The sequence below is a fragment of the Crinia signifera genome, chromosome 19 (genome assembly GCF_055691185.1).
Source record: "Crinia signifera chromosome 19, ASM5569118v1, whole genome shotgun sequence".
Lineage (NCBI taxonomy): Eukaryota > Metazoa > Chordata > Amphibia > Anura > Myobatrachidae > Crinia > Crinia signifera.
Genome location: NC_139226.1, coordinates 50,444,001 through 50,588,179, shown reverse-complemented (window position 1 = coordinate 50,588,179; position 144,179 = coordinate 50,444,001). Strand labels below are relative to the sequence as shown.

Sequence of the window (144,179 nt, the reverse complement as noted above, 5' to 3'; positions counted from 1 at the left end):
CCCATTTGCGCAGTTAGCGACCCCTGGCCCGATGTCACAACCAGACATCACTGGAAGAACAGGGTTAACTTCTAGCACAGCAACCTTAATGACATCACCAGCAGCACTCCTACCACTGGTGAGTGAGGGTGTCTCATTCCCAACTAGATTAGGGCATTCATTTAACCCCACAAACTGGCAAGAATTACCCACTATACCTGTCTCTAACTCACCCTCCACCTCCACCGAAGGTACGGCACTATCACAGATCATCCCAGGGGCTTCACACAAAATAACAACATTGCAATGTTCAGCATGGTTACATACTACCTGAGATGCATCATATGGTTCAGAAGGGTTAGCGACAGATATGTGTGGAGTTAATAAAAGTCCCACATCAGTAGTCCCACACATACTTGTGTGCATACAGTCAGAAAGTCCCATTCCTATTTCCGACATAGTCTCTTCCCTGCATACTTTCACTATGCAGTCAGCCGCTTCCGGCAACAAATCTGGAGCAACGGGTGGGAACATGCTGCTCACATCTTCCAGCAGTTTAAACTGGGCCTTGTGATGTGAGGTCTCCTGAGCAGGTTCCATGACTGCTGTAGTAGGCAGAGGCACCTTGCCCTGGTGGGGCACCCCTGGTGAGAGCAAGCTGCTGACATCCTCAGCTTCTGCTTCTCTCAACCGTTTAAACTGGAACTTTGCTTTCAGAGCTGGTAACAGCAGCTGTTCTAGGCGACGCCACTCCACACCTATCCGGCGGCACTGATCTCCCCAAAATGGGGTATCCAGCTTTCTCCAAGCATCGACCTCCTGCTGCGCAAATTTGTAACATTGTCCCAGTTCTCTCAGCAGCACCCAAGGAGACGCGGATGGACCCCAGAAACGAAATGCTGCACGATACTGGCTGAAGGCATTGCACTCATCGTCCCTGGCCTGGGTGAGCTGCATGATCATCTCCCCACGAGTATGGTTGTGGCAGGAGATACCTTGCAGCTGGCATTCTTCCGTTAGTTCCTCTGTGCTCAGTAGGGTAAACATATCATCATCCTCCACTGGGTCAATATACCCACTGGGCTCTTCTGGTGCTGTAGGGGATTGGTACTCTGCAGCCTCCCTGACTGCCACACATCCTACAGTCTCCCTGGTGCTAGCAGAGATGTCACTTCTCTGAGCATCGGTTGTAGTGTCCAGGGCCAGCTCATTACTCACAACCAAGCTGACACTCACTTGGCTTCCTCTGTCTGCTTCCAAGACAGGGAACTGTGCATGACGCGGTCCAGTGAAATTCGCGTCAGCGGTGATTTGGGACCTCTGTCTCTTGTTAGGCTCCCCATGATTGATAACAGAGTCCACATCATGATCCAACACATTATTTACTTCCGCAGACAGTAAAAGTTCAGTACGAAGCCCATCTCCTGCTAACTCAGTAGCCACGGCAGATAAAGTCTCACGTAAAGGTTCGCCATCATGATGCCCTGTATCCCTCCACTGGTTCACCAACAGCGATCCGGCCTCTGAGCCTCCCCAGCACCAACTGGTGCTCACGCTCAGCCTGACGCTCTGCAGCCTCAGCCTCTCGTACGGCTTTGCGCTCCGCAGCCTCTCTGTCGACAATGCCTTGGCAGAACTGCACCAGCTGCAAAGCGAATACGGGGTTCACATTCTTAATTTGCCTGCTAGCAGCTAGAAGGTCGCTCTGCAGTGTAGACTTGCTGGGTCCAGCAGAAGGGTTTAACCCTGGCGCGGCATCGTTTGTACTGTCCAGTGCTGACTGAGCCCCTGGGGTAGGATTGTCCATGGACTGGTTTCCTCCAGCAGCTAGAGTCCGATCGGCATCCACGAGTGCCTGAATCAAACGTTTTCTACTCTGGCCAGACCAAGGGATATTCCTCTGCATACACACGACCGCCAGGTCATCTCTCCTCATCTGCTGGTAATCAGCCATCCTGAGTCTCACACTTGTCAAATAAAATGATAGGAAAGAAAAACAAGAGAAGGGAGGGAACAGAAATTGCATCCACTGTGTGACTTTTAAAACTATAGTAAAGCTCTGAGTTCTGATTCTGGTGATGTGGGTATTTCTCACAAAATTCTACCCACACTCACTTAAGTTCTTAAAGAGAAAAATGAATTCTTTGCCACCAAATGTCACGGACCCACCGGTCGCCTGCTCTGATACGTCAATCTGAGCAGCGCCGGCCGTGACTGGGGTTCACTCAGGACACTCGGGTCCTTTCCTTGAGGTACACTGCCACCAGCCAAAACCTGATTTTAGCGCCTGAAACTGCGCAAGGGGCGGCTTGGCTCGCCCCTGACCACACAATACAAGATAACAATGGTAACGTTTTCCAGCCTTTCTCTTCTGAGGCTAATGAGTCTTAGGAACACAGAACCAGAACTGGGAATATGTATTATTTATTCCTAGAAATACTACTGAGCTTTAAACAAAATGGTTACAAGACATTACAATGTTTTTAAAAGTACACACAATGATTAAATGCAATATCAGAAATAAAATAAAAGGAAAAAATGACAGAACCTATCTTACACTTAAATACAGATCCTGACGTGGGGGGGTTCTCCACAAGAAATCTCTCGTCGCCTACAGCCTGTTTGCTAGACCCCCAGGTAGTGACACCGACTATAGGGAGAAAGGTCTTAGTTATACCTTGCAGACTCCCTCATCCCTCCCACCCTTGGGATTCCACTCTTTCCATGCTGAAGGAGTGTGGAAGGTCCCTGGCAATGTATCTTCTACAGTCTGCTGTTTTCAAAGTGATTGATCCTCCTTCCTTGCATAGCAGACCCACTGATAAGAGATGTGAAGGAAGGGGACAAACTCTAACCTCTTCTCCTGGACCATGGTTTATGAGGGGCTCAGATCTTATCTTACATCCTAACTCCGGAGGAGTCCACAGATGTCACACTGAGGGAATACAGGCCTCAAACTCAAACCAGGGTCACCTACAGTTTACATACAAGACATGTCCTGATTCCAATACTCACAGGAGACATAACTATTACACCAATATCAGACATACATTGATTGAACAGATAATCATAACAGGAGGCATACGTTAATTTGATCGATCACCTGATCTGATCGTTACACCTCCCCCTTTTAAAATGGCGCACAGAGGCGGTGACCCACGTCACCGTCTCATCAGTGCGCTATTAACTACATCACCTGGACAGGTAGCAGTGGTCTCTGTGCTGAGACAGACTGCCACTGATTCTGCGGGATCTGTACTAACACTTCACTATACTTGACGTCTGTCATGGCACCACCTGACGCCATAGCCGTGGCTAGGGTGGGCAATGGGCATAATCCCTGTCCCTCTCGCAGGAGATGGCAAACTAAAAGCACACAGGTGTCCTTGAACCCATAGTCTGTGAGCACACTGATATAGTGGGAGCTGTGTCCATCCCGGCTGGTATTGACACAGCCCACCACAGCTGTGCGTCGGACTCCTGGACACGGATTCTCCCCTGCAGCTGGCAGTTTGGCCTTACTCACTGAGATCAGTACCAGACCATTCCGCCACACCCCAAACGGCCATCCCCCTGGGACTCGTAACTCAGCACGTTTAACTATACCACAGGTGTGGGGCATTCTCCCAGCACTATATACAGACTTAAAAATGTCTTCCCAGCACCTCTCCTGAGCTGACTGACCCCCCCTCCCCTTCACTGGGGGGAAGGTCCACTCACTCAACACCTCACATCTCATCCTTTTGTGAGGAGATTCGCTCTCTGTGTCTGTGTGTGTGAATTGTGAAGGGGGGCACGTTTCTGCAAGGGGGAATACCAGCAGGTCATTGTCCCCTGTCTTGGGAACATCCCAGCTCAGCTTTCCTGAGGTTAATATAGCTGAGTTTACCTGTGCTTCGCGGGCCCTCCCACCCTTCTGGTTACTCACAGCAGCTTCCCTACTAGCCACTGGCTCTATTCCTGAAACAACCCTCTCACTGTACCCAGGGGTATCTTTCCCACTTCCCAGGTATGGGGCAGCCTGTGCAGGGTTGGTTCTCAGTTCTGCGTGGAAAGCCAAGCTTTCCATGGCAGTCCAGGACACCTTCCTGATCCTGACCTTCCCTCCCAGACCCGCAGGTTCTGTGGCTGGGATGGTGCCACTGAGGTTCTCAGGAGAGGCATCCGTTATCCAGTGACGCTGGAAAAATGCACTCTCTGGAGGATTCTCAGTGTCTGGAGGGAACCCCTGCTGTGTTCCTGTATCTGTGTTTGTGTGGCTACAGTAAGGAGGGGGGTTTGGGGGAAAAGCTGCAGTAAGGGACACTCTCTCCCTATCTGACAGGTCTACAGTGCACACAGGACCCACCGGGTCACTTATTATACCTGGTACCACATTTCCCACAGTAGCGCAAGACATCACATTATCAACAGTAACATCAATATCATAACCTGGGGAGACATCCTGCAATACCTGCAAATTAGCCTGTGCATCTTCCACAACACATGGGGCCCATCCTGCTGGCTTACAATTGCACCGTGGCAAAAACGCTATATCTGGATCCCATTGTCTCTGAGCAGGAATGGGGTTATCTGAGCATGTTGTCACCATTAACTTATTGGCAGGTACATGCTCTGCCTGCAACCAACTCAGATCTGTCCCATTTGCGCAGTTAGCGACCCCTGGCCCGATGTCACAACCAGACATCACTGGAAGAACAGGGTTAACTTCTAGCACAGCAACCTTAATGACATCACCAGCAGCACTCCTACCACTGGTGAGTGAGGGTGTCTCATTCCCAACTAGATTAGGGCATTCATTTAACCCCACAAACTGGCAAGAATTACCCACTATACCTGTCTCTAACTCACCCTCCACCTCCACCGAAGGTACGGCACTATCACAGATCATCCCAGGGGCTTCACACAAAATAACAACATTGCAATGTTCAGCATGGTTACATACTACCTGAGATGCATCATATGGTTCAGAAGGGTTAGCGACAGATATGTGTGGAGTTAATAAAAGTCCCACATCAGTAGTCCCACACATACTTGTGTGCATACAGTCAGAAAGTCCCATTCCTATTTCCGACATAGTCTCTTCCCTGCATACTTTCACTATGCAGTCAGCCGCTTCCGGCAACAAATCTGGAGCAACGGGTGGGAACATGCTGCTCACATCTTCCAGCAGTTTAAACTGGGCCTTGTGATGTGAGGTCTCCTGAGCAGGTTCCATGACTGCTGTAGTAGGCAGAGGCACCTTGCCCTGGTGGGGCACCCCTGGTGAGAGCAAGCTGCTGACATCCTCAGCTTCTGCTTCTCTCAACCGTTTAAACTGGAACTTTGCTTTCAGAGCTGGTAACAGCAGCTGTTCTAGGCGACGCCACTCCACACCTATCCGGCGGCACTGATCTCCCCAAAATGGGGTATCCAGCTTTCTCCAAGCATCGACCTCCTGCTGCGCAAATTTGTAACATTGTCCCAGTTCTCTCAGCAGCACCCAAGGAGACGCGGATGGACCCCAGAAACGAAATGCTGCACGATACTGGCTGAAGGCATTGCACTCATCGTCCCTGGCCTGGGTGAGCTGCATGATCATCTCCCCACGAGTATGGTTGTGGCAGGAGATACCTTGCAGCTGGTATTCTTCCGTTAGTTCCTCTGTGCTCAGTAGGGTAAACATATCATCATCCTCCACTGGGTCAATATACCCACTGGGCTCTTCTGGTGCTGTAGGGGATTGGTACTCTGCAGTCTCCCTGACTGCCACACATCCTACAGTCTCCCTGGTGCTAGCAGAGATGTCACCTCTCTGAGCATCGGTTGTAGTGTCCAGGGCCAGCTCATTACTCACAACCAAGCTGACACTCACTTGGCTTCCTCTGTCTGCTTCCAAGACAGGGAACTGTGCATGACGCGGTCCAGTGAAATTCGCGTCAGCGGTGATTTGGGACCTCTGTCTCTTGTTAGGCTCCCCATGATTGATAACAGAGTCCACATCATGATCCAACACATTATTTACTTCCGCAGACAGTAAAAGTTCAGTACGAAGCCCATCTCCTGCTAACTCAGTAGCCACGGCAGATAAAGTCTCACGTAAAGGTTCGCCATCATGATGCCCTGTATCCCTCCACTGGTTCACCAACAGCGATCCGGCCTCTGAGCCTCCCCAGCACCAACTGGTGCTCACGCTCAGCCTGACGCTCTGCAGCCTCAGCCTCTCGTACGGCTTTGCGCTCCGCAGCCTCTCTGTCGACAATGCCTTGGCAGAACTGCACCAGCTGCAAAGCGAATACGGGGTTCACATTCTTAATTTGCCTGCTAGCAGCTAGAAGGTCGCTCTGCAGTGTAGACTTGCTGGGTCCAGCAGAAGGGTTTAACCCTGGCGCGGCATCGTTTGTACTGTCCAGTGCTGACTGAGCCCCTGGGGTAGGATTGTCCATGGACTGGTTTCCTCCAGCAGCTAGAGTCCGATCGGCATCCACGAGTGCCTGAATCAAACGTTTTCTACTCTGGCCAGACCAAGGGATATTCCTCTGCATACACACGACCGCCAGGTCATCTCTCCTCATCTGCTGGTAATCAGCCATCCTGAGTCTCACACTTGTCAAATAAAATGATAGGAAAGAAAAACAAGAGAAGGGAGGGAACAGAAATTGCATCCACTGTGTGACTTTTAAAACTATAGTAAAGCTCTGAGTTCTGATTCTGGTGATGTGGGTATTTCTCACAAAATTCTACCCACACTCACTTAAGTTCTTAAAGAGAAAAATGAATTCTTTGCCACCAAATGTCACGGACCCACCGGTCGCCTGCTCTGATACGTCAATCTGAGCAGCGCCGGCCGTGACTGGGGTTCACTCAGGACACTCGGGTCCTTTCCTTGAGGTACACTGCCACCAGCCAAAACCTGATTTTAGCGCCTGAAACTGCGCAAGGGGCGGCTTGGCTCGCCCCTGACCACACAATACAAGATAACAATGGTAACGTTTTCCAGCCTTTCTCTTCTGAGGCTAATGAGTCTTAGGAACACAGAACTAGAACTGGGAATATGTATTATTTATTCCTAGAAATACTACTGAGCTTTAAACAAAATGGTTACAAGACATTACAATGATTTTAAAAGTACACACAATGATTAAATGCAATATCAGAAATAAAATAAAAGGAAAAAATGACAGAACCTATCTTACACTTAAATACAGATCCTGACGTGGGGGGGTTCTCCACAAGAAATCTCTCGTCGCCTACAGCCTGTTTGCTAGACCCCCAGGTAGTGACACCGACTATAGGGAGAAAGGTCTTAGTTATACCTTGCAGACTCCCTCAGCCCTCCCACCCTTGGGATTCCACTCTTTCCATGCTGAAGGAGTGTGGAAGGTCCCTGGCAATGTATCTTCTACAGTCTGCTGTTTTCAAAGTGATTGATCCTCCTTCCTTGCATAGCAGACCCACTGATAAGAGATGTGAAGGAAGGGGACAAACTCTAACCTCTTCTCCTGGACCATGGTTTATGAGGGGCTCAGATCTTATCTTACATCCTAACTCCGGAGGAGTCCACAGATGTCACACTGAGGGAATACAGGCCTCAAACTCAAACCAGGGTCACCTACAGTTTACATACAAGACATGTCCTGATTCCAATACTCACAGGAGACATAACTATTACACCAATATCAGACATACATTGATTGAACAGATAATCATAACAGGAGGCATACGTTAATTTGATCGATCACCTGATCTGATCGTTACATAGACTATTGCCATTCCTGGCACTCAGTGGCGGATTCAGGGGGGGGCACCCGGGCACGTACCCCCCTGTCATTTTGTAGCTGAGGACCAGGGCTTTCCAACGACCCCAGCCCCGTGTCTCTAGCCCCCCGGGAACCGGAGATATCGCCTGGCAAACCTGTGACGTTTTTTCCCCATAGGATAATATGGGACCCATCAATTCCGACCCCCAGCATCACAGAAGCTTGTGGTTGATTTCATTCAATTCCAAATCGCTGGGCCTTCAATATGATACTAGGCTGGTCCAAATTGGTCAATCGGTTCCAGAGATATTGGGTGACATTCTATGGGATGCGATTTGGGTTTTTTGGCGTTAATTAGACAACAAAATGGCGATATCGCATTTTCCCGTCAAATCGCCAATTTAATGGGATGCGCTAAGGGACTGAAATCGCATATTATGTGCGTTAAGGCATGCGGACCAAAAGTGCGAGATTAATTCGCATTTTTATCGCATCCAGATGTTTTCGTATAGAAAAGTATACAACTCGCTTATTTAATGCAATGCGCATTTGCAAATCGCACTTTTTAGGTGTCTAATTATCGCACTTATTTCAGACCAGGTTCTGTTTGGCGATTTGGCCCAGAACTCATTTTGGTCAAGTGCACACATGGTTAATTTCAGCACAGGTGCCCTCATTTTCACTCACAAACACCCCTACATAAACCCCAACATCATTAAGGACACCTGTGAGGGTTTCAAACATGTAGATTTTGCAGACTATTTTGGAGTTGCTTATCTGTGATGTGGCCCATTTGGAGGAGCTGCGCAGGAGGGAGGAAGCTGCGCACCAGATCCTGGTAGCCCCCCGACTACTGCGTACCCCACGTATGTATTGTGCTTGCCTGTACCTGGACTCCCTCTCGGATCAACAGGTTGTGGGGATGGTTACGCTGAACCGCATTAACCTGTTGGACTTATATGAGCAGGTGAGAGATGATTTGGACCCTTTGGGGGGAGGCAACTATGCAGTGTCTGGCCAGCACAAATTAATGTGTGCCCTCTACTATTTGGCCACAGGCTCCACTCAGTCTGTGACCTCATGGGCCTTGGGGGTATCACCGGCCACTTTCTATAAGCATTTTACTCAAGTGTTACTTGCTTTAAAGAAGTTGTGCCAGACATACATCAGCAGCCGTTACTTATCTGGTAAGCACATGTGCCCTGTACTCAAAAATGTACCTGTGGTGTAAGTGTACTCATAAACAAATTATTGACCAATACCATCTGTTTCCACCAACATTTAGCCTAATACACAGTGCCCAACGGATGCAGATGGTGGTGCTGACCTATCCCTTGCTGGTGTCTAGCTTGTAAGTACATTTGATACATGTATGAATGAAGTTTGCAGTCAAACATGGCTCACTGGTGTTGTGGAACTACATGTGCCAGCATGCCCTGACACACTACAACCATTACAGTCCAAACCATGAGTGTCAGAGCCTGCTGGAATATGTAGATCCACAACCTTTGCCGACCAAGGAGTTACCCCACACTACTTTAGTGCAATCCCATTGTCATATACCATTACAATATGTTATAATTCACACAATAATTGGTTTTTAGAAAAAGACACAAACACAATGGTATGCGGTTAGACATTTTTACTTCTGTCTACTTTTTCAGATGCAATCTGCATTTTGGCAGGTGAAAAATAACAACTCTGGGGGCATGTTACAAGATGTTTGGGATTTGACAAAATTAACAAACATATATATCAGCTACCTTCTCCCAGCATCAGGCACCTCTACACCCCTTCTAGACCCTGCACCAAGCCCACCACGGGTCCTAACACTCCGACGGGGTGGGGAAGTGGGGGAGCCACTTATTGGGGTGCTGGATACACTGCTGAGGGTTGATGCTGCGCCACCTCCCACATTGGCTTCCAGCTGCTGTATTTGGGCCTGCATAGCTAGTAAGGCATTGGTCTGCGCCGTGCATGATTGGGTTAGTGCTGTGATGCTTTGCGCCAGGCTGCCAATATGCCTATTCTGTTCCCTTACAGCAGCAGTTTGTTCGGCAAAACGGGTGTCAATGCTGTTAGCAATGCGCACATGAGTGCCTACACCTACCCGTACACTACATGCAATTTTGCGTAACTGAAGGAAGGTGTCACGCATGTACCCCTGGATGTTACCTATTTGGAGGCTTTGGGAGGCCATGAATTCTAACTGTTTGTCCTTGAAATTAACCAAGGAGTTAGCTACTTGGGAAGCAGAAGCTGCTGTATGGGGTGTGTTGGTGGGTGGGGGTGGGTTGGGAGACACCCCACTTGGGGGAAGATCACTCTGTGACGAGGTCTGTATTTCTTCCTCTGCCGCAAAGGTGTCGACCGGATCAAGAATGATGTCCATTTCGTCTAACACCAGTATTCGAGAATCTGTTTGGTTGGACCCTAGTTGTATAGCACCTGTGGATACAGATGAAGAGGTAAGTACTGATGCATATATAGGCCACACTGTCGTCTATACTGTTTTACATAGGGCTAGAGATGCTGGACGCACATACCTAGGGGTGTTATGTACTTACACATGTACCCCGATACAGCATGTAACATTGACATGAATAATATGTCACATGCCTAGCTCAGATGACATTCATTTCCGTTGCAATGTAGCAGCAGGAGATGAATGTAGTGTGAGATATTGTTCATGTGACATGGGTGTGTGTACTGTATGTGTAATGGCGTTTTTTTGGATCATTTACCTGCTTCCGAAGATTCAGCATTTCATTCGCCGGGTGTTAGGGAGCCGCAACAGGGTTTTGGATCGCTTGGTGCTTTTTGTCCGCTCTACCCTCACCGGTGTTATGCCGAAGCCAGCATTTCATCCGCCGGGTGTTAGGGAGCCGCAACAGGGTTTTGGATCGCTTGGTGCTTTTTGTCCGCTCTACCCTCACCGGTGTTAGGCCGAAGCCAGCATTTCATCCGCCGGGTGTTAGGGAGCTGGAACAGAGTTTTATGCTCTCCAGTGTAGTTCAGCTGTCCTATTTCCAGATAACGTCTGTCCGCTCTACCCTCACCAGTGTTAGGCCGAAGCCAGCATTTCATCCGCCGGGTGTTAGGGAGCCGCAACAGGGTTTGGATCGCTGGGTGCTTTTTGTCCGCTCTACCCTCACCGGTGTTAGGCCGAAGCCAGCATTTCATCCGCCGGGTGTTAGGGAGCCGCAACAGGGTTTTGGATCGCTTGGTGCTTTTTGTCCGCTCTACCCTCACCGGTGTTAGGCCGAAGCCAGCATTTCATCCGCCGGGTGTTAGGGAGCTGGAACAGAGTTCTATGCCCTCCGGTGTAGTTCAGCTGTCCTATTTCCAGATAACGTCTGTCCGCTCTACCCTCACCAGTGTTAGGCCGAAGCCAGCATTTCATCCGCCGGGTGTTAGGGAGCTGGAACAGAGTTCTATGCCCTCCGGTGTAGTTCAGCTGTCCTATTGCCAGATAACATCTGTCCGCTCTACCCTCACCAGTGTTAGGCCGAAGCCAGCATTTCATCCGCCGGGTGTTACGGAGCTAAAACAGAGCTCTGAACTGATAAGAACAGATACTACACTTGATCTTAGCCAAAAGTCCGAGAAGCGATCCGGAAGAAGAACTTCAGAAAAATGCAAAGACAACTGCAGTCCCTTCAGCACCTCCAACAGTGTGGCTGGGACGTGAAAGATGACCTGGAGGAAGCCAAAAAGAACCTGAAAAGGCACTTCGAGGAAGAATCCAGACGCATCATCTTCCGCTCCAAGGTGGAGAACATGGAGAGGGACGAGAAATGTAACTCTTTCTTTTTCAGAAAGCTCCACTCTGGACACACCCCGCTGACCGAGTTGCGAGATGAGACAGGCACCCTCAGACAAGGAAAGGATGGAGTGATGAAGGTCGCGAGAGACTACTACAGAGACCTCTACTCTCCCAAGGAGACAGACAGCGACGAAGCTGATAAGTTCCTGTCAGGTATCACTAACACCATTGATCCCACAGGCAGAGCAGCTATGGACACTCCCTTAGCTTTGGCGGAGGTGCTCACCGCCGTCAAATCCTTTAAGCGGGACAGGACCCCGGGCAGTGATGGCCTCCCTGTGGAACTCTACGACACACTGTGTGATCTCATCGGCCCGGACCTGCTCGAGCTCTACGACGATATGATAGCGGAAGGCAAAATGCCCCCCTCGCTGATCGAAGGAATGATCACAATCCTCTATAAGCGCAAGGGGGAGAGATGTGAGCTAAAAAATTGGCGGCCAATCTCGCTCCTGAACGTGGACTACAAGATCCTTGCCAAGGTACTGACCAACCGGCTGAAGGCTGTCATTGGGCAGATCGTTCATCCAGACCAAACCTGCGGCATCCCTGGCCGAAGGATCGCAGACAGCCTCGCCCTCCTCAGGGACACGGTCCACTATGTGAAAGACCGCAATGTGCGCGGATCAGGAAAAGGCCTTTGACCGGGTTTCCCACGAGTTGATGGGCAAGGTACTGCGGAAAGTAGGGCTCGGAGAATTGTTCTGTTCATATGTTAACCTGATGTACCTTGACATCCACAGCTTGGTGCTGGTGAACGGCTGGAAGACTGACCCCTTTCCGGTCCTCTCCGGGGTCAGACAAGGCTGCCTTCTTTCACCTCTTCTTTTTGTTTGTGTTATAGAGCTCCTAGCCGTAGCCATCAGGCAAAATCCAGAGATCCAGAGAGAGGGATCACCGCACCAGGTCCGGGACACCCAGAGGTCAAGTGCTCGCTGTACATGGATGATGTCACTGTCTTCTGAGCGGATCATCACTCGGTGGCAGCACTCGCCCAGGTCTGCGAGGACTTCGGCCGAGCTTCGGGGGGCAAAAGTCAACTGCGGGAAGTCAGAGGCGATGCTCTTCAGGCAATGGCACCTGGCGTCCTCCGCGCCATTGCCCTTCACCGTCAAGCCCGACCTCATCAAGATCCTGGGAGTCTGGTTCAGCGTAGAGGGCGCGGCCTTGAAGTGCTGGGACGAAAGACTGGCAACGGTTCAACAGAAATTTGGACTATGGAGCCTCAGAGCCCTCACCATCGAAGGTAAAACACTGCTACTGCGCAACGAGATCCTCCCCGTGCTGCAGTGCACCGCGCAGGCCTGGCCACCACTGGAAGGCCATCACAAGGGCAGTGTTCCACTTCATCTGGGGCTCCAAAATGGACAGAGTAAAGCGGTCAGTCATGTACAAGGAACACCTTAAAGGAGGAAAAGGAGTCCCAGACATCCCCACCCTGCTGCGAGCCTTCTTTGTCTGCAACTGCACCCGCAGGACACTTTGCCAGAAATCTAATGACTCAGAAGGTATCTCCATGTCCTGCTTCTTCCTCCTACCCCTGTGGAGGACCCTGAAATGGGACAAGTGGGACAGCTCCTTCCCTTACAACTGGGACACTCCCTGGTTCTACCTGGAGGTGACCAAATTCGTGAGGGAGCACCAACTGGAGGGAGTTAAGCCTGAACTATGGAAACAAAAGACTATCTACAAGCTCATTCGAGCCAAAGACGGAATGGAGCCCATCGACGGGCTCCCATCAGCAACGGCAAAACAGACTTGGGAAAATGTGGCCTCAAAGAGGCTCACAAACAAACACAAGGACATATCATGGATGGCTATCCGGGGGGGGGGGGGGAACGGACTGCCCCTCAGGACATTCATGTACGCCCGCAACTTGTGCAGGTACAGACATTGCCCCTGGTGCGTAGCTAAAGAGGAAACAGCTATACACCTTTTCTGGGACTGTTCCTACGCACAGATGCTGCTGGATGCCTTGGAACTTGAACTTAGAGAGAGTGTACCAAGGGGCAGCCTCTCATACCACTCGGTTTTGTACGGACTGTACCCCGGCACCCATACCTATGGAGCCACCCAGGAGGCCTGGCGCCTCATGAACTGTGTAAAGGACACTTTGTGGAATGCCAGGAACCGGCTGGTCCTAAGGAGAGAGAAGATGTCAACTCAGGACTGTCGCAGGCTGATTCACAGCCTGCTTAGAGACTATTCTACCAGGGACAGCGCTGAGGGAGAAGATGATTAACACCCCCCCTCCCATCTTCCCCTAGATGTTCCTGTCTTGAATAAAGCCTTGGGCCATGTCTCCTTCCCCCCCCCTACCCTCTTTCCACACCCCATTGATCATAGCTATTGTCGTGATTGTTGTTATTTCTGTTGCTATTACTGTTCTGGTTGTCGATGTTCTTCTCTCCTATTCATGTACTCCCATTCATGTTCTCCTATTTATTCCCCCACACCTCTTTGTGTCTGTCCTAAATAAAGCTGCGGCCATGTCCCCCCCCCCCCACCCCTCCTGACCCTCCAAACCTCCCTTCCCCTCCACACCCATTGCTTTATCTTACAGGAAATGATTGAAATGTGTCAAGATAGCTAAAACAATGTATGGCTTAGGAAATCAGACCATTTAATATCTTGAATGTACTGTACTGTATTGTATTGACTTGTAACTGTGCTGCGTCACATAAATAAGCGAAATGTAATGTATGTTTTTTTGTATATTCTTATGCAAAGAGCTTGCTCTGTCCACTCCACGCATTGACCTGGTATTGCAGTACTTCCAGGACCGGTGCACCTTCCTAATCTGTTATCCAAAAATAGACTATTGCCATTCCTGGCACTCAGTGGCGGATTCAGGGGGGGGCACCCGGGCACGTGCCCCCCTGTCATTTTGTAGCTGAGGACCAGGGCTTTCCAACGACCCCAGCCCCGTGTCTCTAGCCCCCCGGGAACCGGAGATATCGTCTGGCAAACCTGTGACGTTTTTTCCCCATAGGATTATATGGTACCCGTCAATTCCGACCCCCAGCATCACAGAAGCTTGTTGTTGATTTCATTCAATTCCAAATCGCTGGGCCTTCAATATGATACTATGCTGGTCCAAATCGGTCAATCGGTTCCAGAGATATTGGGTGACATTCTATGGGATGCGATTTGGGTTTTTTGGCGTTAATTAGACAACAAAATGGCGATATCGCATTTTCCCGTCAAATCGCCAATTTAATGGGATGCACTAAGGGACTGAAATCGCATATTATGTGCGTTAAGGCATGCAGACCAAAAGTGCGAGATTAATTCGCATTTTTATCGCATCCAGATGTTTTCGTTTAGAAAAGTATACAACTCGCTTATTTAATGCAATGCGCATTTGCAAATCGCACTTTTTAGGTGTCTAATTATCGCACTTATTTCAGACCAGGTTCTATTTGGCGATTTGGCCCAGAACTCATTTTGGTCAAGTGCACACATGGTTAATTTCAGCACAGGTGCCCTCATTTTCACTCACAAACACCCCTACATAAACCCCAACATCATTAAGGACACCTGTGAGGGTTTCAAACATGGAGATTTTGCAGACTATTTTGGAGTTGCTTATCTTTGATGTGGCCCATTTGGAGGAGCTGCGCAGGAGGGAGGAAGCTGCGCACCAGATCCTGGTAGCCCCCCGACTACTGCGTACCCCACGTATGTATCGTGCTTGCCTGTACCTGGACTCCCTCTCGGAACAACAGGTTGTGGGGATGGTTACGCTGAACCGCATTAACCTGTTGGACTTATATGAGCAGGTGAGAGATGATTTGGACCCTTTGGGGGGAGGCAACTATGCAGTGTCTGACCAGCACAAATTAATGTGTGCCCTCTACTATTTGGCCACAGGCTCCACTCAGTCTGTGACCTCATGGGCCTTGGGGGTATCACCGGCCACTTTCTATAAGCATTTTACTCAAGTGTTACTTGCTTTAAAGAAGTTGTGCCGGACATACATCAGCAGCCGTTACTTCTCTGGTAAGCACATGTGCCCTGTACTCAAAAATGTACCTGTGGTGTAAGTGTACTCATAAACAAATTATTGACCAATACCATCTGTTTCTACCAACATTTAGCCTAATACACAGTGCCCAACGGATGCAGATGGTGGTGCTGACCTATCCCTTGCTGGTGTCTAGCTTGTAAGTACATTTGATACATGTACGAATGAAGTTTGCAGTCAAACATGGCTCACTGGTGTTGTGGAACTACATGTGCCAGCATGCCCTGACACACTACAACCATTACAGTCCAAACCATGAGTGTCAGAGCCTGCTGGAATATGTAGATCCACAACCTTTGCCGACCAAGGAGTTACCCCACACTACTTTAGTGCAATCCCATTGTCATATACCATTACAATATGTTATAATTCACACAATAATTGTTTTTTAGAAAAAGACACAAACACAATGGTATGCGGTTAGACATTTTTACTTCTGTCTACTTTTTCAGATGCAATCTGCATTTTGGCAGGTGAAAAATAACAACTCTGGGGGCATGTTACAAGATGTTTGGGATTTGACAAAATTAACAAAAATATATATCAGCTACATTCTCCCAGCATCAGGCACCCCTACACCCCTTCTAGACCCTGCAACAAGCCCACCACGGGTCCTAACACTCCGACGGGGTGGGGAAGTGGGGGAGCCACTTATTGGGGTGCTGGATACACTGCTGAGGGTTGATGCTGCGCCACCTCCCACATTGGCTTCCAGCTGCTGTATTTGGGCCTGCATAGCTAGTAAGGCATTGGTCTGCGCTGTGCATGATTGGGTTAGTGCTGTGATGCTTTGCGCCAGGCTGCCAATATGCCTATTCTGTTCCCTTACAGCAGCAGTTTGTTCGGCAAGACGGGTGTCAATGCTGTTAGCAATGCGCACATGAGTGCCTACACCTACCCGTACACTACGTGCAATTTTGCGTAACTGAAGGAAGGTGTCACGCACGTACCCCTGGATGTTACCTATTTGGAGGCTTTGGGAGGCCATGAATTCTAACTGTTTGTCCTTGAAATTAACCAAGGAGTTAGCTACTTGGGAAGCAGAAGCTGCTGTATGGGGTGTGTTGGTGGGTGGGGGTGGGTTGGGAGACACCCCACTTGGGGGAAGATCACTCTGTGACGAGGTCTGTATTTCTTCCTCTGCCGCAAAGGTGTCGACCGGATCAAGAATGATGTCCATTTCGTCTAGCACCACTATTGAAGAATCTGTTTGGTTGGACCCTAGTTGTATAGCACCTGTGGATACAGATGAAGAGGTAAGTACTGATGCATATATAGGCCACACTGTCGTCTATACTGTTTTACATAGGGCTAGAGATGCTGGACGCACATACCTAGGGGTGTTATGTACTTACACATGTACCCCGATACAGCATGTAACATTGACATGAATAATATGTCACATGCCTAGCTCAGATGACATTCATTTCCGTTGCAATGTAGCAGCAGGAGATAAATGTAGTGTGAGATATTGTTCATGTGACATGGGTGTGTGTACTGTATATGTAATGGCGTTTTTTTGGATCATTTACCTGCTTCCGAAGATTCTGCAGCAACGGGCCTTCTGGTCTTGGATGCGTGAGCACTTCGGGATGGACAATCTGTTCAAGGAAAGATGGGCAGCCATTATGGACCTTACAATGGATAAGCATTTTCTGCAAACATGCATTGAAATGACAATAATGGACAATACCCTTTGGATAAGGACTGCATTATTTCTTCACCACCTTTTTTTTTGTTTAAACCCCAAAAATTTTTTTTAAGATTATTATTAAACTATTGTACACATGACAACTATTGGAGAATCTGTGGTATGTAGGCATGGCAGCTAAACCACCAGTACACCTCTGTGTTTTTGGCCACATACATGTTAGGCTGCTAGAAAGAATGTTACAGTGTTAATCAATATGAGCAGTTGTGGAACTACAAGGCCCAGCATTATGAGCAATTTACAAGTAGTAGCAGGCAATTTCTTGTGCACGACCTTGCTGGGCTATGTAGTTCCACAGCAGCACTTTACTTAGCATAACAATACAAGTGAACATTACAGTTATAATACATTGACATGTATGTTTAAGATTGCATGGGGTCACACTTACCAGCTCTGGATGGCGTTTGCGGCCTATCGGAATCCGCCACGTGCATGCCAGGCAGGACCTCAGGGGGTATGATGCGCTTCAGCTTCACCTCATATGAATTGTAGCACACAGTGGTGGGGCTTCCTCCTCCAGTCTTGGTGGCCTCCTCCAACTCCATGGCCATTTTATTTTTCAACTGCCTTTTGATGTCGTTAAATCTCTTTTTAACATTGCAGACCAGGCGCTTGTGCTGACTGACAGCGTTCACCGCCTGGGTGATGTCCTTCCACATAGCCCTTTTGCGCTGTGCAGTGATCTTGTGGTGAGATTTGCCAAGCAAACGGTCAAACACTGGCAGGATAGCCCGGACAAGTGCTGCATTTTCCTCATAGGAAAAGCGGACCTTTCGGCCACTTTTTGTGCGGCCAGCTTCCACCTCCTCCTCCTCCTCCTCATTTTCAACTCCAGCCATGTAGCCCTCCTCCTCCATGCCAGTGTCTTCCTCCTCCTCACCACCATCTTCCTCCACCTCTGACATGTGGCCCTCCTGCAGCTGGTGTGGGGTATGGTCAAGGTCCTGGCTGTAGGATGGGGATGCCAGCGGATCCTGCACCTCCTCCTGCTGGGGCTGGACGCCCAGGGCCTGGTGTGGGGCTGCCCTTGCTGTGGCCATGCTGCCTGCCACACTGCTGGCTCTCACACTTGTCTGGCTGCTGCCACTGGTCCCTCTGCCACTGCTCCCTCTGCCACTCCTCACTCTGCCACCAACTCCTCTTCCTGTACTCACACTGCCACTGCTCCTCTCCATGCTCCTTACTTCCTATCAAAGAGTGAAATGGCGCCAATGCCCCTTTATATAGGGGGGTGTGATGCATAATGGAGGGGACACAGGTGGGCCAATATGAACTGGCGCCTCATGAACTGTGTAAAGGACACTTTGTGGAATGCCAGGAACCGGCTGGTCCTAAGGAGAGAGAAGATGTCAACTCAGGACTGTCGCAGGCTGATTCACAGCCTGCTTAGAGACTATTCTACCAGGGACAGCCCTGAGGGAGAAGAGGATTAACACCCCCCCTCCCATCTTCCCCTAGATGTTCCTGTCTTGAATAAAGCCTTGGGCCGTGTCTCCTCCCCCCACCCCCCCCGCTACCCTCTTTCCACACCCCATTGATCATAGCTATTGTCGTGATTGTTGTTATTTCTGTTGCTATTACTGTTCTGGTTGTCGATGTTCTTCTCTCCTATTCATGTACTCCCATTCATGTTCTCCTATTTATTCCCCCACACCTCTTTGTGTCAGTCCTAAATAAAGCTGCGGCCATGTTCCCCCCCCACCCCCCCACCCCTCCTGACCCTCCAACCCTCCCTTCCCCTCCATACCCATTGCTTTATCTTACAGGAAATGATTGAAATGTGTCAAGATAGCGAAAACAATGTATGGCTTAGGAAATCAGACCATTTAATATCTTGAATGTACTGTACTGTATTGTATTGACTTGTAACTGTGCTGCGTCACAGAAATAAGCGAAATGTAATGTATGTTTTTTTTGTATATTCTTATGCAAAGAGCTTGCTCTGTCCACTCCACGCATTGACCTGGTATTGCAGTACTTCCAGGACCGGTGCACCTTCCTAATCTGTTATCCAAAAATAGACTATTGCCATTCCTGGCACTCAGTGGCGGATTCAGGGGGGGGGCACCCGGGCACGTGCCCCCCTGTCATTTTGTAGCTGAGGACCAGGGCTTTCCAACGACCCCAGCCCCGTGTCTCTAGCCCCCCCGGGAACCGGAGATATCGTCTGGCAAACCTGTGACGTTTTTTCCCCATAGGATAATATGGTACCCGTCAATTCCGACCCCCAGCATCACAGAAGCTTGTGGTTGATTTCATTAAATTCCAAATCGCTGGGCCTTCAATATGATACTAGGCTGGTCCAAATCGGTCAATCGGTTCCAGAGATATTGGGTGACATTCTATGGGATGCGATTTGGGTTTTTTGGCGTTAATTAGACAACAAAATGGCGATATCGCATTTTCCCGTCAAATCGCCAATTTAATGGGATGCGCTAAGGGACTGAAATCGCATATTATGTGCGTTAAGGCATGCGGACCAAAAGTGCGAGATTAATTCGCATTTTTATCGCATCCAGATGTTTTCGTTTAGAAATCGCACTTTTTAGGTGTCTAATTATCGCACTTATTTCAGACCAGGTTCTGTTTGGCGATTTGGCCCAGAACTCATTTTGGTCAAGTGCACACATGGTTAATTTCAGCACAGGTGCCCTCATTTTCACTCACAAACACCCCTACATAAACCCCAACATCATTAAGGACACCTGTGAGGGTTTCAAACATGGAGATTTTGCTGACTATTTTGGAGTTGCTTATCTGTGATGTGGCCCATTTGGAGGAGCTGCGCAGGAGGGAGGAAGCTGCGCACCAGATCCTGGTAGCCCCCCGACTACTGCGTACCCCACGTATGTATCGTGCTTGCCTGTACCTGGACTCCCTCTCGGATCCCTCTCGGATCGACTTATATGAGCAGGTGAGAGATGATTTGGACCCTTTGGGGGGAGGCAACTATGCAGTGTCTGGCCAGCACAAATTAATGTGTGCCCTCTACTATTTGGCGACAGGCTCCACTCAGTCTGTGACCTCATGGGCCTTGGGGGTATCACCGGCCACTTTCTATAAGCATTTTACTCAAGTGTTACTTGCTTTAAAGAAGTTGTGCCGGACATACATCAGCAGCCGTTACTTCTCTGGTAAGCACATGTGCCCTGTACTCAAAAATGTACCTGTGGTGTAAGTGTACTCATAAACAAATTATTGACCAATACCATCTGTTTCCACCAACATTTAGCCTAATACACAGTGCCCAACGGATGCAGATGGTGGTGCTGACCTATCCCTTGCTGGTGTCTAGCTTGTAAGTACATTTGATACATGTACGAATGAAGTTTGCAGTCAAACATGGCTCACTGGTGTTGTGGAACTACATGTGCCAGCATGCCCTGACACACTACAAACATTACAGTCCAAACCATGAGTGTCAGAGCCTGCTGGAATATGTAGATCCACAACCTTTGCCGACCAAGGAGTTACCCCACACTACTTTAGTGCAATCCCATTGTCATATACCATTACAATATGTTATAATTCACACAATAATTGTTTTTTAGAAAAAGACACAAACACAATGGTATGCGGTTAGACATTTTTACTTCTGTCTACTTTTTCAGACGCAATCTGCATTTTGGCAGGTGAAAAATAACAACTCTGGGGGCATGTTACAAGATGTTTGGGATTTGACAAAATTAACAAACATATATATCAGCTACCTTCTCCCAGCATCAGGCACCCCTACACCCCTTCTAGACCCTGCACCAAGCCCACCACGGGTCCTAACACTCCGACGGGGTGGGGAAGTGGGGGAGCCACTTATTGGGGTGCTGGATACACTGCTGAGGGTTGATGCTGCGCCACCTCCCACATTGGCTTCCAGCTGCTGTATTTGGGCCTGCATAGCTAGTAAGGCATTGGTCTGCGCTGTGCATGATTGGGTTAGTGCTGTGATGCTTTGCGCCAGGCTGCCAATATGCCTATTCTGTTCCCTTACAGCAGCAGTTTGTTCGGCAAAACGGGTGTCAATGCTGTTAGCAATGCGCACATGAGTGCCTACACCTACCCGTACACTACGTGCAATTTTGCGTAACTGAAGGAAGGTGTCACGCACGTACCCCTGGATGTTACCTATTTGGAGGCTTTGGGAGGCCATGAATTCTAACTGTTTGTCCTTGAAATTAACCAAGGAGTTAGCTACTTGGGAAGCAGAAGCTGCTGTATGGGGTGTGTTGGTGGGTGGGGGTGGGTTGGGAGACACCCCATTTGGGGGAAGATCACTCTGTGACGAGGTCTGTATTTCTTCCTCTGCCGCAAAGGTGTCGACCGGATCAAGAATGATGTCCATTTCGTCTAACACCATTATTCGAGAATCTGTTTGGTTGGTCCCTAGTTGTATAGCACCTGTGGATACAGATGAAGAGGTAAGTACTGATGCATATATAGGCCACACTGTCGTCTATACTGTTTTACATAGGGCTAGAGATGCTGGACGCACATACCTAGGGGTGTTATGTACTTACACATGTACCCCGATACAGCATGTAACATTGACATGAATAATATGTCACATGCCTAGCTCAGATTACATTCATTTCCGTTGCAATGTAGCAGCAGGAGATGAATGTAGTGTGAGATATTGTTCATGTGACATGGGTGTGTGTACTGTATATGTAATGGTGTTTTTTTGGATCATTTACCTGCTTCCGAAGATTCTGCAGCAACGGGCCTTCTGGTCTTGGATGCGTGAGCACTTCGGGATGGACAATCTGTTCAAGGAAAGATGGGCAGCCATTATGGACCTTACAATGGATAAGCATTTTCTGCAAACATGCATTGAAATGACAATAATGGACAATACCCTTTGGATAAGGACTGCATTATTTCTTCACCACCTTTTTTTTTGTTTAAACCCCCCAAAAAAATTTTAAGATTATTATTAAACTATTGTACACATAACAACTATTGGAGAATCTGTGGTATGTAGGCAGCTAAACCACCAGTACACCTCTGGGTTTTTGGCCACATACATGTTAGGCTGCTAGAAAGAATGTTACAGTGTTAATCAATATGAGCAGTTGTGGAACTACAAGGCCCAGCATTATGAGCAATTTACAAGTAGTAGCAGGCAATTTCTTGTGCACGACCTTGCTGGGCTATGTAGTTCCACAGCAGCACTTTACTTAGCATAACAATACAAGTGAACATTACAGTTATAATACATTGGCATGTATGTTTAAGATTGCATGGGGTCACACTTACCAGCTCTGGATGGCGTTTGCGGCCTATCGGAATCCGCCACGTGCATGCCAGGCAGGACCTCAGGGGGTATGATGCGCTTCAGCTTCACCTCATATGAATTGTAGCACACAGTGGTGGGGCTTCCTCCTCCAGTCTTGGTGGCCTCCTCCAACTCCATGGCCATTTTATTTTTCAACTGCCTTTTGATGTCGTTAAATCTCTTTTTAACATTGCAGACCAGGCGCTTGTGCTGACTGACAGCGTTCACCGCCTGGGTGATGTCCTTCCACATAGCCCTTTTGCGCTGTGCAGTGGTCTTGTGGTGAGATTTGCCAAGCAAACGGTCAAACACTGGCAGGATAGCCCGGACAAGTGCTGCATTTTCCTCATAGGAAAAGCGGACCTTTCGGCCACTTTTTGTGCGGCCAGCTTCCACCTCCTCCTCCTCATTTTCAACTCCAGCCATGTAGCCCTCCTCCTCCATGCCAGTGTCTTCCTCCTCCTCACCACCATCTTCCTCCACCTCTGACATGTGGCCCTCCTGCAGCTGGTGTGGGGTATGGTCAAGGTCCTGGCTGTAGGATGGGGATGCCAGCGGATCCTGCACCTCCTCCTGCTGGGGCTGGACGCCCAGGGCCTGGTGTGGGGCTGCCCTTGCTGTGGCCATGCTGCCTGCCACACTGCTGGCTCTCACACTTGTCTGGCTGCTGCCACTGGTCCCTCTGCCACTGCTCCCTCTGCCACTCCTCACTCTGCCACCAACTCCTCTTCCTGTACTCACACTGCCACTGCTCCTCTCCATGCTCCTTACTTCCTATCAAAGAGTGAAATGGCGCCAATGCCCCTTTATATAGGGGGGTGTGATGCATAAAGGAGGGGACACAGGTGGGCCAATAGGTTGGGGGGTTCTTAGTCATGCGGAGACAGTTTTGTAAATCGCACTCCGGTTGGTCCAAAACTCGCACATGACCGGCGGAAGAACTCGCACTTTTTTGTTACTTAAAATCGCACCACTTCGCCGCAAATCGCACCTCTTCGCACTTTTCAGGCTCCAAAGCGCATCACATTAAATATACGAATTATGACTGAAAAGTGCGATTTGAAAAAGTGCAAATAGCGGCGATGTGGTGCGCTAAAAAAACATGCACATTTATCTCAAAGCATAGAATGTCACCCACTGCGTGTAAACCGATTTTTTTTATTTTTGAAATGTAATTTCATGGCTGTTCATGTTTTTGAGGGCAGATTACTCTGGAACCAAACGTTCCAGTTTCACTGGACCAAAATCATTCAAAGCCCACTCAAAAGTTCTTCAATATAATACTTGTCTCATGTAAATGGGTCAGTTGGTTCTGAAGATATAGCTGGTTAAATTAGATAACTGGTTAAAGGGGGGAGGGGTGGTTTTCTCTACCCCTCACACCAGAAAATGCAGGGACTAGGCTGGTATAAAAGGGGCCAACCTGGGAATGCATTTTCTGGTGTGAAAGGGGTATTATTTCAAATAGCCGGGACCTGCAGTGCTCTGAATACAGCCAGGCTCTGCCACTGTCAGTGGCTATCACTTCTGCCTGGCCGCGGCTGTCCCTCATTAACCACGAGCATGTATTCCCCCTTGGCAATGAACATGTAATCCCACATGGCAACGAGCATGGAACCTCTGGCAATGAGCATGGAACCCTTGGCAATGAGCATGTAGAGAAGCAGCACTTATGTAGCATAATTTTTAATAGGCATTATGGTGTTTGGCATAACACATAATGGACATAATGGCGTGTAACTTAACGTGTAATGGACATTATGGTGTAAATGTTTAATGCGCGCCTTTGGTGGACAATGTCCCTGTTTATGAAGTGTATTGTGAATTTTGGCTTAATCTGTGTGGCATTATGTGAATTCTGGCTCAATCCATGTGGCATTATGTGAATTTTGGCTCAATCCGTGTGTGTCATTATGTAAATTTTGGCTCAATCCATGTGGCATTATTTGAATTTTGGCTCATTCCATTTGGTATCATGTGTAAGGGGCAAGTATAATGGGGTCTAGTATTTTGTTGCATAATGTGTAGAAGTTGTATATGGTGTTGACACGCCCCCTGTTGAGTGGCCACACACCCTTTTCCGGAGCGCGCCTTCGGCGCGCGCACAACTACATCCTTCACTTTTGTCGCCATGGTGGGCCTGCTTACTTTAAATGCCAGGGCCTATTTTTAATTCCATTCCCACCCTCTCCTGATGCTCTCTTAGCATGTACACTGGCACCACTAACACCACCCCTCCCCCACCCAAACCCTTTTTTATCATGGTGCCCCCCCTGTCATTTTATCTTGGATCCGCCCCTGCTGGCACTTGATGCGTATCAATTGTTTTTGCACTGTTCCAACTTTGTATTTATAAATGCATGCATTTGCTTCAAGGTTTAACCCTTGTGCATAAAGATTTTGAAATCCGGCCTCCAGTGGATCATTTTGTGACTATTTCTTGACTCCTTTATTTGTCTTTCCTGGAGTCAAGGCAGTTTAATATTTTGCGTGACATTACACTTGAAATCAGCATGTGCGGCCTAGCCAAAAGACCTGAAGCCTGCCTAAATTATATGACTTATTGGTCGCTGCGACCTCCCAAAATATATGGAAATACTATGGGCCTTATTCTACTTCACTCTTTCTGACAAAATCCTTCTTAGATGGACAAAACCATATGCACTGCAGGTGGGACAGATGTAACTTGTGCAGAGAGAATTAGATTTGGGTGGGGTTTTACTTCAAAGTAAGATCTATATTGCAGTGTAAAAACAATGCAGCCAGTATTTACCCTGCACAGAAACAGAATAACTCACCAAAATCTAATTCTCTCTGCACATTTTACATCTGCCCCACCTGCAGTGCACATGGTTTTGTCCATCTAAGAAGGATTTTGTCAGAAAGAGTGAACTAGAATAAGGCCCTATGTGACTTACCTACCATCTTACCACAGAAATATCAACTGAATCACAAAATTGGAATTTTTGGACCACCTTCCTCTCAATTTGAAATGGCTTTTATTTTTCCTTTTTTTTCTCTTTTATATTTATTTCTTTTCTTTTTTCTTTTCTCTTATATTTTTTGTTTTCTTTTTTTTTGTAACTTATATTTTGTTTTCTTTTCTTTTTTTTCTCTCATTTCTCTTTTTTTTTGTTTTTATTATTTGTCTTTTTTTTTTTTTAAGCCAAATTTTGGTGGTAACTGCCAATACAAGAAAACATTGGCCCCCACACAGCTCACCTACACATGACTGTCCTGTCTGCCTGTCTGTTCCAACTGACTGTATGGCTGTCAGGTTCCGGAATCCAAGTGTGCAGCTTGTGATGTCATAGAGGGCAGACTGTGATGTCACACAGGGGCCTGCCACAACAATGCTTGCCTATCTGACTGTCTACTGCTGCTGAATGGGCTCAACAGGTAAGCCGTCATTGCACCTGATTGGGCAAGATTCCTGCTCTGTAGCAGCTGAATGATTAAGGCGTCTACTGCATTATTGAGATGAACCTTTTCTTTCAACTTAAACCTTGATTACCCCTAGAAGTAAATCACACGGACACATGACCTGAAATAACTCACACAGACACGTGTCCTGAAATAACGACACGGACAACCACTGCATAAGTTTAAAAGGTCAAGGGTATTTATTGCGGTATGACCCTATTGAAAAGGGATGGCCTAGAGAGCGCTTGGAGACCAGCCAGTCATAAAACGTTAGCAATGGCGGCGACTACAACGCCCCAACTAGTAACCAGGGCGATGAACCGCCCCCATTGAATTCAAAGCCAGCCTGCGCTGTGACTGTCTTGCCGCGCCTCCTAGGGCATGATGAGGACAGTTCTAAAAGTGTCCTGCGTCCCCCCTCGGGGGCAGAACTCACCAGCCTTCCTGGCAGAGGGTGGCAATACCTCACAGTGACCTCCTGTACTTCAAACTGGACTGCTGCTCGAGAGCGCCCTCCCGCCACAGCTGGGTTCAAAAATTGCCACTTAAAGACAATTACTGTAGAACCCAAGCCCGCCAAACCTATCAATAACTAAGTCAACCAGAGTAACACAAACCTAATCCCCTATCTGCAACGACTGAACAAGTCCTGAAGTAGAACGGCCATGCCTGACTCCGACAAATGGACACCATCACTTCTGTAGAAGGATGGGGTCTCCAGTGCTAAAGAGGGGTGTCTAACCGCTGTGCCTCCCATGGACGTGACCGTTTTGGAGACCGCAAAGTTAACCTTGCGTCTGATCTTTTCTAAGGACTTGGGGTTCCAGCAGCCTCTCCAGTTGAAACGAGGCACTAAGTCGGACCAAACTATCCGCAATCCAGGCCAAAGGCCCACCAGAGTCTTAAAATCAGCCTCAATCCTCAAAATAAGGCCTATGCTGGTTCCCCGGCCTAAGTCGTTACCTCCTAGGTGTACCACCAAAACATCCGGGCGACCCCAACGACGCTCTTTGTCTGACAACAATGGTAAAAGACCATTCCACCGGAGACCCCTGACACCGAACCAATGTACTGCCTTCGCCCCTAGCTCTGCCCGGGCCCTGACAGCTAACTGATGATTGGATGCCCAGAAAATGTATGAATGCCCGACGAACCAGACAGTGGCATGAGTCGTTGAAGGGGGGGGGGAAGGGCTGAAAAAGAAAACCCTAACCAGTTAGCATTCAAACTTAAACTGTATAATGCACAACTTAGGGTTAGACATATAATGCACACCATAAATTAGTACACTAGAATCCAAGTGAAGGGGAAAACCTTAAAAAACCTCCGGTGCACTTGAGGGGGGGGGAGCCAATTGTAATCAGCCCACTATCAGAGGAAAATGTAAAAGATTCCCTTCACACCCTCGATTCCGTAACGCTGCCGTTACAGAACCGAGTGTAAACATTGTTTTTGTATCCAGCACCAAAGGCGCGTGCTAAACCTTATCTAGGCGAATATAAGATTTATAAGCGGAGTACTTCCAGCGGCCGAGTTCTTGTATGGCATTCACTGGAAGACCCTCCGCTGCTGCGTTGGTGGCCGCACCAATACGGAACGAATGCGTCCCGTAGTCGGCGACCTCCAAACCCAACGCAGCCACACAGCGCTTAAACACGGCAGTGAATTGAAAGCGCGTCAAAGGTGATGCATCAGCATGCGCGAAGAACTGTGCCGGGGGTGTCGGCCTCAGAGGCAAGTATGCCGCGGCCAGGCGCACAGGGCATATGTCCCCTTCCGGCTGGGACTTCAGGGTGACCCAGCGGCCTTAGCCCAACTGATCGGTCTTGGACCAGCGGATTTTGCAAAGGACTAAACCTTCCTGGAAGACCATGTCTTCATACCGCAAACCGGAATCAGTGGCACTCTTATTGGCCGCTACGAGCTCGCTCACCCTGAAGGCCCCAAAAAACGCAAACGAGAACGCCGCTCGAAAGAGCGACGCCTCCTCTGCGCTGTCCACCACGCTCTGTACACAGTGAATTAACTTCCTGAGCATCAGCGGATCAATTGGCTTGCGCGAATCCGCTGCTACCGGGCGTTCTTTAGCCCACCCACGAAAGGCCTTTGTTAATACAAAGGACTTGGTGGGATCCAGCACCCCGTGCAACTTGGCGTGGAAGGATATCCCCGCTAGGGCCGATGACATGGCGGATTTAGACCGGCCCGCGTTGTAATGGCCCCATACGAACGCCAGCAAACGGTCATCAACCAACTTACCACTGTTCGCTGGGGACTCCTGGAATGCCTGCCAGTCCTGCTGTGCCGCAGCGTACGCCCTACGGGTGGAGGGGTCCAGGGATCGCAATGCTAGCCCCATCATGTCTGCTCTACAATCTGCCATACAGAACATGGACAGTAAGCCCAAGGGGAGATGCGTTGGGTGCCAACTCACGAAACTTTGCGAAGTTGAACCAAGACAACGCATCAGCTAAGCAGTTATCTACCCCCGGGACGTTACGCACCATGAAATGCATGTTATGTTGCAGGCAGTGCAGTACTAAGTGCCGCAACAGATGCAGGGCTTGTGGAGATGAGGTGCGCTGGTTGTTAATGGCGTGGACCACGCCCAGGTTATCGCACCAGAACACGATTGTCTGGTTCACTAACCTCTGTGCCCATAACCCCACTGCCACTATTATGGGAAAGAGTTCCAATAATAGTAAGTTGGCAGTGAAACCTCTGTCGACCCATGACTGAGGCCATGGCGTGGCGCACCACTCCCCCTGGAAAAAAGCCCCGAAACCTGTGGACCCTGCCGCGTCCGTAAATAGCTGAAGCCTGGCATTTGGTGCCGGTTCAGAGGGCCAGAGCAGTTCCCGGTTAAAGTTCACCAGGAATGATGCCCAGACGACCATGTCGTCTCTGATTTCCCTGGACAACCTGACCATGTGATGTGGGTCCCGTGTCCCCGCTGTGGCCCTCTCTAACTTGCGGCAAAACACCCTGCCCATCGGTATGACCCTGCATGCGAAGTTCAGTGAGCCCAGTAATGACTGTACCTGCCGAAGTTGTGCCTTCTTACGCGGCAAGCATTCCCTTATGAGCCCCAGCAACTTGCTAACTTTGTCCACCGGGAGGCGACAACAGCCGGCCGCAGTATCGATCTCGATGCCGAGATACGAAATCACGCATGTGGGCCCCTCGGTTTTGTCCGCCGCGATGGGCACCCCAAGCGTTTGGAACACCCGGATCGCCGCGGACAACACAAAAGCGCAGGTATCTCCGTCTCCAGGTCCCACAAAGAGAAAATCGTCCAGGTAATGTGCCACACCGGGGCACCCTGAGGCTTCCTGGACGCACCAATGCAGGAAAGTGCTGAATTTCTCAAAGTATGAGCAGGAGACGGAGCAACCCATGGGCAGGCACTTGTCGAGGAAAATCCCCCCGTCTAAGCGGAAACCCATAAATCTAAAGGATTTTGGGTGCAACGGGAGGAGTCGGAAAGCGGACTCAATGTCCATCTTTGCCATTAGGGCGCCCCTGCCGAATCCCCTTACTAATGCCAGTACCTCGTCAAAAAGCTGGTACCTAACGCTGCATACCTCATCAGGGATGGCATCGTTAATGGATGCCCCATGAGGGTGAGACAGATGTTGGATAAGTCTATATTTCCCCGGAGCTTTCTTGGGCACCACGCCTAAAGGCGAGAAGCACAAGTCACTCAAGCGAATGGGCCAACCATCCTGCCCAATGCTACCTCAGCCTGTACCTTCTGTCTCACCACCTCGGGGAACTCCATTGCCGATTTAAGGTTCCTGTGGGACACTACCCTAACATCCTCCGAAATTGGCAAACTAAAACCATAACGAAAACCGTTTAATAAAAACAAAGCATCCTCCCTGTTGGGGTAGGATCGCAACCGCAGCTCCAACTCCTCTATGACAATGGGGGAGGGGACCTTACTTAGTGCTAGCGCTGTGCTCGCCACCCGTGCCTGACTTACAGGACTTGGCCGGGTGGTTGGCTCCACAGTTGCGGCATTCGTGGCGAAAACGGCATTTCGCTCCCCTGTCGCACTTGGAGTCATTGAACGCATAGCACCTGCCTTTGGCGGCGGGTTTGGCCGCCTTTTTCCCCCCATGAAATGGCTTCTTGTGCGTTGCTTCTGCTCCTGTGTGGCCCTTCCCAATGACCTCCAACCAAATTTCCACATGCTTTAGGCCCATGGGCATTACTCAGGTGCCGTCGTGTGTCAGACGAAACTTGTCGTCATAGTCCCTCCACGCCGTGCCCTTGTAAGCCATGATTGTCTCGTTAACCAAATAAATGTACCTGAGAACATTGTTGTGTTCCTCAGGCCTGGTGTCGAGGTAGCAGGACCCAAATATGAGGAAGCCTTTTAGCCAGTTGTGAAAGCTCCTGTAAGGGTTTTCCCCTGCCCCAGCAGCTTTCTTGGCCTTCTCATGTTCCTCTTTCATTTCGGTCGTCAATGTAAAGACGTCCACGGATTTACCCTTGGCTATTTTCCCTTTTATGCCTCTGCGCAAGCCGCGGGATACCGCTGTGTTGCTGCAATGGACCATGTCAGTGGGGGGCTGTGTCTTATCTGTGGGCTTAACTTTAGGGGCTTGCTTACTGCCGCCCACCTTTTTTGCCACTGCACGCGCAACTAACCGGGCAAGCTTACGGGGGCGCCTACCGGTATCTGACCCATCACTGCTACCAGATGATTGGCCAGACGTGGAACAAGCAGAATCAGCATCATCATCATCATGCTCACCATCACCCGGTACTTCCATTGCCCCAAGAGACCCGGCGGCCTGAGATGTTCCCGCAGCGGCCACTGGGGGGCCCGATGTTGCTGCAGCTGTGGAAGTCGGCGTCGTGCGGTCTATTCGCCCGTCCTGTTCTGATTCATGGTTGCCATCTCTGGAGGGACGTGCCGTTTCTGTAACCGATAGCTGCTGGACGGCCGACACCTCGGAAGAAGCAAAACGGGTTAGTGACGCATTGGGGATGCCGGGTAATACTTCCTCCCTATTGGGCTGTGACCCCGTGGCTGACGTCACAGTGGCACTGCCGGCAGCCCGGGCCCGGGATGTGGAACCCTGTTGGAAACCACCGTATGGGCCTGGCGGGTACTGCGGGGTAAAATGTTGTTGGCCTGCCCAACCATGCCCCAAGTAATTGGGGTAGTGCCCTCCCGTACCGGGGCCCTGGAAAACCTGGGGACCTGGGCCCGCCGTGTGGGGGTACCCCCATTGCGGCTGGTAAGCCTGCTGCATGTAAGGGCCTTGAGCTGACTGCGGAGGGTAGGGCCATTGGTGAGGAAACTGCTGCCCTCCCAGAGGAGGGAACACTGGGGGAAAGCGGGGAAGTGACCCGGGGTTGGGTCCCCACTGAGTGCGGCCCCCTGTGATGGGGTCCATGGTCCCCCCTGCCCCGGGGTTGGCAGCGGGTGAAGCTGCTGAATGGGCCCCACCAGGGGAGCCCCGGAGGAAGGGGTGCCCTGACCCTGAACAAAACCCCCTATGTGGAGGCTTATGGGGCCTTGTGCTAGCACTGACACTATGTGCCCAGCAGGTAGCGCCAGAGCACTGTGAGTAGCCCTGCGGCCACTCTGCTGGGATTCATATCCCCCCCCACGCCCGGGTGTCCTGGCCCCCCCATGAATGATAGGCCAGTCTGACCTGGCACCCGGGGTGGAGGAGGGCTGGGAAGCCGCAGGAGTAGAACTCCTGTGCGGCGATGCGTAATCCCCTGCCGCCGCTCGCGGCTCATAGTCTGCCGCGAGGGGGCTGGGGAGGGAGATAAACAAATCCGGGCTGCTCTGAGCAGCGCGTGGTGAGCCGGGCGGCGGCGCGGGGATAGGGGGCTGTGCAACCGTGTGCACACCCTGCGCCCCGCCCGGCGCCTGTGTCCGGCAGTAAGAGAGGTCCAGCGGCGAACCAGGCGATCCGCCATAGACGCTCGCCGCTGGGATGGGAGAGCGGGGCGCAGCAGCCGCTGCAGAGGACTGGGAGTGGGTAGGGCTGGGCGGCATAACGTCGCTAGGCCATGACTCACGCGCGGTGACACCCCGTGCTGCTGCGGCAGAAAGGGGCCGCGCTGAGTCGGAAAGCCAGCGGGGAGGGGGGGCCTGTCTCTGTAAACGACGCATGGTGCTTTTAAACAGAAGGTAATTTTACAAGATGTACTTAGCTTCTGATATCTGTCCCTGCAGCTCGACTGTCCCTGATCCTAAAGAAATCCAGACTCAAGAGGAAGATGGATCACCTGACTACCTCTTATATACCTCCACCTAAGCTACCACCCCTTCCACACCTGATTGGCTACCCCATCTACACTGCACCTCTATGGGTAAGTGACACTAAAATTTCTATCATTTGTCGTACCATCCCAAACTGCACAGACTCTTATATTCCCTCATGCCTAGGCAGCCCTCGCTTTCTCTTAGTCAGCAGCAGTTCGTCAGGGACACAGGCATGCAGCAAAGAGCGAGGAGACAGCTGGCTGCTGCTGGTTGCCTGTTAGTCGTCTGCCTAATGGGTGTGTGTGTGTTGACACAACGTCAACAAATGGGGCGGAGCACATGCACATTCGGCCTCCTACCCAGAAGGCGCCGATGACATAATCACAGAGTCAGATGGATGCCAGCTTGTCCTCCTGTACCTGTCCAGCAGTTCAAGTCCTATTCACCTGTCGAAAACCCAGGTATCTTTCAGACTGTAACGACAAAGATGTGATGTGTGTGTGTTAGATGTGTCCGTGGTGCTGATCTCCACCACTGTTGGTGGCCGAATTCCGGTCCGTGCGCTTTGCTGGGACCCCATTCGGGTTATCGCTTCTCGGCGTTTTGGCTAAGATCAAGTGGAAGAAGAGGGTTTTGGATCGCTGGGTGCTTTTTGTCCGCTCTACCCTCACCGGTGTTAGGCCGAAGCCAGCATTTCATCCGCCGGGTGTTAGGGAGCCGCAACAGGGTTTTGGATCGCTTGGTGCTTTTTGTCCACTCTACCCTCACCGGTGTTAGGCCGAAGCCAGCATTTCATCCGCCGGGTTTTAGGGAGCTGGAACACAGTTCTATGCCCTCCGGTGTAGTTCAGCTGTCCTATTTCCAGATAACGTCTGTCCGCTCTACCCTCACCAGTGTTAGGCCGGAGCCAGCATTTCATCCGCCGGGTGTTAGGGAGCCGCAACAGGGTTTTGGATCGCTGGGTGCTTTTTGTCCGCTCTACCCTCACCGGTGTTAGGCCGAAGCCAGCATTTCATCCGCCGGGTGTTAGGGAGCCGCAACAGGGTTTTGGATCGCTTGGTGCTTTTTGTCCGCTCTACCCTCACCGGTGTTAGGCCGAAGCCAGCATTTCATCCGCCTGGTGTTAGGGAGCTGGAACAGAGTTCTATGCCCTCCGGTGTAGTTCAGCTGTCCTATTGCCAGATAACGTCTGTCCGCTCTACCCTCACCATTGTTAGGCCGAAGCCAGCATTTCATCCGCCGGGTGTTAGGGAGCCGCAACAGGGTTTTGGATCGCTGGGTGCTTTTTGTCCGCTCTACCCTCACCGGTGTTAGGCCGAAGCCAGCATTTCATCCGCCGGGTGTTAGGGAGCCGCAACAGGGTTTTGGATCGCTTGGTGCTTTTTGTCTGCTCTACCCTCACCGGTGTTAGGCCGAAGCCAGCATTTCATCCGCCGGGTGTTAGGGAGCTGGAACAGAGTTCTATGCCCTCCGGTGTAGTTCAGCTGTCCTATTTCCAGATAACGTCTGTCCGCTCTACCCTCACCAGTGTTAGGCCGAAGCCAGCATTTCATCCGCCGGGTGTTAGGGAGCCGCACAAGGGTTTTGGATCGCTTGGTGCTTTTTGTCCACTCTACCCTCACCGGTGTTAGGCCGAAGCCAGCATTTCATCCGCCGGGTGTTAGGGAGCTGGAACAGAGTTCTATGCCCTCCGGTGTAGTTCAGCTGTCCTATTTCCAGATAACGTCTGTCCGCTCTACCCTCACCAGTGTTAGGCCGAAGCCAGCATTTCATCCGCCGGGTGTTAGGGAGCCGCAACAGGGTTTTGGATCGCTGGGTGCTTTTTGTCCGCTCTACCCTCACCGGTGTTAGGCCGAAGCCAGCATTTCATCCACCGGGTGTTAGGGAGCCGCAACAGGGTTTTGGATCGCTTGGTGCTTTTTGTCCGCTCTACCCTCACCGGTGTTAGGCCGAAGCCAGCATTTCATCCGCCGGGTGTTTGGGAGCTGGAACAGAGTTCTATGCCCTCCGGTGTAGTTCAGCTGTCCTATTTCCAGATAACGTCTGTCCGCTCTACCCTCACCAGTGTTAGACCGAAGCCAGCATTTCATCCGCCGGGTGTTAGGGAGCCGCAACAGGGTTTTGGATCGCTGGGTGCTTTTTGTCCGCTCTACCCTCACCGGTGTTAGGCCGAAGCCAGCATTTCATCCGCCGGGTGTTAGGGAGCTGGAACAGAGTTCTATGCCCTCCGGTGTAGTTCAGCTGTCCTATTGCCAGATAACGTCTGTTCGCTCTACCCTCACCAGTGTTAGGCCGAAGCCAGCATTTCATCCGCCGGGTGTTAGGGAGCCGCAACAGGGTTTTGGATCGCTGGGTGCTTTTTGTCCTACTCTACCCTCACCAGTGTTAGGCCGAAGCCAGCATTTCCTCCGCCGGGTGTTAGGGAGCCGCAACAGGGTTTTGGATCGCTTGGTGCTTTTTGTCCGCTCTACCCTCACCGGTGTTAGGCCGAAGCCAGCATTTCAACCGCCGGGTGTTAGGGAGCTGGAACAGAGTTATATGCCCTCCGGTGTAGTTCAGCTGTCCTATTGCCAGATAACGTCTGTCCGCTCTACCCTCACCAGTGTTAGGCCGAAGCCAGCATTTCATCTGCCGGGTGTTAGGGAGCCGCAACAGGGTTTTGGATCGCTGGGTGCTTTGTGTCCGCTCTACCCTCACCGGTGTTAGGCCGAAGCCAGCATTTCATCCGCCGGGTGTTAGGGAGCCGCAACAGGGTTTTGGATCGCTTGGTGCTTTTTGTCCGCTCTACCCTCACCGGTGTTAGGCCGAAGCCAGCATTTCATCCGCCGGGTGTTAGGGAGCTGGAACAGAGTTCTATGCCCTCCGGTGTAGTTCAGCTGTCCTATTGCCAGATAACGTCTGTCCGCTCTACCCTCACCAGTGTTAGGCCGAAGCCAGCATTTCATCCGCCGGGTGTTAGGGAGCCGCAACAGGGTTTTGGATCGCTGGGTGCTTTTTGTCCGCTCTACCCTCACCGGTGTTAGGCTGAAGCCAGCATTTCATCCGCCGGGTGTTAGGGAGCCGCAACAGGGTTTTGGATCGCTTGGTGCTTTTTGTCCGCTCTACCCTCACCGGTGTTAGGCCGAAGCCAGCATTTCATTCGCCTGGTGTTAGGGAGCTGGAACAGAGTTCTATGCCCTCCGGTGTAGTTCAGCTGTCCAATTGCCAGATAACGTCTGTCCGCTCTACCCTCACCAGTGTTAGGCCGAAGCCATCATTTCATCCGCCGGGTGTTAGGGAGCCGCAACAGGGTTTTGGATCGCTGGGTGCTTTTTGTCCGCTCTACCCTCACCGGTGTTAGGCCGAAGCCAGCATTTCATCCGCCGGGTGTTAGGGAGCCGCAACAGGGTTTTGGATCGCTTGGTGCTTTTTGTCCGCTCTACCCTCACCGGTGTTAGGCCGAAGCCAGCATTTCATCCGCCGGGTGTTAGGGAGCTGGAACAGAGTTCTATGCCCTCCGGTGTAGTTCAGCTGTCCTATTGCCAGATAACGTCTGTCCGCTCTACCCTCACCAGTGTTAGGCCGAAGCCAGCATTTCATCCGCCGGGTGTTAGGGAGCCGCAACAGGGTTTTGGATCGCTGGGTGCTTTTTGTCCACTCTACCCTCACCGGTGTTAGGCCGAAGCCAGCATTTCATCCGCCGGGTGTTAGGGAGCCGCAACAGGGTTTTGGATCGCTTGGTGCTTTTTGTCCGCTCTACCCTCACCGGTGTTAGGCCGAAGCCAGCATTTCATCCGCCGGGTGTTAGGGAGCTGGAACAGAGTTCTATGCCCTCCGGTGTAGTTCAGCTGTCCTATTTCCAGATAATGTCTGTCCGCTCTACCCTCACCAGTGTTAGGCCGAAGCCAGCATTTCATCCGCCGGGTGTTAGGGAGCCGCAAAAGGGTTTTGGATCGCTGGGTGCTTTTTGTCCGCTCTACCCTCACCGGTGTTAGGCCGAAGCCAGCATTTCATCCGCTGGGTGTTAGGGAGCTGGAACAGAGTTCTATGCCCTCCGGTGTAGTTCAGCTGTCCTATTTCCAGATAACGTCTGTCCGCTCTACCCTCACCAGTGTTAGGCCGAAGCCAGCATTTCATCCGCCGGGTGTTAGGGAGCTGGAACACAGTTCTATGCCCTCCGGTGTAGTTCAGCTGTCCTATTTCCAGATAACGTCTGTCCGCTCTACCCTCACCAGTGTTAGGCCGAAGCCAGCATTTCATCCGCCGGGTGTTAGGGAGCCGCAACAGGGTTTTGGATCGCTGGGTGCTTTTTGTCCGCTCTACCCTCACCGGTGTTAGGCCGAAGCCAGCATTTCATCCGCCGGGTGTTAGGGAGCCGCAACAGGGTTTTGGATCGCTTGGTGCTTTTTGTCCGCTCTACCCTCACCGGTGTTAGGCCGAAGCCAGCATTTCATTCGCCTGGTGTTAGGGAGCTGGAACAGAGTTCTATGCCCTCCGGTGTAGTTCAGCTGTCCAATTGCCAGATAACGTCTGTCCGCTCTACCCTCACCAGTGTTAGGCCGAAGCCAGCATTTCATCCGCCGGGTGTTAGGGAGCCGCAACAGGGTTTTGGATCGCTGGGTGCTTTTTGTCCGCTCTACCCTCACCGGTGTTAGGCCGAAGCCAGCATTTCATCCGCCGGGTGTTAGGGAGCCGCAACAGGGTTTTGGATCGCTTGGTGCTTTTTGTCCGCTCTACCCTCACCGGTGTTAGGCCGAAGCCAGCATTTCATCCGCCGGGTGTTAGGGAGCTGGAACAGAGTTCTATGCCCTCCGGTGTAGTTCAGCTGTCCTATTGCCAGATAACGTCTGTCCGCTCTACCCTCACCAGTGTTAGGCCGAAGCCAGCATTTCATCCGCCGGGTGTTAGGGAGCCGCAACAGGGTTTTGGATCGCTGGGTGCTTTTTGTCCACTCTACCCTCACCGGTGTTAGGCCGAAGCCAGCATTTCATCCGCCGGGTGTTAGGGAGCCGCAACAGGGTTTTGGATCGCTTGGTGCTTTTTGTCCGCTCTACCCTCACCGGTGTTAGGCCGAAGCCAGCATTTCATCCGCCGGGTGTTAGGGAGCTGGAACAGAGTTCTATGCCCTCCGGTGTAGTTCAGCTGTCCTATTTCCAGATAATGTCTGTCCGCTCTACCCTCACCAGTGTTAGGCCGAAGCCAGCATTTCATCCGCCGGGTGTTAGGGAGCCGCAACAGGGTTTTGGATCGCTGGGTGCTTTTTGTCCGCTCTACCCTCACCGGTGTTAGGACGAAGCCAGCATTTCATCCGCCGGGTGTTAGGGAGCTGGAACAGAGTTCTATGCCCTCCGGTGTAGTTCAGCTGTCCTATTTCCAGATAACGTCTGTCCGCTCTACCCTCACCAGTGTTAGGCCGAAGCCAGCATTTCATCCGCCGGGTGTTAGGGAGCTGGAACACAGTTCTATGCCCTCCGGTGTAGTTCAGCTGTCCTATTTCCAGATAACGTCTGTCCGCTCTACCCTCACCAGTGTTAGGCCGAAGCCAGCATTTCATCCGCCGGGTGTTAGGGAGCCGCAACAGGGTTTTGGATCGCTGGGTGCTTTTTGTCCGCTCTACCCTCACCGGTGTTAGGCCGAAGCCAGCATTTCATCCGCCGGGTGTTAGGGAGCCGCAACAGGGTTTTGGATCGCTTGGTGCTTTTTGTCCGCTCTACCCTCACCGGTGTTAGGCCGAAGCCAGCATTTCATTCGCCTGGTGTTAGGGAGCTGGAACAGAGTTCTATGCCCTCCGGTGTAGTTCAGCTGTCCTATTGCCAGATAACGTCTGTCCGCTCTACCCTCACCAGTGTTAGGCCGAAGCCAGCATTTCATCCGCCGGGTGTTAGGGAGCCGCAACAGGGTTTTGGATCGCTGGGTGCTTTTTGTCCGCTTTACCCTCACCGGTGTTAGGCTGAAGCCAGCATTTCATCCGCCGGGTGTTAGGGAGCTGGAACAGAGTTCTATGCCCTCCGGTGTAGTTCAGCTGTCCTATTGCCAGATAACGTCTGTCCGCTCTACCCTCACCAGTGTTAGGCCGAAGCCAGCATTTCATCCGCCGGGTGTTAGGGAGCCGCAACAGGGTTTTGGATCGCTGGGTGCTTTTTGTCCACTCTACCCTCACCGGTGTTAGGCCGAAGCCAGCATTTCATCCGCCGGGTGTTAGGGAGCCGCAACAGGGTTTTGGATCGCTTGGTGCTTTTTGTCCGCTCTACCCTCACCGGTGTTAGGCCGAAGCCAGCATTTCATCCGCCGGGTGTTAGGGAGCTGGAACAGAGTTCTATGCCCTCCGGTGTAGTTCAGCTGTCCTATTTCCAGATAATGTCTGTCCGCTCTACCCTCACCAGTGTTAGGCCGAAGCCAGCATTTCATCCGCCGGGTGTTAGTAAGCCGCAACAGGGTTTTGGATCGCTGAGTGCTTTTTGTCCGCTCTACCCTCACCGGTGTTAGGCCGAAGCCAGCATTTCATCCGCCGGGTGTTAGGGAGCTGGAACAGAGTTCTATGCCCTCCGGTGTAGTTCAGCTGTCCTATTTCCAGATAACGTCTGTCCGCTCTACCCTCACCAGTGTTAGGCCGAAGCCAGCATTTCATCCGCCGGGTGTTAGGGAGCCGCAACAGGGTTTTGGATTGCTGGGTGCTTTTTGTCCGCTCTACCCTCGCCGGTGTTAGGCCGAAGCCAGCATTTCATCCGCCGGGTGTTAGGGAGCCGCAACAGGGTTTTAGATCGCTTTGTGCTTTTTGTCCGCTCTACCCTCACCGGTGTTAGGCCGAAGCCAGCATTTCATCCGCCGGGTGTTAGGGAGCTGGAACAGAGTTCTATGCCCTCCGGTGTAGTTCAGCTGTCCTATTTCCAGATAACGTCTGTCCGCTCTACCCTCACCAGTGTTAGGCCGAAGCCAGCATTTCATCCGCCGGGTGTTAGGGAGCCGCAACAGGGTTTTGGATCGCTGGGTGCTTTTTGTCCACTCTACCCTCACCGGTGTTAGGCCGAAGCCAGCATTTCATCCGCCGGGTGTTAGGGAGCCGGAACAGAGTTCTATGCCCTCCGGTGTAGTTCAGCTGTCCTATTGCCAGATAACGTCTGTCCGCTCTACCCTCACCAGTGTTAGGCCGAAGCCAGCATTTCATCCGCCGGGTGTTAGGGAGCCGCAACAGGGTTTTGGATCGCTGGGTGCTTTTTGTCCGCTCTACCCTCACCGGTGATAGGCCGAAGCCAGCATTTCATCCGCCGGGTGTTAGGGAGCCGCAACAGGGTTTTGGATCGCTTGGTGCTTTTTGTCCACTCTACCCTCACCGGTGTTAGGCCGAAGCCAGCATTTCATCCGCCGGGTGTTAGGGAGCTGGAACAGAGTTCTATGCCCTCCGGTGTAGTTCAGCTGTCCTATTTCCAGATAACGTCTGTCCGCTCTACCCTCACCAGTGTTAGGCCGAAGCCAGCATTTCATCCGCCGGGTGTTAGGGAGCCGCAACAGGGTTTTGGATCGCTGGGTGCATTTTGTCCGCTCTACCCTCACCGGTGTTAGGCCGAAGCCAGCATTTCATCCGCCGGGTGTTAGGGAGCCGCAACAGGGTTTTGGATCGCTTGGTGCTTTTTGTCCGCTCTACCCTCACCGGTGTTAGGCCGAAGCCAGCATTTCATCCGCCGGGTGTTTGGGAGCTGGAACAGAGTTCTATGCCCTCCGGTGTAGTTCAGCTGTCCTATTTCCAGATAACGTCTGTCCGCTCTACCCTCACCAGTGTTAGGCCGAAACCAGCATTTCATCCGCCGGGTGTTAGGGAGCCGCAACAGGGTTTTGGATCGCTGGGTGCTTTTTGTCCGCTCTACCCTCACCGGTGTTAGGCCGAAGCCAGCATTTCATCCGCCGGGTGTTAGGGAGCCGCAACAGGGTTTTGGATCGCTTGGTGCTTTTTGTCCGCTCTACCCTCACCGGTGTTAGGCCGAAGCCAGCATTTCATCCGCCGGGTGTTAGGGAGCTGGAACAGAGTTCTATGCCCTCCGGTGTAGTTCAGCTGTCCAATTTCCAGATAACGTCTGTCCGCTCTACCCTCACCAGTGTTAGGCCGAAGCCAGCATTTCATCCGCCAGGTGTTAGGGAGCCGCAACAGGGTTTTGGATCGCTGGGTGCTTTTTGTCCGCTCTACCCTCACCGGTGTTAGGCCGAAGCCAGCATTTCATCCGCCGGGTGTTAGGGAGCTGGAACAGAGTTCTATGCCCTCCGGTGTAGTTCAGCTGTCCTATTGCCAGATAACGTCTGTTCGCTCTACCCTCACCAGTGTTAGGCCGAAGCCAGCATTTCATCCGCCGGGTGTTAGGGAGCCGCAACAGGGTTTTGGATCGCTGGGTGCTTTTTTTCCTACTCTACCCTCACCAGTGTTAGGCCGAAGCCAGCATTTCATCCGCCGGGTGTTAGGGAGCCGCAACAGGGTTTTGGATCGCTTGGTGCTTTTTGTCCGCTCTACCCTCACCGGTGTTAGGCCGAAACCAGCATTTCATCCGCCGGGTTTTAGCGAGCTGGAATAGAGTTCTATGCCCTCCGGTGTAGTTCAGCTGTCCTATTGCCAGATAACGTCTGTCCGCTCTACCCTCACCAGTGTTAGGCCGAAGCCAGCATTTCATCCGCCGGTTGTTAGGGAGCCGCAACAGGGTTTTGGATCGCTGGGTGCTTTTTGTCCGCTCTACCCTCACCGGTGTTAGGCCGAAGCCAGCATTTCATCCGCCAGGTGTTAGGGAGCCGCAACAGGGTTTTGGATCGCTTGGTGCTTTTTGTCCGCTCTACCTTCACCGGTGTTTGGCCGAAGCCAGCATTTCATCTGCCGGGTGTTAGGGAGCTGGAACAGAGTTCTATGCCCTCCGGTGTAGTTCAGCTGTCCTATTTCCAGATAACGTCTGTCCGCTCTACCCTCACCAGTGTTAGGCCGAAGCCAGCATTTCATCCGCCGGGTGTTAGGGAGCCGCAACAGGGTTTTGGATCGCTTGGTGCTTTTTGTCTGCTCTACCCTCACCGGTGTTAGGCCGAAGCCAGCATTTCATCCGCCGGGTGTTAGGGAGCTGGAACAGAGTTCTATGCCCTCCGGTGTAGTTCAGCTGTCCTATTTCCAGATAACGTCTGTCCGCTCTACCCTCACCAGTGTTAGGCCGAAGCCAGCATTTCATCCGCCGGGTGTTAGGGAGCCGCAACAGGGTTTTGGATCGCTGGGTGCTTTTTGTCCGCTCTACCCTCACCGGTGTTAGGCCGAAGCCAGCATTTCATCCGCCGGGTGTTAGGGAGCCGCAACAGGGTTTTGGATCGCTTGGTGCTTTTTGTCTGCTCTACCCTCACCGGTGTTAGGCCGAAGCCAGCATTTCATCCGCCGGGTGTTAGGGAGCTGGAACAGAGTTCTATGCCCTCCGGTGTAGTTCAGCTGTCCTATTTCCAGATAACGTCTGTCCGCTCTACCCTCACCAGTGTTAGGCCGAAGCCAGCATTTCATCCGCCGGGTGTTAGGGAGCCGCAACAGGGTTTTGGATCGCTGGGTGCTTTTTGTCCACTCTACCCTCACCGGTGTTAGGCCGAAGCCAGCATTTCATCCGCCGGGTGTTAGGGAGCTGGAACAGAGTTCTATGCCCTCCGGTGTAGTTCAGCTGTCCTATTGCCAGATAACGTCAGTCCGCTCTACCCTCACCAGTGTTAGGCCGAAGCCAGCATTTCATCCGCCGGGTGTTAGGGAGCCGCAACAGGGTTTTGGATCGCTGGGTGCTTTTTGTCCGCTCTACCCTCACCGGTGTTAGGCCAAAGCCAGCATTTCATCCGCCGGGTGTTAGGGAGCCGCAACAGGGTTTTGGATCGCTTGGTGCTTTTTGTCCACTCTACCCTCACCGGTGTTAGGCCGAAGCCAGCATTTCATCCGCCGGGTGTTAGGGAGCCGCAACAGGGTTTTGGATCGCTGGGTGCTTTTTGTCCGCTCTACCCTCACCGGTGTTAGGCCGAAGCCAGCATTTCATCCGCCGGGTGTTAGGGAGCCGCAACAGGGTTTTGGATCGCTTGGTGCTTTTTGTCCGCTCTACCCTCACCGGTGTTAGGCCGAAGCCAGCATTTCATCCGCCGGGTGTTAGGGAGCTGGAACAGAGTTCTATGCCCTCCGGTGTAGTTCAGCTGTCCTATTGCCAGATAACGTCTGTCCGCTCTACCCTCACCAGTGTTAGGCCGAAGCCAGCATTTCATCCGCCGGGTGTTAGGGAGCCGCAACAGGGTTTTGGATCGCTGGGTGCTTTTTGTCCACTCTACCCTCACCGGTGTTAGGCCGAAGCCAGCATTTCATCCGCCGGGTGTTAGGGAGCCGCAACAGGGTTTTGGATCGCTTGGTGCTTTTTGTCCGCTCTACCCTCACCGGTGTTAGGCCGAAGCCAGCATTTCATCCGCCGGGTGTTAGGGAGCTGGAACAGAGTTCTATGCCCTCCGGTGTAGTTCAGCTGTCCTATTTCCAGATAATGTCTGTCCGCTCTACCCTCACCAGTGTTAGGCCGAAGCCAGCATTTCATCCGCCGGGTGTTAGTAAGCCGCAACAGGGTTTTGGATCGCTGGGTGCTTTTTGTCCGCTCTACCCTCACCGGTGTTAGGCCGAAGCCAGCATTTCATCCGCCGGGTGTTAGGGAGCTGGAACAGAGTTCTATGCCCTCCGGTGTAGTTCAGCTGTCCTATTTCCAGATAACGTCTGTCCGCTCTACCCTCACCAGTGTTAGGCCGAAGCCAGCATTTCATCCGCCGGGTGTTAGGGAGCCGCAACAGGGTTTTGGATTGCTGGGTGCTTTTTGTCCGCTCTACCCTCGCCGGTGTTAGGCCGAAGCCAGCATTTCATCCGCCGGGTGTTAGGGAGCCGCAACAGGGTTTTAGATCGCTTGGTGCTTTTTGTCCGCTCTACCCTCACCGGTGTTAGGCCGAAGCCAGCATTTCATCCGCCGGGTGTTAGGGAGCTGGAACAGAGTTCTATGCCCTCCGGTGTAGTTCAGCTGTCCTATTTCCAGATAACGTCTGTCCGCTCTACCCTCACCAGTGTTAGGCCGAAACCAGCATTTCATCCGCCGGGTGTTAGGGAGCCGCAACAGGGTTTTGGATCGCTGGGTGCTTTTTGTCCACTCTACCCTCACCGGTGTTAGGCCGAAGCCAGCATTTCATCCGCCGGGTGTTAGGGAGCTGGAACAGAGTTCTATGCCCTCCGGTGTAGTTCAGCTGTCCTATTGCCAGATAACGTCTGTCCGCTCTACCCTCACCAGTGTTAGGCCGAAGCCAGCATTTCATCCGCCGGGTGTTAGGGAGCCGCAACAGGGTTTTGGATCGCTGGGTGCTTTTTGTCCGCTCTACCCTCACCGGTGATAGGCCGAAGCCAGCATTTCATCCGCCGGGTGTTAGGGAGCCGCAACAGGGTTTTGGATCGCTTGGTGCTTTTTGTCCACTCTACCCTCACCGGTGTTAGGCCGAAGCCAGCATTTCATCCGCCGGGTGTTAGGGAGCTGGAACAGAGTTCTATGCCCTCCGGTGTAGTTCAGCTGTCCTATTTCCAGATAACGTCTGTCCGCTCTACCCTCACCAGTGTTAGGCCGAAGCCAGCATTTCATCCGCCGGGTGTTAGGGAGCCGCAACAGGGTTTTGGATCGCTGGGTGCATTTTGTCCGCTCTACCCTCACCGGTGTTAGGCCGAAGCCAGCATTTCATCCGCCGGGTGTTAGGGAGCCGCAACAGGGTTTTGGATCGCTTGGTGCTTTTTGTCCGCTCTACCCTCACCGGTGTTAGGCCGAAGCCAGCATTTCATCCGCCGGGTGTTTGGGAGCTGGAACAGAGTTCTATGCCCTCCGGTGTAGTTCAGCTGTCCTATTTCCAGATAACGTCTGTCCGCTCTACCCTCACCAGTGTTAGGCCGAAACCAGCATTTCATCCGCCGGGTGTTAGGGAGCCGCAACAGGGTTTTGGATCGCTGGGTGCTTTTTGTCCGCTCTACCCTCACCGGTGTTAGGCCGAAGCCAGCATTTCATCCGCCGGGTGTTAGGGAGCCGCAACAGGGTTTTGGATCGCTTGGTGCTTTTTGTCCGCTCTACCCTCACCGGTGTTAGGCCGAAGCCAGCATTTCATCCGCCGGGTGTTAGGGAGCTGGAACAGAGTTCTATGCCCTCCGGTGTAGTTCAGCTGTCCTATTTCCAGATAACGTCTGTCCGCTCTACCCTCACCAGTGTTAGGCCGAAGCCAGCATTTCATCCGCCGGGTGTTAGTGAGCCGCAACAGGGTTTTGGATCGCTGGGTGCTTTTTGTCCGCTCTACCCTCACCGGTGTTAGGCCGAAGCCAGCATTTCATCCGCCGGGTGTTAGGGAGCTGGAACAGAGTTCTATGCCCTCCGGTGTAGTTCAGCTGTCCTATTGCCAGATAACGTCTGTTCGCTCTACCCTCACCAGTGTTAGGCCGAAGCCAGCATTTCATCCGCCGGGTGTTAGGGAGCCGCAACAGGGTTTTGGATCGCTGGGTGCTTTTTGTCCTACTCTACCCTCACCAGTGTTAGGCCGAAGCCAGCATTTTATCCGCCGGGTGTTAGGGAGCCGCAACAGGGTTTTGGATCGCTTGGTGCTTTTTGTCCGCTCTACCCTCACCGGTGTTAGGCCGAAACCAGCATTTCATCCGCCGGGTGTTAGCGAGCTGGAATAGAGTTCTATGCCCTCCGGTGTAGTTCAGCTGTCCTATTGCCAGATAACGTCTGTCCGCTCTACCCTCACCAGTGTTAGGCCGAAGCCAGCATTTCATCCGCCGGGTGTTAGGGAGCCGCAACAGGGTTTTGGATCGCTGGGTGCTTTTTGTCCGCTCTACCCTCACCGGTGTTAGGCCGAAGCCAGCATTTCATCCGCCAGGTGTTAGGGAGCCGCAACAGGGTTTTGGATCGCTTGGTGCTTTTTGTCCGCTCTACCCTCACCGGTGTTAGGCCGAAGCCAGCATTTCATCTGCCGGGTGTTAGGGAGCTGGAACAGAGTTCTATGCCCTCCGGTGTAGTTCAGCTGTCCTATTGCCAGATAACGTCTGTCCGCTCTACCCTCACCAGTGTTAGGCCGAAGCCAGCATTTCATCCGCCGGGTGTTAGGGAGCCGCAACAGGGTTTTGGATCGCTGGGTGCTTTTTGTCCTCTCTACCCTCACCGGTGTTAGGCCGAAGCCAGCATTTCATCCGCCGGGTGTTAGGGAGCCGCAACAGGGTTTTGGATCGCTTGGTGCTTTTTGTCCGCTCTACCCTCACCGGTGTTAGGCCGAAGCCAGCATTTCACCCGCCGGGTGTTAGGGAGCTGGAACAGAGTTCTATGCCCTCCAGTGTAGTTCAGCTGTCCTATTTCCAGATAACGTCTGTCCGCTCTACCCTCACCAGTGTTAGGCCGAAGCCAGCATTTCATCCGCCGGGTGTTAGGGAGCCGCAACAGGGTTTTGGATCGCTGGGTGCTTTTTGTCCGCTCTACCCTCACCGGTGTTTGGCCGAAGCCAGCATTTCATCCGCCGGGTGTTAGGGAGCTGGAACAGAGTTCTATGCCCTCCGGTGTAGTTCAGCTGTCCTATTTCCAGATAACGTCTGTCCGCTCTACCCTCACCAGTGTTAGGCCGAAGCCAGCATTTCATCCGCCGGGTGTTAGGGAGCCGCAACAGGGTTTTGGATCGCTGGGTGCTTTATGTCCGCTCTACCCTCACCGGTGTTAGGCCGAAGCCAGCATTTCATCCGCCGGGTGTTAGGGAGCCGCAACAGGGTTTTGGATCGCTTGGTGCTTTTTGTCTGCTCTACCCTCACCGGTGTTAGGCCGAAGCCAGCATTTCATCCGCCGGGTGTTAGGGAGCTGGAACAGAGTTCTATGCCCTCCGGTGTAGTTCAGCTGTCCTATTTCCAGATAACGTCTGTCCGCTCTACCCTCACCAGTGTTAGGCCGAAGCCAGCATTTCATCCGCCGGGTGTTAGGGAGCCGCAACAGGGTTTTGGATCGCTGGGTGCTTTTTGTCCACTCTACCCTCACCGGTGTTAGGCCGAAGCCAGCATTTCATCCGCCGGGTGTTAGGGAGCTGGAACAGAGTTCTATGCCCTCCGGTGTAGTTCAGCTGTCCTATTGCCAGATAACGTCAGTCCGCTCTACCCTCACCAGTGTTAGGCCGAAGCCAGCATTTTATCCGCCGGGTGTTAGGGAGCCGCAACAGGGTTTTGGATCGCTGGGTGCTTTTTGTCCGCTCTACCCTCACCGGTGTTAGGCCGAAGCCAGCATTTCATCCGCCGGGTGTTAGGGAGCCGCAACAGGGTTTTGGATCGCTTGGTGCTTTTTGTCCACTCTACCCTCACCGGTGTTAGGCCGAAGCCAGCATTTCATCCGCCGGGTGTTAGGGAGCTGGAACACGGTTCTATGCCCTCCGGTGTAGTTCAGCTGTCCTATTTCCAAATAACGTCTGTCCGCTCTACCCTCACCAGTGTTAGGCCGAAGCCAGCATTTCATCCGCCGGGTGTTAGGGAGCCGCAACAGGGTTTTGGATCGCTGGGTGCTTTTTGTCCGCTCTACCCTCACCGGTGTTAGGCCGAAGCCAGCATTTCATCCGCCGGGTGTTAGGGAGCCGCAACAGGGTTTTGGATCGCTTGCTGCTTTTTGTCCGCTCTACCCTCACCAGTGTTAGGCCGAAGCCAGCAGTTCATCCGCCGGGTGTTAGGGAGCTGGAACAGAGTTCTATGCCCTCCGGTGTAGTTCAGCTGTCCTATTTCCATATAACGTCTGTCCGCTCTACCCTGACCAGTGTTAGGCCGAAGCCAGCATTTCATCCGCCGGGTGTTAGGGAGCCGCAACAGGGTTTTGGATCGCTGGGTGCTTTTTGTCCACTCTACCCTCACCGGTGTTAGGCCGAAGCCAGCATTTCATCTGCCGGGTGTTAGGGAGCTGGAACAGAGTTCTATGCCCTCCGTTGTAGTTCAGCTGTCCTATTGCCAGATAACGTCTGTCCGCTCTACCCTCACCAGTGTTAGGCCGAAGCCAGCATTTCATCCACCGGGTGTTAGGGAGCCGCAACAGGGTTTTGGATCGCTGGGTGCTTTTTGTCCACTCTACCCTCACCAGTGTTAGGCCGAAGCCAGCATTTCATCCGCCGGGTGTTAGGGAGCCGCAACAGGGTTTTGGATCGCTTGGTGCTTTTTGTCCGCTCTACCCTAACCGGTGTTAGGCCGAAGCCAGCATTTCATCAGCCGGGTGTTAGGGAGCTGGAACAGAGTTCTATGCCCTCCGGTGTAGTTCAGCTGTCCTATTTCCAGATAACGTCTGTCCGCTCTACCCTCACTAGTGTTAGGCCGAAGCCAGCATTTCATCCGCCGGGTGTTAGGGAGCCGCAACAGGGTTTTGGATCGCTGGGTGCTTTTTGTCCGCTCTACCCTCACCGGTGTTAGGCCGAAGCCAGCATTTCATCCGCCGGGTGTTAGGGAGCCGCAACAGGGTTTTGGATCGCTGGGTGCTTTTTGTCCGCTCTACTCTCACCGGTGTTAGGCCGAAGCCAGCATTTCATCCGCCGGGTGTTAGGGAGCCGCAACAGGGTTTTGGATCGCTTGGTGCTTTTTGTCCGCTCTACCCTCACCGGTGTTAGGCCGAAGCCAGCATTTCATCCGCCGGGTGTTAGGGAGCTAGAACAGAGTTCTATGCCCTCCGGTGTAGTTCAGCTGTCCTATATACAGATAACGTCTGTCCGCTCTACCCTCACCAGTGTTAGGCCGAAGCCAGAATTTCATCCGCCGGGTGTTAGGGAGCCGCAACAGGGTTTTGGATCGCTGGGTTCTTTTTGTCCGCTCTACCCTCACCGGTGTTAGGCCGAAGCCAGCATTTCATCCGCCGGGTGTTAGGGAGCTGGAACAGAGTTCTATGCCCTCCGGTGTAGTTCAGCTGTCCTATTGCCAGATAACGTCTGTCTGCTCTACCTTCACCAGTGTTAGGCCGAAGCCAGCATTTCATCCGCCGGGTGTTAGGGAGCCGCAACAGGGTTTTGGATCGCTGGGTGCTTTTTGTCCGCTCTACCCTCACCGGTGTTATGCCGAAGCCAGCATTTCATCCGCCGGGTGTTAGGGAGCCGCAACAGGGTTTTGGATCGCTTGGTGCTTTTTGTCCGCTCTACCCTCACCGGTGTTAGGCCGAAGCCAGCATTTCATCCGCCGGGTGTTAGGGAGCTGGAACAGAGTTTTATGCCCTCCAGTGTAGTTCAGCTGTCCTATTTCCAGATAACGTCTGTCCGCTCTACCCTCACCAGTGTTAGGCCGAAGCCAGCATTTCATCCGCCGGGTGTTAGGGAGCCGCAACAGGGTTTGGATCGCTGGGTGCTTTTTGTCCGCTCTACCCTCACCGGTGTTAGGCCGAAGCCAGCATTTCATCCGCCGGGTGTTAGGGAGCCGCAACAGGGTTTTGGATCGCTTGGTGCTTTTTGTCCGCTCTACCCTCACCGGTGTTAGGCCGAAGCCAGCATTTCATCCGCCGGGTGTTAGGGAGCTGGAACAGAGTTCTATGCCCTCCGGTGTAGTTCAGCTGTCCTATTTCCAGATAACGTCTGTCCGCTCTACCCTCACCAGTGTTAGGCCGAAGCCAGCATTTCATCCGCCGGGTGTTAGGGAGCTGGAACAGAGTTCTATGCCCTCCGGTGTAGTTCAGCTGTCCTATTGCCAGATAATGTCTGTCCGCTCTACCCTCACCAGTGTTAGGCCGAAGCCAGCATTTCATCCGCCGGGTGTTACGGAGCTAAAACAGAGCTCTGAACTGATAAGAACAGATACTACACTTGATCTTAGCCAAAAGTCCGAGAAGCGATCCGGAAGAAGAACTTCAGAAAAATGCAAAGACAACTGCAGTCCCTTCAGCACCTCCAACAGTGTAGCTGGGACGTGAAAGATGACCTGGAGGAAGCCAAAAAGAACCTGAAAAGGCACTTCGAGGAAGAATCCAGACGCATCATCTTCCGCTCCAAGGTGGAGAACATGGAGAGGGACGAGAAATGTAACTCTTTCTTTTTCAGAAAGCTCCACTCTGGACACACCCCGCTGACCGAGTTGCGAGATGAGACAGGCACCCTCAGACAAGGAAAGGATGGAGTGATGAAGGTCGCGAGAGACTACTACAGAGACCTCTACTCTCCCAAGGAGACAGACAGCGACGAAGCTGATAAGTTCCTGTCAGGTATCACTAACACCATTGATCCCACAGGCAGAGCAGCTATGGACACTCCCTTAGCTTTGGCGGAGGTGCTCACCGCCGTCAAATCCTTTAAGCGGGACAGGACCCCGGGCAGTGATGGCCTCCCTGTGGAACTCTACGACACACTGTGTGATCTCATCGGCCCGGACCTGCTCGAGCTCTACGACGAAATGATAGCGGAAGGCAAAATGCCCCCCTCGCTGATCGAAGGAATGATCACAATCCTCTATAAGCGCAAGGGGGAGAGATGTGAGCTAAAAAATTGGCGGCCAATCTCGCTCCTGAACGTGGACTACAAGATCCTTGCCAAGGTACTGACCAACCGGCTGAAGGCTGTCATTGGGCAGATCGTTCATCCAGACCAAACCTGCGGCATCCCTGGCCGAAGGATCGCAGACAGCCTCGCCCTCCTCAGGGACACGGTCCACTATGTGAAAGACCGCAATGTGCGCGGATCAGGAAAAGGCCTTTGACCGGGTTTCCCACGAGTTGATGGGCAAGGTACTGCGGAAAGTAGGGCTCGGAGAATTGTTCTGTTCATATGTTAACCTGATGTACCTTGACATCCACAGCTTGGTGCTGGTGAACGGCTGGAAGACTGACCCCTTTCCGGTCCTCTCCGGGGTCAGACAAGGCTGCCTTCTTTCACCTCTTCTTTTTGTTTGTGTTATAGAGCTCCTAGCCGTAGCCATCAGGCAAAATCCAGAGATCCAGAGAGAGGGATCACCGCACCAGGTCCGGGACACCCAGAGGTCAAGTGCTCGCTGTACATGGATGATGTCACTGTCTTCTGAGCGGATCATCACTCGGTGGCAGCACTCGCCCAGGTCTGCGAGGACTTCGGCCGAGCTTCGGGGGGCAAAAGTCAACTGCGGGAAGTCAGAGGCGATGCTCTTCGGGCAATGGCACCTGGCGTCCTCCGCGCCATTGCCCTTCACCGTCAAGCCCGACCTCATCAAGATCCTGGGAGTCTGGTTCAGCGTAGAGGGCGCGGCCTTGAAGTGCTGGGACGAAAGACTGGCAACGGTTCAACAGAAATTTGGACTATGGAGCCTCAGAGCCCTCACCATCAAAGGTAAAACACTGCTACTGCGCAACGAGATCCTCCCCGTGCTGCAGTGCACCGCGCAGGCCTGGCCACCACTGGAAGGCCATCACAAGGGCAGTGTTCCACTTCATCTGGGGCTCCAAAATGGACAGAGTAAAGCGGTCAGTCATGTACAAGGAACACCTTAAAGGAGGAAAAGGAGTCCCAGACATCCCCACCCTGCTGCGAGCCTTCTTTGTCTGCAACTGCACCCGCAGGACACTTTGCCAGAAATCTAATGACTCAGAAGGTATCTCCATGTCCTGCTTCTTCCTCCTACCCCTGTGGAGGACCCTGAAATGGGACAAGTGGGACAGCTCCTTCCCTTACAACTGGGACACTCCCTGGTTCTACCTGGAGGTGACCAAATTCGTGAGGGAGCACCAACTGGAGGGAGTTAAGCCTGAACTATGGAAACAAAAGACTATCTACAAGCTCATTCGAGCCAAAGACGGAATGGAGCCCATCGACAGGCTCCCATCAGCAACGGCAAAACAGACTTGGGAAAATGTGGCCTCAAAGAGGCTCACAAACAAACACAAGGACATATCATGGATGGCTATCCGGGGGGGGGGGGGGAACGGACTGCCCCTCAGGACATTCATGCACGCCCGCAACTTGTGCAGGTACAGACATTGCCCCTGGTGCGTAGCTAAAGAGGAAACAGCTATACACCTTTTCTGGGACTGTTCCTACGCACAGATGCTGCTGGATGCCTTGGAACTTGAACTTAGAGAGAGTGTACCAAGGGGCAGCCTCTCATACCACTCGGTTTTGTACGGACTGTACCCCGGCACCCATACCTATGGAGCCACCCAGGAGGCCTGGCGCCTCATGAACTGTGTAAAGGACACTTTGTGGAATGCCAGGAACCGGCTGGTCCTAAGGAGAGAGAAGATGTCAACTCCGGACTGTCGCAGGCTGATTCACAGCCTGCTTAGAGACTATTCTACCAGGGACAGCCCTGAGGGAGAAGAGGATTAACACCCCCCCTCCCATCTTCCCCTAGATGTTCCTGTCTTGAATAAAGCCTTGGGCCATGTCTCCTTCCCCCCCCCCTACCCTCTTTCCACACCCCATTGATCATAGCTATTGTCGTGATTGTTGTTATTTCTGTTGCTATTACTGTTCTGGTTGTCGATGTTCTTCTCTCCTATTCATGTACTCCCATTCATGTTCTCCTATTTATTCCCCCACACCTCTTTGTGTCTGTCCTAAATAAAGCTGCGGCCATGTCCCCCCCCCCCCCCCACCCCTCCTGACCCTCCAACCCTCCCTTCCCCTCCACACCCATTGCTTTATCTTACAGGAAATGATTGAAATGTGTCAAGATAGCTAAAACAATGTATGGCTTAGGAAATCAGACCATTTAATATCTTGAATGTACTGTACTGTATTGTATTGACTTGTAACTGTGCTGCGTCACATAAATAAGCGAAATGTATGTTTTTTTGTATATTCTTATGCAAAGAGCTTGCTCTGTCCACTCCACGCATTGACCTGGTATTGCAGTACTTCCAGGACCGGTGCACCTTCCTAATCTGTTATCCAAAAATAGACTATTGCCATTCCTGGCACTCAGTGGCGGATTCAGGGGGGGGCACCCGGGCACGTGCCCCCCTGTCATTTTGTAGCTGAGGACCAGGGCTTTCCAACGACCCCAGCCCCGTGTCTCTAGCCCCCCGGGAACGGGAGATATCGTCTGGCAAACCTGTGACGTTTTTTCCCCATAGGATAATATGGTACCCGTCAATTCCGACCCCCAGCATCACAGAAGCTTGTTGTTGATTTCATTCAATTCCAAATCGCTGGGCCTTCAATATGATACTATGCTGGTCCAAATCGGTCAATCGGTTCCAGAGATATTGGGTGACATTCTATGGGATGCGATTTGGGTTTTTTGGCGTTAATTAGACAACAAAATGGCGATATCGCATTTTCCCGTCAAATCGCCAATTTAATGGGATGCACTAAGGGACTGAAATCGCATATTATGTGCGTTAAGGCATGCAGACCAAAAGTGCAAGATTAATTCGCATTTTTATCGCATCCAGATGTTTTCGTTTAGAGAAGTATACAACTCGCTTATTTAATGCAATGCGCATTTGCAAATCGCACTTTTTAGGTGTCTAATTATCGCACTTATTTCAGACCAGGTTCTATTTGGCGATTTGGCCCAGAACTCATTTTGGTCAAGTGCACACATGGTTAATTTCAGCACAGGTGCCCTCATTTTCACTCACAAACACCCCTACATAAACCCCAACATCATTAAGGACACCTGTGAGGGTTTCAAACATGGAGATTTTGCAGACTATTTTGGAGTTGCTTATCTGTGATGTGGCCCATTTGGAGGAGCTGCGCAGGAGGGAGGAAGCTGCGCACCAGATCCTGGTAGCCCCCCGACTACTGCGTACCCCACGTATGTATCGTGCTTGCCTGTACCTGGACTCCCTCTCGGAACAACAGGTTGTGGGGATGGTTACGCTGAACCGCATTAACCTGTTGGACTTATATGAGCAGGTGAGAGATGATTTGGACCCTTTGGGGGGAGGCAACTATGCAGTGTCTGGCCAGCACAAATTAATGTGTGCCCTCTACTATTTGGCCACAGGCTCCACTCAGTCTGTGACCTCATGGGCCTTGGGGGTATCACCGGCCACTTTCTATAAGCATTTTACTCAAGTGTTACTTGCTTTAAAGAAGTTGTGCCGGACATACATCAGCAGCCGTTACTTCTCTGGTAAGCACATGTGCCCTGTACTCAAAAATGTACCTGTGGTGTAAGTGTACTCATAAACAAATTATTGACCAATACCATCTGTTTCTACCAACATTTAGCCTAATACACAGTGCCCAACGGATGCAGATGGTGGTGCTGACCTATCCCTTGCTGGTGTCTAGCTTGTAAGTACATTTGATACATGTACGAATGAAGTTTGCAGTCAAACATGGCTCACTGGTGTTGTGGAACTACATGTGCCAGCATGCCCTGACACACTACAAACATTACAGTCCAAACCATGAGTGTCAGAGCCTGCTGGAATATGTAGATCCACAACCTTTGCCGACCAAGGAGTTACCCCACACTACTTTAGTGCAATCCCATTGTCATATACCATTACAATATGTTATAATTCACACAATAATTGTTTTTTAGAAAAAGACACAAACACAATGGTATGCGGTTAGACATTTTTACTTCTGTCTACTTTTTCAGATGCAATCTGCATTTTGGCAGGTGAAAAATAACAACTCTGGGGGCATGTTACAAGATGTTTGGGATTTGACAAAATTAACAAAAATATATATCAGCTACATTCTCCCAGCATCAGGCACCCCTACACCCCTTCTAGACCCTGCAACAAGCCCACCACGGGTCCTAACACTCCGACGGGGTGGGGAAGTGGGGGAGCCACTTATTGGGGTGCTGGATACACTGCTGAGGGTTGATGCTGCGCCACCTCCCACATTGGCTTCCAGCTGCTGTATTTGGGCCTGCATAGCTAGTAAGGCATTGGTCTGCGCTGTGCATGATTGGGTTAGTGCTGTGATGCTTTGCGCCAGGCTGCCAATATGCCTATTCTGTTCCCTTACAGCAGCAGTTTGTTCGGCAAGACGGGTGTCAATGCTGTTAGCAATGCGCACATGAGTGCCTACACCTACCCGTACACTACGTGCAATTTTGCGTAACTGAAGGAAGGTGTCACGCACGTACCCCTGGATGTTACCTATTTGGAGGCTTTGGGAGGCCATGAATTCTAACTGTTTGTCCTTGAAATTAACCAAGGAGTTAGCTACTTGGGAAGCAGAAGCTGCTGTATGGGGTGTGTTGGTGGGTGGGGGTGGGTTGGGAGACACCCCACTTGGGGGAAGATCACTCTGTGACGAGGTCTGTATTTCTTCCTCTGCCGCAAAGGTGTCGACCGGATCAAGAATGATGTCCATTTCGTCTAGCACCACTATTGAAGAATCTGTTTGGTTGGACCCTAGTTGTATAGCACCTGTGGATACAGATGAAGAGGTAAGTACTGATGCATATATAGGCCACACTGTCGTCTATACTGTTTTACATAGGGCTAGAGATGCTGGACGCACATACCTAGGGGTGTTATGTACTTACACATGTACCCCGATACAGCATGTAACATTGACATGAATAATATGTCACATGCCTAGCTCAGATGACATTCATTTCCGTTGCAATGTAGCAGCAGGAGATGAATGTAGTGTGAGATATTGTTCATGTGACATGGGTGTGTGTACTGTATATGTAATGGCGTTTTTTTGGATCATTTACCTGCTTCCGAAGATTCTGCAGCAACGGGCCTTCTGGTCTTGGATGCGTGAGCACTTCGGGATGGACAATCTGTTCAAGGAAAGATGGGCAGCCATTATGGACCTTACAATGGATAAGCATTTTCTGCAAACATGCATTGAAATGACAATAATGGACAATACCCTTTGGATAAGGACTGCATTATTTCTTCACCACCTTTTTTTTTGTTTAAACCCCAAAAAAATTTTTTAAGATTATTATTAAACTATTGTACACATGACAACTATTGGAGAATCTGTGGTATGTAGGCATGGCAGCTAAACCACCAGTACACCTCTGTGTTTTTGGCCACATACATGTTAGGCTGCTAGAAAGAATGTTACAGTGTTAATCAATATGAGCAGTTGTGGAACTACAAGGCCCAGCATTATGAGCAATTTACAAGTAGTAGCAGGCAATTTCTTGTGCACGACCTTGCTGGGCTATGTAGTTCCACAGCAGCACTTTACTTAGCATAACAATACAAGTGAACATTACAGTTATAATACATTGGCATGTATGTTTAAGATTGCATGGGGTCACACTTACCAGCTCTGGATGGCGTTTGCGGCCTATCGGAATCCGCCACGTGCATGCCAGGCAGGACCTCAGGGGGTATGATGCGCTTCAGCTTCACCTCATATGAATTGTAGCACACAGTGGTGGGGCTTCCTCCTCCAGTCTTGGTGGCCTCCTCCAACTCCATGGCCATTTTATTTTTCAACTGCTTTTTGATGTCGTTAAATCTCTTTTTAACATTGCAGACCAGGCGCTTGTGCTGACTGACAGCATTCACCGCCTGGGTGATGTCCTTCCACATAGCCCTTTTGCGCTGTGCAGTGATCTTGTGGTGAGATTTGCGAAGCAAACGGTCAAACACTGGCAGGATAGCCCGGACAAGTGCTGCATTTTCCTCATAGGAAAAGCGGACCTTTCGGCCACTTTTTGTGCGGCCAGCTTCCACCTCCTCCTCCTCCTCCTCATTTTCAACTCCAGCCATGTAGCCCTCCTCCTCCATGCCAGTGTCTTCCTCCTCCTCACCACCATCTTCCTCCACCTCTGACATGTGGCCCTCCTGCAGCTGGTGTGGGGTATGGTCAAGGTCCTGGCTGTAGGATGGGGATGCCAGCGGATCCTGCACCTCCTCCTGCTGGGGCTGGACGCCCAGGGCCTGGTGTGGGGCTGCCCTTGCTGTGGCCATGCTGCCTGCCACACTGCTGGCTCTCACACTTGTCTGGCTGCTGCCACTGGTCCCTCTGCCACTGCTCCCTCTGCCACTCCTCACTCTGCCACCAACTCCTCTTCCTGTACTCACACAGCCACTGCTCCTCTCCATGCTCCTTACTTCCTATCAAAGAGTGAAATGGCGCCAATGCCCCTTTATATAGGGGGGTGTGATGCATAATGGAGGGGACACAGGTGGGCCAATATGAACTGGCGCCTCATGAACTGTGTAAAGGACACTTTGTGGAATGCCAGGAACCGGCTGGTCCTAAGGAGAGAGAAGATGTCAACTCAGGACTGTCGCAGGCTGATTCACAGCCTGCTTAGAGACTATTCTACCAGGGACAGCCCTGAGGGAGAAGAGGATTAACACCCCCCCTCCCATCTTCCCCTAGATGTTCCTGTCTTGAATAAAGCCTTGGGCCGTGTCTCCTCCCCCCCCCCCCCCCCGCTACCCTCTTTCCACACCCCATTGATCATAGCTATTGTCGTGATTGTTGTTATTTCTGTTGCTATTACTGTTCTGGTTGTCGATGTTCTTCTCTCCTATTCATGTACTCCCATTCATGTTCTCCTATTTATTCCCCCACACCTCTTTGTGTCAGTCCTAAATAAAGCTGCGGCCATGTTCCCCCCCCACCCCCCCACCCCTCCTGACCCTCCAACCCTCCCTTCCCCTCCATACCCATTGCTTTATCTTACAGGAAATGATTGAAATGTGTCAAGATAGCGAAAACAATGTATGGCTTAGGAAATCAGACCATTTAATATCTTGAATGTACTGTACTGTATTGTATTGACTTGTAACTGTGCTGCGTCACAGAAATAAGCGAAATGTAATGTATGTTTTTTTGTATATTCTTATGCAAAGAGCTTGCTCTGTCCACTCCACGCATTGACCTGGTATTGCAGTACTTCCAGGACCGGTGCACCTTCCTAATCTGTTATCCAAAAATAGACTATTGCCATTCCTGGCACTCAGTGGCGGATTCAGGGGGGGGCACCCGGGCACGTGCCCCCTGTCATTTTGTAGCTGAGGACCAGGGCTTTCCAACGACCCCAGCCCCGTGTCTCTAGCCCCCCGGGAACCGGAGATATCGTCTGGCAAACCTGTGACGTTTTTTCCCCATAGGATAATATGGTACCCGTCAATTCCGACCCCCAGCATCACAGAAGCTTGTGGTTGATTTCATTCAATTCCAAGTAGCTGGGCCTTCAATATGATACTAGGCTGGTCCAAATCGGTCAATCGGTTCCAGAGATATTGGGTGACATTCTATGGGATGCGATTTGGGTTTTTTGGCGTTAATTAGACAACAAAATGGCGATATCGCATTTTCCCGTCAAATCGCCAATTTAATGGGATGCGCTAAGGGACTGAAATCGCATATTATGTGCGTTAAGGCATGCGGACCAAAAGTGCGAGATTAATTCGCATTTTTATCGCATCCAGATGTTTTCGTTTAGAAATCGCACTTTTTAGGTGTCTAATTATCGCACTTATTTCAGACCAGGTTCTGTTTGGCGATTTGGCCCAGAACTCATTTTGGTCAAGTGCACACATGGTTAATTTCAGCACAGGTGCCCTCATTTTCACTCACAAACACCCCTACATAAACCCCAACATCATTAAGGACACCTGTGAGGGTTTCAAACATGGAGATTTTGCTGACTATTTTGGAGTTGCTTATCTGTGATGTGGCCCATTTGGAGGAGCTGCGCAGGAGGGAGGAAGCTGCGCACCAGATCCTGGTAGCCCCCCGACTACTGCGTACCCCACGTATGTATCGTGCTTGCCTGTACCTGGACTCCCTCTCGGATCCCTCTCGGATCGACTTATATGAGCAGGTGAGAGATGATTTGGACCCTTTGGGGGGAGGCAACTATGCAGTGTCTGGCCAGCACAAATTAATGTGTGCCCTCTACTATTTGGCGACAGGCTCCACTCAGTCTGTGACCTCATGGGCCTTGGGGGTATCACCGGCCACTTTCTATAAGCATTTTACTCAAGTGTTACTTGCTTTAAAGAAGTTGTGCCGGACATACATCAGCAGCCGTTACTTCTCTGGTAAGCACATGTGCCCTGTACTCAAAAATGTACCTGTGGTGTAAGTGTACTCATAAACAAATTATTGACCAATACCATCTGTTTCCACCAACATTTAGCCTAATACACAGTGCCCAACGGATGCAGATGGTGGTGCTGACCTATCCCTTGCTGGTGTCTAGCTTGTAAGTACATTTGATACATGTACGAATGAAGTTTGCAGTCAAACATGGCTCACTGGTGTTGTGGAACTACATGTGCCAGCATGCCCTGACACACTACAAACATTACAGTCCAAACCATGAGTGTCAGAGCCTGCTGGAATATGTAGATCCACAACCTTTGCCGACCAAGGAGTTACCCCACACTACTTTAGTGCAATCCCATTGTCATATACCATTACAATATGTTATAATTCACACAATAATTGTTTTTTAGAAAAAGACACAAACACAATGGTATGCGGTTAGACATTTTTACTTCTGTCTACTTTTTCAGACGCAATCTGCATTTTGGCAGGTGAAAAATAACAACTCTGGGGGCATGTTACAAGATGTTTGGGATTTGACAAAATTAACAAACATATATATCAGCTACCTTCTCCCAGCATCAGGCACCCCTACACCCCTTCTAGACCCTGCACCAAGCCCACCACGGGTCCTAACACTCCGACGGGGTGGGGAAGTGGGGGAGCCACTTATTGGGGTGCTGGATACACTGCTGAGGGTTGATGCTGCGCCACCTCCCACATTGGCTTCCAGCTGCTGTATTTGGGCCTGCATAGCTAGTAAGGCATTGGTCTGCGCTGTGCATGATTGGGTTAGTGCTGTGATGCTTTGCGCCAGGCTGCCAATATGCCTATTCTGTTCCCTTACAGCAGCAGTTTGTTCGGCAAAACGGGTGTCAATGCTGTTAGCAATGCGCACATGAGTGCCTACACCTACCCGTACACTACGTGCAATTTTGCGTAACTGAAGGAAGGTGTCACGCACGTACCCCTGGATGTTACCTATTTGGAGGCTTTGGGAGGCCATGAATTCTAACTGTTTGTCCTTGAAATTAACCAAGGAGTTAGCTACTTGGGAAGCAGAAGCTGCTGTATGGGGTGTGTTGGTGGGTGGGGGTGGGTTGGGAGACACCCCACTTGGGGGAAGATCACTCTGTGACGAGGTCTGTATTTCTTCCTCTGCCGCAAAGGTGTCGACCGGATCAAGAATGATGTCCATTTCGTCTAACACCATTATTCGAGAATCTGTTTGGTTGGTCCCTAGTTGTATAGCACCTGTGGATACAGATGAAGAGGTAAGTACTGATGCATATATAGGCCACACTGTCGTCTATACTGTTTTACATAGGGCTAGAGATGCTGGACGCACATACCTAGGGGTGTTATGTACTTACACATGTACCCCGATACAGCATGTAACATTGACATGAATAATATGTCACATGCCTAGCTCAGATTACATTCATTTCCGTTGCAATGTAGCAGCAGGAGATGAATGTAGTGTGAGATATTGTTCATGTGACATGGGTGTGTGTACTGTATATGTAATGGCGTTTTTTTGGATCATTTACCTGCTTCCGAAGATTCTGCAGCAACGGGCCTTCTGGTCTTGGATGCGTGAGCACTTCGGGATGGACAATCTGTTCAAGGAAAGATGGGCAGCCATTATGGACCTTACAATGGATAAGCATTTTCTGCAAACATGCATTGAAATGACAATAATGGACAATACCCTTTGGATAAGGACTGCATTATTTCTTCACCACCTTTTTTTTTGTTTAAACCCCCCAAAAAAATTTTAAGATTATTATTAAACTATTGTACACATAACAACTATTGGAGAATCTGTGGTATGTAGGCATGGCAGCTAAACCACCAGTACACCTCTGGGTTTTTGGCCACATACATGTTAGGCTGCTAGAAAGAATGTTACAGTGTTAATCAATATGAGCAGTTGTGGAACTACAAGGCCCAGCATTATGAGCAATTTACAAGTAGTAGCAGGCAATTTCTTGTGCACGACCTTGCTGGGCTATGTAGTTCCACAGCAGCACTTTACTTAGCATAACAATACAAGTGAACATTACAGTTATAATACATTGGCATGTATGTTTAAGATTGCATGGGGTCACACTTACCAGCTCTGGATGGCGTTTGCGGCCTATCGGAATCCGCCACGTGCATGCCAGGCAGGACCTCAGGGGGTATGATGCGCTTCAGCTTCACCTCATATGAATTGTAGCACACAGTGGTGGGGCTTCCTCCTCCAGTCTTGGTGGCCTCCTCCAACTCCATGGCCATTTTATTTTTCAACTGCCTTTTGATGTCGTTAAATCTCTTTTTAACATTGCAGACCAGGCGCTTGTGCTGACTGACAGCGTTCACCGCCTGGGTGATGTCCTTCCACATAGCCCTTTTGCGCTGTGCAGTGGTCTTGTGGTGAGATTTGCCAAGCAAACGGTCAAACACTGGCAGGATAGCCCGGACAAGTGCTGCATTTTCCTCATAGGAAAAGCGGACCTTTCGGCCACTTTTTGTGCGGCCAGCTTCCACCTCCTCCTCCTCCTCATTTTCAACTCCAGCCATGTAGCCCTCCTCCTCCATGCCAGTGTCTTCCTCCTCCTCACCACCATCTTCCTCCACCTCTGACATGTGGCCCTCCTGCAGCTGGTGTGGGGTATGGTCAAGGTCCTGGCTGTAGGATGGGGATGCCAGCGGATCCTGCACCTCCTCCTGCTGGGGCTGGACGCCCAGGGCCTGGTGTGGGGCTGCCCTTGCTGTGGCCATGCTGCCTGCCACACTGCTGGCTCTCACACTTGTCTGGCTGCTGCCACTGGTCCCTCTGCCACTGCTCCCTCTGCCACTCCTCACTCTGCCACCAACTCCTCTTCCTGTACTCACACTGCCACTGCTCCTCTCCATGCTCCTTACTTCCTATCAAAGAGTGAAATGGCGCCAATGCCCCTTTATATAGGGGGGGTGTGATGCATAAAGGAGGGGACACAGGTGGGCCAATAGGTTGGGGGGTTCTTAGTCATGCGGAGACAGTTTTGTAAATCGCACTCCGGTTGGTCCAAAACTCGCACATGACCGGCGGAAGAACTCGCACTTTTTTGTTACTTAAAATCGCACCACTTCGCCGCAAATCGCACCTCTTCGCACTTTTCAGGCTCCAAAGCGCATCACATTAAATATACGAATTATGACTGAAAAGTGCGATTTGAAAAAGTGCGAATAGCGGCGATGTGGTGCGCTAAAAAAACATGCACATTTATCTCAAAGCATAGAATGTCACCCACTGCGTGTAAACCGATTTTTTTTATTTTTGAAATGTAATTTCATGGCTGTTCATGTTTTTGAGGGCAGATTACTCTGGAACCAAACGTTCCAGTTTCACTGGACCAAAATCATTCAAAGCCCACTCAAAAGTTCTTCAATATAATACTTGTCTCATGTAAATGGGTCAGTTGGTTCTGAAGATATAGCTGGTTAAATTAGATAACTGGTTAAAGGGGGGAGGGGTGGTTTTCTCTACCCCTCACACCAGAAAATGCAGGGACTAGGCTGGTATAAAAGGGGCCAACCTGGGAATGCATTTTCTGGTGTGAAAGGGGTATTATTTCAAATAGCCGGGACCTGCAGTGCTCTGAATACAGCCAGGCTCTGCCACTGTCAGTGGCTATCACTTCTGCCTGGCCGCGGCTGTCCCTCATTAACCACGAGCATGTATTCCCCCTTGGCAATGAACATGTAATCCCACATGGCAACGAGCATGGAACCTCTGGCAATGAGCATGGAACCCTTGGCAATGAGCATGTAGAGAAGCAGCACTTATGTAGCATAATTTTTAATAGGCATTATGGTGTTTGGCATAACACATAATGGACATAATGGCGTGTAACTTAACGTGTAATGGACATTATGGTGTAAATGTTTAATGCGCGCCTTTGGTGGACAATGTCCCTGTTTATGAAGTGTATTGTGAATTTTGGCTCAATCTGTGTGGCATTATGTGAATTCTGGCTCAATCCATGTGGCATTATGTGAATTTTGGCTCAATCCGTGTGTGTCATTATGTAAATTTTGGCTCAATCCATGTGGCATTATTTGAATTTTGGCTCATTCCATTTGGTATCATGTGTAAGGGGCAAGTATAATGGGGTCTAGTATTTTGTTGCATAATGTGTAGAAGTTGTATATGGTGTTGACACGCCCCCTGTTGAGTGGCCACACACCCTTTTCCGGAGCGCGCCTTCGGCGCGCGCACAACTACATCCTTCACTTTTGTCGCCATGGTGGGCCTGCTTACTTTAAATGCCAGGGCCTATTTTTAATTCCATTCCCACCCTCTCCTGATGCTCTCTTAGCATGTACACTGGCACCACTAACACCGCCCCTCCCCCACCCAAACCCTTTTTTATCATGGTGCCCCCCCTGTCATTTTATCTTGGATCCGCCCCTGCTGGCACTTGATGCGTATCAATTGTTTTTGCACTGTTCCAACTTTGTATTTATAAATGCATGCATTTGCTTCAAGGTTTAACCCTTGTGCATAAAGATTTTGAAATCCGGCCTCCAGTGGATCATTTTGTGACTATTTCTTGACTCCTTTATTTGTCTTTCCTGGAGTCAAGGCAGTTTAATATTTTGCTTGACATTACACTTGAAATCAGCATGTGCGGCCTAGCCAAAAGACCTGAAGCCTGCCTAAATTATATGACTTATTGGTCGCTGCGACCTCCCAAAATATATGGAAATACTATGGGCCTTATTCTACTTCACTCTTTCTGACAAAATCCTTCTTAGATGGACAAAACCATGTGCACTGCAGGTGGGACAGATGTAACTTGTGCAGAGAGAATTAGATTTGGGTGGGGTTTTACTTCAAAGTAAGATCTATATTGCAGTGTAAAAACAATGCAGCCAGTATTTACCCTGCACAGAAACAGAATAACTCACCAAAATCTAATTCTCTCTGCACATTTTACATCTGCCCCACCTGCAGTGCACATGGTTTTGTCCATCTAAGAAGGATTTTGTCAGAAAGAGTGAACTAGAATAAGGCCCTATGTGACTTACCTACCATCTTACCACAGAAATATCAACTGAATCACAAAATTGGAATTTTTGGACCACCTTCCTCTCAATTTGAAATGGCTTTTATTTTTCCTTTTTTTTCTCTTTTATATTTATTTCTTTTCTTTTTTCTTTTCTCTTATATTTTTTGTTTTCTTTTTTTGTAACTTATATTTTGTTTTCTTTTCTTTTTTTTCTCTCATTTCTCTTTTTTTTGTTTTTATTATTTGTCTTTTTTTTTTTTTTTTTTTAAGCCAAATTTTGGTGGTAACTGCCAATACAAGAAAACATTGGCCCCCACACAGCTCACCTACACATGACTGTCCTGTCTGCCTGTCTGTTCCAACTGACTGTATGGCTGTCAGGTTCCGGAATCCAAGTGTGCAGCTTGTGATGTTATAAAGGGCAGACTGTGATGTCACACAGGGGCCTGCCACAACAATGCTTGCCTATCTGACTGTCTACTGCTGCTGAATGGGCTCAACAGGTAAGCCGTCATTGCACCTGATTGGGCAAGATTCCTGCTCTGTAGCAGCTGAATGATTAAGGCGTCTACTGCATTATTGAGATGAACCTTTTCTTTCAACTTAAACCTTGATTACCCCTAGAAGTAAATCACACAGACACATGACCTGAAATAACTCACACGGACACGTGACCAGAAATAACGACACGGACAACCACTGCATAAGTTTAAAAGGTCAAGGGTATTTATTGCGGTATGACCCTATTGAAAAGGGATGGCCTAGAGAGCGCTTGGAGACCAGCCAGTCATAAAACGTTAGCAATGGCGGCGACTACAACGCCCCAACTAGTAACCAGGGCAATGAACCACCCTCATTGAATTCAAAGCCAGCCTGCGCTGTGACTGTCTTGCCGCCCCTCCTAGGGCATGATGAGGACAGTTCTAAAAGTGTCCTGCGTCCCCCCTCGGGGGGCAGAACTCACCAGCCTTCCTGGCAGAGGGTGGCAATACCTCACAGTGACCTCCTGTACTTCAAACTGGACTGCTGATCGAGAGCGCCCTCCCGCCAATTAATATTAAATTGATGAGAGCCAAATTTGGGTGAAGGCCGAAAGGCCATGTGGTAGGTTAGCACAAGGGAGGGAGGGTGGGAATCCAGACTCAAGAGGAAGATGGATCACCTGACTACCTCTTATATACCTCCACCTAAGCTACCACCCCTTCCACACCTGATTGGCTACCCCATCTACACTGCACCTCTATGGGTAAGTGACACTCTGATTTCTATCATTTGTCATACCATCCCAAACTGCACAGACTCTTATATTCCCTCATGCCTAGGCAGCCCTCGCTTTCTCTTAGTCAGCAGCAGTTCGTCAGGGACACAGGCATGCAGCAAAGAGCGAGGAGACAGCTGGCCGCTGCTGGTTGCCTGTTAGTCGTCTGCCTAATGGGTGTGTGTGTGTTGACACGACGTCAACAAATGGGGCGGAGCACATGCACATTCGGCCTCCTACCCAGAAGGCGACGACGACATAATCACAGAGTCAGATGGATGCCTGCTTGTCCTCCTGTACCTGTCCAGCAGTTCAAGTCCTATTCACCTGTCGAAAACTCAGGTATCTTGCAGACTGTAACAACAAAGATGTGATGTGTGTGTGTTAGATGTGTCCGTGGTGCTGATCTCCACCAGTGTTGGTGGCCGAATTCCGGTCCGTGTGCTTTGCTGGGACCCCATTCGGGTTATCGCTTCTCGGCCTTTTGGCTAAGATCAAGTGGAAGAAGAGCTTGCTCTGTCCACTCCACGCATTGACCTGGTATTGCAGTACTTCCAGGACCGGTGCACCTTCCTAATCTGTTATCCAAAAATAGACTATTGCCATTCCTGGCACTTGATGCGTATCAATTGTTTTTGCACTGTTCCAACTTTGTATTTATAAATGCATGCATTTGCTTCATTTGCATGCATTTGCTTAACCTTGTGCAAAAAGATTTTGAAATCTGGCTTCAAGTGGATCATTTTGTGACTATTTCTTGACTCCTTTATTTGTCCTTCCTAGAGTCGAGGCAGTTTAATAGTTTGCGTGACACTACACTTGAAATCAGCATGTGCGGCCTAGCCAAAAGACCTGAATCCTGCCTAAATTATATGACTTATTGGTCGCTGCGACCTCCCAAAATATATGGAAACACTATGTGACTTACCTACCATCTTACCACAGAAATATCAACTGAATCACAACATTGGAATTTTTGGACCCCCTTCCTCTCAATTTGAAATGGCTTTTATTTTTCCTTTTTTTCTTTCTTTTATATTTAATTATTTTCTTTTTTCTTTTCTCTTATATTTTTTTTCTTTTTTTGTAACTTATATTTTGTTTTCTTTTCTTTTTTTTCTCTCTTTTCTCTTTTTTTTGTTTTTATTATTTGTCTTTTTTTTTTTTTTTTTAAGCCAAAAATGTGCTGATCCTTGAGAGGGGGATTTAGAAAAAGTATCACTTACCTTCTTCGAACTATGATTTTGGTGGTAACTGCCAATTCAAGAAAACATTGGCCCCCACACAGCTAACCTACACATGACTGTCCTGTCTGCCTGTCTGTTCCAACTGACTGTCTGGCTGTCAGGTTCCGGAATCCAAGTGTGCAGCTTGTGATGTCATAGAGGGCAGACTGTGATGTCACACAGGGGCCTGCCACAACAATGCTTGTCTATCTGACTGTCTACTGCTGCTGAATGGGCTCAACAGGTAAGCCGTCATTGCACCTGATTGGGCAAGATTCCTGCTCTGTAGCAGCTGATTGATTTAGTCAGCAGCAGTTCGTCAGGGACACAGGCATGCAGCAAACAGCGAGGAGACAGCTGGCTGCTGCTGGTTGCCTGTTAGTCGTCTGCCTAATGGGTGTGTGTGTGTTGACACGACGTCAACAGATGGGGCGGAGCACATGCACATTCGGCCTCCTACCCAGAAGGCGCCGACGACATAATCACAGAGTCAGATGGATGCCAGCTTGTCCTCCTGTACCTGTCCAGCAGTTCAAGTCCTATTCACCTGTCGAAAACCCAGGTATCTTTCAGACTGTAACGACAAAGATGTGATGTGTGTCTGTTATATGTGTCCGTGGTGCTGATCTCCACCAGTGTTGGTGGCCGAATTCCAGTCCGTGCGCTTTGCTGGGACCCCATTCGGGTTATCGCTTCTCGGCCTTTTGGCTAAGATCAAGTGGAAGAAGAGCTTGCTCTGTCCACTCCACACATTGACCTGGTATTGCAGTACTTCCAGGACCGGTGCACCTTCCTAATCTGTTATCCAAAAATAGACTATTGCCATTCCTGGCACTTGATGCGTATCAATTGTTTTTGCACTGTTCCAACTTTGTATTTATAAATGCATGCATTTGCTTCAAGGTTTAACTCTTGTGCATAAAGATTTTGAAATCCGGCCTCCAGTGGATCATTTTGTGACTATTTCTTGACTCCTTTATTTGTCCTTCCTGGAGTCAAGGCAGTTTAATAGTTTGTGTGACACTACACTTGAAATCAGCATGTGCGGCCTAGCCAAAAGACCTGAAGCCTGCCTAAATTATATGACTTATTGGTCACTGCGACCTCCCAAAATATATGGAAACACTATGTGACTTACCTACCATCTTACCACAGAAATATCAACTGAATCACAACATTGGAATTTTTGGACCCCCTTCCTCTCAATTAGAAATGGCTTTTATTTTTCCTTTTTTTCTCTTTTATATTTATTTATTTTCTTTTTTCTTTTCTCTTATATTTTTTGTTATCTTTTCTTGTAACTTATATTTTTTTTTCTTTTTTTTCTGTCTTTTCTCTTTTTTTGTTTTTATTATTTGTCTTTTTTTTTTTTTTCAAGCCAAAAATGTGTTGATCCTTGAGACGGGGATTTAGAAAAAGTATCACTTACCTTCTTTGGACCATGATTTTGGTGGTAACTGCCAATACAAGAAAACATTGGCCCCCACACACCGCTCACCTACACATGACTGTCCTGTCTGCCTGTCTGTTCCAACTGACTGTCTGGCTGTCAGGTTCCGGAATCCAAGTGTGCAGCTTGTGATGTCATAGAGGGCAGACTGTGATGTCACACAGGGGCCTGCCACAACAATGCTTGTCTATCTGACTGTCTACTGCTGCTGAATGGGCTCAACAGGTAAGCCGTCATTGCACCTGATTGGGCAAGATTCCTGCTCTGTAGCAGCTGATTGATTTAGTCAGCAGCAGTTCGTCAGGGACACAGGCATGCAGCAAAGAGCGAGGAGACAGCTGGCTGCTGCTGGTTGCCTGTTAGTCGTCTGCCTAATGGGTGTGTGTGTGTGTTGACACGACGTCAACAGATGGGGCGGAGCACATGCACATTCGGCCTCCTACCCAGAAGGCGCCGACGACATAATCACAGAGTCAGATGGATGCCTGCTTGTCCTCCTGTACCTGTCCAGCAGTTCAAGTCCTATTCACCTGTCGAAAACCCAGGTATCTTTCAGACTGTAACAACAAAGATGTGATGTGTGTGTGTTAGATGTGTCCGTGGTGCTGATCTCCACCAGTGTTGGTGGCCGAATTCCGGTCCGTGCGCTTTGCTGGGACCCCATTCGGGTTATCGCTTCTCGGCCTTTTGGCTAAGATCAAGTGGAAGAAGAGCTTGCTCTGTCCACTCCACGCATTGACCTGGTATTGCAGTACTTCCAGGACTGGTGCACCTTCCTAATCGGTTATCCAAAAATAGACTATTGCCATTCCCGGCACTTGATGCGTATCAATTGTTTTTGCACTGTTCCAACTTTGTATTTATAAATGCATGCATTTGCTTCATTTGCATGCATTTGCTTAACCTTGTGCAAAAAGATTTTGAAATCTGGCTTCAAGTGGATCATTTTGTGACTATTTCTTGACTCCTTTATTTGTCCTTCCTAGAGTCGAGGCAGTTTAATAGTTTGCGTGACACTACACTTGAAATCAGCATGTGCGGCCTAGCCAAAAGACCTGAATCCTGCCTAAATTATATGACTTATTGGTCGCTGCGACCTCCCAAAATATGTGGAAACACTATGTGACTTACCTACCATCTTACCACAGAAATATCAACTGAATCACAACATTGGAATTTTTGGACCCCCTTCCTCTCAATTTAAAATGGCTTTTATTTTTCCTTTTTTTTCTTTCTTTTATATTTAATTCTTTTCTTTTTTCTTTTCTCTTATATTTTTTGTTTTCTTTTTTTGTAACTTATATTTTGTTTTCTTTTCTCTTTTTTTTGTTTTTATTATTTGTCTTTTTTTTTTTTTTAAGCCAAAAATGTGCTGATCCTTGAGAGGGGGATTTAGAAAAAAGTATCACTTACCTTCTTCGAACCATGATTTTGGTGGTAACTGCCAATTCAAGAAAACATTGGCCCCCACACAGCTCACCTACACATGACTGTCCTGTCTGCCTGTCTGTTCCAACTGACTGTCTGGCTGTCAGGTTCCGGAATCCAAGTGTGCAGCTTGTGATGTCATAGAGGGCAGACTGTGATGTCACACAGGGGCCTGCCACAACAATGCTTGTCTATCTGACTGTCTACTGCTGCTGAATGGGCTCAACAGGTAAGCCGTCATTGCACCTGATTGGGCAAGATTCCTGCTCTGTAGCAGCTGATTGATTTAGTCAGCAGCAGTTCGTCAGGGACACAGGCATGCAGCAAAGAGCGAGGAGACAGCTGGTTGCTGCTGGTTGCCTGTTAGTCGTCTGCCTAATGGGTGTGTGTTGACACGACGTCAACAGATGGGGCGGAGCACATGCACATTCGGCCTCCTACCCAGAAGGCGCCGACGACATAATCACAGAGTCAGATGGATGCCAGCTTGTCCTCCTGTACCTGTCCAGCAGTTCAAGTCCTATTCACCTGTCGAAAACCCAGGTATCTTTCAGACTGTAACGACAAAGATGTGATGTGTGTCTGTTATATGTGTCCGTGGTGCTTATCTCCACCAGTGTTGGTGGCCGAATTCCAGTCCGTGCGCTTTGCTGGGACCCCGTTCGGGTTATCGCTTCTCGGCCTTTTGGCTAAGATCAAGTGGAAGAAGAGCTTGCTCTGTCCACTCCACGCATTGACCTGGTATTGCAGTACTTCCAGGACCGGTGCACCTTCCTAATCTGTTATCCAAAAATAGACTATTGCCATTCCTGGCACTTGATGCGTATCAATTGTTTTTGCACTGTTCCAACTTTGTATTTATAAATGCATGCATTTGCTTCAAGGTTTAACTCTTGTGCATAAAGATTTTGAAATCCGGCCTCCAGTGGATCATTTTGTGACTATTTCTTGACTCCTTTATTTGTCCTTCCTGGAGTCAAGGCAGTTTAATAGTTTGCGTGACACTACACTTGAAATCAGCATGTGCGGCCTAGCCAAAAGACCTGAAGCCTGCCTAAATTATATGACTTATTGGTCACTGCGACCTCCCAAAATATATGGAAACACTATGTGACTTACCTACCATCTTACCACAGAAATATCAACTGAATCACAACATTGGAATTTTTGGACCCCCTTCCTCTCAATTAGAAATGGCTTTTATTTTTCCTTTTTTTTCTCTTTTATATTTATTTATTTTCTTTTTTCTTTTCTCTTATATTTTTTGTTATCTTTTCTTGTAACTTATATTTTTTTTCTTTTTTTTCTGTCTTTTCTCTTTTTTTGTTTTTATTATTTGTCTTTTTTTTTTTTTCAAGCCAAAAATGTGTTGATCCTTGAGACGGGGATTTAGAAAAAGTATCACTTACCTTCTTCGGACCATGATTTTGGTGGTAACTGCCAATACAAGAAAACATTGGCCCCCACACCGCTCACCTACACATGACTGTCCTGTCTGCCTGTCTGTTCCAACTGACAGCTGGCTGTCAGGTTCCGGAATCCAAGTGTGCAGCTTGTGATGTCATAGAGGGTAGACTGTGATGTCACACAGGGGCCTGCCACAACAATGCTTGTCTATCTGACTGTCTACTGCTGCTGAATGGGCTCAACAGGTAAGCCGTCATTGCACCTGATTGGGCAAGATTCCTGCTCTGTAGCAGCTGATTGATTTAGTCAGCAGCAGTTCGTCAGGGACACAGGCATGCAGCAAAGAGCGAGGAGACAGCTGGCTACTGCTGGTTGCCTGTTAGTCGTCTGCCTAATGGGTGTGTGTGTGATGACACGACGTCAACAGATGGGGCGGAGCACATGCACATTCGGCCTCCTACCCAGAAGGCGCCGACGACATAATCACAGAGTCAGATGGATGCCTGCTTGTCCTCCTGTACCTGTCCAGCAGTTCAAGTCCTATTTACCTGTTGAAAACCCAGGTATCTTTCAGACTGTAACGACAAAGATGTGATGTGTGTGTGTTAGATGTGTCCGTGGTGCTGATCTCCACCAGTGTTGGTGGCCGAATTCCGGTCCGTGTGCTTTTCTGGGACCCCATTCGGGTTATCGCTTCTCAGCCTTTTGGCTAAGATCAAGTGGAAGAAGTCTGCAGGGGTAGCCATTCTGATCAGGGGGAGCCTCTTCAAGCTGGATTCTGTTCAGGAGCTTGTCTGCGGCAGGTTACTTGTTGTAGACGGCTCCTGGGCAGGTGAGCCTATCAGGCTTATCTGCGTGTATGCTTCACCTATCAAGAATGAGCGTTTGGAACTATTCCAGACCCTGCGGACCCAGCTCGCCACCACCAGGGCTGTAGTGATGGCTGGAGGCTTCAACTGCCCGATCGAAGGGGATGGACGAAGCACCTGCAACTCTGCGAAGCTGGACATCACGTCCAATCTGCTCCGGGAAATGGTGGCTGAAGCGTCACTGCGGGACGCTGTGTGCTCCATGGAGGCCACTCCGTGAATTTCACGTGGAGCCGCCCCGATGGCTCTGAGCGTTTTCGCATTGACTTTGTGTTCACCTCCTGGGCAGTGCAGCAGGTTAGGCATTCTATGGTTCCCTGCTTCTTCTCTGACCACAGGGCCATTCTCTTCCAAGGAATTCTGGGCCATGGTTTTCCATCTGGCCCAGGCTCCTGGAAGTTGAACTGTGCCCTGCTGGAAAAGGAGGAGGTATTGGCTGAGCTTAAGGATGCCTACATCACATGGAAAAATGACAAATGTTATTTTGACTGTAAGTCTGACTGGTGGGAATATGCCAAATCTAACATCCGCAGTTTCTTTCAGGTCAAAGGGCGTATCCAGGCATGCGACCGTAAGAGGAACCTCAGAAATCTGCAGCGTGAGCTCCAGTCCCTGGTGGACCTCCAGCGGTGCGGCTGGGACGTGAAGGACGACCTGGATGAGACCAAAAAGAGCCTGAAAAAGCACTTTGAGGAGGAGTCCAGATGAATCGTCTTCCGTTCCAAGGTGGAGAATCTGGAGAAGGGTGAGAAGTGTTCTTCCTTCTTTTTCAGGAAACTCCACTCTGGCCACACACCCCTGACCGAGCTGCCAGATGAGAATGGGATTCCCAGACAGGGAAGGAGGGCGTGATGAAGGTCGTCCGCGACTACTACAGCGACCTCTACTCCCCTAAGACAACTGACAACGACATGGCCGACAAGTTCCTGTCAGGTATCACTAACCCTATTGATCCTGCAGGCAGATCGGCGCTGGACGCTCCCCTGACGCTGGAGGAGGTATTCTCTGCCACCAAATCCTTTAGGCAAGGCAGGACTCCAGGTAACGATGGTCTCCCAGCTGAGCTCTATGTAGCGTTGTGGGATCTAATCGGCCCGGACCTGCTCGAGCTGTATGAGGAGATGGTGGTGGAGGGGAAAATGCCTCCTTCGCTGAGGGAAGGGATGATCACGATCTTGTATAAACGGAAGGGGGAGAGATGTGAGCTGAAAAATTGGAGGCCCATCTCTCTTCTGAACGTGGAATACAAGATCCTCGCCAAGGTACTGGCCAATAGGCTGAAGGCTGTCATCGGACAGATTGTTCATCCGGATCAGACCTGTGGTATACCAGGCCGCAAGATCGCAGACTCATTCAGATTCAAGCCAAAAATGTGCTGATCCTTGAGAGGGGGATTTAGAAAAAGTATCACTTACCTTCTTCAGACCATGATTTTGGTGGTAACTGCCAATACAAGAAAACATTGGCCCCCACACAGCTCACCTACACATGACTGTCCTGTCTGCCTGTCTGTTCCAACTGACTGTCTGGCTGTCAGGTTCCGGAATCCAAGTGTGCAGCTTGTGATGTCATAGAGGGCAGACTGTGATGTCACACAGGGGCCTGCCACAACAATGCTTGTCTATCTGACTGTCTACTGCTGCTGAATGGGCTCAACAGGTAAGCCGTCATTGCACCTGATTGGGCAAGATTCCTGCTCTGTAGCAGCTGATTGATTTAGTCAGCAGCAGTTCGTCAGGGACACAGGGATGCAGCAAAGAGCGAGGAGACAGCTGGCTGCTGCTGGTTGCCTGTTAGTCGTCTGCCTAATGGGTGTGTGTGTGTTGACACGACGTCAACAGATGGGGCGGAGCACATGCACATTCGGCCTCCTACCCAAAAGGCGCCGACGACATAATCACAGAGTCAGATGGATGCCTGCTTGTCCTCCTGTACCTGTCCAGCAGTTCCAGTTCTATTCACCTGTCGAAAACCCAGGTATCTTTCAGACTGTAACGACAAAGATGTGATGTGTGTGTGTTAGATGTGTCCGTGGTGCTGATCTCCACCAGTGTTGGTGGCCGAATTCCGGTCCGTGCGCTTTGCTGGGACCCCATTCGGGTTATCGCTTCTCGGCCTTTTGGCTAAGATCAAGTGAAAGAAGAGCTTGTTCTGTCCACTCCACGCATTGACCTGGTATTGCAGTACTTCCAGGACTGGTGCACCTTCCTAATCGGTTATCCAAAAATAGACTATTGCCATTCCTGGCACTTGATGCGTATCAATTGTTTTTGCACTGTTCCAAGTTTGTATTTATAAATGCATGCATTTGCTTAACCTTGTGCAAAAAGATTTTGAAATCTGGCTTCAAGTGGATCATTTTGTGACTATTTCTTGACTCCTTTATTTGTCCTTCCTAGAGTCGAGGCAGTTTAATAGTTTGCGTGACACTACACTTGAAATCAGCATGTGCGGCCTAGCCAAAGACCTGAATCCTGCCTAAATTATATGACTTATTGGTCGCTGCGACCTCCCAAAATATATGGAAACACTATGTGACTTACCTACAATCTTACCACAGAAATATCAACTGAATCACAACATTGGAATTTTTGGACCCCCTTCCTCTCAATTTGAAATGGCTTTTATTTTTCCTTTTTTTCTTTCTTTTATATTTAATTCTTTTCTTTTTTCTTTTCTCTTATATTTTTTGTTTTCTTTTTTTTGTAACTTATATTTTGTTTTCTTTTCTTTTTTTTCTCTCTTTTCTCTTTTTTTTGTTTTTATTATTTGTCTTTTTTCTTTTTTTAAGCCAAAAATGTGCTGATCCTTGAGAGGGGGATTTAGAAAAAGTATCACTTACCTTCTTCGAACCATGATTTTGGTGGTAACTGCCAATTCAAGAAAACATTGGCCCCCACACAGCTAACCTACACATGACTGTCCTGTCTGCCTGTCTGTTCCAACTGACTGTCTGGCTGTTAGGTTCCGGAATCCAAGTGTGCAGCTTGTGATGTCATAGAGGGCAGACTGTGATGTCACACAGGGGCCTGCCACAACAATGCTTGTCTATCTGACTGTCTACTGCTGCTGAATGGGCTCAACAGGTAAGCCGTCATTGCATCTGATTGGGCAAGATTCCTGCTCTGTAGCAGCTGATTGATTTAGTCAGCAGCAGTTCGTCAGGGACACAGGCATGCAGCAAAGAGCGAGGAGACAGCTGGCTGCTGCTGGTTGCCTGTTAGTCGTCTGCCTAATGGGTGTGTGTGTGTTGACACAACGTCAACAGATGGGGCGGAGCACATGCACATTCGGCCTCCTACCCAGAAGGCGCCGACGACATAATCACAGAGTCAGATGGATGCCTGCTTGTCCTCCTGTACCTGTCCAGCAGTTCAAGTCCTATTCACCTGTCGAAAACCCAGGTATCTTTCAGACTGTAACGACAAAGATGTGATGTGTGTGTGTTAGATGTGTCGGTGGTGCTGATCTCTACCAGTGTTGGTGGCCGAATTCCGGTCCGTGCGCTTTGCTGGGACCCCATTCGGGTTATCGCTTCTCGGCCTTTTGGCTAAGATCAAGTGGAAGAAGAGCTTGCTCTGTCCACTCCACGCATTGACCTTGTATTGCAGTACTTCCAGGACCGGTGCACCTTCCTAATCGGTTATCCAAAAATAGACTATTGCCATTCCTGGCACTTGATGCGTATCAATTGTTTTTGCACTGTTCCAAGTTTGTATTTATAAATGCATGCATTTGCTTAACCTTGTGCAAAAAGATTTTGAAATCTGGCTTCAAGTGGATCATTTTGTGACTATTTCTTGACTCCTTTATTTGTCCTTCCTAGAGTCGAGGCAGTTTAATAGTTTGCGTGACACTACACTTGAAATCAGCATGTGCGGCCTAGCCAAAAGACCTGAATCCTGCCTAAATTATGACTTATTGGTCGCTGCGACCTCCCAAAATATATGGAAACACTATGTGACTTACCTACAATCTTACCACAGAAATATCAACTGAATCACAACATTGGAATTTTTGGACCCCCTTCCTCTCAATTTGAAATGGCTTTTATTTTTCCTTTTTTTCTTTCTTTTATATTTAATTCTTTTCTTTTTTCTTTTCTCTTATATTTTTTGTTTTCTTTTTTTGTAACTTATATTTTCTTTTCTTTTCTTTTTTTTCTCTCTTTTCTCTTTTTTTTGTTTTTATTATTTGTCTTTTTTTTTTTTTTTAAGCCAAAAATGTGCTGATCCTTGAGAGGGGGATTTAGAAAAAGTATCACTTACCTTCTTCGAACCATGATTTTGGTGGTAACTGCCAATTCAAGAAAACATTGGCCCCCACACAGCTAACCTACACATGACTGTCCTGTCTGCCTGTCTGTTCCAACTGACTGTCTGGCTGTCAGGTTCCGGAATCCAAGTGTGCAGCTTGTGATGTCATAGAGGGCAGACTGTGATGTCACACAGGGGCCTGCCACAACAATGCTTGTCTATCTGACTGTCTACTGCTGCTGAATGGGCTCAACAGGTAAGCCGTCATTGCATCTGATTGGGCAAGATTCCTGCTCTGTAGCAGCTGATTGATTTAGTCAGCAGCAGTTCGTCAGGGACACAGGCATGCAGCAAAGAGCGAGGAGACAGCTGGCTGCTGCTGGTTGCCTGTTAGTCGTCTGCCTAATGGGTGTGTGTGTGTTGACACGACGTCAACAGATGGGGCGGAGCACATGCACATTCGGCCTCCTACCCAAAAGGCGCCGACGACATAATCACAGAGTCAGATGGATGCCAGCTTGTCCTCCTGTACCTGTCCAGCAGTTCAAGTCCTTTTCACCTGTCGAAAACCCACGTATCTTTCAGACTGTAACGACAAAGATGTGATGTGTGTCTGTTATATGTGTCCGTGGTGCTGATCTCCACCAGTGTTGGTGGCCGAATTCCAGTCCGTGCGCTTTGCTGGGACCCCATTTGGGTTATCGCTTCTCGGCCTTTTGGCTAAGATCAAGTGGAAGAAGAGCTTGCTCTGTCCACTCCACGCATTGACCTGGTATTGCAGTACTTCCAGGACTGGTGCACCTTCCTAATCTGTTATCCAAAAATAGACTATTGCTATTCCTGGCACTTGATGCGTATCAATTGTTTTTGCACTGTTCCAACTTTGTATTTATAAATGCATGCATTTGCTTCAAGGTTTAACTCATGTGCATAAAGATTTTGAAATCCGGCCTCCAGTGGATCATTTTGTGACTATTTCTTGACTCCTTTATTTGTCCTTCCTGGAGTCAAGGCAGTTTAATAGTTTGCGTGACACTACACTTGAAATCAGCATGTGCGGCCTAGCCAAAAGACCTGAAGCCTGCCTAAATTATATGACTTATTGGTCACTGCGACCTCCCAAAATATATGGAAACACTATGTGACTTACCTACCATCTTAACACAGAAATATCAACTGAATCACAACATTGGAATTTTTGGACCCCCTTCCTCTCAATTAGAAATGGATTTTATTTTTCCTTTTTTTTCTCTTTGATATTTATTTATTTTCTTTTTTCTTTTCTCTTATATTTTTTGGTATCTTTTCTTGTAACTTATATTTTTTTTTTTCTTTTTTTTTCTGTCTTTTCCCTTTTTTTGTTTTTATTATTTGTCTTTTTTTTTTTCAAGCCGAAAATGTGTTGATCCTTGAGACGGGGATTTAGAAAAAGTATCACTTACCTTCTTCGGACCATGATTTTGGTGGTAACTGCCAATACAAGAAAACATTGGCCCCCACACGGCTCACCTACACATGACTGTCCTGTCTGCCTGTCTGTTCCAACTGACTGTCTGGCTGTCAGGTTCCGGAATCCAAGTGTGCAGCTTGTGATATCATAGAGGGCAGACTGTGATGTCACACAGGGGCCTGCCACAACAATGCTTGTCTATCTGACTGTCTACTACTGCTGCTGCTGAATGGGCTCAACAGGTAAGCCGTCATTGCACCTGATTGGGCAAGATTCCTGCTCTGTAGCAGCTGATTGATTTAGTCAGCAGCAGTTCGTCAGGGACACAGGCATGCAGCAAAGAGCGAGGAGACAGCTGGCTACTGCTGGTTGCCTGTTAGTCGTCTGCCTAATGGGTGTGTGTGTGATGACACGACGTCAACAGATGGGGCGGAGCACATGCACATTCGGCCTCCTACCCAGAAGGCGACGACGACATAATCACAGAGTCAGATGGATGCCTGCTTGTCCTCCTGTACCTGTCCAGCAGTTCAAGTCCTATTCACCTGTCGAAAACCCAGGTATCTTTCAGAATGTAACGACAAAGATGTGATGTGTGTGTGTTAGATGTGTCCGTGGTGCTGATCTCCACTAGTGTTGGTGGCCGAATTCCGGTCCGTGCGCTTTGCTGGGACCCCATTCGGGTTATCGCTTCTCGGCCTTTTGGCTAAGATCAAGTGTAGTATCTGTTCTTATCAGTTGGGTATGGACTGGCCTCTGGCAGAGAATAGAGAAAGGTGAGACTGAGTAGCTGCTCTGATGGGCGGAGGGTGTGGGACCCCTCTGTTTTTTCCCGGGAGTAGTGAAAAGTCTCACTGAGTATCTTCACCTCTGCCTTTGGTAGGAGGTGTTGTTTCCGTAAATCCACTGGTAAGAGGGGGGGAGAAACACTGGGCCTAGTAGTTTGACTCTCTTGACGGGGTTTGTAGCCCCCGAAGGATGAGTCAGCGAAAGGCTCAGTCTAGTATCCAATCCCAGGGAGCGGAGAAAGGTTGGGACTGAGTAGATGGCTCCTGTTCCAGAGGTTCGTAGCCTCTGATGGGGAGACCGCGAAAGGCCCAGCTTAGTACCTTAACCCTGGGAGCGGAGAAACACTGGGACTGAGTAGATTGCTCTTCCGGAGGGGGTGCAGCCCCTAAGGGAGTCTTTCGAAAGGCCCAGTGGAGTACCCATTCCCATGCCGGGGGCTGGAAAATGCCTGCTGGTGAGACGGAGAAAAGCTTGGTCGGACGCTGAAGGGTCGGCTGCCTGGAGTCCGAGGCTGCACTGTGCCCCCGGGGAAACTCGGGGGTGCCGGACATGCACGGGTGATCCCAAGTCACCTTGCACGAATGGCACTTGCACTGCGCACTTCCCTTTAGGTTAGCGCTTCACGTCCTTACCCTGTCCTTTTGGATGGGGTAGGACAATTTTTCACACCCCCCCCCGGCCTTCTGGCTAGGGCCTTATTCTTTTCTTTTTATGATTTGCACGTTTTGCACTCCACGTTTTTTGTTAGTTTGTCACGTTTTTTCATTTGGGTAGTGCGGCTGTCCCTAACGGGCCTTCCGTTCCCCAAACGTGACTGGGACTCTTCACCTTCTGGGGAGAGTCCCGGTTCCCTCGAGGGCAACCCCGAGCCGCAAGGCGGAGGGAAGCCTAAGTCGGGTCTCTCCAAAGCACGGGCTGCGGAGGACCCACCGTCCGAAACCCTTCCGGGGGTGGAGGAAAAGCGGGTCTCTCTAAGCTTCGGCGAAGAGGACCCACCGATCCCTTTTTTCCCTTCCTTGGCCTTATGGTTGAGGGGGGTTAGGGGAACCATGGGGCCTTTCTCCTTTGGGAGAGGGCCACACGTTCGTACGGCTGCCCCCTGTGCACGCGTTTAGTCACGTCACTGGTGGTGGTGGGAGCACACCTCGGGCTCCCTGAGTTTCTTCAAACTCATCTGTTCTTATCAGTTTATTCTGAGAGGCAGCTCTGCTCCTTGTTTCTTGGACCGACAACGGTCCTTCTCAGGGCTACCGCTGCTGGCCGAGAGAGCGAAAGAGCGAAGACGTCGAGACTGCGAGGAGGAGAAGACATCGCTGAAGAGGGAGAAGCCGGCGAAGAAGACTGAGGGTCAGACTTGTCTGCTCTGCCCTCCGAAGCGACTGCCGACCCCTCCGCCTCTCGACGCCGAGGAAGAAGCTCCGCCCCCGAGGAGAAGAGGATTTCGCCTAAGGAGGGAGATCAACGCACCCTAGCCACCTGGGAGAGGCAGACTTGTTTGCTCTGCCCTCTCGAAGCCTTGCAGCACTCCCGAGCTGCCTAGGAGGGTCAGACTTTTCTGCTCTGCCCTCTGAAGCCTCCCACCGCTCCGGAGCCGCCGCCGAGGGTCAGACTTTCTGCTCTGCCCTCCGAAGCTCTGCAACGCTCCCCAGCCTCCGTGGAGGGTTAGACTTGCTTTGCTCTGCCCTCTGAAGCCGTGCATCGCTCTCTAGCCACCTTGGAGGGTTAGACTTGTGTTGCTCTGCCCTCTGAAGAGATCTCCTCCTTCCCCTCCTGCCGGGGTCCCGGAAAAGACCCTTTTGCCCCGAGAAGCCGGAAGGATGGCCACAGCCTCCGCTCCAGCCCCCCTCGCCGGGAAGAAGGGCAAGTCCCCGGCCGAAACTCCAGCAAATGTGGCTGGCCCCAGCTCCTGCCCCCCTTCAGGGACACCACCAGCGGTGCCCGCCACGGATGGCTCCAAGGCTACCCCAGCCCTGGAACCCTGGATGAGGCAAACCGTGGTGATGAAGCTGAAGGAGGTGGACGGACGGGTGCCGGACCTTTCGCTGGTGCAATTCGGCAAGATGATGGTCCTGGACCAAGGATTCTCGGCCCCCGAAGTCCTCAGCACCCAGACCTTCATCAAGGGGATCTTTTATGTCACCTTCGCCACCATTGCCATCTGCAAGAGGTATTGGGAGGCGGTGAAAGCGGCGAAGCCTGATTCCCCTCTCTCTCGCTTTGTGGGCAACTGCCCTATTCAAAGAGAGGAGAGGCGGTTGATGGTTTCAATGCGAAGTCCACATGTGCCTGCCAAAGACATCGTCACGTTCCTGAGCAGATCCTGCACGGTCATCAGGGACCCCACAAGGGTCCTGCTGAGCAACGGGCTCTGGGACGGAAAGTGGTCGGTGGTGGTCAGGCTCCACAAGGACACTTCGTGCCCAGACGGAGTCAAGCACCTCAAACAGTGCTTCTCCCTGGGGGGAACCGCTGGACTCATCTACTACGCGGATCAACCACGCACCTGTCGAAAGTGCAGTGGGAAAGACCACGTGGGAAGAGAGTGCAAGGTCTCGGCATGCAAGTTCTGTCACGTGGCCGGCCACGAGACAAAGGACTGCCCCACGAAGCTCGTCTGCAACCTGTGCGGCAAAGGAGATCACCTCTACAAGGCATGCCCTGACAGAGCGAGGTCCTACGCCGCAGCAGTGAAGGGAGCTACCCCCATGGTACCTCCCCAGCCGGTACAGAAACAGCCGAAGCCGAAGCCGCAGAGACAAGGTGGTAAGAAACCCTCCTCTGCCCCTGTCATTCCCACCCCCCCTCCCCTACCTCCCTCTGTGACAGCACCCCCCTCCACTGCTGCTCACACCCCTCCCCCACCCTCCCGACCTCCTGCCCAACCCACCCCTCTACCCTCCACCCCCTCTGTCCCTCTCCTCTCCGAGGAGGAGTTCCCACCCCTTGCCTCTGCAGGTCCGACCCCGCTGAGACGGAAGAGGAAGGTGTTGGAGAGCCCAGCTGCCGACCCGGAAACTTCCAAAAAGGCAGCAGTTGAGTCGGTGGAACCACCCCAGCCCGCCCCCTCCCTCGAGGAGGAGATGGCGGCCTTGGTGGAATGTTACGATGAGTTCGGGCCAACTGAACTTGTCTGCGACAGCGACATCGACCAGCTGCTTGACATTACGGAACCAGCCCATGAAGGTGATCCAGCTGCAGAGCCGGAAGCTGCGCCCCCCGATGGGAGTGGTAACGTAAATGTATCGTAACCTAACCTGCCCTTTCTCTTAACAGATGGTAGCTTTTAATATTCTTACCATTAATGTGAGGAGCATTAAGGATAAGGCTAGGAGACAGTCTGTTTTTACTTTCCTTGACTTTCAGAAATGTGATGTATACATGTTGCAGGAATGCTCTCTCCCTTTCTCCAGGTCCTACAAGCACCTGGCCCGGCAGTGGTCCCATGGCCCGTCCTACTGGTCCGGTGGAGGTGAGTGTAAGTCTGCAGGGGTAGCCATTCTGATCAGGGGGAGCCTCTTCACGCTGGATTCTGTTCAGGAGCTTGTCTGCGGCAGGTTACTTGTCGTAGACGGCTCCTGGGCAGGGGAGCCTATCAGGCTTATCAGCGTGTACGCTTCACCTATTAAGAATGAGCGTTTGGAACTATTCCAGACCCTGCGGACCCAGCTCGCCACCACCAGGGCTGTAGTGATGGCTGGAGACTTCAACTGCCCGATCGAAGGGGATGGACGAAGCACCTGCAACTCTGCGAAGTTGGACATCACGTCCAATCTGCTCCGGGAAATGGTGGCCGAAGCATCACTGCGGGACGCTGTGGGCTCCATGGGGGCCGGCTCCGTGAACTTCACGTGGAGCCGCCCCGATGGCTCTGTGCGTTCCCGCATTGACTTTGTGTTCACCTCCCGGGCAGTGCAGCAGGTTAGGCATTCTATGGTTCCCTGCTTCTTCTCTGACCACAGGGCCATTCTCTTCCAGGGAATCCTGGGCCATGGTTTTCCATCTGGCCCAGGCTCCTGGAAGTTGAACTGTGCACTGCTGGAAAGGGAGGAGGTATTGGCTGAACTTAAGGATGCCTACATCACATGGAAAAATGACAAATGTTATTTTGACTGTATGTCTGACTGGTGGGAATATGCCAAATCTAACATCCGCAGTTTCTTTCAGGTCAAAGGGCGTATCCAGGCATGCGACCGTAAGAGGAACCTCAGAAATCTGCAGCGTGAGCTCCAGTCCCTGGTGGACCTCCAGCGGTGCGGCTGGGACGTGAAGGACGACCTGGATGAGACCAAAAAGAGCCTGAAAAGGCACTTTGAGGAGGAGTCCAGACGTATCGTCTTCCGTTCCAAGGTGGAGAATCTGGAGAAGGGTGAGACGTGTTCTTCTTTCTTTTTCAGGAAACTCCACTCTGGCCACACGCCCCTGACCGAGCTGCGAGATGAGAATGGCATTCCCAGACAGGGGAAGGAGGGCGTGATGAAGGTCGTCCGCGACTACTACAGCGACCTCTACTCCCCTAAGACGACTGACAACGACATGGCCGACAAGTTCCTGTCAGGTATCACTAACCCTATTGATCCTGCAGGCAGATCGGCGCTGGACGCTCCCCTGACGCTGGAGGAGGTATTCTCTGCCACCAAATCCTTTAGGCAAGGCAGGACTCCAGGTAACGATGGTCTCCCAGCTGAGCTCTATGTAGCGCTGTGGGATCTAATCGGCCCGGACCTGCTCGAGCTGTATGAGGAGATGGTGGTGGAGGGAAAAATGCCTCCTTCGCTGAGGGAAGGGATGATCACGATCTTGTATAAGCGGAAGGGGGAGAGATGTGAGCTGAAAAATTGGAGGCCCATCTCTCTTCTGAACGTGGACTACAAGATCCTCGCCAAGGTACTGGCCAATAGGCTGAAGGCTGTCATCGGACAGATTGTTCATCCGGATCAGACCTGTGGTATTCCTGGCCGCAGGATCGCAGACAGCCTTGCCCTCCTCAGGGACACGGTCCATTACGTGAAAGATCGTAATGTGCGCACGGCCCTGATCAGCCTTGATCAGGAAAAGGCCTTTGACCGTGTCTCTCACGAGCTGATGGGTAAGGTGCTGCGAAAATTTGGTCTTGGTGAATTGTTTTGTTCGTATGTTAACCTTATGTACCTTGATATCCACAGCACGGTGTTGGTGAACGGCTGGAAGACTGACCCCTTTCCGGTTCTCTCTGGGGTCAGACAAGGCTGCCCTCTTTCACCTCTTCTTTTTGTTTGTGTTATAGAGCTCCTGGCCCTATCCATCAGACAGAATCCAGAGATCAGAGGGATCACCGCACCAGGTCCAGACCACCCAGTGGCCAAGTGCTCGCTGTACATGGACGACGTCACTGTCTTCTGCGCGGATCAACGCTCGGTGGCAGCACTCGTCCAGACCTGTGAGGACTTCGGCCGTGCTTCGGGGGCAAAAGTCAACTGCGGGAAGTCAGAGGCCATGCTCTTCGGAAACTGGCACCTGTCGTCCTCGGCTCCTTTCCCATTTACCGTCAAACCGGACCTCATCAAAATCCTGGGAGTCTGGTTCGGTGATGATGGAGCCGCCCGGAAGTGCTGGGATGAGAAACTTGCCACAGTGAGACAGAAAATTGGACTATGGAGCCTCAGAGACCTTTCCATCGAGGGGAAAGCCCTTGTGCTGCGGAACGAGATTCTTCCCGTCCTGCAGTACACAGCCCAGGCCTGGCCGCCGCCAACTGCGGTCTGCAAGGCCATTACCCGGGCCACTTTCCACTTCATCTGGGGCTCCAAAATGGACAGAGTGAAGCGGAGCATTATGTACAAGGATCCCCTCAAAGGTGGCAAAGGCATTCCAGACATTCCAACTATGCTGAGAGCCTTCTTTGTATGTACTTGCATCCGCAGAACTTTGATTGACAATTGTGCCGGCTCTGCGGGGAACTCCATGTCCCGCTTCTTCCTCCTACCATTGTGGAGGACCCTTAAATGGGACAAGTGGGACAGCTCCATCCCTTACAACTGGACCACTCCGTGGTTTTACCTGGACGTGTCCAAGTTTGTGAGGGAACACCAACTGGAGGGATTGAAACCCGACTTGTGGAAGCCAAAAACTGTCCACAAGCTCATCAGAGCCAAAGACACTATGGAAACGATACCAGGGCTCCCGGCGGCAACTGTTAAGTTTGTCTGGGAGTACGTGGCATCCAAGAGACTGACTAATAGACATAAAGACTTGTCATGGATGGCCATCCAGGGGGGTTTGCCTCTCCGGTCATTCATGCACTCCCGAAACTTGTGTAGGTACAGACATTGTCCCTGGTGCCTCGTTCGTGAGGAAACATCTATGCACCTCTTCTGGGACTGCACCTATGCACAGTTGCTGCTGGATGCCCTAGAGACTGAGTTTAAGGACTGTGTGCCCAGGAGCCACCTATCGTACCATTCGGTGCTTTACGGACTGTTCCCCGGCACACACACTGTTGGGGCGACCCAGGAAGCCTGGCGCCTTATAAACTGTTTTAAGGACGCTGTGTGGTTTGCCAGGAATCGCCTCATTATGAGGAGGGAGAGGATGTCCGTGCAGGACTGCCGCAGGCTGATCCACAGCCTGCTCAGAGACTACTCCATCCGGGATAGCCCTGAGGAAGAAGAGGACTAACCCCCCCCTTCTTCTGGCCCTTTCCCCATTGAACTGAGTGATAAGAACTGTGACGTGGCCCCACTCCCCCATTTCACGATGTCTGTTGTTCTATTGATGTCCTGTCTATTTATTGCCCTCCCCTTATATGTGTCTGTCTGGTCAATAAAGCTTCGGGCAACGTGACTCCCCCTCCCTCACCCCCCTCCCCTCCACCCATAGTCTTATCCATAGTCAATGATTGTTTAAGGTTAGAATGAATAGTGCATAGCATGTCTTATGGTATTTGATTTCTTATACTGTATTTCATGAAATATACTATACAGTTTTGCATGTATGCTGTGCTGCGACACAGTAGATATGTCTAAATGTTACCGTATGTTTTTTGCTTTCTTTATGCACAATAAAGATTTGCCTTTTCAATCAAAAAAAGAGCTTGCTCTGTCCACTCCACGCATTGACCTGGTATTGCAGTACTTCCAGGACCGGTGCACCTTCCTAATCTGTTATCCAAAAATAGACTATTGCCATTCCTGGCACTTGATGCGTATCAATTGTTTTTACACTGTTCCAACTTTGTATTTATAAATGCATGCATTTGCTTCAAGGTTTAACTCTTGTGCATAAAGATTTTGAAATCCGGCCTCTAGTGGATCATTTTGTGACTATTTCTTGACTCCTTTATTTGTCCTTCCTGGAGTCAAGGCAGTTTAATAGTTTGCGTGACACTACACTTGAAATCAGCATGTGCGGCCTAGCCAAAAGACCTGAAGCCTGCCTAAATTATATGACTTATTGGTCACTGCGACCTCCCAAAATATATGGAAACACTATGTGACTTACCTACCATCTTACCACAGAAATATCAACTGAATCACAACATTGGAATTTTTGGACCCCCTTCCTCTCAATTAGAAATGGCTTTTATTTTTCCTTTTTTTTTCTCTTTTATATTTATTTATTTATTTTTTTCTTTTCTCTTATATTTGTTGTTATCTTTTCTTGTAACTTATATTTTTTTTTCTTTTTTTTCTATCTCTTCTCTTTTTTTGTTTTTATTATTTGACCTTTTTTTTTTTTTCAAGCCAAAAATGTGTTGATCCTTGAGACGGGGATTTAGAAAAAGTATCACTTACCTTCTTCGGACCATGATTTTGGTGGTAACTGCCAATACAAGAAAACATTGGCCCCCACACACCGCTCACCTACACATGACTGTCCTGTCTGCCTGTCTGTTTCAACTGACTGTCTGGCTGTCAGGTTCCGGAATCCAAGTGTGCAGCTTGTGATGTCATAGAGGGCAGACTGTGATGTCACACAGGGGCCTGCCACAACAATGCTTGTCTACCTGACTGTCTACTACTGCTGCTGCTGAATGGGCTCAACAGGTAAGCCGTCATTGCACCTGATTGGGCAAGATTCCTGCTCTGTAGCAGCTGATTGATTTAGTCAACAGCAGTTCGTCAGAACACAGGCATGCAGCAAAGAGCGAGGAGACAGCTGGCTACTGCTGGTTGCCTGTTAGTCGTCTGCCTAATGGGTGTGTGTGTGATGACACGACGTCAACAGATGGGGCGGAGCACATGCACATTCGGCCTCCTACCCAGAAGGCGACGACGACATAATCACAGAGTCAGATGGATGCCTGCTTGTCCTCCTGTACCTGTCCAGCAGTTCAAGTCCTATTCACCTGTTGAAAACCCAGGTATCTTTCAGACTGTAACGACAAAGATGTGATGTGTGTGTGTTAGATGTGTCCGTGGTGCTGATCTCCACCAGTGTTGGTGGCCGAATTCCGGTCCGTGCGCTTTTCTGGGACCCCATTCGGGTTATCGCTTCTCGGCCTTTTGGCTAAGATCAAGTGGAAGAAGTCTGCAGGGGTAGCCATTCTGATCAGGGGGAGCCTCTTCAAGCTGGATTCTGTTCAGGAGCTTGTCTGCGGCAGGTTACTTGTTGTAGACGGCTCCTGGGCAGGTGAGCCCATCAGGCTTATCTGCGTGTATGCTTCACCTATCAAGAATGAGCGTTTTGAACTATTCCAGACCCTGCGGACCCAGCTCGCCACCACCAGGGCTGTAGTGATGGCTGGAGACTTCAACTGCCCGATCAAAGGGGATGGACATCACGTCCAATCTGCTCCGGGAAATGGTGGCTGAAGCGTCACTGCGGGACGCTGTGTGCTCCATGGAGACCGCTCCGTGAATTTCCCGTGGAGCCGCCCCGATGGCTCTGAGCATTCCCGCATTGACTTTGTGTTCACCTCCTGGGCAGTGCAGCAGGTTAGGAATTCTATGGTTCCCTGCTTCTTCTCTGACCACAGGGCCATTCTCTTCCAAGGAATTCTGGTCCATGGTTTTCCATCTGGCCCAGGCTCCTGGAAGTTGAACTGTGCCCTGCTGGAAAAGGAGGAGGTATTGGCTGAGCTTAACGATGCCTACATCACATGGAAAAATGACAAATGTTATTTTGACTGTAAGTCTGACTGGTGGGAATATGCCAAATCTAACATCCGCAGTTTCTTTCAGGTCAAAGGGCGTATCCAGGCATGCGACCGTAAGAGGAACCTCAGAAATCTGCAGCGTGAGCTCCAGTCCCTGGTGGACCTCCAGCGATGCGGCTGGGACGTGAAGGACGACCTGGATGAGACCAAAAAGAGCCTGAAAAAGCACTTTGAGGAGGAGTCCAGATGTATCGTCTTCCGTTCCAAGGTGGAGAATCTGGAGAAGGGTGAGAAGTGTTCTTCTTTCTTTTTCAGGAAACTCCACTCTGGCCATACGCCCCTGACAGAGCTGCGTGATGAGAATGGCATCCCCAGACAGGGGAAGGAGGGCGTGATGAAGGTCGTCCGCGACTACTACAGCGACCTCTAATCCCCTAAGACAACTGACAACGACATGGCCGACAAGTTCCTGTCAGGTATCACTAACCCTATTGATCCTGCAGGCAGATCGGCGCTGGACGCTCCCCTGACGCTGGAGGAGGTATTCTCTGCCACCAAATCCTTTAGGCAAGGCAGGACTCCAGGTAACGATGGTCTCCCAGCTGAGCTCTATGTAGCGTTGTGGGATCTAATCGGCCCGGACCTGCTCGAGCTGTATGAGGAGATGGTGGTGGAGGGGAAAATGCCTCCTTCGCTGAGGGAAGGGATGATCACGATCTTGTATAAACGGAAGGGGGAGAGATGTGAGCTGAAAAATTGGAGGCCCATCTCTCTTCTGAACGTGGAATACAAGATCCTCGCCAAGGTACTGGCCAATAGGCTGAAGGCGGTCATCGGACAGATTGTTCATCCGGATCAGACCTGTGGTATACCAGGCCGCAAGATCGCAGACTCATTCAGATTCAAGCCAAAAATGTGCTGATCCTTGAGAGGGGGATTTAGAAAAAGTATCACTTACCTTCTTCAACCATGATTTTGGTGGTAACTGCCAATAAAAGAAAACATTGGCCCCCACACAGCTCACCTACACATGACTGTCCTGTCTGCCTGTCTGTTCCAACTGACTGTCTGGCTGTCAGGTTCCGGAATCCAAGTGTGCAGCTTGTGATGTCATAGAGGGCAGACTGTGATGTCACACAGGGGCCTGCCACAACAATGCTTGTCTATCTGACTGTCTACTGCTGCTGAATGGGCTCAACAGGTAAGCCGTCATTGCACCTGATTGGGCAAGATTCCTGCTCTGTAGCAGCTGATTGATTTAGTCAGCAGCAGTTCGTCAGGGACACAGGCATGCAGCAAAGAGCGAGGAGACAGCTGGCTGCTGCTGGTTGCCTGTTAGTCGTCTGCCTAATGGGTGTGTGTGTGTGTTGACACGACGTCAACAGATGGGGCGGAGCACATGCACATTCGGCCTCCTACCCAGAAGGCGCCGACGACATAATCACAGAGTCAGATGGATGCCTGCTTGTCCTCCTATACCTGTCCAGCAGTTCAAGTCCTATTCACCTGTCGAAAACCCAGGTATCTTTCAGACTGTAACGACAAAGATGTGATGTGTGTGTGTTAGATGTGTCCGTGGTGCTGATCTCCACCAGTTTTGGTGGCCGAATTCCGGTCCGTGCGCTATGCTGGGACCCCATTCGGGTTATCGCTTCTCGGCCTTTTGGCTAAGATCAAGTGGAAAAAGAGCTTGCTCTGTCCACTCCACGCATTGACCTGGTATTGCAGTACTTACAGGACCGGTGCACCTTCCTAATCGGTTATCCAAAAATAGACTATTGCCATTCCTGGCACTTGATGCGTATCAATTGTTTTTGCACTGTTCCAAGTTTGTATTTATAAATGCATGCATTTGCTTCATTTGCATGCATTTGCTTAACCTTGTGCAAAAAGATTTTGAAATCTGGCTTCAAGTGGATCATTTTGTGACTATTTCTTGACTCCTTTATTTGTCCTTCCTAGAGTCGAGGCAGTTTAATAGTTTGCGTGACACTACACTTGAAATCAGCATGTGCGGCCTAGCCAAAAGACCTGAATCCTGCCTAAATTATATGACTTATTGGTCGCTGCGACCTCCCAAAATATATGGAAACACTATGTGACTTACCTACCATCTTACCACAGAAATATCAACTGAATCACAACATTGGAATTTTTGGACCTCCTTCCTCTCAATTTGAAATGGCTTTTATTTTTCCTTTTTTTCCTTTCTTTTATATTTAATTCTTTTCTTTTTTCTTTTCTCTTATATTTTTTGTTTTCTTTTTTTGTAACTTATATTTTGTTTTCTTTTTTTCTCTCTCTTTTCTCTTTTTTCTGTTTTTATTATTTGTCTTTTTTTTTTTTTCAGCCAAAAATGTGCTGATCCTTGAGAGGGGATTTAGAAAAAGTATCACTTACCTTCTTCAACCATGATTTTGGTGGTAACTGCCAATAAAAGAAAACATTGGCCCCCACACAGCTCACCTACACATGACTGTCCTGTCTGCCTGTCTGTTCCAACTGACTGTCTGGCTGTCAGGTTCCGGAATCCAAGTGTGCAGCTTGTGATGTCATAGAGGGCAGACTGTGATGTCACACAGGGGCCTGCCACAACAATGCTTGTCTATCTGACTGTCTACTGCTGCTGAATGGGCTCAACAGGTAAGCCGTCATTGCACCTGATTGGGGAAGATTCCTGCTCTGTAGCAGCTGATTGATTTAGTCAGCAGCAGTTCGTCAGGGACACAGGCATGCAGCAAAGAGCGAGGAGACAGCTGGCTGCTGCTGGTTGCCTGTTAGTCGTCTGCCTATTGGGTGTGTGTGTGTTGACACAACGTCAACAGATGGGGCGGAGCACATGCACATTCGGCCTCCTACCCAGAAGGCGCCGACGACATAATCACAGAGTCAGATGGATGCCTGCTTGTCCTCCTGTACCTGTCCAGCAGTTCAAGTCCTATTCACCTGTCGAAAACCCAGGTATCTTTCAGACTGTAACGACAAAGATGTGATGTGTGTGTGTTAGATGTGTCCGTGGTGCTGATCTCCACCAGTGTTGGTGGCCGAATTCCGGTCCGTGCGCTTTGCTGGGACCCCATTCGGGTTATCGCTTCTCGGCCTTTTGGCTAAGATCAAGTGGAAGAAGAGCTTGCTCTGTCCACTCCACGCATTGACCTGATATTGCAGTATTTCCAGGACTGGTGCACCTTCCTAATCGGTTATCCAAAAATAGACTATTGCCATTCCTGGCACTTGATGCGTATCAATTGTTTTTGCACTGTTCCAACTTTGTATTTATAAATGCATGCATTTGCTTCATTTGCATGCATTTGCTTAACCTTGTGCAAAAAGATTTTGAAATCTGGCTTCAAGTGGATCATTTTGTGACTATTTCTTGACTCCTTTATTTGTCCATCCTGGAGTCGAGGCAGTTTAATAGTTTGCGTGACACTACACTTGAAATCAGCATGTGCGGCCTAGCCAAAAGAACTGAAACCTGCCTAAATTATATGACTTATTGGTCGCTGCGACCTCCCAAAATATATGGAAACACTATGTGACTTACCTACCATCTTACCACAGAAATATCAACTGAATCACAACATTGGAATTTTTGGACCCCCTTCCTCTCAATTTAAAATGGCTTTTATTTTTCCTTTTTTTCTTTCTTTTATATTTAATTCTTTTCTTTTTTCTTTTCTCTTATATTTTTTGTTATCTTTTTTTGTAACTTATATTTTGTTTTCTTTTCTCTTTTTTTTGTTTTTATTATTTGTCTTTTTTTTTTTTTTTTTAAGCCAAAAATGTGCTGATCCTTGAGAGGGGGATTTAGAAAAAAGTATCACTTCCCTTCTTCGAACCATGATTTTGGTGGTAACTGCCAATTCAAGAAAACATTGGCCCCCACACAGCTCACCTACACATGACTGTCCTGTCTGCCTGTCTGTTCCAACTGACTGTCTGGCTGTCAGGTTCCGGAATCCAAGTGTGCAGCTTGTGATGTCATAGAGGGCAGACTGTGATGTCACACAGGGGCCTGCCACAACAATGCTTGTCTATCTGACTGTCTACTGCTGCTGAATGGGCTCAACAGGTAAGCCGTCATTGCACCTGATTGGGCAAGATTCCTGCTCTGTAGCAGCTGATTGATTTAGTCAGCAGCAGTTCGTCAGGGACACAGGCATGCAGCAAAGAGCGAGGAGACAGCTGGTTGCTGCTGGTTGCCTGTTAGTCGTCTGCCTAATGGGTGTGTGTGTGATGACACGACGTCAACAGATGGGGCGGAGCACATGAACATTCAGCCTCCTACCCAGAAGGCGACGACGACATAATCACAGAGTCAGATGGATGCCTGCTTGTCCTCCTGTACCTGTCCAGCAGTTCAAGTCCTATTCACCTGTTGAAAACCCAGGTATCTTTCAGACTGTAACGACAAAGATGTGATGTGTGTGTGTTAGATGTGTCCGTGGTGCTGATCTCCACCAGTGTTGGTGGCCGAATTCCGGTCCGTGCGCTTTTCTGGGACCCCATTCGGGTTATTGCTTCTCAGCCTTTTGGCTAAGATCAAGTGGAAGAAGTCTGCAGGGGTAGCCATTCTGATCAGGGGGAGCCTCTTCAAGCTGGATTCTGTTCAGGAGCTTGTCTGCGGCAGGTTACTTGTTGTAGACGGCTCCTGGGCAGGTGAGCCTATCAGGCTTATCTGCGTGTATGCTTCACCTATCAAGAATAAGCGTTTGGAACTATTCCAGACCCTGTGGACCCAGCTCGCCACCACCAGGGGTGTAGTGATGGCTGGAGACTTCAACTGCCCGATCGAAGGGGATGGACGAAGCACCTGCAACTCTGCGAAGCTGGACATCACGTCCAATCTGCTCCGGGAAATGGTGGCTGAAGCGTCACTGCGGGACGCTGTGTGCTCCATGGAGGCCGCTCCGTGAATTTCACATGGAGCCGCCCCGATGGCTCCGTGCGTTCCCGCATTGACTTTGTGTTCACATCCCGGGCAGTGCAGCAGGTTAGGCATTCTATGGTTCCCTGCTTCTTCTCTGACCACAGCATTCTCTTCCAAGGGGTTCTGGGCCATGGTTTTCCATCTGGCCCAGGCTCCTGGAAGTTGAACTGTGCCTTACTGGAAAGGGAGGAAGTACTGGCTGAGCTTAAGGATGCCTACATCACATGGAAGAATGACAAATGTTATTTTGACTGTATGTCTGATTGGTGGGAATATGCCAAATCTAACATCCGCAGTTTCTTTCAGGCTAAAGGGCGTATCCAGGCATGCGACCGTAAGAGGAACCTCAGAAAACTGCAGCGTGAGCTCCAGTCCATGGTGGACCTCCAGCGGTGCGGCTGGGACGTGAAGGACGACCTGGACGAGACCAAAAAGAGCCTGAAAAGGCACTTTGAGGAGGAGTCCAGACGTATCGTCTTCCGTTCCAAGGTGGAGAATCTGGAGAAGGGTGAGAAGTGCACTTCTTTCTTTTTCAGGAAACTCCACTCTGGCCATACGCCCCTGACAGAGCTGCGTGATGAGAATGGCATCCCCAGACAGGGGAAGGAGGGCGTGATGAAGGTCGTTCGCGACTACTACAGCGACCTCTACTCCCCTAAGACTACAGACACCGATGAGGCGGATAAGTTCCTGTCAGGTATCACTAACACTATTGATCCTGCAGGTAAATCAGCCATGGACGCTCCCCTGGCGTTGGAGGAGGTGCTCTCTGCCGCTAAATCCTTTAGGCAGGGCAGGACTCCGGGCAGTGATGGTCTCCCAGCAGAGCTCTATGTTGCGCTGTGGGATCTCATTGGCCCGGACCTGCTCGAGCTGTACGAGTAGATGGTGGTGGAGGGCAAAATGCCTCCTTCGCTGAGGGAAGGAATGATCACGATCTTGTACAAGCGTAAGGGGGAGAGATGTGACCTGAAAAATTGGCGTCCCATCTCTCTTCTGAACGTGGACTACAAAATCCTCGCCAAGGTACTGGCCAACCGGCTGAAGGCTGTCATTGGGCAGATCGTTCACCCAGACCAAACCTGCGCCATTCCCGGCCGCAGAATCGCAGACAGCCTTGCCCTCCTCAGAGACACGGTCCATTACGTGAAAGACCGTAATGTGTGCACAGCCCTGATCAGTCTTGATCAGGAAAAGGCCTTTGACCGTGTCTCCCATGAGCTGATGGGCAAGGTACTGCGTAAATTTGGTCTTGGTGAGCTATTCTGTTCGTATGTTAACCTGATGTACCTTGACATTTACAGCTCGGTGTTGGTGAACGGCTGGAAGACTGACCCCTTCTCTGTCATGTCTGGGGTCAGACAAGGCTGCCCTCTTTCACCTCTTCTTTTTGTTTGTGTTATAGAGCTCTTCGCTGTATCCATCAGGCAAAATCAAGAGATCAGAGGGATCACCGCACCGGGTCCAGACCACCCAGAGGCCAAGTGTTCGCTGTACATGGATGACGTCACTGTGTTCTGCGCAGACCAGAGATCAGTGACAGCTCTCGTCCAGACCTGCGAGGACTTCGGCCGTGCTTCAGGAGCAAAGGTTAACCTTGGGAAGTCAGAGGCTATGCTCTTCGGAAAGTGGCACCTGTCATCCTCCGCCCCATTTCCCTTCACGGTAAAGCCAGACCTCATCAAGATCCTTGGTGTCTGGTTCGGAGGAGATGGAGCAGCCCTGAAGTGCTGGGATGAAAGACTTGCGACAATGCGTCAGAAACTGGGATTGTGGAGTCTCAGAGACCTTACCATCGAAGGGAAAACACTTGTGCTGCGGAATGAGATTCTTCCTGTTCTTCAGTACACCGCCCAGGCCTGGCCACCTCTGGCGGCGATCTGCAAGGCCATCACACGGGCTGTGTTCCACTTCATCTGGGGCTCCAAAATGGACAGAGTCAAGCGTATTGTTATGTACAAAGATCCCCTCAAAGGTGGCAAAGGCATTCCAGACATTCCAACTATGCTGAGAGCCTTCTTTGCATGTAACTGTATCCGCAGAACTTTGATAGACAATTGTGCCGGCTCTGCGGGGAACTCCATGTCCCGCTTCTTCCTCCTACCAATGTGGAGGACCCTTAAATGGGACTAGTGGGACAGCTCCATCCCTTACAACTGGACTACTCCATGGTTCTACCTGGATGTGTCCAAGTTTGTGAGGGAGCACCAACTGGAGGGATTGAAACCCGACTTGTGGAAACCTAAAACTGTCCACAAGCTCATCAGAGCCAAAGACGTCATGGAACCAATTTCAGGGCTCCCTTCAGCAACTGCCAAGTTTGTCTGGGAGTATGTGGCCTCCAAAAGGCTCACAAATAGACACAAAGACTTGTCATGGATGGCCATTCAGGGGGGCTTACCTCACCGGTCATTCATGCACTCCCGAAACTTGTGTAGGTATAGACATTGTCCCTGGTGCTTTGTGCATGAAGAAACCTCCATGCACATCTTCTGGGACTGCACCTACGCACAGTTGTTGTTGGATGCCCTAGAGACTGAATTCAAGGACTCCGTGCCCAGGAACTGTCTTTCATACCTTTCGGTATTGTATGGACTATTCCCGGGCACCCACACGTATGGGGCGACCCAGGAAGCCTGGCGCCTTATAAACTGTGTTAAGGACGCTTTGTGGTTTGCCAGAAATCGACTCATATTGAGGAGGGAGAGAATGTCCGTTCAGGACTGCCGCAGGCTGGTTCACAGCCTGCTCAGAGACTATTCCATTCGGGATAGCCCTGAGGAAGAAGAGGACTAAACCCCTTTTCTTCTGGTCCTTTCCCCTTGTTTGGACTGTTTTATAAGACTTTGGGACCGTGGCCCCTTCCCCCTCACTTCACAATGTCTGTTGTTTTGTTGATGTATTTCTATTTATTGCCCTCCCCTTATATATGTCTGTCTGGTCAATAAAGCTTCGGGCATGTGATTCCTCCTCCCCCACCCCCTACCCTCCACACCCATAGTCTTGTATACTGTTGTGTAAATGTTACCGTTAGAATGCATAGTGCATAGTATAGTCTATAGTGTGAGTTTATCTTGTACTGCATTTTATAATATGTACTATACTGTCTGCATGTGTACTGTGTTTTGGCTGTGCTGCTACACGGTATATGTGTGATATTTGTTATCGTCTGTTTTTTGCATTCTTTATGTACAATAAAGACCTGCTTTTTCAATCAAAAAAAGAGCTTGCTCTGTCCACTCCACGCATTGACCTGGTATTGCAGTACTTCCAGGACCGGTGCACCTTCCTAATCGGTTATCCAAAAATAGACTATTGCCATTCCTGGCACTTGATGCGTATCAATTGTTTTTGCACTGTTCCAACTTTGTATTTATAAATGCATGCATTTGCTTCATTTGCATGCATTTGCTTAACCTTGTGCAAAAAGATTTTGAAATCTGGCTTCAAGTGGATCATTTTGTGACTATTTCTTGACTCCTTTATTTGTCCTTCCTAGAGTCGAGGCAGTTTAATAGTTTGCGTGACACTACACTTGAAATCAGCATGTGCGGCCTAGCCAAAAGACCTGAATCCTGCCTAAATTATATGACTTATTGGTCGCTGCGACCTCCCAAAATATATGGAAACACTATGTGACTTACCTACCATCTTACCACAGAAATATCAACTGAATCACAACATTGGAATTTTTGGACCCCCTTCCTCTCAATTTAAAATGGCTTTTATTTTTCCTTTTTTTCTTTCTTTTATATTTAATTCTTTTCTTTTTTCTTTTCTCTTATATTTTTTGTTTTCTTTTTTTGTAACTTATATTTTGTTTTCTTTTTTTCTCTCTCTTTTCTCTTTTTTCTGTTTTTATTATGTGTCTTTTTTTTTTTTTTTAAGCCAAAAATGTGCTGATCCTTGAGAGGGGGATTTAGAAAAAGTATCACTTACCTTCTTCGAACCATGATTTTGGTGGTAACTGCCAATAAAAGAAAACATTGGCCCCCACACAGCTCACCTACACATGACTGTCCTGTCTGCCTGTCTGTTCCAACTGACTGTCTGGCTGTCAGGTTCCGGAATCCAAGTGTGCAGCTTGTGATGTCATAGAGGGCAGACTGTGATGTCACACAGGGGCCTGCCACAACAATGCTTGTCTATCTGACTGTCTACTGCTGCTGAATGGGCTCAACAGGTAAGCCGTCATTGCACCTGATTGGGCAAGATTCCTGCTCTGTAGCAGCTGATTGATTTAGTCAGCAGCAGTTCGTCAGGGACACAGGCATGCAGCAAAGAGCGAGGAGACAGCTGGCTGCTGCTGGTTGCCTGTTAGTCGTCTGCCTAATGGGTGTGTGTGTGTTGACACGGCGTCAACAGATTGGGCGGAGCACATGCACATTCGGCCTCCTACCCAGAAGGCGCCGACGACATAATCACAGAGTCAGATGGATGCCAGCTTGTCCTCCTGTACCTGTCCAGCAGTTCCAGTTCTATTCACCTGTCCAAAACCCAGGTATCTTTCAGACTGTAACGACAAAGATGTGATGTGTGTGTGTTAGATGTCTCCATGGTGCTGATCTCCACCAGTGTTGGTGGCCGAATTCCAGTCCGTGCGCTTTGCTGGGACCCCATTCAGGTTATCGCTTCTCGGCCTTTTGGCTAAGATAAAGTGGAAGAAGAGCTTGCACTGTCCACTCCACGCATTGACCTGGTATTGCAGTACTTCCAGGACCGGTGCACCTTCCTAATCTGTTATCCAAAAATAGACTATTGCCATTCCTGGCACTTGATGTGTATCAATTGTTTTTGCACTGTTCCAACTTTGTATTTATAAATGCATGCATTTGCTTCAAGGTTTAACCCTTGTGCATAAAGATTTTGAAATCCGGCCTCCAGTGGATCATTTTGTGACTATTTCTTGACTCCTTTATGGAAGTCGAGTTACACACACGCCATTTTAGGATAGTATGGCCGCCATTTTGGTTCGCAGAGTTGCGCAAATAAAGTTTCCATACCCGAGTATGCGTGGCAAAGTGGACCAGAAGAGTAGCCATACTATCACACATAAATTCATAAATACATACTGACCCTATAAGATAGGCGACCCGGAGCAGGCTCGCTCTCTTCGGCACATCTACTTTCCCTGGATCTTCCTACCGGACTATCGCTCATTCCTGAACGATAGTGAGCTCTGACCGGACTGCGCTTCGCATACTAGATGACCACGGTAAACGGTTGCATTAACGGTATTTATCCATATTGTATTGATTGGCTGATTGTGTCTTGTATCTGTTTTCTCTCCCCTTAGCAGAGTCTGTTTAGTATTCATTGTTAGTATATTGTATCACCTGTTATACCTGTTTATTCTTATTTCTGTAACCCCCTTTTGTCCATTAGGGACTTAAATACAAACCTTTTACGGAGTTCTAATCTCCTTATTCCTATTCAGTGGTCGTGTCTGTTTATTCGCATAATAGCGATAAGGTATATTGCGGACACAGTCCGATAAGGTATATTCGCAGATTAGAGACAAAGTACTGCGAAGGAATCTCTGAATAAGGTATTGGTTCTTGGTATACATAATACAATAAAAGGTACGCTACGCTGCGCTACGCTTTGTTCGCACGTAGTTAGGTATAAAGGGTACGTTGGTTGCGGACTTATTACGTAACCAACGCTTTTCACTTATCGTCACTCTGGTTATATTTTAAATCACCATTAACAATTGGGGGCATCGTCCGTCCGCTCCACATTCCAGAACTCAGTACCAGGCGTGCGACCCGACCTATACCAGCAAAAGGGTGGAAGTATTTATTTGTTTCCATTGCTGGATAGGCCGAGTCCGCGGCGGTGCGGGGTTCGGGAAGTGCTAGCGCTGAACCCGGAGTACAATAAGTGAAAGCCACGTGTTTTAAAGCATATCATACCTAAGTGTTTAGTAAACTGTACTTCTGCCTGCCACAAGTAGTTTAACGGGGTATAGTGTCTTGGGCTGCTTGTTTATTATAGTATATGTACCACGTGCGATAAGGTTCGCACACGTGGAGTCTGTGTTTATTATAGTACATAGAGGATCCCCTCTGTGCAAAGCTATAACATTTTGTTAGTTACTGCAAAACCAGGGACTCAGCCACGTGGCGACAAGTCCTGGGCCTTTTGCAGTAACGTAAAGCGTCTATTGTGTATTACGCAAGGTGCGCGCGCACGTGCCCATATCGGGAAATTTTCGCATCTTTGTACGAGATTTACGGATTAAGTGCGGGATTTATTTCGCATCTTGATACGTAACTTTCGGACGGAGTTAAGGGATTTATTCCACATTTAGGCGCAATTACTGCGTATAGCGAAACCCGAGTGCAACCTTGCAAATACACTATAGAACACGTGGGTGGCCGATTCATCGGCGGCCTGTGAACAGTGCATGTACACACGTGGCTGTTCATTGGTACTGCACATGCAGCACACATAGGAACTCAAAGGTGAACAGTATTTAACCACTAGCTTTATTTAAACAGTATAGCAATATACTGCGAATGAGGCGGTGATTAATAAAAGAAAATAAGTTTTTTTCTTTTTGTTCATTTTTTTTTTTTTTTTAACAAGCAACTCAAGCATTATTTTAATAGATTCCTATAGAGTGTTATAAGGGATTTATACCTGCATAAGTATCCAGTGAAAAGCTACCAACTTGGGAAGATTTTCTGTACAGAAATATTTCAAATATATGCATAAGACCAAGGTGTAACCAGCGCCCAGTGTGAAAAATAACTGAGGCGAACGGGTGTGTGACGACACGACTCAAGCGCAGTGTAGTCCAGTGTAGGACAGTCCAAGTAGGACAAGGTTAGGGTTCACGTGACGACGTGCCCATAGGAACTGCCCCTTCAGTGGAATTGATTCCGCTAGGAGGGTACAAGAAGATACATCGGAACGCACTTGTTTCCGATTAGCTACTTTAGAAATCCGATTTTTGGGGGTATAGGAAAACAAGTTTGTTATACCCTGGAAAAATTGTGCCGCATCAAGCAAGTTGGCTAGAAGTTCGCTGCTAGTTGAAAGACTTGGTGATTGAGTATCATACCTCGTATCCTTCGCACCTGCTTGACTGTGGGATGTTCTAGGAAGCTGTAGAAGTGAGTGTTTGGGGAGCTCTCAGATAAGTAATAACCCACCGATATCTATTAAGCTGTGAACGTTTATTCCTGTAACTATGGGTAATAACGGGTCACGCTGTGATAACGTGCATGTTAGGGAGGAAGCAAGCCGGCCAAAAGGATCGGCTGCTTTTATTATGTGCAAGAAGCACGGTGAACTCGCAGTTGTTTACCAAAATAAATGGAGAAAAATGACAAGGCAGCAAGTTAGAATTTCCCAGTGTTGGTAGCTTCGATCCGGAAATCTTATCGGCAGTAAAAGATGAAATATGCCTACTCTCCAGTCGTAAGGAGAGAGTGAAGCATATAAATATTCTTAAATTGTGGCAGAAGGAAGGACAGGAACAATGGGGAAACAGAGGTTTGGCAATACCTGACGCAATCAGCCACAATATAAATGCAACCACCGCCACAATAGGAACAGCTCCCCCACCCCCATATGTGCCGAAGGGGATAATGACGCATAAGAAAGGAATAAGTAATAATGTATCCGTTGCTAACCTGTACCCTGTCTTATCCCCTTACAAGGAAACCCGAGAGGAAAACGAGCAGCTGTTGGCACTGGCCGTCTCTCATGCAATTAATATGATTGAGGGAAAAGCTCAACCCGCTGTTGAGGCCCCAGCACAGGAGGAGGAGACGGCTGATGCCAACAGCATAGTATCGGACTCAGGTAATGATGCACCACACAGCACAGACACAATTGACTCCCAAGCAGGTCCCAGTAATGCGAATGTGGTACAAACATACCCTGTACGCACACTGGAGGTTCCCTATGGTAAGGCAGACAGAGAGGGTGTGATACCTACCAGGAAGATGACCATGCTAAACCCATGGACACGGTTAGAGCTGCGGTCCATCATTACAGATTTCCCTGACCCAAGGAAAGATCTGGCAGTGTGCCGGAAATTTGTAAGGGATCTAGGAAACTCTGATGAGCCCACCAACAAGGATTGGAGAATCATGTTGAGGGCCTGTCTCCCCACTCACATTGACATCCCGAAATTCATTCAGGATAGTGGATTGAAAGTGGACAAGGAGATAAATGATGAGATCAACCAGGAGAATATACGCCTGATTAACTTACAGTTGGGAGTATATTTTCCTGCGGCAGTAGAATATAGCAAGATTTTCACCATCAAACAGAAAGATGGCGAAACTGCTGCTGATTATTTCACAAAGGCCTTACTGGAGGTATCAAAGTACACTGGTGTCTCCGAGCCTAAGGACGACCCCCACCTGAGGGAGATGATTGTCTCTGTGCTGGTGGAAGGGCTTAGGGAAAACCTGAGAGCCAGAGTCCAAACTTCTTTTCCAAATTGGCGTGGAATGACAGTGGATGCCCTACGGGAATCTGCTGTGGACCACGACCGCAACATCAAGAAGCACAGGGAACTGCAAACTGACAAACTGATGATGGTTAGCATCCAAGCCCTTACTAATGCCCCAAACAAAGCTGCATACCAACAACCACGAAACACCAGGGACACAGGTAGAAAACCAATTATCTGTTACAACTGCAATAAGGAAGGTCATTACTCAGCTCATTGTAGGGCAGGAAACCCCAGGAGTTACCAAACACATAAGCGAGAATGGGAATCTCACAGAGGTGAGACACGGAGATACCCAGCCCCTAGACAATGGGAGGAGACAGACAGGTCACGCAACATGCCTCCTCCCCATCTGATGGCTGACACTGTGCTAAGGGCAACGCAGGTCAGACAATAGGAAACAGGTCATACCTGTATCCTACAGCCAGTTAGATTAACTCAACACCTTGGAGAAGAACCTCAGGTGAAGGTTGATATAGCTGGAGTAAGGCAAACCTTTTTGGTTGATACAGGGGCGGCCAGATCTGTTCTCAACACTCCTCTTCACTTGGGTTTCACTAACCAATCAGTAGCGGCAATTGGGGTAACAGGAAAAATACAACATTACCCACTGACGAAACCAGCAGAGGTTACAATCGGGCCTTTGCATACCAAACACTCTTTCCTGTTGGCTGCAGCGGCCCCGACTAACCTTCTGGGTAGAGATTTACTATGCAAAATGGGATGTGTCATCTATTGCACCCCCGATGGGGTATTCCTGGACACTCCTAAAAATCTTACACAAGAAGTGCAAGATATGCTGGACAGTCCTCAGAGGCTAATGTTGTGTTCTACTGTTGTAGAATCAAATCCATCTAGGGTAGCTGAAATTACAGCACAAATACCGGGTTCCCTTTGGACTAAAGATGGACAGGACGCTGGGCTAATGGCAAATGTAGCTCCAGTAGAAATCCGCTTAAAAGAAGGCAGGATAGCCCCAAAAATACCGCAATACCCTTTAAAACCTGAAGTTGAGCTAGGAATATTTCCAGTGATCCAACGATTGCTCCAACAGGAAATCCTAGTTAGAACTTCCAGCACGGCCAATAGTCCCATCTTTCCCGTGAAAAAGAGCGGGGGGAGGGGCTACAGACTAGTGCAGGATTTAAGAGGGGTAAACAAGGTAGTTGAGAGCCAATTCCCCGTAGTGCCAAACCCAGCTGTCATCCTAATGCAAATCCCACCTCATTGTACTCATTTCACAGTCATTGATTTGTGTTCAGCATTCTTCTCCGTCCCTTTGCATCCTGACAGCCAGTATCTGTTCGCCTTTACTTACAGAGGAGTACAGTATACCTGGACACGACTCCCCCAAGGATTCATAGACAGCCCCAGCATCTTCTCCCAGGCCTTGCATGATTGTTTACAATCCTTTCAACCCATGAGTGGTTCGATACTGATACAATATGTTGATGACTTATTGTTGTGTTCTGAGTCACTGGAGTCATCAGTGGATGACACTAGACAGCTGCTGATGCATCTCTCAGAGACAGGACATAAAGTATCAAAGGATAAGCTGCAATTATGCCAGACCAGGGTTAAGTATCTGGGCCACTGCCTTACCCAAGGGCTGAGACACCTCACCGACGACAGAATCCAAGCGATTCAGAATATGGTACTGCCACAGACCCAGCATCAGATCCGTACGTTCCTAGGCATGTGTGGATACTGTCGCAACTGGATCCCAGGTTTCTCTATTCTGGCATTACCACTACAAGAGATGGTTTCCTCAACTAAGCCAGATCGGGTCTCTCATACTGAGGAATCTGAGCTGGCTTTCGAGGAACTAAAGGTGAGCCTAACAAAGGCCCCAGCACTGGGAATGCCAGATTATGGGAAACCCTTCGAACTGTACGGAACTGAATCAGGTGGGTGTGCGGCAGGAGTGCTTGTACAAAAACATGGTGATGCCAACCGACCAATAGCGTACTACAGTGGCCAGCTGGACACAGTAGCACGCTCACTCCCAACTTGCTTACGAAGTGTGGCTGCAATAGCACAACTAGTAAGTAAGAGTGAGGACGTAGTGTTGGGACACGATCTAACTGTTCATGCTCCCCATGCTGTCTCTGCCCTCCTAAATTCTGCCCAAACACGTCATGTGTCCTCAGCACGGTTCACTAAGTGGGAACTGGCGCTGATGGCCCCAGTAAATATTACCATCAAAAGATGCAACACACTAAACCCAGCCACATTCCTTCCTCATGTGCCTTCCAAGGCACAAAGGGTGGAGGGTGATGGGAATGTTGCTGAATATGGTAAAGCAGAGTTTAGTGAGAGTGAGGACAAACATGATTGCATGTCCTACCTGAATCAGACCTTCACAGCACGTCCTGACATAAGCGACAGCCCATTAAGTGAGGTAGACATAACCTTATTCACAGATGGTAGCTGTCATAGACAGACGGACACGGGAGAGCTGTGCACAGGTTACGCAGTAGTAGATGGAGAAGGTATTGTGGAAGCTGAACCCTTGGGACCACCTCACTCAGCACAAGTAGCGGAACTGGTGGCACTAACCAGAGCATGTGAACTGGCCCAAGGAAAATCAGTCAACATATATACCGACTCCAGATATGCTTTCGGAGTAGTCCATGATTTTGGAGCCCTATGGCGCCTCCGAAATTTCATGACGGCGGCTGGCACACCAGTGGCGCATGCGACATATATTAGGAGACTTCTGGGAGCTATTCAGCTTCCAGACAGAGTGGCTGTTATCAAGTGCAAAGCTCACACATCAGAGAAGGACCCGGTGTCACTTGGTAACAGCCGCGCTGATGAGGCAGCGAAAAGGGCCGCATGCCCTGTAAATATTTTCACCCATCCTACCAACCTTTGTACACTGAACATAGTATCCACATCCAAACTGATAGACATGCAGAATTTGTGTTCCCCACAGGAAAGAGCAGTATGGAAGTCGAAGGGATGTGGCCAAGAGTCTACCGGACTTTGGAGAGATGGACACGGGAAACCAGTGGCCCCCAGAGCATACCTTCCTAGTCTAGCCGAGGCGGCCCATGGGCTGACACATCTTGGGAAGGAAGGTATGTGCAAGCTGGTAAAGGCCTACTGGTGTGCACCAGGGTTCGCTTCTCAAGCAGGTAGAGTGGCAATGTCATGCCTCACCTGTTTGAGGAAGAACGTTGGAAAAGCCATCCCAACAGAGCCATCCCACATCCCTCCTACAGAAGGCCCTTTCCAGGTAATACAAATCGACTTCATACAGTTACCACCCTGTAGGAATTTGAAATATGTATTAGTTTGTGTTGACATGTTTTCTAGCTGGGTGGAGGCTTTCCCCGCTGCCTCCAACACTGCTACCTTTACAGCAAAGAAAATATGTCAGGAGTTTGTCTGTAGGTATGGTATCCCAAAGGTCATTGAGAGTGACAGAGGCACTCATTTCACAGGAGAGGTCTTCCAAATCATGTGTAAACTCCTGGGGATTAATAGTAAACTTCATACTCCATATCGTCCCCAGGCGAGCGCCAAAGTTGAGAGAATGAATGGTACTATTAAGAACAAATTGGGTAAAGTTATGGCTGAAACAGGGTTGTTATGGCCAGAGGCACTGCCTATTGTGCTGTATAGCATTAGGACCACTCCCAGGACTCCGCTCAACTTGTCCCCCTTCGAGATATTGTTTGGTCGGCAGCCACACATCATGATAGACCCACAGGATGATCTCAAATGTAACAATGAGCTAACTGTACAGTATCTCCTAAAGCTAAACAAACAGCTAAGGGAGCAACAAAAGCAGCTGAAATTACTGAACCCTGATATGCCTACAGAGAATTGTCATAATCTTAAACCAGGAGACTTTGTTATGATCCGAAATTTTTTACGCTCAGGTTGTTTGATAGACCGTTGGGAAGGACCGTACCAAGTTTTGTTGACCAGCACTACATCAATTAAAGTCGCAGAGAGAGAGACTTGGATACATTCGTCCCACTGCAAGAAAGCCAGTAACCCAGAGTCCCAGTGTGCAGAGAGCGAGAGAGAAGAAGTGTCGCTAGAAGCATTGTTTCGGGAACACTGAGAAGCAGCCAAGGTCGAGCAACCTGAGCGAACAAAGGTCTAAGAGCAGAGCAAAATAAAAGTCCCCTGGTAGAGATGATGGAAGGACTCCAAGCAAAAGGTTCACAGCTATGCATATATGTCTTTGTTTTCTTTCTGTGTTCTTTTATTCACCCAAAGATACTCGGTGGCTGCCACATCCTAGAGCGATCGGAGCGGAGTTCTGACAGTGTAATAATGGACCCAGATATGGGTGAGGTAGAATCCCTAAACCAGCTTGACACTTTGCCCATGACAGGAGAAGGTAAAAGGTATGAGGGAAACGTAGTTCAAGGGCTATGTGATGAGTTATTGTCTGGTGAGTACTGTGTCTGTAGATATTGTCAACCTAAAATGGAAGAAGAATGCATCCAGCGATGTCAGTCGACAAGTAAGGCAACTACCGGCCGACATCCCTTGAGTGATTACCACTCACTAGTGGGTAAGGTTTTAAACCAAACAGAATGCTGGGTGTGTTCACAAGTGTTACATAAAAGGAGTAGTGTAGGCCTAGTCCCATACCCGCTTAATATTTCAGAGATAAGCGTATTAAATAAGGGGAGGCCATTGGATAAGAGATACCTGTATACCAGGTCCCCTAGTCTTAGATTACACCCATACCAAGTGGATAAGTCCCTGGTATGTATGAACTTCTCGAGTTCCAGAGCGATTGGTACTTGGGAAGTGACATGGCATAACCAGACAATAACTTACTCCCAGCGTCCAGATGGAGAGCCTATTGATAAAGAATTGTTGTTAAAAATCCGAACCAGTGGGAGACACTATAAATATGTCTACACGGTGAAGAGAAGTAAAATGATGGCCGGCAGAGTATCAGCCGGCTACTGTAATGTAACCCTACAGCCAGAAATCTGTGAGGAACAAGTCAGGGAACAGGGGACGGGGATGTTCTTATGGATAATGTGTGACAAGATCATGAAATACTCTGTCCCCTATTTTCTCCCTGACGATGTTTATTATATTTGTGGTAGGAGGGCGTACAAATGGCTCTCCATGAACTACGTTGGTATTTGTTATCTAGGCAGAGTGTTACCGGAAGTGATGACCCTCACACATGATGAGATGATGAACATACACAGAGGTATTTCTCCTCCTTACACTCATACCCATTATGACCAAATCCATAAAAGGGATTTAACCATCAGGAAAGAACCCCTAGCTTCCGAAATGATACACGAGTCGTTCGGTATCCAACTCCTCATTGCTTTAGATATCACCCATACCGCCAGAGGAGTCATAAATTTTAAATATATACAAGCATTAGCCAGCTTGATAGATAACATCACTGAGATTTATGATGACACCTTTAGATACACTGGAAAAGAGTTGCAAGCATACAAAAGAGAGCTGGTCCAACATCGGATGGTGTTGAACTATCTGACAGCTATGACAGGAGGATATTGTGTCACCCTTTCTACACAGTTTGGGGTGAAATGTTGTACATACATCACCAACAATACTGAAGACCCAGAAGAAATCATCGATCACCGGATGGATGAGATTCTTCAGCTTAAATGGGAATTTAGAAGGGAACATAATATCAGCCTGGCAGAAATAGGTAACAAAGTTAGTGAATGGACCTCCTGGTTGAATCCAATGCACTGGTTCTCTGGTTTAGGAGAATGGGCGCAAGGGATCATAGCTAGCATAGGAAAACTCCTTCTCTGTATCGGTGGTGCCATCATAGTCTTTGTGCTATTGTTCAAATGTATAAAGGTGGTGACCCGGGGAAAGACAAAACGTACCGAAATCATGAGTGTAAGAACGAGAGATACAGAGGAAGACCAGGATTTGGTATATGACCCTAAAATCGAAACCACCTCCCTTTAAGGAAACCATATTTGTGAACGTGTATATGTTGTAACCACCCCTGTTTTTATTTTTATCCCAAAATTGTACATTATCCTTCGTGACCCTGAGTAGGTTGTTCGATAAATGCGGCCCATCGTTTATCCATGATCCTGGATCGGCCGAGAGCAGATGGCTTACTCCCCTTATATGTTTAATTCATGTATCCCAATTTCTCTGTTAGGATTATGAATTTCTGTACTGTCGTGTGAAATGTTTTTATATTGTAACAGTTTTATAATTACTGTTAAAGGGTGGACTATGGAAGTCGAGTTACACACACGCCATTTTAGGATAGTATGGCCGCCATTTTGGTTCGCAGAGTTGCGCAAATAAAGTTTCCATACCCGAGTATGCGTGGCAAAGTGGACCAGAAGAGTAGCCATACTATCACACATAAATTCATAAATACATACTGACCCTATAAGATAGGCGACCCGGAGCAGGCTCGCTCTCTTCGGCACATCTACTTTCCCTGGATCTTCCTACCGGACTATCGCTCATTCCTGAACGATAGTGAGCTCTGACCGGACTGCGCTTCGCATACTAGATGACCACGGTAAACGGTTGCATTAACGGTATTTATCCATATTGTATTGATTGGCTGATTGTGTCTTGTATCTGTTTTCTCTCCCCTTAGCAGAGTCTGTTTAGTATTCATTGTTAGTATATTGTATCACCTGTTATACCTGTTTATTCTTATTTCTGTAACCCCCTTTTGTCCATTAGGGACTTAAATACAAACCTTTTACGGAGTTCTAATCTCCTTATTCCTATTCAGTGGTCGTGTCTGTTTATTCGCATAATAGCGATAAGGTATATTGCGGACACAGTCCGATAAGGTATATTCGCAGATTAGAGACAAAGTACTGCGAAGGAATCTCTGAATAAGGTATTGGTTCTTGGTATACATAATACAATAAAAGGTACGCTACGCTGCGCTACGCTTTGTTCGCACGTAGTTAGGTATAAAGGGTACGTTGGTTGCGGACTTATTACGTAACCAACGCTTTTCACTTATCGTCACTCTGGTTATATTTTAAATCACCATTAACACCTTTATTTGTCCTTCCTGGTGTCAAGGCAGTTTAATAGTTTGCGTGACACTACACTTGAAATCAGCATGTGCGGCCTAGCCAAAAGTCCTGAAGCCTGCCTACATTATATGACTTATTGGTCGCTGCGACCTTCCAAAATATATGGAAACACTATGTGACTTACCTACCATCTTACTACAGAAATATCAACTGAATCACAACATTGGAATTTTTGGACCCCCTTCCTCTCAATTAGAAATGGCTTTTATTTTTCCTTTTTTTTCTCTTTTATATTTATTTCTTTTATTTTTTCTTTTCTCTTATATTTTTTGTTTTATTTTTTTGTAACTTATATTTTGTTTTATTTTCTTTTTTTTTCTCTCTTTTCTCTTTTTTTTTGTTTTTATTATTTGTCTTTTTTTTTTCAAGCCAAAAATGTGCTGATCCTTAAGAGGGGGATTTAGAAAAAGTATCACTTACCTTCTTCGGACCATGATTTTGGTGGTACCTGCCAATAAAAAAAAACATTGGCCCCCACACAGCTCACCTACACATGACTGTCCTGTCTGCCTGTCTGTTTCAACTGACTGACCTGGCTGTCAGGTTACGGAATCCAAGTGTGCAGCTTGTGATGTCATAGAGGGCAGACTGTGATGTAACACAGGGGCCTGCCACAACAATGCTTGTCTATCTGACTGTCTACTGCTGCTGAATGGGCTCAACAGGTAAGCCGTCATTGCACCTGATTGGGCAAGATTCCTGCTCTGTAGCAGCTGATTGATTTAGTCAGCAGCAGTTCGTCAGGGACACAGGCATGCAGCAAAGAGCGAGGAGACAGCTGGCTACTGCTGGTTGCCTGTTAGTCGTCTGCCTAATGGGTGTGTGTGTGATGACACGATGTCAACAGATGGGGCGGAGCACATGCACATTCGGCCCCCTACCCTGAAGGCGCCGATGACATAATCACAGAGTCAGATGGATGCTTGTCCTCCTGTACCTGTCCAGCAGTTCAAGTCCTTTTCACCTGTCGAAAACCCAGGTATCTTTCAGACTGTAACGACAAAGATGTGATGTGTGTGTGTTAGATGTGTCCGTGGTGCTGATCTCCACTAGTGTTGGTGGCCGAATTCCGGTCCGTGCGCTTTGCTTCGACCCCATTCGGGTTATCGCTTCTCGGCCTTTTGGCTAAGATCGAGTGGAAGAAGAGCTTGCTCTGTCCACTCCACGCATTGACCTGGTATTGCAGTACTTCCAGGACCGGTGCACCTTTCTAATCGGATATCCAAAAATAGACTATTGCCATTCCTGGCACTTGATGCGTATCAATTGTTTTTGCACTGTTCCAACTTTGTATTTATAAATGCATGCATTTGCTTCAAGGTTTAACCCTTGTGCATAAAGATTTTGAATTCCGGCCTCCAGTGGATCATTTTGTGACTATTTCTTGACTCCTTTATTTGTCCTTCCTGGAGTCAAGGCAGTTTAATAGTTTGCGTGACACTACACTTGAAATCAGCATGTGCAGCCTAGTCAAAAGACCTGAAGCCTGCCTAAATTATATGACTTATTGGTCGCTGCGACCTCCCAAAATATATGGAAACACTATGGCCCTTATTCTGGTTGGTGCGGTAATGTCCGCGTGCGTTCGTGCCGCCGATGTTTTGTGTCTTCGCATGTGCAGAGGCGTCTCTGCGCATGTGCGAACGGGACGCACGGCCAAATTCCGCATGAAATGTGTACACTACGAACAGGGGGTGGAGAGGGGCGTGAAGGGCTGTTTGGGCTCATTACCATATGTTTACACCCCGCGTTTCATGGGCGTTCCCATGCAAACGCTGGGCGTATGTAACACCCCATAACTGTGGAATAATAGATGCCGTGCATTCCAGTTAACCAGGGGTTAATATACTCCAGCACTAGGCACAGCTCAGACCTAAAGAGTTAAACACAGACAGGCTGGAGTGTGACAGGAAGAGAGAGGTCAGAGGTGACCTGAGCCAGCAGCGTGATTGATGAAGTTAGCAGCTAGCACAGAGAGAGGAGACTTCTCCATGCAGCCTGAAAGACACTGGGCAACCTAGAGAGAGGAAGACAGCAGTGTGGCACCTGTGACCCCTGACCTGCCAGACACTTGAGCAGCACAGAGCTCCAGTAATGAGTGGCAGCCCAGCCTGTGAGAGAAGGAGCCAGTCAGGCAGCTTGCAAACTGTTCAAGAGAACACAGCAGTCACAGTGTCAAGCTGCCAGAGCCCTGCAGTAAATATTAAGTGCCAGCCCAGCAGCCAGCACGTGGGCAGCACAGAGCCCAGCAGCCAGCACGTGGGTAGCACAGAGCACAGTAGCCAGAGCCCAGCAGCATGGTGCAAGCAGCAGCAGAGCCTGGACAGCAGAGGCACCATTGATGCAGTCACCAGGGACAGATCAGCGGTGACAGAGTCCGGGAGATCGAGACTGGTTGGAACCAGCACCTGCAGCCGATACAGGTACCTTACTGCACACTGTGCCCCTGCCTACCACCCCTATTATATCGCCCGCCAGGCACATTATAGGGTCAGGGACCCATGGACACCCCTAGCGCATGACAGGGTTGTACCAATTGAGGCTGCATAGAGAGTCACAGTGCAGGCCAGTGGCCAGTAGTCCTGTGTAGCTGATTGTGGCAACGTCTAGGCGCCCACACTAGCAGTCCCAGGAGGGTACACAGCACTGGCGAAGACTTACTGATCCCAGCCGGACGCAAGATCTTCAAAGCCTTCCCCAAGACCTCCCCCTTCACCGCCCTACCCAGTGAGGAAACTCGTTCACTATAAGGGCCGAGAAGGCCTCCTCACTGCTGCTAAGACTGCATACCCTCTTCCCCCGAGGACTACGTGGAGTACTCTTTGTTCCAGTTCAGGATACCCTTGGTAAAGGGCCAGTAAATACCCAAGGCATTAGGCAGACCCTACCCCTGTCCCACGACTGGATATGTGCACCACCATGGGCCCCAGCCAAACCCCTGTGCACAGGTCGGGCCATTAGGGCCTGCGAGTTAGGACATTATACAATTGTTGCGAAGGACTGTCAGGTGTAAGTTGAGTAGGTTACCGGTAACTTTAGCTTAGTTTGGGATACGTCACTAGTACAGAGAAAGGTGTCGTAAAACGTTTCCTTTTCCTTGAATGTTTATTGCACTATGAAACATTTCCCTTTTACTTGAATGTTTATTGCACCCTAAAACATTTCCCTTTTACTTGAATGTTTATTGCACCGTAAAACATTTCCTTTTACTTGAATGTTTATTGCACCGTAAAACATTTCCTGTTATTTGAATGGTTATTGCATAGTAGAACATTTCTACACTGTTGCACGTTGCCCACTTGTAGTGGAAATATTGTGACGCATTTACAAATAGGGGTTGATGTCCTCAGTGACTGCTTTGAAAATAAAAGGTCAACCTAATCTGATAGTGGAGTGTTCTGTGCCCATTCCTGCATTCTGAGAAGACTCCTGACTGAGATCCGGAGATTGGGGAAGCACGACCCCCGCCGCATCCATAAGGTAACTCCCTGTTGGGTGCTTACACGTACGTATGGTAATGCGGCCGTGACGCACGTGTAGGGGGCGGACATATGACATTGCCGGATGTCAGCTGCCCGCCCATATCCCTGCTTTTGCACAGAGAAATGCCCGTGTGGTCTGAGGTTGCGGGAGCTGGCGGACCACTCGGTCCTGCATTCGATGTTCTGCGACCATCGAATGATGGGGGAGGTTCCAAGAGATGGAGGAGGTGTATCCGTAAGAAATTCACTCGTGCTCCGTGCGGTTAGCGGATTACCGCATTCGGACGGAGTGAGCGATCCGTAAGAAAGGCGGGGTTTAGGACGCACGTCCTGCCCGCATATTCGGCTCCGGCCGCACCGACCAGAATAAGGCCCTATGTGACTTACCTACCATCTTACCACAGAAATATCAACTGAATCACAACATTGGAATTTTTGGACCCCTTCCTCTCAATTTAAAATGGCTTTTATTTTTCCTTTTTTTTCTCTTTTATATTTATTTATTTTCTTTTTTCTTTTCTCTTATATTTTTTGTAACTTATATTTTGTTTTCTTTTTTTTTCTCTCTTTTCTCTTATTTTTTGTTTTTATTATTTGTCTTTTTTTTTTTCAAGCCAAAAATGTGCTGATCCTTGAGAGGGGTATTTAGAAAAAGTATCACTTACCTTCTTCGGACCATGATTTTGGTGGTAACTGCCAATAAAAGAAAACATTGGCCCCCACACAGCTCACCTACACATGACTGTCCTGTCTGCCTGTCTGTTCCAACTGACTGTCTGGCTGTCAGGTTCCGGAATCCAAGTGTGCAGCTTGTGATGTCATAGAGGGCAGACTGTGATGTCACACAGGGGCCTGCCACAACAATGCTTGTCTATCTGACTGTCTACTGCTGCTGAATGGGCTCAACAGGTAAGCCGTCATTGCACCTGATTGGGCAAGATTCCTGCTCTGTAGCAGCTGATTGATTTAGTCAGCAGCAGTTCGTCAGGGACACAGGCATGCAGCAAAGAGCGAGGAGACAGCTGGCTGCTGCTGGTTGCCTGTTAGTCGTCTGCCTAATAAGTGTGTGTGTGTCTGTTGACACGACGTCAACAGATGGGGCGGAGCACATGCACATTCGGCCTCCTACATAGAAGGCGCCGACGACATAATCACAGAATCAGATGGATGCCTGCTTGTCTTCCTGTACCTGGCCTGTCCAGCAGTTCAAGTCCTATTCACCTGTCGAAAACCCAGGTATCTTTCAGACTGTAACGACAAATATGTGATGTGTGTGTGTTAGATTTGTCCGTGGTGCTGATCTCTACCAGTGTTGGTGGCTGAATTCCGGTCTGTGCGCTTTGCTGGGACCCCAAGTTATCGCTTCTCGGCCTTTTGGCTGCGATCAAAGCTGTTGCTGAGGTCGAAGCCGGAGTCGTTTAGTGGTTCCTTCCCTGTGGAGGACCCCTGGAGTCCGGAGGAGGGATCGAAAGGTGTTTATTTTGTTTGGAGTGGTCGTTTATTCTGCTGACGTGCCAAGATGACAACTGTAAAGAATACCATTCGGTTGAAGCTGATGAGGCGCTGTGGCACACAAGAAGGAAAGAAAAGAACTCTCTCTTTTTTAGGGGCACAACTTGATTTGTTAAGTATTATTGTATTTTTAAAACTAAGCTTTTATTGGGTTATTTATTTAAAATATTGGGAGCCAACCATAAGGACAAGAACAATTTTACACACATACATGAAACATTTATCACCTGTCAAAGAGAAACTGTGTCTCCTGGACAGGAAAAAGAAAGAATTTTTATTCTCTATTTGATAGTCACAGAATTAATAGTCACAGTTACTGTAAGTATCTATCCTGTAGCTTCTGTCCTTCAAAATCAACCATAAAGACAATACAATGATACATACATACATAAAACACACATCCCCTGTCGAGAGAAATTATCTCTACTAGACAGGACAAATTGTAGCTATTGTACTTCTATATGATTTTGCTACGTATTCTTGATTGCAAGCTAGCGAAATATACTTTATAATGGAGTATCTGATACACTTGTAATGTGATATTATACCACTAATTATTTTTACATCAAATTGTACTGTGATACTGCAAATGGCAACACAAAATCAAAAATGTTCGAAATAATGTTGCAATACTGTTGTCAGTTCAGTGTTTTACTAGTATGCAGTCTCACAGTTTCTGGTATTGCACTACGATGCTGCAGATAATAACTCCAAACAAAACAAAAATCACAAGTTCTTAAGAGAGTGTTGCAATACAATTAATCAGTTTCGTGTCTTACTGATACCGAGTCCTATGGTTTCTAGTCTATTGTTACCACAATTGTCACTTTAGTCTCAGACGGTCAGGTAGTGCAGACAAAAACAAAATATATACAGGGCTGTTTAAGTATATAGTCAGACACCACTGATAATAGAAGGAAGAGTATCCCTGATATAAGAAAACTAGATTTTTGTATCCAAATGGGAGTAGCTAGATATATGGTCGATTCAAAACCTATAATTAATCTGTCTTCTATTATACTCAGGGATCTTCTACCAACAAATCGAGTATCTCAAAAAAACATAATATACAGTAAATTTAGTAAACATCAGTGCAGTGTGTGGCTATTAATCATTAGCCCACTTTTCTTTTTAAGGATGCCATAACATAACTTCTTTAGACTTTGATGGATCAGAAAAAGGGAGGGGGAGGGGTGCCTTCTTGTGCTACAGTGTACATATATATAGTTAGTTGTTTAAATTGTATTACATGCGTAAGGAAAGAATTAATCAGGAAAAAGGGAAAGAGAGGAGAATCTCCTTTAAATCCGCTGCTACTGCTGCTGCTTGCAGGGGGATACACTTGTGCATGTTTTGCAAGTGAGCGAGTGCATGCGGATTTGTAACGCCTACTAAAGGAGTCAGAGGGCTTCTGCTGTTGGGGCTCAGCGTGGAAAACCACCTGGTTAACACTGGGTCATTGCAGGAAAGTTATACACACATGAGATCCAATGAGAGAGCCCAGAAAACATATAGTTGTGGAGTAGCAGAGGTAATAACTCTTCCTAGTCACGGATGCTGCTTTTTACCCATATACCTCAGGCATTGATGGGAAAATGAGCGATCCCTGACAGGGGAGGGAGAACCAAGAAGAGTGAAACTAAGATTTGCCTCACTCAAAGTATGAAAATAGAATAAAGATATGTAGCATATCAATGAATAATTTAATTTAGGTGCTATATTTAAGCAACTATATATATGTATCTGTCTTGTTGAGTTAATTCCGCAATAAGGAATTGCTCCCCGATCCTGTATTAGTTTATGCGCAGAGAACTTAGGTAAATAGTGGTTCTATATTACAATGCTGTCTCTCTCATAGCAAGTTTGCATATTGCTGGGTAACGCTGTCTAGCAAATTCAGCTCCGTTAATTCGAGCATATATGACACATATCAGAATTTAAAGTCAAAGCTTTTTTATCTATAGTCTAATTCAAGGAAAACATAAGAATGCTTATACACATTTATACCTATGTACTATAGACATATCGACATTGTGTCAGTGGTCATGCTAGTGAGCCCGAAGGCAGGCAGTATACTTAGCTAGGTCTCTGCAGGATTCAGGAGGACTGTCAGGTGTATCCAAATGCTCTTGGTCCACTCTGATAAATTATGATCAGTCTCCCTGTAGATAGTGCGTGTCCAGGGGACAGCTTGCTTCTAATTTGCGGCTGTTAGGTGAGGATATCCCCTGTGGGTGCTGCTTGCGAGCCGGGATCAGATTAGGGTTTCCATATGGCTCTAGGAGGAAGGCATCCCCTTGTCTGACGTGGGCAGGAGTGTCAGCCCGTCTCTGTCTGGCTTCAGGAAAAGAGCAATTGCCGATTCATTTGCCAGTGTATGGAGCGCAGCTGATGTGTGCCGCTCAGTGCGGTCTCTAAATGAAAAGGGTTCAGTGTCTCCTCGTCAGACACAGGCAGGAGTAACAGCCCGTCTCAGTCTGGCTCCAGGAAGGGAGCAATTGCCGGTTCCTTACCAGGGTTATGGAGCGCAGCTGATGTGTGCCGCTCGGTGCGGTATCTAAATAAAAAGGGTTCAGTGTCAACTCGTCAGACGCGGGCAGGAGTGATAGCCCGTCTCAGTCTAGCTCCAGGAAGGGAGCAATTGCCGGTTCCTTAACAGGGGTATGGAGCGCAACTGATGTGTGCCGCTCAGTGCGGCATCTAAGTAAAAAAGTTCAGATGGCCGTTTCGCTGTTGCTTCATCAGAGGTGCTGTGGCAATGGACCATTAAGGTATTTGGTGGAGGAGGTACTTGAAAAAGCATGCGGTGTGCAGAGGAAAGAAATTTTTTGTGTACAGGAGATTCCGGCTTTATGTTTACTGGATGTGACTTTTGCTGAAAAAGGTCTGTGGCAACTAAAGAAATATAAAAATGAGGAGATGATGGATCATGGAAGGGGCGGAGGTGATCCCTGCATTGGTAGAGGAAAGACCTCTAACAATACGTATTTATGACCCTTTTGTGGAGCTGGAAAGAATGGTGGCAATATTGCTCCAATGTGAGAGGAGGTGTGATGGGGAAAAATATATTGGGGATCTTTAATGGAGAGTGGAAATTTTGGGTGCGCCTTAAAGATGAAGGAGGTGGCATTGATGGTTTAAAACACCCTCCTGGAAGCTTTTCCATCTGAAATTTCCGAGGTTATCTGTATTACCCGGGAGAACCGGATTATTGCAGAAAATGCAGATTGTTTGGTCATAGGAGAGAGGACTGCAATAATGAGCAAACCTGCAGAAACTGCAATTGTGCAGGACATGAGGCAAAAGACTGTACTTCACCAAAAAAGTGTGATTTATGTGGGTCAGTAGGACATAATGCTAGAAATTGTCCTAAAGTCTCAGAGGAGACAAAAAAGGGGAAATCTCCTGAGGAATATGCACAGAGAAATGCCCAGGTTTATGAAGAAAGGGTTGAGAGGGTGAGGAAAGAAAAATGTGCAGAGGAGGAAAAAGAAGCAGCAATCTTTGCGGAAAGCCTCAGTAAAGCTGCTGATGAAGTAATAATGATGGTGCAAGATGAAAGTGCAGATAGTACCCCAGACCTCCACCAAAACCCCCCGCAGCAGAAACCCCGACAATCCCTTGTGGAGGAGGGGGAGCCCGAGGACATGGTGCCAGAACTAACGGACACTTTTTTTGAACAGCAGACGGGAGATGCGGCTGATGGCTCGGTCGTTTTCAGCCCAGCCAATTACAGTCCCGGTAATTGCAGTCTGTATAGTGGAGCGCTTAGCCCTGTCAGCAGCGTGAGCTCTGACGGAGCTCAGACCCAGATTTCATGAAAACCCCTGATGCGCTCAGAGGTCCGGAGCAGCAGAATACGGCGAAAAAGCCCAGAATAGAAGCCAGTGATGCGGAGTCGGGTTATGATGACTCATAAGCAGGCTTTGGCGAATCTGCCTCTTATGGGCATAGGGCGGTATTCAATGAGCCTGATTCGCCATGTTTTTATGGCGAATTTGTGCTGTTTGGCGAATTTCTGACTAAAACGGTGAATCACCCTATTCAATGACCAGATGGCGAATACACTTGAAGGTTTTTTTCGCCATGATTCACCGAGTAGCAATCGCTATCTTTTTATGGTGAAGTGGAAGGTGAACTTTTAAAATAAAGTGTTTTGTTTTTTACATTTGGTGTCAAAAAATCAGGAATTTTATTCTGAGGAGGGGCATGCTATTTGTATTCATGTGCTGTAAGCACATGAATATATATTTAATTTAAAAAAAAAAATATATATATATATATATTTTTTTTACACAGCAGCCAGCAGGGGGCGCCGGAGCCGAGCCGCTCATTAGATATTCATATATTCACTTCACCCGATCATTAAATATTCATGATCGGGCGTAGTGAATATATGCGGTCCCCTGCTGGCACCCCGGGGGCAGCCTGTGCTGCCTGGCACCCGGGGAGCCCACCTCCCCCCCACATACGCTCTGGGGCAGGCAAAGAGACTTCCATCTCTCTGCCTGCCACCGTCTTCAGGCTCCCTGCGGCGTTCGCCGCAGGAGCTCATATTCGCCGGTCAGGGGCAGCGAGCCCCTGACTCGTTGAATACCGGAGCCGGCGAGGCTCCGGAACGTGGCGAATGTGCAGCGAATCCTAAACAGGATTCGCTGCACCTCGCCGGTATTCACATTGGATACCGCCCATAGTCAGAATGTCCAAAGAAGAGATCGAGCAAGATGTTAGAAAAAGAGCAAGAGAGAATGAGCGTTTTACCAGACAGCTGATGGGAGAACTGATGCCTGCGATCTCAGAGAGAAATGAAGTATCTGATGAAATGTCTTGAACAAAGTTGCTAAAATAAAAAGTGTCTAAATTGCTTGTAAAAAAATAGGAATTATTTCCTTAAATGTGAGAAGTTGTAAAGCTAAGGGGAGGAGGACTGCAATATTTGATTTTTTGAAGACTTTAAATGGTGAAATTTTTTGTCTCCAGGAGTGTGGGATTTTTGACCCCCCGAAAAAAGAGGAATGGAAAGAGGGAGAAGTTTTGTGGAGTGGTACAAAATTAAACAAAAATGATGGTATAGGGATGTTGGTGAGGGGGAGTAAAATTAGTATAGAGTCACATATAGTAATAGAGGCGGGTAGGTGTATGCTTAATATAGATATATTGTTAATATAGATTATGATGGATGGCAGTTTCGATTGATAAATGTGTATGCAAGTGTGGATAAGAATGAAAGGAAAGACTTGTTTGAGAAATTGGCGTTGTATGTGGTTGGAAGGAAACCGGTTGTGATTGTGGGTGATATGAATTGTATGATAGATAGAGGGGTGAAAAGAGGAATGGGTGTGGTTAAGAATGATGTCACGTGTGGTATGTTGAGGAGAATGATTGCGGACTTTGCACTGGTGCACTGGTGGATGTGGCGAAAGAATGTTGTGTGCGGATAGAGGTATGATTGAGTCACTTTTAGATTATATGTTTGTGTCTAAGGATTTCACGTGTGAAAGATTTGAGCAAATGAAAGTGTGTTTTTCGGATCACGAATGTGTTATAGGTGTGTTAGGATGTAAGGAGAGCAAACAGTATGGAAAGGGTGTGTGGAAACTGAATGTGCAAATGTTGAGTGAAGAGATCGTTTTCAGGAATGTTATGTGGAATGGAAGAAGAAAAAATGGAAGTATGCCAGTATATTGGAATGGTGGGATTTGGTGTAAGGAGAGTGTAAAAAGTTTTTCAGGAAGATGGGATATAAATTATTCAGAGAGAGGAGAGTGAGATATGAAAGGATGAATGAAAGGTTGGATTATTTGTACAGAATGAGAAAGGATGGTGCGGATGTGGCGGATGAAATAATTGAAGCAAGAAAGGAAGAAAATGGAAGAAGTATGGAAGAATGGGTACGGCGAATTGTATATGGTGCAAAAGTTGAATGCATGGAGAAAGATGAACAGTGTAGTCGTTTTTTCTTTAAGAAAGTGTGTGGTAAAAGGAAAGATATGGATGTGCTGGTGAAAGAAAATGGAGAAGAGGTGAATGGGTGTGAGATGAGAAAAGAGGTGAAAGATTTTTATGAGAGTTTGTATGAAAGGAAGGTATGTGATGAGAACATGGAAAGTGAAGTATTGAGTGTGATTGAGAAACGTGTGTGTGATAGTGATTGGGGAATGTTGAAAAAAAAAATGTGACTGAGGATGAGATTAAGGATGCGATGAAAGGGATGGCTAAAAATAAAACGCAAGGAAAGGATGGTTTGCCAGTAGAGTTTTATGCTAAAATGTGGGATGTGATGGGTGTGGATGTGGTTGAGTTGATGGAGTATATGTTTACGAAGGGCAAAGTGAGTGAGTCTATGAAAGAGGGAGTGGTAGTGTTGATTTATAAGAAGGGTGAAAGGAAGTGTGTGAAAAATTGGAGGCCAATAACCTTATTGAATGTAGATTATAAAATGTATGCAAAGGTGTTGGCGAATCGAATGAGGGGTGTGATTGATCAAGTAGTGGATGAGGAACAAGTGTGTGCGGTGCCTGAGAGAAGAATACATGAGAATCTGATGCTGTTGAGAGATATGATTGGAGACTTTGATACATGGTTTTTTGAGTGAGAGTTTTAGGGTCAGTTCAGGGGTACGACAGGAGTGTCCGCTGTCACCGATTCTGTTTGTGTGTGTGTTGGAGCCATTGTTGTGTCTGTGTCACGTCTGGAGTAACACCAGCTGGATAATATCGTAAGCTGGGTGCCTTGACGTATGGAGGTTGCATCCACGACAGAATAGAGGAAACAATACGAGTAAAATATAATGGGTTTAATGAGGATATTGCAAACAGTGATAATGATGAGATAAATGGTATATGGCAGATATGCAAATATAAAGTCAATTGTCCAGTAAGTTATTGTAATAAATGATAAAGCTTGGTCCTTGAAGAATATTGCAATACAATTGAAGAGTGGAATTTGAATAAAAGTCTTTAGATTGTAGAAGGAATTGAAGATTGGATGCGTTGGAGAACGAATGAAAATTGTATTGCAAATTGGAAGATTGGATGAATGATTGAAGATTGAGATATTGGATGATTGGTTGAAGATTGAGAGATTGGATGATTGGTTGAAGATTAAGAGATTGGATGATTGGTTGAAGATTGAGAGATTGAATGATTTGTTGAAGATTAAGAGATTGGATGATTGGTTGAAGATTAAGAGATTGGATGATTGGTTGAAGATTGAGAGATTGGATGATTGGAGGATTGGATGGTTGTTTGAAGAATGGAGGATTGGATGATGGTAGGATTGGATGGTTGTTTGAAGAATGGAGAATTGGATGGTTGTTTGAAGAATATTGGTAAATGAAGGATGATGAAGAAGAGTTGTCCTTTGCTGTGTGAGACCGTGGCTGCTGCCAGAGGTAACCGTTGAAGTAACCGTCGGGAGTGTAGCAAGGTGAGACCCCTTAGAGAGCCTGACCTTGCATGGTCCACATTGGCGGTAAGCAGAGTCCGATGGTACGTGAAGCAGTAAACGGTCAGCAGGATATCTTCAGGGAGAAGCTCGGATTGTAGTGAGGACTACAGAGCCTGGTTGGAGCGAGTAAGCTCAGGAGCGTAGCGAGTGCTACAGAGCCAGATGAGAGCAATGTGGACATCATTGTACTGACTGCCGGACTAGCCTGAGCAGTCAGTACTTACGAGGTGAGCTGTGTCGGGATTGGTCAGGCAATCAGGGAGTGAGGCGGAGCCGTGAAGGAGTGACTGGGGAAACCAAGAAGATGGCGCCCGCCAGAGAGGGCGACAGATACTAGCCGGCCATGATGATACGCAGCTGCGCAAGCACCGGCCTTTACACAGACGCTGACCAGGCACAAACACACAAGGCGGCATGCTACACATATCCTGCATGACACTGGAGCACAACATGCCGGTGTCACCACGCGGTGACAGCGCGACGACATGTACCCCTGTGAAGCCAGAGACATGAGCAGAGGTGAGCGCCATGGTTTTAATGTACCCAGAGGGTCCAGGGCTGAGCACTACACAGGGGTTTTGGGCAAACGCCATGGTGGATGTGACAGTACCCCCCCCCCCCTTTTACGAGTGGCCCCAGGACAGTTTTTTATAATCGACAATAAATTCAACAACATGAACTGCCCCTTCTAACAGGTACTGCCATTCCTCTAAGCCCATTTTAATCGCTAACAATTCTTGATCCCCTACAGCATAATTCTGTTTGCTTGGGGAGAATTTTTTAGAGAAGAAACCACATGGATGCAAATGTCCATCAGCTCTCACCTGGGACAGAACTGCATCAACACCAATGGCAGAAGTATCAACCTCAAGCGTAAAGGGTAAAGAGACATCTGGTTGAATCAACACCGGTACTGAGATGAGTCTCTTCTTGAGTCTCTTTTTGCAAATGAGAGTAGTTATTGGGGCAACAATGATGGAAAAGTCTTTAATAAACCTCCTGTAGTAGTTTGGGAAACTCAGGAATCTTTGAATCCCTTGAAGAGTATGAGGACGAGACCAGGCCCGAATAGCCTCCACTTTAGCTGGAACTGAGTTGATAGAATTGTCCCGTAAGTGATGAGAAGGCGGTTCTTTAATGGCCTGTTTAGACAAGGCATCAGATAAGCCTTGATTCTGATTACACAATTCTTCTGGTATTTGAAAATAAATTTGTCGAATAGGTATTAAGGAGTTGAGACATGTATTCGTGCAATGAGTGCTCCATGCTTGAATTTGAGAAGTAGCCCAATTGATACTGGGATTATGGATCCTTAACCAGGGAAGGCCTAGGACCAATGGGTATGAGGATTTGGGAATCACAAAGAATTGTATTTTTTCTGTATGTAGACCAATTTGCAGGGTTAAAGGTTGGGTTTTGTGGGTAACAGTCTCTCCCAGAATACAACTTCCATCCACTGCTGTAAGATAAACAGGGCGATGAAGCTATGTAGTGGGCAACTGCCAGCGTTTGACGAAATCAGCGGTGATGAAGCTCTCGACTGCTCCTGAATCAAGGAGAGCTGATAGAAGTCTGAGTTGATGTTTTACCTGCAAGGCAACTTGAAAAATACAATCTTTGGGTTTTAGAGAGGTACAAACAACCCCTAACCTGCTCTCACTAGCACAGGTTAGGCTCTGGCGTTTCCTGGTTTCTTAGGGCAGGAATCAACGGAATGCTGGGGATCAGCACAATATAAACAGAGGTGTTCAACTTGGCGACGTTTACGCTCAGCTGGAGTCAGTTTAGAACGGTTAACCTGCATAGGTTCCTCCGTAGATAAAGAAGGTGGCTTGTTAGCAAGAAAAATGGATTTTGGGTCAGATCGACTTTTCTCATGATTTCTCTCTCGAAGCCTTAAATCAATTTTTGTACATAAAGAGATGAGGTCCTCTAGTTTAGGAGGTAAATCCCTAGCAGCAAGTTCATCTTTGATTTTATCTGAGAGTCCGTTCATGAATGCTGCTAGAAAGGCCTCCTCATTCCACGCTAATTCTGTAGCTAAGATTTTGAAGTGAATTAAATATTGACCCACTGTCCTGGATCCTTGATGTAGTCTTAGAATTTCTGTGGCAGCAGAACTGACACGCCCAGGTTCATCAAAGATGATCTTGAAAGTTGAAATAAAGCGGGCATAGTCAGCAAGTAGAGGATCTGATTTTTCCCATAAGGGAGATGCTCAATTAAGGGCGGAGCCAGTAAGAAGTGATATCACATAGGCCACTTTGGACCTCTCTGTGGGAAAATATGAAGACTGCAATTCGAAGTGAATTTCACATTGGTTGATGAAACCCCTTAAATTTTTTTGGGTTCCCATCAAATTTGTCTGGAGTAGGTAATTGAAGATGAGCCATAACTCCTGTTGTAGTGGACACAGACAAGGGTGCAGATGTACCTATATTACCCTGGATTTTCTGAACCATGGTTTGAAGAATGTCCAGTCTTTGTGTCAAGCCCTGGAGAGCCTGGTAGGTTAACTCCTGAGCAGTCCCCTGTAGATCTAAACAGGCCACCAGTTGTTGTACAGAAGTAACATCTCTCTGTTGACTTGATGCTGGATCCATGGAGTCAGTACAAACTGTCACGTCTGGAGTAGCACCAGCTGGATAATATCGTAAGCTGGGTGCCTTGACGTATGGAGGTTGCATCCACGACAGAATAGAGGAAACAATACGAGTAAAATATAATGGGTTTAATGAGGATATTGCAAACAGTGATAATGATGAGATAAATGGTATATGGCAGATATGCAAATATAAAGTCAATTGTCCAGTAAGTTATTGTAATAAATGATGAAGCTTGGTCCTTGAAGAATATTGCAATATAATTGAAAAGTGGAATTTGAATAAAAGTCTTTAGATTGTAGAAGGAATTAAAGATTGGATGGGTTGGAGAACGAATGAAGATTGTATTGCAAATTGGAAGATTGGATGAATGATTGAATATTGAGATATTGGATGATTGGTTGAAGATTGAGAGATTGGATGATTGGTTGAAGATTAAGAAATTGGATGATTGGTTGAAGATTGAGAGATTGAATGATTGGTTGAAGATTGAGAGATTGGATGATTGGTTGAAGATTAAGAGATTGGATGATTGGTTGAAGATTGAGAGATTGGATGATTGGAGGATTGGATGGTTGTTTGAAGAATGGAGGATTGGATGATGGTAGGATTGGATGGTTGTTTGAAGAATGGAGAATTGGATGGTTGTTTGAAGAATATTGGTAAATGAAGGATGATGAAGAAGAGTTGTCCTTTGCTGTGTGAGACCGTGGCTGCTGCCAGAGGTAACCGTTGAAGTAACCGTCGGGAGTGTAGCAAGGTGAGACCCCTTAGAGAGCCTGACCTTGCATGGTCCACATTGGCGGTAAGCAGAGTCCGATGGTACGTGAAGCAGTAAACGGTCAGCAGGATATCTTCAGGGAGAAGCTCGGATTGTAGTGAGGACTACAGAGCCTGGTTGGAGCGAGTAAGCTCAGGAGCGTAGCGAGTGCTACAGAGCCAGATGAGAGCAATGTGGACATCATTGTACTGACTGCCGGACTAGCCTGAGCAGTCAGTACTTACGAGGTGAGCTGTGTCGGGATTGGTCAGGCAATCAGGGAGTGAGGCGGAGCCGTGAAGGAGTGACTGGGGAAACCAAGAAGATGGCGCCCGCCAGAGAGGGCGACAGATACTAGCCGGCCATGATGATACGCAGCTGCGCAAGCACCGGCCTTTACACAGACGCTGACCAGGCACAAACACACAAGGCGGCATGCTACACATATCCTGCATGACACTGGAGCACAACATGCCGGTGTCACCACGCGGTGACAGCGCGACGACATGTACCCCTGTGAAGCCAGAGACATGAGCAGAGGTGAGCGCCATGGTTTTAATGTACCCAGAGGGTCCAGGGCTGAGCACTACACAGGGGTTTTGGGCAAACGCCATGGTGGATGTGACAGTACCCCCCCCCCCCTTTTACGAGTGGCCCCAGGACAGTTTTTTATAATCGACAATAAATTCAACAACATGAACTGCCCCTTCTAACAGGTACTGCCATTCCTCTAAGCCCATTTTAATCGCTAACAATTCTTGATCCCCTACAGCATAATTCTGTTTGCTTGGGGAGAATTTTTTAGAGAAGAAACCACATGGATGCAAATGTCCATCAGCTCTCACCTGGGACAGAACTGCATCAACACCAATGGCAGAAGTATCAACCTCAAGCGTAAAGGGTAAAGAGACATCTGGTTGAATCAACACCGGTACTGAGATGAGTCTCTTCTTGAGTCTCTTTTTGCAAATGAGAGTAGTTATTGGGGCAACAATGATGGAAAAGTCTTTAATAAACCTCCTGTAGTAGTTTGGGAAACTCAGGAATCTTTGAATCCCTTGAAGAGTATGAGGACGAGACCAGGCCCGAATAGCCTCCACTTTAGCTGGAACTGAGTTGATAGAATTGTCCCGTAAGTGATGAGAAGGCGGTTCTTTAATGGCCTGTTTAGACAAGGCATCAGATAAGCCTTGATTCTGATTACACAATTCTTCTGGTATTTGAAAATAAATTTGTCGAATAGGTATTAAGGAGTTGAGACATGTATTCGTGCAATGAGTGCTCCATGCTTGAATTTGAGAAGTAGCCCAATTGATACTGGGATTATGGATCCTTAACCAGGGAAGGCCTAGGACCAATGGGTATGAGGATTTGGGAATCACAAAGAATTGTATTTTTTCTGTATGTAGACCAATTTGCAGGGTTAAAGGTTGGGTTTTGTGGGTAACAGTCTCTCCCAGAATACAACTTCCATCCACTGCTGTAAGATAAACAGGGCGATGAAGCTATGTAGTGGGCAACTGCCAGCGTTTGACGAAATCAGCGGTGATGAAGCTCTCGACTGCTCCTGAATCAAGGAGAGCTGATAGAAGTCTGAGTTGATGTTTTACCTGCAAGGCAACTTGAAAAATACAATCTTTGGGTTTTAGAGAGGTACAAACAACCCCTAACCTGCTCTCACTAGCACAGGTTAGGCTCTGGCGTTTCCTGGTTTCTTAGGGCAGGAATCAACGGAATGCTGGGGATCAGCACAATATAAACAGAGGTGTTCAACTTGGCGACGTTTACGCTCAGCTGGAGTCAGTTTAGAACGGTTAACCTGCATAGGTTCCTCCGTAGATAAAGAAGGTGGCTTGTTAGCAAGAAAAATGGATTTTGGGTCAGATCGACTTTTCTCATGATTTCTCTCTCGAAGCCTTAAATCAATTTTTGTACATAAAGAGATGAGGTCCTCTAGTTTAGGAGGTAAATCCCTAGCAGCAAGTTCATCTTTGATTTTATCTGAGAGTCCGTTCATGAATGCTGCTAGAAAGGCCTCCTCATTCCACGCTAATTCTGTAGCTAAGATTTTGAAGTGAATTAAATATTGACCCACTGTCCTGGATCCTTGATGTAGTCTTAGAATTTCTGTGGCAGCAGAACTGACACGCCCAGGTTCATCAAAGATGATCTTGAAAGTTGAAATAAAGCGGGCATAGTCAGCAAGTAGAGGATCTGATTTTTCCCATAAGGGAGATGCTCAATTAAGGGCGGAGCCAGTAAGAAGTGATATCACATAGGCCACTTTGGACCTCTCTGTGGGAAAATATGAAGACTGCAATTCGAAGTGAATTTCACATTGGTTGATGAAACCCCTTAAATTTTTTTGGGTTCCCATCAAATTTGTCTGGAGTAGGTAATTGAAGATGAGCCATAACTCCTGTTGTAGTGGACACAGACAAGGGTGCAGATGTACCTATATTACCCTGGATTTTCTGAACCATGGTTTGAAGAATGTCCAGTCTTTGTGTCAAGCCCTGGAGAGCCTGGTAGGTTAACTCCTGAGCAGTCCCCTGTAGATCTAAACAGGCCACCAGTTGTTGTACAGAAGTAACATCTCTCTGTTGACTTGATGCTGGATCCATGGAGTCAGTACAAACTGTCACGTCTGGAGTAGCACCAGCTGGATAATATCGTAAGCTGGGTGCCTTGACGTATGGAGGTTGCATCCACGACAGAATAGAGGAAACAATACGAGTAAAATATAATGGGTTTAATGAGGATATTGCAAACAGTGATAATGATGAGATAAATGGTATATGGCAGATATGCAAATATAAAGTCAATTGTCCAGTAAGTTATTGTAATAAATGATGAAGCTTGGTCCTTGAAGAATATTGCAATATAATTGAAAAGTGGAATTTGAATAAAAGTCTTTAGATTGTAGAAGGAATTAAAGATTGGATGGGTTGGAGAACGAATGAAGATTGTATTGCAAATTGGAAGATTGGATGAATGATTGAATATTGAGATATTGGATGATTGGTTGAAGATTGAGAGATTGGATGATTGGTTGAAGATTAAGAAATTGGATGATTGGTTGAAGATTGAGAGATTGAATGATTGGTTGAAGATTGAGAGATTGGATGATTGGTTGAAGATTGAGAGATTGGATGATTGGTTGAAGATTAAGAGATTGGATGATTGGTTGAAGATTAAGAGATTGGAGGATTGGATGGTTGTTTGAAGAATGGAGGATTGGATGATTGTAGGATTGGATGGTTGTTTGAAGAATGGAGATTTGGATGATTGGATGGTTGTTTGAAGAATATTGGTAAATGAAGGATGATGAAGAAGAGTTGTCCTTTGCTGTGTGAGACCGTGGCTGCTGCCAGAGGTAACCGTTGAAGTAACCGTCGGGAGTGTAGCAAGGTGAGACCCCTCAGAGAGCCTGACCTTGCATGGTCCACATTGGCGGTAAGCAGAGTCCGATGGTACATGAAGCAGTGAACGGTCAGCAGGATCTCTTCAGGGAGAAGCTCGGATTGTATTGAGGACTACAGAGCCAGGTTGGAGCGAGTAAGCTCAAAAGCGTAGCGAGTGCTACAGAGCCAGATGAGAGCAATGATGTTGCAGGGTGGACATCATTGTACTGACTGCCGGACTAGCCTGAGCAGTCAGTACTTACCAGGTGAGCTGTGCCGGGATTGGTCAGGCAATCAGGGAGTGAGGCGGAGCCGTGCAGGAGTGACTGGGGAAACCAAGAAGATGGCGCCCGAAGATGGCGACAGATACTAGCCGGCCCTGATGATACGCAGCTGCGCAAGCACCGGCCTTTACACAGACGCTGACCAGGCACAAACACACATGGCGGCATGCTACACATATCCTGCATGACACTGGAGCACAACATGCCGGTGTCACCACGCGGTGACAGCGCGACGACATGTACCCCTGTGAAGCCAGAGACATGAGCAGAGGTGAGCGCCATGGTTTTAATGTACCCAGAGGGTCCAGGGCTGAGCACTACACGGGGGTTTTGGGCAAACGCCATGGTGGATGTGACAGTCTGATTAGAAAGGATAAAGTGATAAGAAGTATGAAGATTACGGGTAGTAATGGAAGGTGTGTAAAAGCATTAGGTTATATGGATGATGTTGTGATTGTGGGGGGAAACCAAGGCGGCTCTGAACAGGGCAAAATTACTTATTGGATTTTTTTGTGGAGCATCTGCCTTCAAATTAAATTGGGAAAAGTCAAAAATCAAAGTGTTTGGAGGGAAAGGTGTGGATGATGTGGGAAGCCAGTATGTTGAGGGTGGGATAAAAGTATTGGGAGTTGTGTTTGATGAGGATATGAGAGGGAAAGAAAGCTGGAATGATTTGGAGAAGAAAGTGAATGCTAGAGTGAGTTTTTGGAGAATGAGAAAATTGACGATGACTGGGAAAGTTTTGATTGTGAAAGCGATTGTGTTGCCAATGCTGTTGTATGTAGCGAGTGTTTTTCTGCTGAATGTGATGTGTCTGAAAAGAATAAATAGAATGGTGTTTATGTTTGTGTGGGGTGGAAAGATGGAGAGACTGAAGAGAGAGCATGTGATAAAAGAAAAAAAGAATGGTGGTTTGAATTTTCCAAATATTGAATTATATTTAAATTTGAATGGGTTGGTGAGAGTGTTGAGTATGATAGGTAAAAGTAGTAAGGTGGCATGCATGATGAGATATATGGCTGGTGGGATGATGTGTAGATGGAAGTGGTATGAAAGGAGAATAAGTGAACCGATTGCATTCGAGAGATGTCAGTGGTATGAGAGAATTAGTGCATTTGTGAGAAAATGGGACCTAGGGAAGATGTGTAAGAATGAGTTGATAAATAAGAATTAAGAGATGCAAGGGGTGAGAGAGAGGGAAAGTATGTGTATGATAGAAGGTCAGACTGGGAAAGAATGCAAGGAAGTTTGGAAAAAAGTATGGATGGAACAAATAATAGACAGAGAGATTTAGTATGGATGAGTCTGCATGGGATATTGCCGGTGCGAGTGGTGCAGAAAAGGTGTGATCTAGTGAGAAAGGATGATTGTCCAAGGAATGAATGTAGAGGAAGTGAAAGTATTATGCATGTTGTATGGGGATGTAAGCATAGGCAAATCTAGAATTATGGTAATGGGTGGTCCCAGATCTAGACACAACAGCAGGGGGACCTTTGCGCGGCGTAGCCGCGCTGCACAAAGGGGCGTGGTCTCATGGGAAGGAGGCATGGCCTCACAAAAGGGGTGTGGTATTACACTTTAAACCACAGGTCTTCAACCTGTGGCCCTCCAGATGTTGTGGAACTACATTTCCCAGCATGCCCTGACAGTTTTGGCATGCTCTTATAGGAAAAAATGTGGCAATGCATGCTGGAACATGTAGTTTCACAACATCTGGAGGGCCATAGGTTGAAGACCCATGCTTTAGACCATACACAGTAATGCCCATTACACATTTTAGCAAACTCTGTAATACCCATTACACATAAAGCCACACGCCGTAATGCCAATTACACATAAGGCCACACACCATAATGCCCATTACACATTGGGCCACACATCATGATGCCCATTACATACTATATAACAAACCATAATGCCCATTACATATTTGCCACATAAGTGCTGCTTACCTACGTGCTCATTGCTAGGGGGTTCTTGCTTGATGGCACCATAGTACCCATTACACATGATGCCGCACACCATAGTACCCATTACACATGATGCCGTGCACCATAGTACCCATTACACATGATGCTGCACACATAATGCCCCTTACACATGATGCTGCACACCGTAATGCCCCTTAGACATGATGCTGCACACCGTAATGCCCCTTACATATTAAGCCACACATTATGCGTAATGCCCCCACATACCGCCACTTGTTGCGTCCCTTAAGCAATGCCCCAGAAAGTGCCACTTACTGTAAAGTTTTATATGAGCCTTCGCTGCTGCTGCAGGGAGAGATGGAGAGCGGTGCAGCTGCTTCTATGGGGAGAGGAGCAGATAACAGAGCAGAGCATGCTCCCACTCCCCTCCTGGTGTCCCCTCTAGCCGAGTGAACATTTGAAATATTGTGCGCGCTGTTGTTGTGCGTGATGTCGGGGGAGCACGCCAGGCGCCGGCACCACATGATTAAAGGGGGGGCGGGCTGAGGTGAAAGCGGGGAGAAGAATTGGAGCGGAAGCTGCAGGGGTGACAGTCATTGACAGCTGGGCAGAGAGCAGGGGGCTGCCCGGCTGTATTCAGAGCATTGCAGGTCACGGCTGTTTGAAATAATACCCCTTTCACAACAGAAAATGCAGGGATTTACCTGGAAATATGGTCCCAGGATCATGCAAGGACATTCCCAGGCTGACCCCTTATGTGGGAAGGTGAGAGAGAGAATAATGTGGTTGCTGATGGTATGTGTTTTAGAGTATTTGTCGGATGTAAGAAATTTGTATGTTTTTAAAAAAGAAGTGATTGAGAAGAATGAATGTATGAGAATGGTTTTGGGGAAATTGTATATCTGCTATGTGTGGGATAAAAGAGATGGGAATGAATGTGATGCGGAGGGTGTATGGAAACATAAAAAGTGGAAGCATCTTGTTAAGTTTAGATAGAAGGTATTGGGGGATGGGATTAGACTTAGGTTTTTGTGTTTATTATTTGATATATTGTTCTTTTTTTTTAACCCTGTTGTGGGGTATGTGTGCAATTTCAATATGTCCTTTGGAATATGACAAAGGAAGTTTTGGAAAATTTTGAAAAATATTGGAAGCCATAAATGATGAGAGGAATGTATTCTGTTGGTGAGATCAAGGTGATCGCTGCTCTACGGAGCGACAGATTTTTCTAACCTGAATGGTTTAAAAAAAAATCTGTTCTTATCAGTTTAATATCTGATACACCCCCTATCTGGTGGCCATATATTAAATTGATTTTTAGAACAGGGAGATGGAAGAAGAGCTTGCTCTGTCCACTCCACGCATTGATCTGGTATTGCAGTACTTCCAGGACCGGAGCACCTTCCTAATCCGTTATCCAAAAATAGACTATTGCCATTCCTGGCACTTGATGTGTATCAATTGTTTTTGCACTGTTCCAACTTTGTATTTATAAATGCATGCATTTGCTTCAAGGTTTAACCCTTGTGCATAAAGATTTTGAAATCCGGCCTCCAGTGGATCATTTTGTGACTATTTCTTAACTCCTTTATTTGTCCATCCTGGAGTCAAGGCAGTTTAATAGTTTGCGTGACACTACAATTGAAATCAGCATGTGCGGCCTAGCCAAAAGACCTGAAGCCTGCCTAAATTAAATGACTTATTGGTTGCTGCGACCTCCCAAAATACTATATGGAAACACTATGTGACTTACCTACCATCTTACCACAGAAATATCAACTGAATCACAACACTGGAATTTTTGGACCCCCTCCCTCTCAATTTGAAATGGCTTTTATTTTTCCTTGGTACTTGTTTCCTAGCACGGCACTTAAGGCATACAATCAACGTGATGGACCCGATTTTCTGTCAATCACCAGCTAATTTGCCGGTGAAAGAGAAAATCACGTTGATCGCGTCCATCGCGGCCCTTAATAAGAGGCCGCGATGCGATCAACGCGATCAACGTGATTTTACATAGATGACAATGTGAAATGGGCCAATATGGGCAATTTCACATTGAATATAGTTGTCAAGTATGTTTAATGCCCGCCGTCATTACTAACGCCACCCCGCTATTGACGCCAACCCGACGCGCGGCGAGCACAGCGGTACACGTCCTCCGACCTTTTCATACCCCTACTATCCACGTCGGCGTGGAGTTGATTTTAATAAAGTGTGGCGAGCGCAGCGAGCCACCGAGCCTGAAGCGTGGCGAGCGGACGCGTATACCTGTGAAGTTATGCGTGTCCCCTCGCGGGGCTCACTGCGCTCGCCACGCTTCGGGCTCGGTGGCTCGCTGTGCTCGCCACACTTTATAAAATCAACTCCACGAAGACGTGGATAGTGGGGGTATGAAAAGGTCGGAGGACGCATACCGCCGCCAGTCGCGGGCTCACTGTGCTCGCCACGCTTCGGGTTGGCGTCAATAGTGGGGTGGCATTAACAATGGGGGGGGGGGCATTTCAAACATGAGGGGGGTTTTGGTATTAAAATGGGGGGTTTTGGGGCTTTTTACATTGAAATCAATGTAAAAATCGGGTCGATCGCGTCAATCGCATCCCATGCGATTTGGTTGGCATGCGGTGCGATCAACGCTATTTTTCCGACCCGATGGATACAATCAAAATCAGTGGCGCCATGTTAGGAAACAAGTACCGTATTTTCTTCTACACCAGATACATCGATGATTTATTCATCATCTGGCAGTGATCACAAGACAAATTTGTTGAAGTGATTGAGGGCCACAACAGTACAGATAGCCCGATAAAGTTAACATTCACTATTGATACTAAGAATACAGTTTTTTGGATGTGGCAATTACTGTTGAAGATGGCATCATGGCCACCTCATTCTTTACTAAAACCACAGACCGTAATACTATTTTGCACGCTCAGAGCTGCCACCCTAAGTCCTTAAAATTTGGCTTACCGTTTTCTCAGTTTGTACGTGTCAGACGAATCTGCAGCAGCATGGAGGAGTTGGAAAGGCAGATTGGGATCATGGTGGACAAGTTTTTGGAGAGGGGCTATAGTCCCAAATTACTTGACAAAGCTAAGTGTAAAGCATTGGCACTGCCTCGTTGCTTACATATAAGCCAAAAAAGAGTGAAATGAGTAGATTACCTTGGGTGAATCACTTCAATGTAGCAAGTGGTGGTATCAATCGCATTGTTAAAAAACATTGGCCCTTGGTTAAGACTGATGAAACCCTGCACCTGTGTAACAATGAGATTATGTCGTGTTACACTAGGGGTAAGAATTTACGTGATATTGTAGCAAAAATTGATGTATCCCAAATTCGCAAAGAAAGTAGTGAGCAGTTTTTGTCGAGACGGTTGGGCTGCTTCCGCTGTCTCGACTGTACTACTTGCCGCTCATTAACATGTTCTGATTCATTTTGCCACCCATATAGTGGTAAAAGATACATGATCCGGCATAGGGTGACCTGCACGACAAGATTCATAGTTTATATGATCTCTTGTCTTTGCGGGTTGCCCTATGTCAGCAAAACTGAAAGAACCCTCAGGGAGAGAAAGGCTTTTCACAGGACATCCATTAAAATAGCTTTGGAGAAAGGACATAGTGATCAGCCTGTGGCCCGTCATTTTCTTGTTACTAGACATACTATATCCATGCTTTGTTATATCATAATCGATCATGTGCCCTGTAGTATTAGAGGTGGGGATCGTTCCAGGCAACTTTTACGTTGCGAGGTACAATGGATCCAGAGACTTGGGACTCTGGCACCTAGGGGTCTCAATGAGGCTGCGGGCCTCCACTGTTTTCTTTAGTGTCTTTTCTTGTGCCCCCGTTGGGGTATTTACTTATGTTGCAGTAAAGTTCTAGGCTGCTGTTTTGTGGCAATTTTATCCACAGTTAATTTTTAGGATGATAGGATTGATAATTAGTCTTCCTAGTTGAACTTGACGAGACTACCTCAGTTAATGTTCTGTATTAATAATTAATGATCATGCACCTTATCGCCAATCTTGACCTGCGACGTAGAACAGTGTGGTCTTGGGCCAGTATATTGTATATGCTACTTTTGTAATTCATGTGTGTTTTTCATATTTTAGTGTATTTTGTATTGCACCATTGTCAAATTGTGTTTTTTGTTTATTCCAGTACCCATGGTAACCGTGAATGGCCCGATGCATTGGCTGTACGTTACGCACGGGGACCATGTGGTATCTGAGTGACGTGGTACGCCCAGGATGCAGGAGGTCACCTGTGATGACGTGGTGCTGGCACCGTGGCGTTTTCCGGAGATCGCTGACCGGAAGCACGTATCGGTATGAATAAATGTTGGTTTTATTCACTTATTCTCTTGTACTGTCCTGATGAAGAAGCTACAATAAAAGGCTTCGAAACGTCGACCTAATTAAAGGCCGCTTGTAAGACGCGTGTTTGTACAGCGTGCCACCATCAAGTTGCATATATTGAGCCTCAGAAATGGGAGCTATTGGAAGGCACCGATAAAGATTGTTTCGTCAAGGAGTGCTACTCTACTTATGATTGTATATATAAATAAGTTTATACTCCTCTTACTCTGTGTTAAGATAGTGTACTATTTTCCCGTGCAGTTTGCAGCCAGTAAAGACAAGTAGGAGGGGGCCCCCCTTTCTAAAGTGTCCCGGCCCCCCCGAAGGCTTAATCCAGCTCTGCCCCTTATATACATTTTACACCACAATAGGACCCCTTATCCTATCTAATACTAGTCCCCCTTACACATTATGCCACACGGAATGAGCAAAAATTCAAATTTCGCCACACAGTAGAAGCCAAAAATCACATTACACCTCACAGTAAGGGCCAAAAGTCACATTACGCCACACAGTAGGAGCCAAACATCAAGTTACGCAGGAGAGTAGGAGCTAAAAATCACATTACACTGCACAGTAGGAGCCATAAATCACATTACGTCACATAGTAGGAGCCAAAAATCACATTTCTTCGCACAGTAGGAGCCAAAAATCACATTACGCCACACAGAAGGGGCCAAAAATCACATTACGCTGCAAAGTAGGACCCAAACATCAGAGGCGTAGCTACTGTAAGGCAGACCCCGCCGCCGCTTGGGGGAGCGAGTGTCAGCGGGGTCTGTGTGGGCGCCGGCACCCGCCTGGCGGAATGACATTGGACATTGCCCGCTGGCTAAGCTGACACAGGAGAAGAGTCCTGTCTGTCACACCAGGGGTCTGAGTCGACGAGACTGAGACCTCTGGTGGGGACCTGGACCGGTACCTGAACCGGGGAGGTTGGAGAGGACCCTTACGCATAGAATGCGTGACAGTGCACCCGAAGCCAATGAACAGTCAGTGGTAAAATACAACCGAGTTTTATTAGCAGATGGTTGTAAGGGACAGACAGTAAAGTATGCAGATGGTATAATACAGTCTATGCAGATAGCAATACTTTACAGCTGGATGGAGATATGATGACGATGATGGAACATCGGATCCGGAGTATCGGATATGGAATGGAGACTGTGGGTCCGGAATGACGGACGGAAGCTGGAAGCAGGAGATCCGGAATATCGGACTTAGCGATGGAACATCGATGGTGAGGGATGATGGAACATCGGAAGGACCAGAGTCCCGGAGCTAGGCTTGAGTGCTGGGCTGTAGAAGCAGGATCACAGGAGATGGAATAACCTGGAACTTCACAGGAGATGGAATGCCTGGAGTACACTGCAGCATAGGAGAAACAACACCAGCAGGAATACACTTGCACGGAGACAAGGACAGCTGAACACACACTGGAGACAACTGAAGCACTAGCAATGGTTCTGAGAGCTCCCTGCATACTTAAACCCACTGGGTGGCCAGGATTGGCCGGGCAGGTATGACAGGGAGATCAGAACCATCAGGATTGGACAGAGCAAACATGTGACTGGGAAAAACATGGCAGCCCCCATGTCTGCTATGGCGGGAAAGAGTGTTTGTGCACGCCATGCTTGTGGCTGGGAGCAATGGCGGCGGACAGACGGATTGCCGTGCACTGAGTACTGTCACTGGGGGTCAGGATAGCGGTGCGCCGCGCAGCCGCAGACTCAGCAGCGCTGAGAGGACTGTAGGATGACAGCGATGATGGCGCACAGCAGACAGGACGCTGGCAGGGATGACATCTGAACCGCAAGCTGAGCCTGCGGAGGCACTTAGCCGGTAAGATAGCCTGTCTGAGTACTCGGATCGTGACACTGTCAGCGCCAGCGGGGTCTCTCTGTGTGTTGTGTGTGCGCCGGGACTAGGGTTACCACCTTTCCCCTTTAATTCCGGACACATATTAATTACACAGGTTCTGTGGAAGTTTAAAACCAGGTGATATGGAGTCTTGAAGTCAGCCAGCCACAGAACCTGTGTAATTAATATGTGTCCGGAATTAAAGGGAAAAGGTGGTAACCCTAGCCGGGACCCGCCCGGCGGAATGACACTGGGCTGTGCTGTGGCTGCCCGCTGGCTAAGCTGACACAGGAGGAGAGAGTCCTGTCAGTGCCAGCGGGGTCTCTGTGTGTGTGCGCCGGGACCCGCCTGGCGGAATGACACTGGGCTGCGCTGTGGCTGCCCGCTAGCTAAGCTGACACAGGAGGAGAGAGTCCTGTCAGCCGGTGCATTGACATTAGGTGGCCCGTTGGACCCCACCCCTTCAATCGCGGCTCCCGCCTTCACTCTCCTCCACCCGGCGGGAACTTCAAGCAGACTGCGACCCCCTAAACCAGCAACCAACTCCAGGAAGACTGCGTCAACTCCCCCACCCCAATAGCAAAGACACTCAGCAGGACCATGAAAGGGAGGTGTAATTACATGGAGTCACCTGTGTCTATCGCAGAGGTAAGCTGGGGCTGGGCTGTTTTCCCGATGTGTGTGCTGGCAATGTGGCAGGCAGGGTGTCTGGTGTATGGTGCTGACTGCTTCTGCTACCGGGGACTGGTATAGGAGCACTTTTTAATGGATTTGGTTGATGAACCTGGCACCTATGGGGGGGAAATGCGTGTCCCTGCCATACTGTATGTTCCCCTTACTAAGGGGAGTTGTTCTGTTACTGCCCTCTCCAAGATCCCCTTCCCCCTGGCAAAGGGCACACATAATTGGAAGGGAAACTGTCAGTGTGAGTGTGGTGTCTATGTGTCAGACTCCGTATCTATCTGTGTGTCAGTGTTGTCTATGTCAGCATCTGCCTGTGTCAGTGTTGTCTGTGTCAGCATCTGCCTTTGTCAGTGTTGTCTGTGTCAGCATCTGCCTGTGTCAGTGTATATGTGAGTGTCAGCATCTGCCTGTGTCAGTGTATATGTGTCAGTGTTATCTGTGTCAGCATCTGCCTGTGTCAGTGTATATGTGTCAGTGTTGTCTGTGTCAGCATCTGCCTTTGTCAGTGTTGTCTGTGTCAGCATCTGCCTTTGTCAGTGTTGTCTGTGTCAGCATCTGCCTTTGTCAGTGTTGTCTGTGTCAGCATCTGCCTGTGTCAGTGTATATGTGTCAGTGTCAGCATCTGCCTCCGTCAGTGTTGTCTGTGTCAGCATCTGCCTGTGTCAGTGTATATGTGTCAGTGTTATCTGTGTCAGCATCTGCCTGTGTCAGTGTTGTCTGTGTCAGTCTATGTGTCAGTATCTATCTGTGTGTCAGTGTTGTCTGTGTGTCATCATCTGTCTATATGTCAGTCTTGTCTGTATGCCTGTGTCTTGTCAGTGTGTCTGTGTCAGCAATGGTGTCAGTGTGCTATGTGACTAATAGGGTTACCTACAGTATTCAGGGGAGGCCCAATAGCTTATGTATCTGTCTTGTCTATCACATAGCACACACATTTGCTGCAACCTACTCCTGGCTTCCCTCCACCTTTCTCCACCGGATCCCTCTCCACTGGCTGTCCAACAACTCTAGAAATAACCACCAGACCAAAGCTATCTTACAGCAGCAATCTCCAATTGAGCGAAGTTTAAAAGCATCTTTGATAGACACTCTCATCAAAGCAGGTGAGCAGGCTGGTGGGGGGGCTGGATGTAGCTGTAAGAGCTGAAACGCTGCTGAACTTAGCTCCTCTGAGGAGAGTGGCAGTCAGCTGTTCCAGCTGCATCCCGCTACCCTGCCGCGCATTGACACCCCGCTCCTCTCTACTGAGAAAGGAGTGTGATCACTACCATCTGGTGCCACCACAGATGGTAGAGATGACACACACATATATATATATATATATATATATATATATATATATATATATATATATATATATATATATATATATATATATATATATATATATATACATACATACATATACACATATATCTCAAAGTGGGTGACATTTATTATAGATCGTTGTTGGGTTTTTGGCGATTTATATCGCAAAAACGTTTTTTTTTTGTTTGTTTTTTTCCAAATCGACTACTTAATGGGTGCCGATTTGCGGCATAAATCGCACTTTTTGCCGCTAATTCGCACTTTCTGAAAATGCGATTTTTGCCCCCCAAAAAAACAGACCAAGTCCAGGGTGGCGGTTTGCAAAAAATCGCCACCGTTTGAGCGTAGAAACGGTTTAATCTCTCACAGGTGACCCACATAGCACTTACTAACTCCCCTACATATACTCCCACATGATTATGGACACCTGTGAGGCTGTTTGAGATGGACATTTTGCAGAGTGGACTGGAGGTGCTAGTGTGTGAGCTGGCCCGTTTGGAGGAGCTACGCAGGAGGGATGCTGCTGCTGCCCACCAGATCCAGGTACCCCGACCACTTCGTGCTTCTCGTCGGTACCGTGCCAGGGTGTACCTGGACTCCCTCTCTGATCAACAGGTGGTGGACATGTTTAGGTTGAACCGACAGAACCTGTTGAACTTATATGAGCAGGTGAGAGATGATTTGGACCCTTGTGGGGGTGCCAACTATGCAGTGTCTGGGCTGCAGAAATTAATGTGCGCCCTCCACTTGTTTGCCACAGGCTCCACTCAGTCTGTGAGCTCATGGGCCTTGGGGGTGTCACAAGCCACTTTCTCTAAACATTTTTCTCAAGTGTTAAATGCATTAAAGAAGCTGTGGCGCACATATATCACATTCCCACGTTGTGAGCAGGGCCGGCGCCACCACTAGGCAGCTCTAGGCATTTGCCTAGGGCGCCGGCACCTGGAGGGCGGCAGTTCGCCCCTCACCCCCTGCACTGTGGTACCTGCGTAAAAAAAACTTCTGTCCCCGGCGTCCCTGCTGAGTGCTGGTGTAGGGGTGTCCGTGCCGCCGGGGGAGCCTGCGGCGCTGTTATCGTGTATACGCTTGTCGCGCCCGGCGGGGTCCCTACAGAGCATAGAAAATAACGCCGCGCGCATAGCGCTAGTTATTTTCTATGCTCTGTAGGGACCCCGCCGGGCGCGACAAGCGTATACACGATAACAGCGCCGCAGGCTCCCCCGGCGGCACGGACACCCCTACACCAGCACTCAGCAGGGACGCCGGGGACAGAAGTTTTTTTTACGCAGGTACCAACCAAGACCCCCCCCCCCCCCCCCCCCGCCCGGCACCGGGGCGCCCCCACCCCGACTCGCCTGGGGCGCTCCGGTGCCTTGCACCGGCCCTGGTTGTGAGTCCGAGTGGCAGGACCTGAAGGTGGAATTCTATCGGCTCTCAGCATTTCCAAATGTGCTGGGAGCCATAGACTGCACCCACATTGGGATTCGGGCCCCGCACGTGAGGAAGCATGTCTATGTTAATCGCAGGGGCAGACATTCCCTCAATGTGCAGGTGGTCTGCGATGCCAACCTCAGAATTCTCAGTGTGGTTGCAGGCTATCCCGGGAACTGCCATGATGCCTATATCCTGCGGCACTCAGCTCTCTGGGACCGTTTCCACAACAACACCATGCCAGAGGGCTGGCTACTTGGTAAGTCACTTACCACTGTTTACATCAGGCATGTCCAACGTTGGCACTCCAGATGTTTTGAAACTACACATCCCAGCATGCTTTGCCACAGTTTTGCTATTAGAGAATGCTAAAACTATTGCAAAGCATGCTGGGATGTGTAGTTTCAAAACATCTGGAGGGCCAACGTTGGACATGCCTGGTTTACATGATGTTTGCTTACCTATGTCTTTACCTTTAGCATCCATGTGTGGGACCTTCTAATCAAGAGTCATTTCTGTTGAAATTGTTTATACCAGCCCAAACAATGTAGTATAGGCTGCTACTATTATGTACCAATTACCCACATGATATGTGACCACATCAATCCCTTTACATGTTAGGTGACTCAGGATATGGGTGTCATTCGTGGCTCATGACACCTCTGCGGAACCCACAAAGCCCTGCACAGCACCGCTACAATGCTGCACATATTGCTACCCGCAATGTAGTGGAATGCACCTTTGGGGTGCTGAAAAGCCGATTTCGGTGTTTGGACAGGTCAGCAGGTACACTGCTATACCACCCTGCCAAAGTGGTTTTGGTTGTCCAGGCTTGCTGCATGCTGCATAACATAGCTTTGGGTCAACCAAATTATGTTGATGTGGCTCCTGCAGCAGTCGTGCAGGAAGCTCAAACTACTGATGTTGTAGTGCGAGGTACACGGAGGGGGGATGTGGTTCGTACACGGATGATCCGGCAGCATTTCACAGGTAATTTGTGTGTGTACAATGAATAGTAATGGGGAACCTGTAACACACATACATTGGTAACATTACATTTTTCCCTGTCCATGTTAATTGCCCAGAAGCAGACCAACAATAATGGCCAACTCCTGCAAGCTACCCCACCACAGCATACTTTATGGCTGGCAACATGATAACACCTATAACAATGTCAAGTAAGTACTGTAGTTTTCAGTGTGTGCAAATGTTGCCAACTACAAATGAACATAGGCTTCATGGATGGAGGTGACATGGATCATTGATCTCAGGTGCTTGAAATGGTGCAAAAAAAGTGGTGGCTACATACATTATGCAATTCCCAATGCTTATCCCCTTCAAATGTGACTATTTCCTTAAATTCCCATTACTAATAAGCACACCCAACCCAAAGTCCCATGGCTGCTAAAAAGTCACTAGTTGACAATACATAATAGAACAGTGTGGGTAATCATTTGGAAAAAATGACAACAAGTTTGCTGGATGCAAATAATTTTTACTTGCAGAAACATTTGGCCATAGGCCATAGCATATGAAACATTTGCAGGAAGAATCACTGCAACAGTGAATGCAAAAAAGAATAAACATGATACACATGTAAATGCAAAGAAGATTATTCATGTTTAAATACTGCCCCGGGAATTAGCACCCTTACCAGTAGTGGCACCACCACCCCTAGTACGGACACTACGCCGTGGGGGAGTAGTGGGGGACCCACTCATGGGTGTGGAGGAGACACTACTGCTTTGGGTAGATGTGGTTTGGTGCTGACCTAACAAAGTATTAGCACTGAGGCTGATTTGCGTTTGTAGGGACATCAACGCAGTTGTTTGGCCATTAATTGCTTGGGTCTGTTCAACCATGTTGGTATTTAGACCTCTAAAACTAGTAGTTTGACCCTGAATGGCTTGGCCAATTTCTGCTTAGCGTGTGTCTAATGTAGAGACAAGACAAATTTGTGTCCCTACATTAGCCCGCACACTTTGCAAAATTCTTCTCATTTGCAGAGCTATGTTCCGCACATACCCCTTCACCGTTTCTAGTTGGGTGATCTGCACCTCCATAAAAGCGAGTTGTTTCCCCTTAAAAATATGGATGGATTGCGCCAACTCCTCCGCACTAGTGGGGGTGTTGGTGGGTGCAATGCTTGTGGGCTGCTGCCTATGTGACTGCGTATAGGGGGCTTCATTGACTGGGTGTGCTTGGTTTTGTGCAGGCTCCAACGATGTCACCGTCTCCAGTATGATTTCACTCATGTCCTTGATATTTTGCATGGGATCCGTTGGTTCAGGCATCGGTTGTGAAGGACCTACACATGAGAAAAGAGTGGTAAGAATGCTATGCAGATTGGTGTATGGTGGGTCATGTTACCTTAGTAGGAATGGTTAGGTGTTGCTCATGCATTATGCATTGGCACAGGCTACTGTGGTGGGAACAGGCATGTGTGTTTTTTGCAATGTGTGTGTGTAACACTATGATATCTCACCTGCAGACTGGACAGTGTCACCAATCGGATGTGGCTGATGTTGGTCAACAGCAGGCTGGGACTCCAGAGCTGGAGCTGTTTGAAAGAAGAAGACATTTTCTATTATTATCATTTGCACCTAACTGGCATTTTTCGCATGATGCAGATAAAAACTTTTCCTCAATCAAACTTTTGGACCCTGATATGATTACATAAGGAATTTGAAGACTTTGAACTGAAGTGGTTATTTGAGTATTATGACTGTGAGCAATTTTTTGAATCCACTTGCAAATACCGTATATACTCGAGTATAAGCCGAGTTTTTCAGCCCTTTTTTTTGGCTGAAAAAGCCCTACTCGGCTTATACTCGAGTGTGGGTCTGGGCAGGCATTTGCCTGGGGCATCTGGAATGCCTAGGGGCCGGCTGAGGGTCACAGACAGTGGTGGGTTAAGGCAGAAAACAGGCTGTGGTATTGCGCGGTCAGCTCAGACATATGCTGAGCCTCTGCAGCGAGGGAGCGGGTACCTTCAGAGGGACAGGCGGCAGGACGCTGCACATAATAAATATGCTGGTGTAACGCTGGAGCGGGTACATGCAGAGGGACAGGCGGCTGGACGCTGCGCAGAATACATATGCTGGAGTGACGATGCGGCCGACTGCTGGCAGAGCTCACATACTGTAGCTACGGCAAACTGGATTACAAGCACAGTGTGCAGACTGCAGATACGCGCCGCGCGCTGCGCGGCCAGTCTGCACACTGTGCGTGTAATCCGGTTTGCCGTAGCTACAGTATGTGAGCTCTGCCAGCATATTTATTATGTGCAGCGTCCTGCCGCCTGTCCCTCTGAAGGTACCCGGTCCAGTGCTCCCTCACGCTGCAGAGGCTCAGCATATGATTGAGCTGACCGCGCAATACAGTACCACACTATCATATTTATTCTGTGCAGCGTCCAGCCTGTACTTACAGTGGATGCGAGGAGGCTGGCTGCCACTGTCAAAGATGGCTGCCGGTCCTTAAGGAGTGCTGCTGAGCATGCCCAGAGAGAGCAGCTCTTCCCATGGGCCTTTGCGGAGTCTGAGATTTGTTGCTCGTGACTCCGTGAAGTGTGCCAGTGCAGCCAGCCACCTTCCTTAACTGAAGTGCAGGGGTATATTTAAAAAAGTAAGTTTATTTTAAATAAAGATTTGTGTCCAAGAAAATAAAATATAGCAGACTGTCCACAGGGGCAGATTTATAAAGCCCAGTAAACTGAAAAGGTGGCTGGTAATTTTTCACCAGCCAATCAGCTACTAACTGCCAAGTTACAGGCTGGGTTTGAAATATGAGCGTTAGGAGCTGATTGGTCGGTGATAAAGTACCAGCCACATTATCACTACACCAAGCTTAATAAATCTCCAATTGTTTTTGTTGACCCTCTTTTCCACTGAAAGAGCTAGCTTGTTTACTGTGTTTCTGTGAAATAAATATTCAGAAACATTTAACCTACTGATGTGTCAAATAAATTTACCAGTAGCTGCGGCATTTCCCACCCTAGGCTTATACTCGAGTCATTAAGTTTTCCCAGTTTTTTGTGGTAAAATTAGGTGCCTCGGCTTATATTCGGGTCGACTTATACTCGAGTATATACGGTAACAGGAAAGACCAGCAGATTAGACATGTAAAAGTGACTGTAAAGTGCTTTCCCAACTACCCAGAGGATTGATAAAGATTAACAATCAAGTACACTGCAGGCCTACAGTGTTTAGGACAGCACACATGGGGCCTTATTTTGGTTCACTCTTTCTGACAAAATACATCTTAGATGGACAAAACCATGTGAACTGCAGGGGGGGCAGATGTAACATGTGCAGAGAGAATTAGATTTGGGTGAGTCATTTTGTTTCTGTGCAGGGAAAATACTGACTGCTTTATTTTTACACTGCAATATAGATCTCACTTTGAAGTAAAACTTTGAAGTAAAAAGAGTGTTTTATTGATTTTAAAAATCAATTAACATTAAAATCAATAAAACACTCTTTTCTCCTCCTCTGTGACTCCTAAAACAATTAAAGGACCACTGTAATAAACCAAGTCCAAGTTAATATTCCTAACCACCAGTAGGTGGCACCAAAGGATAACTCACTAGAGGTTCATATTGGAATAACACCCGGAGAACTGTTTTAATACCATCTATACTATATCTAGGGCACAGCTAGTTTGAGTGAGATAAGTGTTGTTTATATCAGAGATAATAGAAACCACCTAATAGGGGTATATTTTTCTGATTATAATACCACATCGTTGGCTATTACCCAGCAAACATTTTTCCAGACAGGATTCAAGTGTAATTTTAATAACACTTCATTTCTTGTCTTTTTGAGCACATAGTGTGTATATGTTAGTATGTCTAAATTTTAACCTCTATTTTCCGCTGCATCCCCATATAAGAAAATTGTGGGATTATTAACAATAAAGAATTAAAAGTTATATTTTATGATTCTATTTTCTTAGTGCGTTCCCCTTAAGCAGTCCTTTTTCCTTCTTTGTCCCAAAAATGTTACATGCCTGACTGCTGGGAACAGCACCCCCTCCAGTCTATATATGAAAATTGGGGTTTCTCTCTCTAAAAGACGTTATAATTATTTGGTGTGCAGGCGTGCAACAGGCTTCCTGGTGGAGCCACAATACGCCATAACGTGTACTGGGCATTATGGCATGTGGTATAATATATAATGGGTGTGTGATGTGCAATAGGCATTGTACATTTTTGGCACGTGCCTTCGGCGCACTGTCCCTATTTAACAAAATGTTGAGTTCTGGCATAACGGTGTGTGGCATAATGTATAATGGGCATCACGGTGTGTGGTGTTAGGTGTAACGGGCATCACAGTGTGTGGCGTTACGTGTAATGGGCATTGCGGTGTGTGGCGTAACATGTAATGGGCATTACGGTGTGCAAAATCAAGAATAGAATTGAAGCAAAGGTTAAAAAAACATGATAAGGCGAGTCAAGAGGCGGTGTTGGGGCAGGTTAATGGGTGGGTTGTGTGTGTTAAGGGATGGGCCACTGTCTGGGAATCTCTCAACACAAAGGTGATAAACCTAGGAGCCACTAGTTAAAAATCTGCCATGACTCATGCTTACTTAGTTATTTTCTTGTGCCTTTAGGACAGTTACTGAGGGAAATGCAAATGAGGCGCTGAAAGGGAGAGTCGCTGTACCACCCCTTTATCTTGTCAGATTTTAGGCCATTTTCTTAAAACTAATAATGACTGGAAAATGACTGTTTGGTTTGAGATGACTCCATCTTAGCTCTCTCTGGGTGGGATGTACTAAAAAAATGCAGTGAAAACCCATTTACTGTGTTTTTACCACTTTTTCAAATGTACTAAAGCCCCTCCCAGCTCTAGCAGGCTTAACCCCATTAAAGCTTATAGCTTCTCTCTGCAGTGCTGCTGTGTGAGGGATCCCAGCATGCCCTGAGGCCACCAGCATCTCTACGCATGTGCAGAGGGACTCCCAGGTCCTGTAGATCGCATTGGGCAGCTCTTATTGGAGGTTATTCTGGTTGGACGGACGGTTCGCCGATGTTTTGTGTTTGCGCATGTGCAGAGGCATATCTGCGCATGTGTGAACGGGACGTACGTCCAAATTCCGCATGAATTTTGTACACTACGAACAGGGGGAGGAGAGGGGCGTGAAGGGCTGTTTGGGCTCATTACCATATGTGTACACCCCGCGTTTCTTGGGCGTTCCCATGAAAACGCTGGGCGTACGTATGGTAATGCGGCCGCGAGGCATGTGTAGGGGGCGGACATCTGCGACCATCGA

The 144,179-nt window shown here is 48.5% G+C and overlaps 1 protein-coding gene, 1 non-coding gene and 14 pseudogenes across 2 annotated transcripts; 14 read left to right on the top strand and 2 right to left on the bottom strand.

Moving 5' to 3' along the window:
- Positions 1-11,249: 11,249 nt before the first annotated feature.
- LOC146044478 (U2 spliceosomal RNA) lies at positions 11,250-11,332 on the bottom strand (annotated as a pseudogene).
- A 37,618-nt stretch (positions 11,333-48,950) lies between these two features.
- LOC146044477 (U2 spliceosomal RNA) lies at positions 48,951-49,033 on the bottom strand (annotated as a pseudogene).
- A 15,852-nt stretch (positions 49,034-64,885) lies between these two features.
- On the top strand, positions 64,886-64,991 carry LOC146044443 (U2 spliceosomal RNA; annotated as a pseudogene).
- Positions 64,992-66,331: 1,340 nt separating this feature from the next.
- LOC146044462 (U2 spliceosomal RNA) lies at positions 66,332-66,437 on the top strand (annotated as a pseudogene).
- A 1,327-nt stretch (positions 66,438-67,764) lies between these two features.
- LOC146044453 (U2 spliceosomal RNA) lies at positions 67,765-67,870 on the top strand (annotated as a pseudogene).
- A 1,320-nt stretch (positions 67,871-69,190) lies between these two features.
- On the top strand, positions 69,191-69,296 carry LOC146044442 (U2 spliceosomal RNA; annotated as a pseudogene).
- Positions 69,297-72,900: 3,604 nt separating this feature from the next.
- On the top strand, positions 72,901-73,006 carry LOC146044460 (U2 spliceosomal RNA; annotated as a pseudogene).
- Positions 73,007-74,327: 1,321 nt separating this feature from the next.
- On the top strand, positions 74,328-74,433 carry LOC146044467 (U2 spliceosomal RNA; annotated as a pseudogene).
- Positions 74,434-75,753: 1,320 nt separating this feature from the next.
- Positions 75,754-75,859, top strand: LOC146044452 (U2 spliceosomal RNA; annotated as a pseudogene).
- Positions 75,860-77,189: 1,330 nt separating this feature from the next.
- On the top strand, positions 77,190-77,326 carry LOC146044433 (U2 spliceosomal RNA; annotated as a pseudogene).
- Positions 77,327-88,012: 10,686 nt separating this feature from the next.
- On the top strand, positions 88,013-88,118 carry LOC146044466 (U2 spliceosomal RNA; annotated as a pseudogene).
- A 1,334-nt stretch (positions 88,119-89,452) lies between these two features.
- On the top strand, positions 89,453-89,558 carry LOC146044472 (U2 spliceosomal RNA; annotated as a pseudogene).
- Positions 89,559-91,373: 1,815 nt separating this feature from the next.
- LOC146041539 (uncharacterized) lies at positions 91,374-115,647 on the top strand. Its single transcript, XM_083161498.1, has 3 exons — positions 91,374-91,995; positions 92,704-93,243; positions 115,202-115,647. Exons 1-3 carry the CDS (start codon positions 91,374-91,376, stop codon positions 115,645-115,647), a joined length of 1,608 nt encoding a protein of 535 aa, XP_083017624.1.
- Positions 95,926-96,031, top strand: LOC146044469 (U2 spliceosomal RNA; annotated as a pseudogene).
- LOC146044455 (U2 spliceosomal RNA) lies at positions 107,938-108,043 on the top strand (annotated as a pseudogene).
- A 13,830-nt stretch (positions 115,648-129,477) lies between the features above and the next one.
- Positions 129,478-129,663, top strand: LOC146044425 (U2 spliceosomal RNA). The gene has a single exon (XR_014464915.1). It is a non-coding gene; the product is annotated as a U2 spliceosomal RNA (small nuclear RNA).
- The last annotated feature ends 14,516 nt before the right edge of the window (positions 129,664-144,179 follow it).

Bases quoted from the DNA above. Each gene is read 5' to 3' on its own strand.
- LOC146041539 (XM_083161498.1), top strand. From the start codon at position 91,374: ATGGTTCCCTGCTTCTTCTCTGACCACAGCATTCTCTTCCAAGGGGTT. The intron at 91,996-92,703 runs GTATCACTAACA...TTTGTGTTATAG, and splicing joins GGCGGATAAGTTCCTGTCAG to AGCTCTTCGCTGTATCCATC. The intron at 93,244-115,201 runs GTATTGTTATGT...ATTGTCCTAAAG, and splicing joins CAAAATGGACAGAGTCAAGC to TCTCAGAGGAGACAAAAAAG.